General features: G+C 34.2%; 2 protein-coding genes across 2 annotated transcripts in view; both read left to right on the top strand.

Moving 5' to 3' along the window:
- LOC111048398 (putative E3 ubiquitin-protein ligase UBR7) overlaps positions 1 to 6,552 on the top strand; it is a 24,970-nt gene extending 18,418 nt beyond the window's left edge. Inside the window, exons 8-9 of the mRNA XM_022334265.2 lie at positions 721 to 999; positions 6,047 to 6,552. Of these exons, the coding sequence (XP_022189957.2) occupies positions 721 to 999; positions 6,047 to 6,198 (431 nt within the window). The 3' untranslated portion in view covers positions 6,199 to 6,552. The remainder of the gene's footprint in view (positions 1 to 720; positions 1,000 to 6,046) is intronic.
- Positions 6,553 to 34,758: 28,206 nt separating this feature from the next.
- Positions 34,759 to 140,826, top strand: LOC111048397 (polycomb protein suz12-B). The gene is made up of 17 exons (XM_039429507.1): positions 34,759 to 35,205; positions 56,313 to 56,359; positions 57,045 to 57,234; positions 59,200 to 59,291; positions 60,017 to 60,212; positions 72,529 to 72,779; positions 79,654 to 79,843; positions 81,559 to 81,788; positions 83,058 to 83,311; positions 96,176 to 96,361; positions 103,882 to 103,887; positions 115,432 to 115,642; positions 123,645 to 123,860; positions 128,953 to 129,071; positions 130,791 to 130,848; positions 133,458 to 133,799; positions 140,122 to 140,826. Exons 1-17 carry the CDS (start codon positions 35,106 to 35,108, stop codon positions 140,824 to 140,826), a joined length of 3,393 nt encoding a protein of 1,130 aa, XP_039285441.1. The 5' UTR covers positions 34,759 to 35,105.
- The last annotated feature ends 3,353 nt before the right edge of the window (positions 140,827 to 144,179 follow it).

Below are 144,179 nucleotides of genomic sequence, written 5' to 3'. Positions count from 1 at the left end.
AGTTCTGCAAAAGTCTTTCACGAAGTATCTAAGGATTCATGTCCTCTCTGTGCTGTGGTCTTTGAACTCAAAAATTCAGTGCAAGTCAATCAGTTCGCTAGTTCAGGCTGATGATGCCTCAAATAGTTCATAAAAAGTTTTGTTTATTATACAGATTGTCCCACGAAAAGTGTAAGAACCGAAGACCATGGATTCTACGTGTAATTTGAAACAAAAAAGCCCAGTAAAATTTTCTTATATCGACCTTAGTTTTCGAGATATATCGATTTTTATATATTTTTGAAAAACGTCCACTTTAAAACTATCAGTTGATATCTAATTCTTAGGATAAGGGTAGGAAAAGAAAGAAATTATTTCCAGTAAGATTAATTATACAGTAATCTGTTCCTTTGACGTTTTTTTTTGAACTTTTTATAAGCGTTCAAACTGTTTAAAATTTGGTTTTGAATTGTATGAGTTTTATTGGAAATTCTTCCTCTTTTCAACTATATCCTTAGAATTTGATTTTGAATAATAGTTTTCTAGTTATTGTCGTTTTTCTAAAATATTGAACATTCCACATCTCGAAAACTAAGGTCGGTATAAGAAACTTTTACTGGAAATTTTCCGTTGCAAATTTTATATAGAATCTATGGTCTTTGGATGTTAGGCTACATCTTTCCTGGGACACTCTGTATGGTAATGTCCTGTTTCCCCATCAATCGAATTATAATTTTTCAGAGTGTCTATTGAAAACGATGAAGCCTGTCGATATGCCTGCCGAGGAAGCCTCTTATTGGACAGTAGGTTTTCGCAAATCATTGTGTGTCTGCCAGAGTTGTCAAAAAATGTACAAGGACCTGAATGTGAGTTTTCTTACTGATCTCTCCGATTCGGTCGGGGTTTACGAGGAGGAGGGATTGAAGGAACGCACCAAAAAAGTATCTTCTACAAATGACGAAACAACTATGAATGCTCTTTCGACTCTGAATCGTGTGACGCAAATTGAAGCAATCCAGCGTAAGTATTAATTATTAAAATACTGTACAACTATCTCAAATATCGAATGCTCATGAGCAAAACCTTATGCTCCATGCTCATGCTCATGCATATGCTCTGTTTTTATTCATATGACCCATTATCACAAAGTACATACAACAATAACTTAATATCGGGGGACCGAGTTTTGCTCTGGTGTGTAAAAGCATAGAAAATTTGTAACGAAAGATTGAATTTATAGTTTATATTTATTTATTCATTTTCTCAGTCGTACAATTATTTTTACAGTTATATGAGAAGGCACAACAGGCTTATGCCCAAAACTGTCCCTTTTCAAATTTATACTACAGTCCAAATCAAAATCTAGGTTAAGCTACCATCACTCATCAAAATAACAATTAATTCACACTTCAAAAAACAAACACATAATCAATTATTACAAATAGATATAGGTACTATGAATTCGATTTAGAAATATTTAACAATATTTGTTAATATACTATGTACTATTCTACACTAACATCATCTAGTGTTACTATTCTGGACTTTCTGAAGTAAACATGTTTTCTATAAAAAAAGAGAAATAAACGAAAAAAGTTTTTCTTGCTGAATTTTTCTTCTCGTGAGATCAGCTGAATGATCCCACACTCGTTCACTCACTTCCATTATGGTATCGACAGATGACAAAATTTCCAGCTGTTTTTTCCAAGGACGTATTTATTCTTTTAATGTCCTTCAGCGAGTTATCCCAGGGTTGAGACCTAGTGCAATCGAATTTTCATATCATAAACCTACTTTGTTCAAAATTTCGTGAGAATCATTAGTGCAGTTTTCGAGATCCGGTCACATACAGATATACAGGGTGTCCCACCAAGGTTGTAACAGCCGACAAATAATGTCTACTCGACATTTCTGACAAAAAATGTTCAGTAAACTTTTTCCCTATCGACCTTATTTTTCGAGATATATTGATTTTTCAATATTTTCAGAATATGCCTACTTCCGGTCATTAAATACTCAATAACTCGAAAACTACTGGTCAAATTTCAATTTCAAGGGTATTTTTGGAAAGAGAAAAACATTTCAAACAATTTAATTTGCTGTTAGATATTTTGTACGTTGGCCACCACGCTCACCTGATCTTACTCCAATAGACTTCTACTTTTGGGGGGTTGTGAAAAGTGAAGTTTACAGAGAACCTGTAGAGACCAGGGAGGAACTGATTCTCAGAATTCGATTGACGTTTAAGGTAATGAAGACACGGCCCAACGAAGTGAGACGGGCAACTCGAAGATTGATAAACGGCAGCAGAAGTTGTATAAACAGAAATGGAGGCTATTTTGAACTCCTGTAAGCAGTGAGCATGATATGTAACTTGATTACCATCAGGTTTTTTTAATTCTGTCATTCATCTACTTTGAATTATTATTCTATGAATACATTTTGTTGGACCTTGTAAAAGTGTATGATTAATATTTTATATAGGATTTAGGCTATATACTACGGAAAATAATCAGGTGATTCCACTCTTAGAATCGTCACTTGATGCATGCTGTTTGTGAATTTCCCCTTTTTGAAGGTGTTCATCCCAGATATTAGCAGTTTTGAACACTTTATCATGGAACTTTTCTTTTCGAATTTATACTCATTCGAAAGCTTATTAAATGGAGAAGTTTTTGAAATATTGAAACCACTATAATTACCCGGAGAAAAAACGGTTTGAAACTTAACTTTGAATTTGAAGAATAGCATATTTTCAAGTTTAAGCCCTAATAAAAAACTACAAAATATCTAACAACAAATAAAATTACATTGATCTTGTTTGAATTGTTTTTCTCTTTCCAACAACACCCTTAAAATTGAAATTTGACCAGTAGTTTTCGAGTTATTTAGTATTTATTGACCGGAAGTAGGCATAATCTGAAAATATCGAAAAATCGATGTATTTCGATAACTAAGGTCGATAAGAAGAAAGTTTACTGAACATTTTTTGTCAGAAATGTCAAGTAGAATTCATGGTCAACGGCTGTTACAACCTTGGTGGGACATTCTGTATAAACATCTAAACATAAATTGCTCGTTTAATAGTATAGGATAATTGAAATTGAGATATTTTCAATCCCGTCATAGAAGCACTCTCAGATCACATATACTGCATCAATTATATGTTGAATAAGAATTTAATTTATTTATTTAAAAATGATTGAGAATATTTTTCATATTCAAGTACAGAAATATAGATTCCAAGTAGATATATTTTAATATGAACTCAAGTGTTCATAATGAGTAAAATTGGGTTTTATGGCGAGGCATAACATCTCTTTGCAACGTGGCTCTCTCTGCTAATAAAAGCTATAAGCAAAAATAAATAAAAAGTAGAGAATAAAGATACAAATTTTATTCAATTTTTCAATTGAAAAAAAAACGTATAAATGAAAACTGCATAATTAACGCCTTAATTTATGCGTTTATATGTTGGAACTTTTGTTAACAAATTCCGTGCTATTATCCACATTTGGGCATTTTTCATTTTATCACTTGTTGGAATTGGTTGGAATTATTATTGTTAACCAAAAACTAATAGTCCAGTCAAGGAAAGGTTATAGAGGAAAAAAGTTTGGAAGACAATTTTTGACCCTGCAGTTCTGTTTAGGGTAGTAAGGAGGTAAACATAATCCAAAGTCACCACCCCTACCAACTGTGCTAAGTGGATGAGGGGTGGTTCAATGGTACCACTTTTTGGTTTATATTACTCGAAAATTATGTAACGGACATAACTGTTATGTACAAAATTGAAGCTTACATAATTTCCTACAATATTCATTTTACATTTTTTCTTTACATATATTCTAATAGAAGATAATGATAATTGTTTTCGAGCTATCATATCTTGAAGATGTAACATTTTTGAAAAACACATTTGTTTGCCTCAATTTTTTGCTATTTTTGCTCATAACTTTTTCAAAATCGATGGAAAAAATACGTGCTGATTATGAGCTTATAGAGCAATGAATTCTCTGGAATTTGATGAGTAATTTCACATTTTTACGCATTTCCCTACGTCTCTTGCAGCAGCTTTAGTGTTGTGTATGAAATCTCTAGTTTTACAATAATAGAACATTTGACAAAGGAATTCGGAGGGAATTTTTTAATCACAATTTTTTACTTTGCAGCTTTTTTGAGACTAGTCTCAAGACTAGTTGAGGCTAGTTGGGAGGAAAATATATCAAAAGTCCCCATCCCTATCTCATATTCTAAAGGGATGAGGGTGGTTTTAAAGTTGCATTTTTAGGCACATTGGTTAACGCTGTTTTGTGTATCTGCCATACGCTAAATAAATAATGAATTTTTAGGCTTTTTGCTTCCACGCTTATATCTTGGGAAAAATGCGTTCAACCGTTTTCTAACTATTCAAAAATGAAGCTTGCAAAATTTTCTACAATTTTTGTTCAGTAGAATTTTGTGATATTTCCAACTTTTTTTCCAACAGTTTTCGAAATATTCGCTCTTGAAGGTGTAAAATTGTTGAAATAGCAGGTTTTTATCCAATCTTTTGCTCTTTCATGGCTTAGCATAACTCTCCAACAATGTATCGTAGAAATAACTCATCGTGGGTTTGTAGAGCATTAAATTCTCTTTGATATGATTTATTATTTCACTATTCCAAGTTTTCTTTTTATTGTTATTCAGCTTTAATTTTCAATACTGCAATATTGAGACTAGTAAGAATGTAATCTTGAGAAAAGTGCGCATCTTTTCCCCTATGTTAAAGGTGTGAAACCGCTGAGTTGACTCTTGTTGCAAAGTTGAAAGTTTCACCCCCACATTAAAGCTGTAATCACAATGAAAGGAAAACTTGGAATAGTGTGAAATGATGCAAATGCTCTACAAACCTACGATTATTTATTATTTCTACGTTGCATTGTTGGAGATCTATAAGCCCTGAATGAGCAAAAAATGTAATACAAAAATTATATTTAAACAATTTTACACCTTCAAGAGCTAATATCTCGAAAACTGTTGGAAATATTACAAAACTCTACTGAACAAAAATTGTAGAAAATTTATCAACCTTCATTTTTGAATATTTACCCATGTCGGTTGAACGCATTTTTCCCAAAATGAGCGAGGAAGCAAAAATGCAACTGTAAAACCACCGTCATCCCTTTAGCACATAAGGTAGGGATGAGGACTTGAGTCTCAAAACATTTCCTCCGAATGCCTACTGTATGTCAAAATGGTCTATTGTTGCAAAACTATAGATTTCACACTCAACACTAAAGCTGCTGCAACAGTCCTAGGGAAATGCGTAAAAATGTGAAATTACACATCAAATTGCAGAGAATTCATTGCTCTATAAGTTCATAATCAGCACGTATTTTCTCCATTGATTTTGAAAAAGTTATGAGCAAAACGTTAAGAGGCAAACGTTTATTTTTTTTTTTTCAAAAATTTCACACCATCAAGATCGGATATCTCGGAAACTATACAAGGTATAGAAAAAGTTGTAAAATGAAAGCTTTATAAATTATGTAAGCTTCATAATATAACAGCTGTTATATTAACAACAGTTATGTCCGTAAAATACGAGTACATAGTTTTCGAGTAATATCATAGCCACCTCTAATACAAGGCCCCGGCCTACGATATTGCAACGTCGCAGCGTAGGCCTAGAACTAATACATGATTGGTGAAAAAGATCAGCTGGTATTTTTCAAAATCTTTTTCACCAATCATGTATTAGATTCTAGGCCTACATTGCGACGTTGCAATATCGTAGGCCGGGGCCTTGTATTAGAGGTGGCTATGGTAATATGCGAGAAACCACAAAGTGGTACCTTTGAACCTTAGCACGGGGGGTAGGGGTGGGGACTTTTAATATGTTTACCTCCTTACTACCCTCAATAGAACTACGGGGTTAAATATTTTCTCCCAAACTTTTCCTCCTATACCCTTGTTTGAGCATTCATTGCCTGGACTAACTGGAAGGGTTATTGCTTTTCAGTACAACAACCCTTTCTTGTTACAACTTGTAATGCCAGTTTGAAAAAACCTATTCCGTTTTCAGGTTATAATGAGCTTCAATCGAACTTGAAGGAGTATTTGTTGAAGTTCGCAGAAAATAAAAAAGTAGTCAGAGAAGAAGACATTCATGAATTCTTCGAACAAATGGCGAGGAAGAAGCAGAAAGTGGAAGAGGTTCCTTACTTCTGTCGTTAACTCAATGTGAGATACACTTTAAATTATTTTAATTATTATACTTTTTGTAAAATCACAACCAGATATTTTTTCTGGTTATTTTCTCAGGTTTCCTTGTTTATTTTCCATTGTAGTATTGAGTTATTATTTCGCTGTCCAGTTTATCTTCATTGAGTTTTCGAAAAAGTCAGTCTTTATATCTGTACCACATTCGAACATTTTTGTCGTATCCACTAAAAACCTATTTATTACTATGTAATCTGTGTGATAGACGTGTCATTGCAACTTCGATAATAAATTATTTTGATTGTATTGTATTGATTATTCGATAATTTTTTTTCTACAATTAACTTGTGAATAAATTTATTAAAATTATTCTGTAACTATATTTTTCAATAATATTACGAGTGGATTAGCATTTATACTATCAAATTGTACAATAAGCTGAACTCCTAATTTTTCAGATGAAGGAAAACGTGTTAATTTCAAAATAAATCAACCCTTCAAATAAAAAAAAACATGATGACGATTTGTTTAATTAGTCATCATCCTTTTTGTATTGGTTTAAAGGATTTCATTATGTAAATTTTCAGTTAGTTTAGCTGTTATTCTGTTGACCAGCTTATGTTATATATCATTTTAATTCTTGAAACAAACTGTTTTTAAGGCGGAAACAGTCAGCATTGATGTAATGTGAAGCGTTGATTACGTTATTCATGAGGGATGCTCACATTTTAAGTGGATCTCACTTACAGATGGAAGATTTATTAGAAATAGGAGTTAACCCCCTGCTGGAATATTATTACTGTATAATAATTAATTAAAATATCAATTGAAAGCTATATAAAAGGAACTAACAACTGATGGGACTTATAGGACTACTAGGACAATTATTTGCTATTGCAAATATTGATCGAAGAACTAAATACCAGAAGGAAGTTTGAAGAATGAAACTGTCCAAAAACTGTCGATATTTGCAGTAGCAGAAGTCCTTAGTTCTATTTAGTATATAGCCTTCATTGAAATAATTATACAGTAATCTCACTTCAGTTGACAGAATGTCCACCAATAGGTCGTCTATGTACCGTCAGGGTGCGATCCACCAATCGAGTTACTTCTGCAAGGCCGACTACTAACGGTACTTCAAGTCTGTCGAATATGTCTGAACAGACTTTTTGTGTCTTCAATGTTTTGTTGTTTATCCTTCACTGGTCTCTTTGATGTTAAATTTTTGTATCATAATTTGTAATTTCCTAGTAGCTCTTTTATTGTTATTTGTTCTTTATTTTTTGTTAGAACCTACTGTCAAACAGCTGTTTTTCGTTCGAAGCCTATCGTTGATGAAACAACATATTATACGTTCCAACATGTTTGACGGACTTTTAGAATCGTTAGTGGCCGGCCCAAGTAATTTTCTGTAATAGATTAATAATAGAACAACATACCTTTATCGTCTTTTCCTATTATAACTGAATTAAAGAATTATTAATTTTGAACTTGATTTACACTTATTCGAACGAGCGTTAGCGAGTTCCCACTCGAGACAAAAATCGTGTCAGTCTGTATGTCTACAATAACTTTCAAAAGCTTTGATCAATCAGCTACAAACTTTGAACACATGATATTCTTCGTACCTTTTTACAGATCAAGTTCGTTGAACAACAAAATTTACCAACTCCTTCGTCCTTTATCAGACAAAAAAGAATATATGATCTATTCAAAAAAGAATTCTAAAAGTATAACAAGTAGTAAATGTATTATACAGAGTGTTCTGAAATAGGTGCCCATACATCAGATCGTGATTCCTCTCAACAAAAAAAAGAAGTAATTATCATAGGGCCGAAAATGCTTAGTTACCAAGTTATACAGGGTGGAAGATTTCAGTTCCCCTGCCGAAACGAAGCCCTACAGGTATTTGTTGGCTGTTAAGATGGACAATTCAGCGTACTTTATGTAAAATGATTTGAAAAATTGAATAAAACCGTTTTCAGACCTGTAACTTTTTTCTACAGAACTTGTAGAAAATTTAATTTCGAAGAGAAAGATGTAGAATAAGTCTATAATAGACAAACGCAACCTTAAAAAATAATCCTTAATTATATAAAAAACACATGAAAAATAGACAAAATCTGTCAAGCTCTTGGTAACTAAGCATTTTCGGACCTATGTTGAAAATCGCATCAAAATTTTGGTCCGCCATTTTGAGTCCAACTACATTCAAAGATACTAATAAATCATACAAAAATGAAATAAATGAGTAACTACATAAAAAATCTTGAGTATCAAATTGCACTTTTTCAAGTTTTAGTAAACACATTTAGGGCTGGTCTCCGAGCTCGGGATTTAGCTAAGTTCTAGACTTTGAACAGCTGTAGTCAGAAAATTGGCCTTCCGAAACGGGGCGTAGTCGTAGTTATAGTCAAAGTCACGTTTAAATTAAATTTTGAAAAACTAGAAAATTGATCACAAAATAAAATAAAGAGAGAATAGTGTAAAGTTTCAGCTATTTTGAATTATTTAGGAATGTTTTGTAATATGGGGAATATTGAGAGGTTTGTATTGTAGTTTTTTTGTGCCTTTCTTTCAGGTTGTTGAACTGATCAAAATTGGACTAAATTTTTCCAATATGAACTCACGTGAACCTTGTTCTTGATAATTGAATAATTTATTCATGCACAAAGTAAGCACCTAAATTTTGTGTTGCCATAAAAGATTTGCTAACTTGCTTCTTATCCATCCAAATTATTGTAGTCTTCTAGCATTTCCATAGTGCTGGCTTGAATTTCGTAATGAAATTATTGCAAACGTTTTTAGAAATGTATTTGAACCGTGTGACCCCACGACGTTTTAACCTGAAATTATTAGGCCGGGCGCTCCACGTGTTTTCTTGCAAATCGGAAAATTTGAGTGGAAGAGCGGCAGTTCTAATCGAGTCGTCACCGCGAGAAGATCTGATGTAGTCGCAGAACAAGTCTCGGTCTCTAATTTAGGCTTCAGTCTAATTAGATGAAAAATCTCCTTATTATTTTATTTTGTATAAATTAAAAGCATGTAGTCTGAAATATAGTACCGTAGTTGAAATGTAAGCGTGAGTGATTGTGAGTGCCGATTTATTTGTTAAATTTTCAATTCAATGGTGAGTGCCAAAATTATCTTATTAAGCTCAAATAGATTGACCAGATAAATTGACCGAGGCCAATTATATATATTGTAGAGTGAGTTAGCAAATTCTTGACTGAATATCAATTATGAATAATTGCGATAAAGTAGTAATTTGAGAAATATTATTTGAAATTAAATGTTTTAATGTTGTAATATTGAAACAAGTAATTGAATAAATAACCGGATTGATTACAGTGAATATTATAATTCGATGTAACAGAATTTCAAAGATGACCGATAATTGTATAATTCAACTAATAAATTAATATCAGTAGCATTTCTACAAAATCTTTTATTTTACGTTCCTGGCTCGTGATAAGTTACTTGTTTCTAAAACAGGTGCTGTTAAACAATAGTGAAGATCTAAACAGGTTAATAGTTGAGTAGAGATTTTAAAAGCAATTATCATATACTTTTTCTTTGTTACAAAATAGGGTGCTAACAAAGTCCCTGGCCTCCCACCCTATTACAGTTTCATTTCGTAAGGAAAAACGTTTCCAATTATAGAAATGAGAAAATAGAGATTTATTTTGCTGCAACTATTTACTGCGACTACGTCCCGTTTTGGAAAGCCAATTTTCTGACTCCAGCTGTTTAAAGTCTAGAACTTAACTAAATCCCGAACTCGGAAACCGGTCCTTAGTTTGTTCTACTCACATATTCAAGTTAATTATTTGAATGTAATAATTTGTATAGGTAAATAATCTGACCTACTAAAAAATCTAATCATTGTCATCTTTACTCGTATTCGTCTTAGCTCGTTTCCCTATTATTTGTAAACAAAATATTCATAAAATAACTTCACTTGTATGGGCTACTTCATTAAAATTAATAAAAACATGATGTACCCTTTTTATTTAAAACATTTCAACAACTAAAAATGGCCATTTTCAAACTTCAAAATAGGCCGAAGCCTTAGACCATTTATAGAATAGACACGCTAGGAAGTCTAGCCTCTGAAGCTAACATCTACTGCCATATCGCCCCATCGTGACGTAAGCATCGGATAAAAAACTTTCAGATTGTGTCTATTTCAGATGGAAGTAAATTATTATTTATCAAAATGGTAAACTCCTGCTGCGCTCCCGCAGAAATAGATACAATTTGCTATTGTAAACAATCTCTACAGAAAAGTTTTCTATCCGATGCTGACGTCACGATAGGGCGATATGGCAGTAGATGTTGGCTTCATCGACTTTGAGTATGAATATACAATGGGGCGTGTCTATTCTATAACTGGTCTAAGGCCGAAACTAGTTGTTGAAATGTTTTAAATAAAACGGGTACTTTATGTTTTTATTGAAAATATTAATGTATATATGGCGGTACACCTGTACAACATTTTCAGTATCGCCGTTCTATTAGTCGATTTCTTCTACTTCTGACTGCTGATTGGTCATCGACCGGTCATGTGACCTTCTTCACATTCTTGCTTTTCAATTTTCTAAGGAAGGGGAGAAGATGAACTTCGTTTGAAGAAGGAGAATCGTTTTTGTAACCTCCTTCTTACTATTTTTTGTTTAAATGCTCTAAAAGTAGAAGTTTCATCAAAGTGCTAATTCACATATTAACTTACAGTTCTCCATTAAAGTGGAGAATTATTTAGAATAGCCAAGTCGAAGTTGAAGAAGTATTTAGTATATTAAATCTCATATGGAAACCAATGCCATGCAGCCTACTTAAGATGAATCATTGAGGTGAATGAATATTATAAGCCTGCCTGTGTGAATGCGCGTGTTTATGGGTCCATCATTTATTTTATTTGAAAATTTACATATTTGAGGGCACCAGGAACTGAATCCCATTATTGCCCTTATAACGCACATTGAACATACAATTTGAAAAACAATACAATTAAAATGAAAATAAAATAACTTAACTAATATACTATTGAGTTTTAGAAAAAAAAACTGAAAACAAGATACAACCAAATACAGTAGTAGAAAACCTTGCAAATATGAAACTTATAGTAGCAGATAAAAGAAAAAGAAAGACGTATGTAACTAATACTGAAGAATTCAAGAAGAAAAGAAAAAGAAAGAAAGAAAAGAGAATAATGGAAACTTTGCAAATATGAAACTTATAGTTAAAAACACTAATATATTATGTAAATGTGAGTGATAATATAATAATATTCATAAACGTCCTTGATTAACGTTGAAATATTGTCACAAAGTAAAATTGTGACGAGAAAATATTGCTAAATAATTAATAATATTATTGAAAAACTGAGGCCGTGAGGCCAATACAAAATTACCTCGATGTGGTGTCATCAGAGCAGAGAACGACCTCCACACCGTCAGAAGCACCAGGAAGTGCTGTATATGCCAGCTAAGGCACGTAAAAGAAAGAAGAACTTCGACTTGCCTCCTTTCCCCGCCCACGGCTGAGCTAAGTTGACCAGGAGCACCTACCTACCTCTGGTGGTATTCAGAGTGTACGTGATAATATAGACTAACTAGTACTGTATATTGCTTGTACTATTCTGCCCAAACATGATTCAGGCAACCCTTGGGTGAAAGCACTACATTCTACGTGCTCATCCAAAAAACATTTTCAAACGTAATAATTCATTAATTAACACTTGAACAAATGCAATTTCAAATTTATTCCCATCTGTATAATAAAAAAACTTTATCCAATTAAAATTATTTTATTAGAGGGCTTTACCCTATATTTTTCCAAAAAAACATAAATAACTCATTGATCAATTATTTTTGTGTAAATCAATAAATTTCAATAAAGCATGTTCTTCATGATCTGTCTCGTCAATTAATTTTTCCATCACCGTGCCGCGGTGGTGGTGACAAGAAGTGGGGAAGTTTGGAAACGGACGACTGTGAGCCAGATATCTCCGCCCTACAGGAGAGTTGTTGTTACAGGCATTCCAAGAGAGATGTTTTTGTGGCGCGTCAGATTTCAAAATGCAGTACTGCTTCGAGTAACGCAATCTGAATAGCACTCAGGTTTTTTTTTGGAAATGCTGTGACTGGAGATGATTCTTGGGTGTTCGAATACCTTACGACCCATTTTCATTATTCAACAAAATTTCCTAGAAAGTCTGGATCCTCATCACTCTGTGCTGCACGAGTGAGCACTGCAATGAAATAATTCAATGACACATCAATTTCGGAACAGAGCATGAGTAGAATAAAATTGCCAATTCTGGGACAAAAAAAGCTAGGATAACCTTGGGTTGTCCCAGAATTGGCAATTTGGTTTCAAGGTCACCCATAGCGTCTTAACCTAACCTAACTGTAAGGCGCCAAGACCCAACCCCTCACAACCAATCCACCCCCCACAAAAAAAAAATCAAAATAAATAAGAAAAAATCGAAAAATAATAAAAAAATTGAAAAAAACAAAATTTAGAAAGAAAGAAAAAAAACTGAGAAAAAAATTAATAACGAAAAATCAAAAATGAATAGAAAAAAAACTTAGAAAAAAAATTAACAAAAAATCAAAAATAAATCAGGTGGCCTCCCACCCACTCTGGAGTGTATATATAGTGTTCACAACAGTGGGGGGACCATCAGTTAAGAGTATAGTGTTCAGTTAAGAGCTATAGAAGACACATCTCCCATGTTCAGTTCTAGGACCTGGCATTTCAGCACATTGCAGCACAGCCACACACTCCTCTTTGTGGAAAAGTATCCTAGGAACACCGCCGCTGTTTTGATCTTCAATAAAATAGTATATGTTCAATAAAAGTAGCAATGAATTGCTGATTCTTATTCCTCAAATCCTCTTCACCCACATTTAGTAATGTAAGAAAAAGTGATCATTCCATAGAATATACAAGGAGCTTGAATATTCAATGTTTAAATGTTCAAATGTTTGTAAGAATCGTTGATTGCAAAAACAACCCAAGTCCAGAAAGACCTATTTTTCAGGAATCAATAAAAATTTTTTTATTTGTGAATTAGTAATGATACACTAATTGTAATTTTTTTATGTACCTCCAACAACATTTGAAATGAGTCTGTGATACCAAGTTTCTATATTCACAAATTATTTTAAAAAATCTTTTATGTGATGGACTTAGGTTGTTTTCACAATCACTGATGATATTACACAATTTAAATGAGTCACTCACCTCGGTTTATGTTTCTGCATTTATTTCTGGATCATTATTTGACAGGTAACTGTTTTGATGAAAATTTAGCTAAAAATTGTTTTCAATTCAACTTATCTACCCTAACTCTTCTCAAATTAAGGACACTCACTAATCATCACAATCTTCAGTACTGTTAGTATGCCACTGTAAGATCTCATTCCAGAAATTTTCCTTCTCTTCATCTGGAACATAGTGAACACACTTTATGATATCATTCATTTTTCTCTCATTAATTGGAAGTTCCTCCATATAGGCTCTACTAGATGGCAAAACTACGTTGATATTCCCTCTCAATTTCATCGGAAATGTATGAATTGATAATCCACCAATGTATTCGCAAGCAGTCACTACACCTGGCCATTGTCCATCATATTTGAAATGATGAAATTTTGAAATAGTAAAGCTTACTCGCATATTTCGTGAGATATTACGTTTCTGAGTCTCCAATGACAAGCAATTCTTTACTTAGAACTTGGACCACCAAGATTTGAAATTGATAATTTCTCTAGATTCGACTAAGTGAAAAATAAAATCTAGTTTCTCACTGGACTCTTCTATTCCTTCAACCAGTTGTTTTATTGTATAAATCCTATCTATTTTCCTAAGATGTCTTTTTATTACCCCAAAAAACCTATCACAGGGGAGAAAGGAATGTCCTCTAATGGGGAAATAATGTTCAATAGACGAAAATCTACTGGTTTCAACAAGGGCCAAGCACAATCGTACCATGATTTGATTTTTGTTTTGTCCTGGACAATTGTCACTAAAAAGAATAAGGTTTTTGCAGTTATCATCAACGTATTCCTTAATATATTCCATTAAAAAAGAGCATACATCATTCAGCCCCTTCTTCGCATTTCCTTCATGATAAACAAACAAAACAGGTTGCTCTGTTTTCATATTATAAACACAAAAAACTGAGACTGTTAATTTTCTTAAATAAAATAAGTCCTGAACAGGTATTTTTGGCATGTTGACATTCTGCATAAAATCGAAGCACAAAGCTACTGTGTTACTTTTTTCTTTGTAAATTTTCTTAGCATTCTCAAGAGAAGCATACAATTTTTTCGCTCTTCTCTTGTGCACTGTCAGTTCTGCTTCAGCTACTCATTTGGCAACATCATTAAGAGATTTTGTATATAAGTGATTTTATTTTCACTGATAGCTGTTCACACTCGCAGCAAGTATCAACTTGTGGGCAACCAAAGGTCAAATTAAAGTTTTCTTTGAAAATGTTATTATAATACTCATATCTAATAATAGATTCTGGATAAGATATTTTGAAAAGATCATACATTTTTTTTACAGTTAGTTCACTATCAAGATAATGGATGTTTTTTCCCAGAATAGTGGCTTTCCTTCACTGGGAACGAAGATATGTGGTTGTGAACAAGAAGAATTTGTTCACCAGAAATTGTGTTAATACTTGTCTGTTTGCCTCTTTTGTCCTCTGGAATTTTTCCTTAAAACGTCTTATTCGTTTGACCCTTTCATTAGTAATGGCATATAAACTAAAAAAAGCTTGCCAACAAATCTTCATTCTCATATCCCCAACCATAGCATGATAAATGAAACTTTTATCACATTCATTGTTATTATTATTATTATTATTCTTTCTTTTTTGATGACGTTCTACATCACGACACTCAATCAATCCCTGCAAGAATAAGTCTTGTTGATTTTTTGTTGGTATATTCAGAAAATTAGTAATAATGTCCAACTGATTGTCTCTTGATAATAATATAGATTCGAAACATTTCAAACTACATGAGCAAGATTCACCAGTTTTCTTGGCTGGCACTAGCTTACCTACATGATTGATATGTTCGATTCCTTGCAATTTTGCTTTTTTTTATGACATTCCTCTTGTAGTTATTCGAGTTATTTCTTCTTTTTTCCGGTTCCTGTGAGGTGTTTTCAGCTTCCAAATTCATTTTTCACACAAACAAATCATGGATCACAAACTAACCTCAAAAAGCCGACACTGAACTTGTAATCCACTGGCTGACTGTTGACGTGTCACTGGTCAGGTTAGCCAACACTGATTGTAAAAACAACCCAAGTTCAGGACTTGGGTTGTTTTTACACTCAGCTGTTTTCGAGTGCATTGAGTTGGCAATGTTCTGACAGTGCTAGAAGGTTGTTTTTACGCTCAATCGATGAGTCCATCCTATTTACATGGGAAAACAACATAGAATGAAAATGGCCGAAAATTGGTAACCTCATAAACGGGTCTGATGGGAAAATATAACTAAACAAAATGTGTTTGGAATTGTGTTCTACATCTGGTTCAGTCATCAAAAGGGCTTATTATTCATTTTTTCTGTTTTCAATCAACTCGATAGAATTTGTCCTAAAAATAGCAAAGACTGCGAATATCTCCCGAACCATGTGTGCATTTGACGGGAATAATAAAAATTGCTCGATCCCTCCTCCCTACGCCGCGGGGGTGTAAGTCGTGCCAACTGGTGCTCGGTAGTTGACAAGTAGTCGGGGTGACAACTTGCCGCCAGCGTGCAAGGTGTTATGTAAACGTGAGACATCCCCAACTACTTGTCTCCTTTCTAAGGAGGTGTCAACTAGTCAAAGGGACACACTGATGCGAGGGTGTGAGGTGTCAAGTTGTTGTTTATGGTCATGACTAGTTGGCACCTTTGGTCCAGTAGGTGTCAAGTAGTCGGGGGGACAATTTGATGGCAATGGCATATCTTTATGAGGGTACAAGTAGTCACCCAAGGCCAAAATGACCAGGTGTCAAGTAGTTGGGGTGACAACTAGATGGCTACCCACACCACTTTATTATGACACAGCATAGTCTATCTTCCTCTTCAATGGAGAAAACAGTCTGTCCATCATTCAATTTTTTATTATCACCTTTTAAATAACTGGTTACTGTAGTTACCCCATTATATGTAGTCTATTTTTGTGATTGACTTACATCAATATTTTTGTGAGGATATTTTGCTAATACTGGTGACATCCAAAATTTCCAAATTTCAATAGAAGTGGGAATTTTGAAAACATTCCATTACATATTAAGATTGTAACGGTACATTTTGATACCAATAGAAACTTCATTAATTGAAATGAACTATTAGGTCTCAGACAGAAAAACAAAAATATCTGTCACCAATGGTGATATCAATCAAAGATATAGATATGACGATAACGACTAGAAAGGCTAAGATTGTGGCTAGCAATTTGGAATGAAAATCAATTTCTCAATTATTCAATAAATCAATAATATTGTATGAATTTGAGGTTAGGTTCTATATAAACAAAGCTTGTCGGCAATGTCAATAATGATCAAGCCAAACATCTACAATTTAATCAGATACTCGCTAGCAAAATGATTGCATCTTGGTAGCATTCGTTAAGATGAGGACAGGAGGGTTTTGTATATTTATAGCATGCAAAATAAAGGATATGAATGTTTGAATAGTACATATAAATGTTCATTAATATTATATGTGAGCAAATATAAAATACAAAAACATAATAAAAAAATAAAAAGGAAGTAAGGCCTAATTTTTCTACGTGCATTGATACATTCTGTACACTCGAGCCAAATCTGACTGTTTTACCAATCAGAGCACAGTATTTGCTCGGCGCTAAAAAATATTTAATTCAAAATCTCCACGTGGTCTTTATTGAAATTATAAAAATTTGTAATTGTTGTAGAATGTACGGAACAATGTAATTAAAATAAAATAAGAGTTAAGGATAAAAATATTCAATTTCAAGATAGTAATATGGACTATTTGACAGTATTAAATTGTGTCATCGCAGATTATTTGAAATCCACCAATAGGAAAGGATATTTAAATTTTATGCAAATTTAGAGTCGGAAGTATCATCGAGAGAGAATAGAAGACCAACTGCCCACTTGCTTGCCAGAGACCGATGAAGATGCCAGCCATCACGAGAGCATTAGACTGAATCCCTTATAAAAATGTTATTTACTGCAAAAGTTTAAGTATCAAAGACTTTTTATAAGTAATAAACCTAACTCAGTGAAGTCGCACTATGATATGAGTTATTAATTTAAATATCCCATTGGAGAGGATGATAGCAGCCTACCAGAGAAGCACAGGATACACGAGGCTAAAGCCATGCTAGGTACATCTTTAAAATTTGTGAAAAATCTTCGCAGGTGAGTTATTGAAATATAATTTATTAAGAGGATCCTCAGTGCTACAAATTAATAGAAATTTCATAAAGCTAGCTCATCAAAGGTATTACTTAGAAATCAAGCTTGATTTAGACTTAATTGTGCAAGTAGTATTAATAAGGGAAGAGTCATATTTAAAAAAAGGAAGGTGATTTTTTTGTTTATATATATATATATATATATATATATATATATATATATATAATATATATATATATATGAGAATTAAATGTTAAATTATATATCACTATTTGAAATTATTAAATATGCTCAGTTAATGTATTTAAAGATCAGTATTATTAGCATAATAAAAATTATAGAAGCTCAAGTTCATAGAACCTATACCTTGAGATTTTATATTTAAAGTATCAAAAATTATTGGAATATTGATGTATAAAATTCTAATTTGATAAGCAGATGTGAGTTTGATTGAGCTATAGGAATCTGTAAATGTATGCCAATACAAAAATCATGAAAGTTATTGATTGATGCTATTAAGCAGAATAAGAGTTTTAATTGAGCGATCTGTGATATTTTTCTTGTATATTCTCTCATATTATATTTGCTTTTATTGTTTCATATATTATTTTTTGCTCGTTGATTTTATTGTAATTATATATTTATTGATTGGTGTTCTTTTCATTTTTAATCCTGCCTTCATGCATGACCAATCTCGTACTAGTATTTTTTTCTATTATTATTTACGCATTAATAGAAGTATCAACAAACTGTATTCTTCATCGAATAAGATGGATAAATCAGCGATATACAGTAGGTACCGATCACTAAATCTTCAGAAATAATACATTCTCAAGATTTATTCGAATGGTTCAACATATTTATCGAAATCAAATTAACTGAAATACAAGGTCATGGTCATAGTATTAAGTCGAAGCAGTATTACAACCTCTTCAACATCTATAATTGCGGAGCCAGTCAATCTAGCGGTAAAGATTGCCGATTGACAAAGCAGCAGCAGTTTGCAGTAATTGATAGCAGAATTTGGTATAAGCTCCTCGAAGATCTGGTAAGAACCATATGGTATTTTTATTTCAGCAAATGCCAAAATATCAAAAATATTCAAATATCTCATGCTCTACCGACAGACTGCCAGCTGGGCACATGTAACCCCAAAATAACGTTACAAGATACATAAATTAATTATAAATTGCAATTAAATGACGTGGAGAATTGCGTTTCAAGGTCAGCCACAATTTTGAACCCTTGTCAAACTAGAATCGTAGAGGTGAGAAGAAGGAGCGTGTCATTTCAGTGCGCTCCTTCTTCGTACCCCACTGATTCACCCTTCTGACAGCTTGACAGAACTTTTGCAAAACACAGCTTCAAAATTTTGCTAACTTTTCGTTAAATTTGGAATTCTAACTGTTTACGATGGTAGCGTGAACTTTACTCATTTCTCTATTCTCTACTTCAAATAAATAATTGGGGGGATTCGGTCAATCAAGGGTTTTTAGCATAGCTAGAAAGTGTAATGGCACTAACAATAATCGATCAATTTATAAATCCACTACTATTGGAATTTTCACTAAACGAGGATGTTCTCACTAATATTATCAATAAAAATTAAACATTCACTTCAAACAATTAAAATTCTTTAATTTATCCCAAGATGAAAACTATTACATTTCAATAAATTTAGACAACAAACACGTTGATTGTGGGCCTTCGAGGCCCGAGGCTACCTCTGGATTTCAATCTGTTTCGATTGGCGGCTTGATTGAGAATGATCTTTCCCACGCAAATTATGTTCCCCTCCCACCAACGAGACAACGGTCCACATGAAGACGAGCATAATTCCGTGGGAAAGGACAATAATGCACGTTTGAAATATCCCAAATACTCGTGTATTTTCTTCCATCGCTAACGGAAATACAGTTCCGAGTTCCGTGAGAATACTTCAATCCTGCATAAAATTTGAGTCTTCCCGGACGCAAGTTAGCAAAGTCTTAATGTGAGAAAATTATTTTTCTACAGAAATTATTCAACTAAAATGAGCACAAGAGTCTAATTGAAAAAGTCCTAATTCTACAATTCTACACCTTTTTAAATGAACCCATTCAATAAATTTATTCAAATATCATAACCATTACACATTTTTATTTAAACAGGTTTTTGATTAGTATAAATTGAAAGTGAACAAAATCACTGGCCGCCAGTAACATACAGATTGGGTGAAAAGTCCGAGAACGGCTTAATTTATCATAGACAAAGGTAATTATTGACGGTGGGTGTGATTGGGGATCCTACTAAATTTGAAAATACTTCTTTACTATGACTAAAAATCTGGTCCACCATATTGGATTCGCCATATTGAATGCAACTCAATTTTAGGAAGGTGGTCATGCGATAAATGATTTCGATACGGAATTTCATGAAAAAAGAATGGTGAAAACCGCATATCGATATCTCAAACCGTTCAGAAGATATTCACATTATTAATCAATACTATTCAAAGCAGAAAAGAGAGAAAAAAGTCCGAGAACGGCTTAGTACGGTATCTTATAAAAAATGTGATTCCAAGGTGGGTGTAATTGGGAATCTTACTCAATTTGAAAATACCGTACTACTTTACTATGACTTTAGAAATATAGTGCGCCATTTTGAATGTAACTCTTTTTTTCAATAGGAAGGTCATGTGATACATGATTTCGATACGAATTTTTAGAAAAAATGAATGGTGAAAGCCGCACATCTATATCTCAAACCGTTTAGAAGATATTAATATTATTAATCAGTACCACTTATGTATTTCATTTCTGATTTGCAAATGTATAGCATGACCACTTTCCTAAAATTAAGTTGCATTCAATATGGCGAATCCAAGATATGGTGGAACAGATTTTTTAGTCATAGTAAAGTAGTATTTTCAAATTGAGTAGGATCCCTAATCACACCCACCGTCAAAATATCTTTGTGTATGAGATATTAAGCCGTTCTCGGACTTTTCACCCATTCTGAATGTCTTATTCTTTTATTCTTTTCTCATCAATAATATGCCACTTAGGCCCAAGACTCAACTGGCGTTTCAAATCGATGTCGGATGGTTTTTGAATTAAAAAAAAATTGTCAAGACATCGATTCTCTAAAAATATTGAAATAATTTACAAATTGTTAATAATCAGTAAATCAAAAATGTTCATTTCTTTCACTATTGATGCGGTTGATTTTATTGATGCACATTTTTGAAAACAGTCCGTTAAGGCACTCAGTATGATTTTCAGTTAAGTGTGACTCCAATGTGATGACGTTAAGTGTTGGGCTGATCTGGATGCACGTAGTGTTGGGCTGATACTTGTAGTCGACTGCTGCATACCAAACTAGATACAGTTGACATCTCAGTTAGCATTGCTTCATGCTTGTAGTAGACGGTTGCATACCAAACTCGATACAGGTGACATCTCAGTTAGCATTGCTTCATGTTTGTAGTAGACGGTTGCATACCAAACTCGATACAGGTGACATCTCAGTTAGCATTGCTTCATGTTTGTAGTAGACGGCTGCATTCCAAATTCAATACAGAGTCACATAAATTTTGTATCATATTTGTAATTATACAATGTACATTTCAGGCTTGAAAGGACAATGTAATTCGTTTTTTGGAAAAGAGATAGACGCTGCATACAGGATTAATTTAGGTGAGGATTAATTTAGGTAAGGTTTGGTTTTTTGATATTTTCAGCTTTCAAGGTTTAGAGTTCTGCATACAGGAATAATTAGGAGAGGATTTTTTGAATCAATTCTTTCATGATACTGTGACTGTTCTTCTGAATTCAAAGTTGTGAATGTGAACATGGATGGCAATTACCTCCAGGTAATGCAGTAGTGTTGAAGTTTGAGATACAGAGTCAGCAATAAGCATTGGCATTGCTATTGGCGTATGCTTTGGTGTCTGCTTTGGCATTGGCGTTGATATTGGCATTGGCGCAGGCATTGGCATTGGCGCAGGCATTGGCATTAGCATTGGCACAGATTTTGGCATTGGCGTAGCTATTGGCATTGGCGCAGGCATTGACATCAGCACAGGCATCGGCGTTGATTTTGGTGTTGGCATCAGCATTGGCGCAGGCATTGGCGTAGCTATTGGCATTGGTGCAGCATTGGCGCAGATTTTGGCATTGGCGCAGGCATTGACGTAGCTATTGGCATTGGCGCAGGCATTGATATCAGCACAGGCATCGGCGTTGATTTTGGTGTTGGCATCAGCATTGGCACAGATTTTGGCATCAGCATTGACGCAGATATTGGCTTCGGCGCAGGCATCGGCGTAGATATTGGCGTTGGCATCAGCACAGGCGCAGGCATTGGCGTAGCTATTGGCATTGGTGCAGCATTGGCGCAGATTTTGGCATTTTGGCGTAGTTATTAGTGTTGATATTGTTGTAGGTATTAGTGTAGGCATCAGCATTGGCACAGATTTTGGCATCAGCATTAGCGCAGATATTGGCTTCGGCGCAGGCATCGGCATTGATTTTTGTTGTTGGCATCAGTATTGGCGCAGATTTTGGCATCAGCATTGGCGCAGATATTGGCTTTGATTTTTGTTGTTGGCATCAGCATTGGCGCAGATTTTGGCATCAGCATTGGCGCAGATATTGGCTTCGGCGCAGGCATCGGCGTAGATATTGGCGTTGACATCAGCATTGGCGCAGATTTTGGCATCAGCATTGGCGCAGATTTTGGCATCAGCATTGGCGCAGATATTGGCTTCGGTGCAGGCATCGGCATAGATATTGGCGTTGACATCAGCACAGGCATCGGCGTAGATTTTGGCATAGTTATTGGTGTTGATATTGGTGTTGACATTGGCGTAGTTATTGGTGTAGGCCGCAGCGTAGATTTAGGCGTAGATATTGGCGTAGTTATGTCACACTAGTTTGAAAATCACCCAAATGTTCTTAACACTCTTCATGGCGTTCACTTGTTACTGATTTCGAGATTCACATGATAACTATTTCTATGTTAATGTCTGTGCTGTACCTGTTATCTTTAAATGCTTATAAACTAAAAAGAAAAAATTTGATTAGGCTATCAATACAATCTAATACACATAAAAATTATTTTGAAATATATATGAAATTGAAATTTGTTAACATCTTATTATACAGTCAGCAATACATAAATTGTGAAATATGGACATATCAATGATAAATTTTAAAAAAATTCATTTTCATCTATTCACTGTTCAATTATCAAATTTTAATCCATTCTTCAAAATAGAAATATAATTTCATAACACCCTGTATCATTATCAAAATTGTAAAAAAAAAACATCAGATTATCACAACAAAATTTAATTTCAATACATATTTCAATAATTTCAGACAATTGGTCTTCTATTCACAATCATTTCATAATATATCTGCATTTCATTATCATTTAATATAACATTTCATTTATAGCAAGTTAATTTCACATTTATGATTTATCATTCAGGGTTTCAAAATTATTTAGTTTTAATTTTGTTTAAAAATTGTATAAAAAGCAAATTATTTAATATTGTTAATCATCGTTTGTTGGATACTATAGTTTATTTCGACTCTTCAATGTTCTAAACACAAACTACATTTCATGACAAAACTTTACTATCAATCATTAAACAAGAAATCATTCAAAACATCAATAATATTTTGCTTCAAAGGCAATCAATATTCATAAGTAATCATCATTTTGCATCTATGGCAATCAACATTAGTAATCAACACAAAAAATATTATCTCATTACTGCCTCTCTAAGTCATAACCTCTGTTATTCCTTCTTTAGGCAATAATGGGTTTCCATCTCAAAAAACAATCACATACCAGCAAAATTCTAATCAACAAACCCCACTAAAAATTCTACATACACTCCAGCATCCATTTCAAACGATAATCAATCATATCAAAATTTATAGAACAAACAGTTTTAAAATTAAAAAAAAAAATCAATTACAAAACACTTATTTCAATTAATAATATAACAAAACGTTTTAAATTGAACCATTTATTTTTTCAAAATAATTTAAAATTTAAAGACTGTATAATAAGTATAAACATTTCAAGATTATAATATAAAGACGATCAAGATGAAATATGGGTAAATAAGTTCCCTAAAAAATACAAAAAAGAGAAATAGAAAACTGGGTAAATAAATTCCCTAAAACAATACAAAGAAGAGAAAGATTAATTAGAGCCTATCCTACATGTCAGTACTGAACTTTCATGAGGAAGTATATTTAATAAAATATACTACTATGGAATTTTGTAAATTCCAAGTATGACTCTAATTTGTTATAATTGTGAGCTATCACTCCCACAAAAACAACTGGTGAAGGAAAAAATGTTGACTATTGTGACTGGGTGGAAAGTTCCTAGATGTCTGTAAGGCAATGTGATAGCAGACTCTAGTATCGGACCACAAAAACACAAGTATGCAAAAGTTTTTACAAACATTTGTTGTTGCAGTCATAAGGTTTTTATATCGCAAACAAGTAGGTCAGATAATCGAGTCCAGCCGTATGTGGTTCACGCCCACACCTCTAAAAGAATCACACCTACTTGTCTACCAAAAATCCAAAGTATTGGACAGCAAAGAAAAAATAAAATGCAAAATGGGTTAAAAGCCCAGAAGAAAACTATAACCTAATTACATATGGCTTATGGCACAATATGCAATGAAAGATGAGAACATGGGACAAAATTGCTCTGAAAAACCTAATTACCTAATATAATACCTAAAAAAAAAATATAGACATGATTAAAATATGTAATACATGATGAAAAAATATACCGCAAGCAAACAATTATTTACACTACAATGGATAGATTTTAGAAAAGTTAAGTTTTATCAACAATTTAAAGATTAGAAAAATAAGCTACTATTTTAACTTCTAATATTATTTCAGAAAAAATACAAATTTAAATGACTATGTACAAGATTGGTTAAGATATGCATCATAGAAGAAATTTACTGAATATTACACAAAGACAGGAAAGAATCGAAAATTGAAAAGATTAAGGGCCAAGAAAAATAGGCTACAGGAAAGAAAAAAGACACAATTATGGACTCTTACCATACACTGTGTAGCGATTATGCTATTCTGAATCCCGGCATAACACAGGATTCCTAATCATTGTGTGTTAGGGAATACCCTTTCATCATGTGATTCACTGTCATCATCTTGTAAGTAAGCAACTTGAAACAACCTTTGAATACTAATACATCAATGGAAACTTTGCGATTTGTTTTCTTCAATAGCATGATTTTATTATTCATGGGTTCATTTGTTTCAACCAAGCAGTTTTCCCTACAAAAGTTCGTCATGTTCACTTGAGAATGCATAGCATACACCTTTTCAATTCTCAGTTGAAAGTTGAACTCATCAACTTGACTCAAAGCAAGATTCATTTTGTTTACATTTTTCCTAACCTCTACAGAAACCTGTCTCATGTAATCATTCACTTTACTTATAGTTTTCCTAACCTTCAATGTAGCAATATTACTTTCATGATAGTTGACTTTCAGTGAAGACAACTCCCTACCTACTTCTTTATTCAATTCTACTGTCTCATTAGGGTTGAATTTTTCAACAACAGTAACTAGGCCTACATTGTCAGAAACTTGAATGAGTTGATCCTGTAATTTAACACTACTATTATCCTGCTTCAATTTGTTTTCATCTTCATGATTATCTTTCAATGTTTCATGTGCATTTTTCAATAAAAGGTTTATACTAGCCTGCTCTAGTCTAATGCTAGCAAATTCTTGCTTCATCTCATCAAACCTAGCATTTAACTTAGCCTCTTGCTTATCAAACAGTTGTGTTAAGGCAGCTATTAAGTCATCATCTTTTTTAATATTTTTCATATTGTATGCCATTTTGCTAGTCTGCACAGATAATATATTCATTAGGACTTGATCTCTCTTGAACCGACTTCCCACTCAGCAACAAACCATTCATAACCTATCAAGATATCTATCCTACTAATAATTTTTATAACCAGGGATTTCATAGTGTACCATTTGGGACATATTTATTTTGTAATTCGGTCCCACCACAGGGGTAACATTTGCTGTGCTACCAATTTTTCCTTAAACGGTTGAAATAGCATTTAACACCTATCAACCTATGGATAGTTGTCAGCTCCAATAAAATAGATTCTTGATAAACTGTGAATGGATCTATTGCCTATGAATGAGAAATCCAGTTTTCAGAGCAAATTAACTTATAATCTTCAGATGAAATTACACAAATACAGAAAGAGAAAATATCTTAAGCCTAATTATTTCAGAGTTATTACGAACTAAAATACTTATCTAGTTTACAGTTGAAACACAGTGGCTATTGGCTTGACTATACAAACAGCTAAATCTGAACAAAACAGCACAAAAATTTATATAAAACTCAATTTAAAACATTAATAAACGAAAATGATTTAGAGCAAAACTCCACGACAACAATTGTAGCCAGCCATTTTTCAGAAGAAGGTCGAACAGGAAAAGACACAAGTTGCAAGTCACGAAAGCCAACGCCTCGTTCAGTATCGATTTTTACAGACACGTCACGAAAAAATTATAACTTATAAGTTTAGAATTCACATTCTACATCTGTTCTCAATAAAACTTTATTTTGAAAATGTTATTTTAAATTTTTATACATATATTCTATTTAAATAAACGATTTATTCAGTAATTTGTTAACCCTGCCTTGGTGACACCATGGAACAATGCAACAAACATTTACGATAATAAATTCTCCGTCAAAAAATTTGTCTGTCTATTGATAACTCTGACCTTTACTATAAAGTTCCATAGATCTCGAATTGAAGATTCGATTCAAATGTGAGAAGAAAAATGTAATATTACACTCTGGATTTCAATCTGTTTTGATTGGCGGCTTGATTGAGAATGATCTTTCCCACACAAATTATGTTCCCCTCCCACCAACGAGACAACGGTCCACATGAAGACGAGCATAATTCCGTGGGAAAGGACAATAATGCAAGTTTGAAATATCCCAAATACTCGTGTATTTTCTTCCATCGCTAACGGAAATACAGTTCCGAGTTCCGTGAGAATACTTCAATCCTGCATAAAATTTGAGTCTTCCCGGACGCAAGTTAGCAAAGTCTTAATGTGAGAAAATTATTTTTCTACAGAAATTATTCAACTAAAATGAGCACAAGAGTCTAATTGAAAAAGTCCTAATTCTACAATTCTACACCTTTTTAAATGAACCCATTCAATAAATTTATTCAAATATCATAACCATTACACATTTTTATTTAAACAGGTTTTTGATTAGTATAAATTGAAAGTGAACAAAATCACTGGCCGCCAGTAACATACAGATTGGGTGAAAAGTCCGAGAACGGCTTAATTTATCATAGACAAAGGTAATTATTGACGGTGGGTGTGATTGGGGATCCTACTAAATTTGAAAATACTTCTTTACTATGACTAAAAATCTGGTCCACCATATTGGATTCGCCATATTGAATGCAACTCAATTTTAGGAAGGTGGTCATGCGATAAATGATTTCGATACGGAATTTCATGAAAAAAGAATGGTGAAAACCGCATATCGATATCTCAAACCGTTCAGAAGATATTCACATTATTAATCAATACTATTCAAAGCAGAAAAGAGAGAAAAAAGTCCGAGAACGGCTTAGTACGGTATCTTATAAAAAATGTGATTCCAAGGTGGGTGTAATTGGGAATCTTACTCAATTTGAAAATACCGTACTACTTTACTATGACTTTAGAAATATAGTGCGCCATTTTGAATGTAACTCTTTTTTTCAATAGGAAGGTCATGTGATACATGATTTCGATACAAATTTTTAGAAAAAATGAATGGTGAAAGCCGCACATCTATATCTCAAACCGTTTAGAAGATATTAATATTATTAATCAGTACCACTTATGTATTTCATTTCTGATTTGCAAATGTATAGCATGACCACTTTCCTAAAATTAAGTTGCATTCAATATGGCGAATCCAAGATATGGTGGAACAGATTTTTTAGTCATAGTAAAGTAGTATTTTCAAATTGAGTAGGATCCCTAATCACACCCACCGTCAAAATATCTTTGTGTATGAGATATTAAGCCGTTCTCGGACTTTTCACCCATTCTGAATGTCTTATTCTTTTATTCTTTTCTCATCAATAATATGCCACTTAGGCCCAAGACTCAACTGGCGTTTCAAATCGATGTCGGATGGTTTTTGAATTAAAAAAAAATTGTCAAGACATCGATTCTCTAAAAATATTGAAATAATTTACAAATTGTTAATAATCAGTAAAAAGGAAACCCTCGCTATTACTAATTATTATTCGGTATTCTCGACTAATGTCATATGAGCTCAGGAAATATTCAAACAGACAATAAATGTTTTGAAATTCATTATTTAAAAAAAATTATCACTTCACAAAAATATAATATAGCCTACATGACAATCAATAACATTGAAGTATATAGGTCCATATTTGCTTAGTAAAGTCTTTTATGAATTTCAATAACAGGAAAATATTAATTTATCAATCACATTACCTTGGTACCGAGTTACGTCGCGAAGTATATAGTAATGATGTCGACAATTTATTAAAAGTAAACACAGCTTGGCAATTGTCACCTATTGAAATAAGTCTAGCAGGGACGTAATATTTAAAAAAAACACCAAAAGTACTATTGGAATGAATTGCTATATCCAATATATTTTCTTAGAGAGGTCCTACTGTGGATCAGTAGATTAAATACTTGTTTATCTATTAAACTTCCGCGTTTTTCGATTTTCAAAGAAATTTCGATAAATTTAAACAATTTGTCAACTGGCAAACCGTCACTAATAGCTACGGTACGTAACTTAATCTAGTTCTTTAAACGCCCCTCAAACCCTGGCCCTACACCCTTGGCGATAGCGATAGTGCAGCGGATGTAGGATTGTAATGTCCAAAAAGTTAGTGGCGATGATTAAATTGGAAAATATGCGTTGTTTCTTCAATTCATGTACATTTGTTAAAAAGAGTACCTGAGATTTTTATTTGAGATAGAATGGTCTCAGATTGTAGTGGTAAAAAGTAGCCAAAGAGGGATTTTGAAGTGGCAGGCTACGATACTTCACATAGGAACTGTACAGAGTGTCCACGAAAGTTGTAACAAACCGAAGACCATAGATTTTATATGAAATTTGCAACAAAAAATGTTCAGAACATTTTTCTTATATCGACCTTACATTTAGCGATAGATTCTTTTATATTTTTGAAAAAAAACAACAGACTTACTAGAAAACTAAAATCTAATTCCAAGTATAAGGTAGGAAGAGAAAGAAATTTCCTATGAAACTAGTATAATTTGTTCCTTTGTATTACAACTTTTCATGAGCACTCAAGGTTATTCATTAAAGTTTATTTTTTCGAGTTCAAAGCCAAATTTCAAACAGTTTGAACGCTCATAGAAAACAAAGAGACAATATGATTATGGTAAATCTTATTAGAAGTATCTTCCTCTTTCCAACCATATTCTTAAAATTGGATTTTGACTGATAGTTTTGTAGTTATTGACTTTTTCCAATAATATCAAAAAATCGATAGATTTCGAAAACTATATATATAGTTAGGAATATATATATTTGAAATATATATATCTATATATAAAAATGTTATGTTGGTTTGTGTGTAATGCAAAAACTCCAAAAGTACTGGACCGATTGAGTTGAAATTTTAACATGATATAAAATCCGCATCAAGGATGGTTTTTATCTACTTTTTACAATTTTCAGGAGCGCTACGCTCGCCCGAAATTTTTAACTTTTTTGTTTATGGATTTTTCCGATTTTGACTTCACATTCGGGGTCAGCTCGCGAAAATAAGTCGATTAAAAAAAAAAAAATTGACCGGGCTCGCAGGGTGGCCCGGGGGGAGGGGGTGAAACTTTGGCCATTTTTGGCCAGATTTGAGCTGAGCGCTGCTGCAATCAAAGGCAAAATCTGACCGCTAGATAGCGCGCATGTTTCAAAACGCAGCTTCAACAGGTTCGTGAGATATAGAGTACCGGTAAACTACACTCTTGATTACCGTATGTTTTCCGGTACAATTATTGGATTTCAATTACTTTCGCAATTCAGAAAAAGAAAGCATACCGATGCTTTTTTTTCGCATGGACAACTGTATGTTGCGTGTTCCCGAGTCGGCAAACCAGATAGTCTTTATATTTACGCAGACAGTGAAAAACAAAAATATTGTATATAAACAAGTATTGCAAAATTAAACTTATATGAAATGTATTCTTTGCTGAATCTAGAATAAGGCTTATTTTCGTAGTCAGTCATACTCTAACTAAGGGTATGGTAATCTTGCATACGCAACAGATTCATGACTGTTTTGATACGGGTCGTATACTGTTGCTATCTCTATGAAGTTGTGACACTGTCTGCAAACTTGCATGCTCAACAGATTTTATAGTAACTTTTGAAATATGGGACGTACCAACCACGCTATCTCCATATATTTCATGCTGATTCATATTATATCAATTTGTACGGTATGGGATTAAACATGCTGTCGATCGTCTTCTTTAATAAAAGTCATTGATCTGGGAGTTTCTCTGGTAGGTAACTCATTCATGATTGATAACAATTAATCTGACATTTCTAAACCTTCTGTATTACAGTAACAATTTAATTTCGATTCAATCATACTATAAACGCTAATATTATTACCCTCTATAATCATTTTATACCAATTTTCCTGTTCCCATTCAGCCGGGGGTCTAGACAGATAATTTATTCAATTGAAGCAAGACAGCCTGCCGGGTAGTTGAATATTGTTATTCTAAAGAGACTTATTATATTCACATTAAAGCCCTTAGGTACTTTTATATACGGTCTTGTCAACAATAGGCCTAATTTTCCACATCACACTTACAAGTTACGGTACATCATTCCCGAACATAATAATAAATTATGTTAGCCTCTACTACCGGCATTATTCTATGATATTATTAAGGCTCTCAACTTAAAAATCTACTGATTGAAATGAGATATCAATGATAATATAATTTGTCATAGTAAGTATAAAGTAGTCAGGTAGATTTACTGCATAATTTTCAAAAAATTCCACAAAACCTTGCGGTAGGGGGGGTTGCATTGACCTAATGGCTACCCTACGTAACTTAATCTAGTTCTTTAAACGCCCCTCAAACCCTGGCCCTACACCCTTGGCGATAGCGATAGTGCAGCGGATGTAGGATTGTAATGTCCAAAAAGTTAGTGGCGATGATTAAATTGGAAAATATGCGTTGTTTCTTCAATTCATGTACATTTGTTAAAAAGAGTACCTGAGATTTTTATTTGAGATAGAATGGTCTCAGATTGTAGTGGTAAAAAGTAGCCAAAGAGGGATTTTGAAGTGGCAGGCTACGATACTTCACATAGGAACTGTACAGAGTGTCCACGAAAGTTGTAACAACCGAAGACCATAGATTTTATATGAAATTTGCAACAAAAAATGTTCAGAACATTTTTCTTATATCGACCTTACATTTAGCGATAGATTCTTTTATATTTTTTAAAAAAAAAACAACAGACTTACTAGAAAACTAAAATCTAATTCCAAGTATAAGGTAGGAAGAGAAAGAAATTTCCTATGAAACTAGTATAATTTGTTCCTTTGTATTACAACTTTTTATGAGCACTCAAGGTTATTCATTAAAGTTTATTTTTTCGAGTTCAAAGCCAAATTTCAAACAGTTTGAACGCTCATAGAAAACAAAGAGACAATATGATATATGGTAAATCTTAGAAGTATCTTCCTCTTTCCAACCATATTCTTAAAATTAGATTTTGACTGATAGTTTTGTAGTTATTGACTTTTTCCAATAATATCAAAAAATCGATAGATTTCGAAAACTATATATATAGTTAGGAATATATATATTTGAAATATATATACTATATATATTTAAACAGGAATAAATTTAACGTGTGTATCCTGTTTAAATTGATATTATAGAACTTTAAAGTGTTTTCCGTTATGTGCTTTATACGGTATATATATAATATATATTAAATATATATATATATATATATATATATATATATATATATATATATATATATTATGCTTGGTTATACCTGCTTGCTCGGTTGAGGAAGGGAACTCAGTTCCCGAAAATTTCCGTTTCAAATGTAAGTTTTCAAGTGTTTTTAATCTATTTATGTCTTGTGTCTCCTGTTTTAATATATATATATATATATATGCAGATAGGAGGGGTTGGGTTTGGTTAGGCTAGGTTAGGTTACCTAGGTGGTTAGGGTACCTAACCACTCGGTACGGTACCCAGTCCCCTAGGTATGGGAACCGTACGTAGTGGAAAAGGAATATAAATTTTGACATTTTTTTAGACACTGTACTATGAAGGTATATTACAAAAGCTCTACTCCTGGTTTACGGTAGCCTAAAAGTACAATTCTTTATTTGTATTTTGTATTACATGTGAATCAAAGCACAATAAATTCAGTTGCTGATTTGGAATGAATTCTAGAAACGGCCTTTTTTGTAGGTTTCATGAAAGTCCATTGCGGAGGAGTTGGCTGAAAAAGTGCATTATAAGCTAAAGGTGCGTACAGACTGTCGCTCTGCAGAGCGATTGATGATCGACCGGCGAGCAACAGTGGTTCGACCGGGGAACGCGAGAAGATCTAACATCTTCCGTAACGTTCATGATGGGTGCGTGGGCGGTGCGACTGTGGTTCGATGGTGGTACGAGGGCGGTACGAGGGAGGAGCGTGCTCGGTGCGGGTTGGAAGCACGAATATGTGTACGCAGCTTAATAAGTACCGTACCGAGTACAGGGTATAATAAAAATATAAATCTGAGTACGGTACCCGTTTTAAATTATTTCGTCACGACATGTTTCGGCTACTAATGCCATTTTTCAAGGCCATTGACTTATGAAATATGTCGTGACGAAATAATTTAAAAAGGGTAGGTACTCAGATTTATATTCCTAAGTAGCCATAAAGGAAAAAAGACGACGAGTATAGGCAGTATAGCGTATAGGGTTATACGAGGAGGAAAAGCAAATTCGGCCGTTATAAAGCGTAGAGGTACGGTCGTAGCAGAGAGATTATCGTATTGGTCAATGATATATATTATTATTATTATTACTGAATTTATAAACAAAAATCTTCACAATGTAAATTTATTTCCAAAATCTATACCCGTCTATCTACATATATGTGAATCTTTTATAGAATTAGACTTTTGAAAAAAAAATAGGAAAAATTGAATTCTTTATAAGCTTGAATTTGAAGTTATACCGTGTGCCTTTCACTCTTCATCACTAATGCAGTAGGCCTATGACAGTGTGCTGTGTTTATAAATTCTCCTCTTCTAAGACAAGATCATTTTTCAATCTGTTCATAATAATTTCATTTGGTTTCATTAATGTGCGTATTTAGGCTAAAGTTGATGAGTTCAATATAGCCTAAATAAGTGATCTGATGCCGCAGATTTACTAAAACCTTCGACCATTAATATACTAGACACGGCTTGAGCGTAGTCGCTGAAGCAACATGAATTGGGTGTGTGGACGTCACATGAGAGGCCTTCGAACTACACGCCATTATCACCCTATGCTAATGAGCACTTTCATAGCTTCTGAATCAGAATTTGAACTGATTTATTATTCTATTTGAAAATTAATTATGGAAGTTAATTTATCCATTATTTATTCATATAATTGCATACGTAAAGCCTATGTTTATATTGCCTAGTAAACGTATTTAAACAGATTATGTTGTATTGAGATTTATTTCAGGGCTTTATCAAGCCGATAATAACTTGCTTCTTGAATCTATGAACAAGTATGAATAGAATTATTGAAAATTCAGGAATTATTGTATGTTATGCACACAATCAATAACATAATCTTGAGCCTGTTCAAAAGAATATATTGACATTGAGTTTGAATTCTCGACCTAGACACAACAGATTTTCTTATCACACATAGAAACAATAAAATTATGATAGTAAAAAACTGGAATACAAGGATTAGGGATTGGATGATTTGAATGAACATATCAATATTGAAATATTATTACTACATTATATTATATCAATATAATATAATAATCATGATATAATTTCTTTGTAGAAAATATATCGGCGTAACAATAATTTATTGCATTCTATGATTAATAGAGTAGTAGTTTACAGATATGTTAACAGAAGAGTAGATGGAGAGCATGAAAAATTACTTATCAAAATTAAGTAGGTACATACGGTAATATTAATAATACTAATATATTCAGCTTCATTGAGCTGAAGGAACGCTTAATTCTACAACTTGGTCCATAGAACTTTTGTTAATTATTATTAAGTGCATTAATAAACAAAAATCTTCACAATGTAAATTTATTTCCAAAATCTATACCCGTCTATCTACATATATGTGAATCTTTTATAGAATTAGACTTTTGAAAAAAAAATAGGAAAAATTGAATTCTTTATAAGCTTGAATTTGAAGTTATACCGTGTGCCTTTCACTCTTCATCACTAATGCAGTAGGCCTATGACAGTGTGCTGTGTTTATAAATTCTTCTCTTCTAAGACAAGATCATTTTTCAAATCTGTTCATAATAATTTCAATTTGGTTTTCATTAATGTGCGGTATTTAGGCTAAAGTTGATGAGTTCAATATAGCCTAAATATAAGTGATCTGATGCCGCAGATTTACTAAAACTACCCACCATTTCTAAAGACATCTAAAATGAATTTTTTATAGAATGATCTGAATGACTTATTTTTATTGATTTCATTTTGTTGTAAGTGGAGTAGAGGCCCAGGCCTTTTCAGTTTTTCAATAATTTAATAATTTATATATGTATTATAGCCTAGGTACCGTACTTTTTGGTTCATTTAAAGCTCCCGCCAAAAGTTATCCGATTGAAAGGAAATTTGTATTTTACATGAAAAGTGAAAGAATAATTTTATATAATACATGTTTAATATCAAATTAATGCAATCATGGTCTGACGATGACACCAAATTTTTAAATTTACAGCTCCCGCCGATAATAAGTTCAAGCATCCGTTGAGCAGCCATTTTGTCAACCTCATCTACCTTCACTCTACAGTCTACACTGTACACTCTGAATTCTGAAAATGCAGTATCAGTGTGCTGTGTTTATAAATTCTTGTGTCTCCAACGTTTGTTTTTGTAATTATTGATGGTTTTGTGGTGTTAACAAGATAATTTCTGAATTCTGTTTATTAATATCAATTTGGTCCTTATCAATGTATAATTTAAAGTTGTTTTGATCACATTGAGAATGTGTGATAGACAAAATAATATATTTTTTGTTCTCATATTGCCTCTGTTGTGAATCCATAGGTCAGCCGGTAGAGTATATAAGTTCGCGGGTTTGGTGCTGTGAGAATTAAATTTCTATCTAGTGAAAATTAACAAGTGAATAATGCCTCCAAAAAAACGAGAAAAAGAGACTGATAATACAAAGACTACTAGAAATGATCAAACTCCAGGAGACCACGAAATGTTCCTCCAAGCTTTTGAGAGTGAGTTGAAAGACCTACTTGAAGTTCTTTATTCTAAACATCTAGACATATCGTCTAATTCTTATTGTTTCTATGATTTTTGTTTTCTTATAATTGAAAACAGATTAGATTCTTTGTTTCCTTTCAAATACTAATCAAATAATATTTTTTTAGTTGTAAGATTATAAACCGTGCATCGTCCTTGCTTTTATCTCCGATGACTATTAACCTCGCTATAAAGGTTTATAACCTCGTCATATACAGTAACCTATCTTGATTAGATTCTTTGTTATTAATGAAATATAAATGAGTAAACTTACTTACTAATTTTCTAAATAATCGTTTAAATATTTCCTCCTTTTAATAAATATATTGTGACATGGGCCTTTGAATGAAAACTTATAGCGTACGGTACCGTACCCAACAACTGTAGATAATGTTCATCTGAGATTAAATTCATTTATTTTTAATATTGTAAAAATTAACTTAGATTTAAAAGAAAATTATTGAGGTTTGACTTTAATTTCATTGTTGCATTGTTTGACTGTTACTTTGGTTTTACTAGGCCTACTCACGTTTTTGTTACTTAAGCTACGGTAGGCTTACATTCTAATATATTTTGTCAAATGATATTGAATTATATTTATTCATTTATTGGTAATTGGTGTAGCCTAACTAACAAACCTATTTTCTTATAGTATCAATATTCTTCTGTCAATGATCAAGTGTTACTATTGCATAGTCTACTCAAGCATAGAGTATTTTTTTGAATAACTATAATACAATATATTGATCACACTATTATAATAATGCAATGCTTAAGAGCAGTTGTCAGTTAAGTTGTATTTACATTAGATTTCTAATGGCAAGTTATTCCGTTTGCAATACTATTCAGAATTTCTTTTCTTTAATACCTCTGGGTGTACACATGGGCGATGGCGGTGTGATAGGGTATGTCGCAGACGCAATTAATTCTTGTTGTATAGGTGTCTAAAAGCCAGTAGGCCTACTGTTTTGAAATAAGAATTCTGATGACCTTTTTTGTGAGAGTGTCTTCATTAATGTTAGGGCAGGCCGGCCTGTACAAAATTTTAAGATATTTTATAGGTGGTACTCCTTCATTCCTCCTTAAAACATTGTCCATCCTCCAATCAATTTATTCAGCCTGACGATACAGTAGTACATAAGGATACGTCACAAAATATTTTATAAGATTACAGTAGGCCTACATAATGAAATCATAATTAGGTCACAATACATAATAAAATCAATAATAACAAATCCTTAAAATGAATAAATACAACAATATCAATCCATAAGTTCCAATAGCTCACCCATAATAAGGCTGCGTTATGATTAACTATTTCATATAATAGTTGATAATAATAACTTGTTTTACATACTCCTGTCCTGCATTCTTCTAAAGAGTAGAATTGATTTTTATTGAGCCATTTTCTTAAGTGGAAGGGAATACAGGCAGGGGAAGGGTACGGGATGAGGTTGGTAGGAGGTTGAAACATTTTATCCCCACTACTGGAAAACTCGAAAGAGATTTAGTTAGTCTGCTTTGAAATGATTATCTTATTATCAATTAGCCTATGAATCAAAATGATTAGGCTGGAATTATACAGAATCATGAAATTGTAATTTAGAAACTTTAAAATGTCTTCATTTGATGAACTTTTATCAAATGAAGTTGAAATACTAGTAACTTAGGCTAATTTACCGGCATTTATTGAAATTTAATAACTAAAAACATGAAAATAATTGATCAGTGAGTAACTTAATGAATAATTTTGGAAAAAATATGGCGAATAATAATGAAATTGTGATGAAAACACAAATTTAAAATTGTCAACCACTTTTTACTTTCCTTGCCCTATTACCATAGGTAAGGAAAGTATTGCTTTCCGAAAAAAATTAAGGTACCCCAATTTCCAAATTTCTATACGTTTCAAGGTCCCCTGAGTTTGGGTATTGGTGTGTGTGTGTGTCCTTACACTATAAGGATTTACTCAAGTTCTATTCAAGATGGTGGCTAAAATGGCAAAAATGTTGTCAAAAACAGGGTTTTTTGCGATTTTCTCAAAAACGGCTCCAACGTTTTGATCAAATTTATACCTAAAATAGTCATTGATAAGCTCTATCAACTGCCACAAGTCCATCATGTATGTCCTCAAGTCCAAGCTATTCATGTATTAAAAGCGCAAAACGCGACTTTATTGCTTTAGCAAAACAGTTATCGCGCGACACGTAGTGAAGCACGATCATTCTATTCTGCGAAAGCAATAAAGAAGTTTTACGCTCGAAGTACATACAATATTTTTTCTAAAACTGCTTTATAATTTGCCTTCAATACAGTTGTATGATTGATCACATGAAAGCTAAAACCCTGATCTATCGCCGCCATCATGGATGGCTGTCAAAAAATAGACAGTTATCAAAAAATATCAATTATTTGATAACAAAATTTATATGATTAATTTTAGTAGTGTAGTAGAATGTAGGATTGGATTTGTTCACAATAATCTCAGCATTCGCATTAGAATAAATTATTGATCATATATAATATATGAAGAATAATAATTTCTTCTGTGATCAGCTGATCACTGATTCAATTCATAAAATAATACCTTAGACCAGTAACTGGTCTAGATTAATAATATGATCAATAATTTATTCTAATGCGAATGCTGAGATTATTGTGAACAAATCCAATCCAACATTCTACTACACTACTAAAATTAATCATATAAATTTTGTTATCAAATAATTGATATTTTTTCAAAAAAATGCTGTAATAATCCTGTTGCTGATGTTATGAACAATAATTATTTATCCTTGGCAATCCTGAAATAACGTGCCTGCTGCCTACTGCGCATGTGTAGCGAGCGTAAAATAGAATGATTATCAGTTACCTACCCTAAAATCAGCTATTTTACGATGAGTTTTCAGTACGTAAAGAAGTGTTTTACGAGCAGTTCTAGAAAAAAACGTTAATGTGGCTTGGCCCTAACAAAGTTGTGGCGCATAAGTCTGTACACAGCCTCAAAAATAGATACATATTTGAATTTATTCTGGCTCTTTTCATGTCTGTGAACTCATGTTTACTGGTTTTCAGAAAAATTGAATATATGGTGATTACTGATTAGAAATGATTGTAGAATACCTACACCTACAGTTTTAGGTTGTTGGTTCCTATCACCGTGAATTGATTTGGAAACTTGTAACCGTAGTATCGGAAACTTGTAATCTTGTGATTTGGAAACTTGTAATCGTAGTATCTAACGGGAGTATCGTGAGCAATGTATTCATCTAATTTGTGCGATTAGAAATGGTTCTGACTTTTGAGAACTATAATTAGGGCACTGGGAATCCAAGTGGAGAAGTGGGAAAACCAATCTTTAAAGTTTTTTTATTTCACATAGATTAGAGATAATTCAAGTCTTTCTTAGAGAATTATTTTGTGAATTTGATACAGGTTTGTTTTTTGAGTTCAACTCATCTTGGAAATGCTTAGTCAGTTATTCTTTGTCGTAGATAACATTCGTAGACGTAGTGGAAAGTCTGTTTGAAAACCATTATTTCATAAAATGTGTTAACTCTCGTTAGTGAGCAAATAATATTGGGCTTGAATATACATTTAGCTTGAAAGATTAGAAGAAAAGAAGGCTAGAATCGATTGAGATGCATTTAGAATATCATCAGTCATTACAAAGTCAGTTGTTGGAGCAAAGGCTTAGCAAGGATATCGTTGGTATTTTTGAATACTGGTCGATATTCGGCTCTCCTTTCCTCTTTCTACTTTATTTTGTAACTTGGTTGCGCTCTCCTACCCATAAGACAACAATTTATAATCTCGAGTCAAACTCAGCATGACAAGCTCAAATGCTTTTGAATTGCTTTGAAATGGGGAGTTTTTCTTTGAAATGCAAGACGTAAAAGTAGAAACTTGAAGATATACCACAAAACCAGAGTGCGTGAGCGTTGAGAAATCAGATAACTGTTGTTGAGAAACTATACTATGTATTTTCAAACCTCTATAGTTGACTCAATAAAATAATTATTTATTTCAAAACCAAACAGATGGCTCAGCTATACCTGCAATAATCCCTGAAAATGCAAAAAGTTGGAAGAAAAACTGTCTTTTCAAAGATTTTACACGTTTAAAAGTGAATATCTCGAAAACTAAAGGAGATATCACAAAACTCTACTGAACAAAACTCATAGGAAATTTATCTAGCTTCATTTTTGTTCCGTTAGTCATGTCGCTGAAATGCATTGTTTCCAAGATACATGCGTGTAAGCCAGGAATGAAAGAATGCAACTCTAAAGTACCCTCATCCCTTGAGCACAAGGGGTATGGGCATACTTAGGATATGTTCACCTTCTAACTAGTCCAAACAAAGCTGCGACGTCAAATATTTTGTTCCAAACATTCCCTCCAAATTCTCCTGTCAATTGATATTTTGTTGTTAAACTGAAGATTTTACACTCGACACTATAACGGCTGCAACAATCGTAGGGAGATGCGTAAAATAATGAAATAATAAATGAAATTGAAAAAATATGATGCTCTATGAGCTCATGATTGCACGGATTTTTTCAAACAATTGTTCAAAAGTTATAAGGCCAAAAAGATGGAAAAATCGAAGCCGGAAGCGTTTTTCTTCAAAATGTGACAGCTTCAAGATCTCATACCTAGAAAACTAGGAGAGATATGGGAAAATGTAACAAATGAAATTTTTAGGCTAATTTGTAAACTATAATTTTGTATTCGACAAAAATTTCCGAAAGATGCATATTGTTCGAGATATGTGCAAAAACCCAAAATATGGTACAGTACTTTCAAACCACCCCCACCCCCCTAGTACAGGGGTAGGAGTGAAGACTTTTGATATCATGTTTACCCCCTTATAAGAGCTGCGGGCTACAAAATTGTGTTCCAAACTTTTCCCTCTATACCTTTTTTTGAACATTCGTTTCCTGGACTAGTATTTTCTCTGGACCTTTCTTTGCTTTCAACTCGAGCTGAACAGTTGCCAGTATGTCTTTAAGGAAATTAGTTTTTGATGATAGTACTTGTTTACAACAGATTATTAAGCATAGTCGACACATCAACGCAAACAGCAGAATCAGCCATTATGTTGGACAGGACAGAATTTACTCTGATGGACAGTATTAGAGGAAGCGGTAGTTTATAACTGTGCAAAGTCTACTGTTCATAGAATTTATATAGTGAGGTCCACGTAATAATGGCAGTGTTTGATTAGCAAAGGTATTGCTATCCTTGTCTATCATTCAACAAAGCTGACGGCGCTATCTCTTTCTCGCTCTGCTCTGTTGCCAAATCGTCTTTTAACAATGTAGAACTAATAATTAATTAACAGAATATTGCATCTTAATTATGGAAATACATTATGAAATTATTGATAAATATAATTTCTTAGTAAAATATGATTGATTTTTTTAGCGAGGATGAACCGTTAATAAACCTGTATCACCTACCGTATATAGAAGGCATTGACAAGACAGAGGATCGGCAACGCTTTTCTCCTATTTTTCTCCACTGCCATTATAATAACGTGAACCTCACTATAAGTGATAGCTAGGTATGATCTGTTGTTTATAATTGGTGTAACCATAGAGAAGCAATAGCGTATGTTTCTTAGCGTAAGTTATGCTGTTGTTTCTCTATGGTGTAACCCTCCTAGCGATAGTGATGTAGGGTTGCTTCAGTATAGGATTTTGATTGTTGATGTTGATGAATACTATTTTTGTTACGAAGCTTGACCTTTCGACTCTTTCATTTATAGGGTCAATCATTGGTTTGTTGAGAATCAGTATTTATCTATTAATATATTTTTCAATTGTAGAATTTATAAGTAGATATTTTTTGTCGGATGAAAAATCTTTTGAATATAAATATTCCAATTACAGATAATCCACTTCCAAGCATTTCCAATTGTTGATTTATGTTCCGATAATGAGTTTTTAATTCATTTATATTTGAGCATAGGTTTGGGTTTAAATGACTGCAACAAAAGTATTGAAGGACTTGTCAACAAAACATGAGAATCGTAGTCAGGGAACTTTGAAAATGTTAGGTTATTCCGCGAAACATTGTGATTACTTTTTATTTAGTAATCAAAGCGCCTCAAACATTACGAAAAAACCCATTCCTGGGTATCAAAACTGTTGATAATTTAAATCTTCAGAAATATTTCTGGTTTCTTTGGACAATGAATAATATTCATTTATTCGTGGATACAATTACAAATCATGAAAATATGATTAGGAAGGAACAACAGACTTGGCCCAAAACTATTCCATTCCCAAATTTTGATAATTATATAACATGTCCAAAAATAGGTTATATATTGTACTATATCACTTTATTGATTAATTCAAGAACAAGAAATAAATGATCCAATTGTGTTTTTTCTGGCTCATTTTTCACTGTTCACGCTCGCATGATATGAAATCTAATCTCTATTAGAATCGGCGATACTTGTCGTAAACCAACACAATACAATCCTTTACAATCCCTGGAGTGCCAATACATTGAGACTGAAATAATTCTTATGTTTTATACTAGTAGTTCTGCGAACAGTAGACCTCGCTCATGAATACAACTCTCAATCTAATGAGAAGGGCCAGTAAGTACAGTATATTATTGTGAAGATTTAGCCATGTCATCTATTATTTTCTCCATTGAAAGTGCTAGAGACACTGTTTGCAGGGACACCGGCCTTATCAAGGAGGTACCTTTATATCGTCTCCATATTCACAATATAAACATATATTACAACTTTTCTAATAATTAATTATAAGAAATCGGTCAACTGGCGGAAAAATGGAATATGCAGTAGGCAATTTAGATGATGAATCGTCTCACAGACGATGGTGAGATGGAAAATGATTCTAAATAAGATGGGTTTGTTGGTGACAATGACAGGAGGCTGCTAATGATGTTTTTCATGAAAAGTGGATTCAATGGTATGACTTGTTATGCCTATGCAGAATTTTAATGCTCACAAATCGGTTTCCGATCTCATACCAAAAGGAAAACAAAAGACTTGACACTGTAGAGCGACACAAAAATGCACAAATGCGAAAAAGTAGGAACATGAGTTGCTTTATCTTCAAAGATACTTTTGAGGTTATTCTACGGTTTTTTAAATATTACAAAAAACCGGAGGTCTTACCAAAAATCGCTACACATACGTTTCTGCGCCTTGTTTCAAAGAACTTGCATACCAAATTTCATCCAAATCGGACAATAACTGCGACTGTAACTGCGGTACAAACAAACAAACAAAAGCGGATCGAGTCGAAACTTAGACCTTAGCTTCGCTGCGGTCAATTAGGAGGCCTTCCTACAGGTTCTGTGACTTGAAAGCAGGTGAGCGTCTTGATGACAGTTGTAAGCCCACATACATTGAATTTATATTTCTTCAGTTTGCCTGTTCATTAGTCTATAGAAACATTCTTTTGGAATTATTTTAGAACAGGCTATTGTTTGGATTTCTATCGCCATCGGGGAGAATGTTGCTAGAGACGGAAATTAGAAGGTCATTCGTGGATTGTGTTGCATTTCTCTGAAGCACCGTGTTGCCATCTTTCTATTTCCACTCTTTATTGTAGCTGACCTTCCCATTCGCATTCCCCAAGCTTGAGAAATGTTTTCAATCCAAATACCAATTCTACTGCTACACTATTATATTTTCCATGTTTCTCCAAGGATCTACAAACTATCATGTATTATTTATGTTTGTAATATTATTCAGTATAATATTGTATAAGATTACCATTGTTTTAGTTTGTTAGGCGAGTAGACAAGATACCAGGAAGAGGCAATAAGTAGCCAACAAGCTAATTCTCTCACCGAATGATCTCATGTTTTCATAATATTTTCTTGCTATAAATTGTGAAATGAAAACTGATGACATCGCACCGTGGATGGTATTCGGATGTTGGAATTGCAGTCCTAGTCGGAGGAGTTTGACATCCGCTAGCCTTTGTTTTCCATCGATTATAGTCTATAAGTTGAGACTACTGATTTTGATAATTTCAATTATTTCTGAGCAACTTTCCCGCTTTCACCACCCACTTATCTTTTGAAATAAAAAAGTTTCTAGCATGTCGAAAATGTCAAGTTTTCTTCTCGAAATACGCTGGCTTACATTGAGCATACATGAGAGAGGCAGAGAATTTGACTTCGGATTATTGTTAGGGGGTCTTCAGTGTATATGAAACTCGATGTCGTCACGTCCCAGGGTGGTCGACAAATTGGGGGGGAGGGGAGTAAGTTGTAAAAAACGCGCGCTTATAAAATCGCTTGTCCTGCAGTTACTATTTATAGTACAGCTTTGACTTTTTTCCCAATATTATGTACTTATAACTGGCTTTTAATGTGGTCCTCTTCATTTTTGCGATAAACCGCATAGTTTTTCCGCAAAAAAATAAAATATCTCGAAAAATGTATTTTTTTTATTATGGACTTTTTGTTATTTCTTGAATATTTAAATCGTTAGCCGACTTAGAGGAAAAGGTTCCCAATAAACGTTGTAGGCCGTTTCTTCCTGAATTCAATGATATATATAGTTTGGGGGTTACGATCATAGATGCGGCGGTGGGAGGGAGATAAGTAGCACTGTTACGCTGCGGCGCGGTCCTCCCCCATGATTAATGCGCGTAGTGGCCTGTATATCGCATCGCTCCTACTATTCTATGCATTCAAATTATGTATTTCAGGAACGCTATAGAGTCAAGTAATGGAGTAAGTTTAACAAATAATATAGACTAGGATTTTTTGTTTGATTGCATCGTGGTGAATGACAGAACTCTGTTTCTTTTTATAGATGAGAATACACTTTTACAATTTGCCACAACTATGTTCAGATAAAAATCGTTGAAGACCGAATAAGTATTTCTTTATACATTCAAAAGAGAATCACACACTTCTTCACTTGCTTCCAGACCATTGATAACATTATGCAGATTCTGTTGTGCATCAGAGTCTTGAAGAAAAATGTAATGTTCTCGTGAGAAGGTTATGCTCCTGGAAATCATTCTCATCTCTCATTATTCTTGTTTTACTTCCTTCGATGTCTTTATTCACAATCTCCAGTGATATCCAACAACTAATGATGTCAACATACTAAAACCGATACCAAAATAATTTTTCAGGCATTCAATTAATTTTGAAACAAGATTTTCTATTCATTTATGTTTTATTCTTATAGAAATTTTGTAGAAGTCGAATCTTGTGAGTAATTTTGTCAGGTGGAATACTACAACATAGATGACTAACAAAAAAACTGAGAAAAATCTGGTGTGGTACACTCACACAACTTTCCTTGCTCATTGAATTATAAGCCTCATTCTTAAACGAGAATGATTTAGGGGAATAACATAATGACGATTGGCGGCAACATATTTGAAACTACGATCAGACTTCTGTATATGTGTATAATTGTTTTCAGAGTACTTTTTCCTTTGTGTAAATTGTGAAATTCGATATTTTTTAAAAGTCGTCAAAACAGCTGTTCTACAGATGAATATCTCGACTATGTGTTCTTTTTATGAACTGCTCTACCTACCTACCTCATGCATAAGAAGGAGGCTACAAAGTCCATTTCTCAAGGATGGAGTGGACCCCCCATTAGTTTCTCAGACAGGAGACTCATTCCAGTTAATAGAGCCGATAAATAACTATACAGGGTATGAATTTGAAAAAAAAAATCGGTCAAGTCATTTTTGAGAAAATCGTGAAAAACATGGTTTTTTAGTGATTATCCGCCATTTTTCTCAATAATATTACGGAGCTCCTGAAATTTTCCCAGAAATGAGACTCATGTCAGTTGATAGGGCTTATAAATAGGTATCCATGGTATAAATTTGAAGAAAATCGTTAAAGCCGTTTTCGAGAAAACCGTGAAAAACATGGTTTTTTAGTAATTATCCGCCATTTTTTCCGCCATCTTGAATTGAATTTTATTGAATTTCTTATTGTCGGATCCTCATGGTATAAGGACCTTAAGTTTAAAATTTCAAGTCAATCGGTTAATTAGGAATGGAGTTATCGTGTTCACAGACATACACACATACACACACACACACACACACACACACACACACACACACACACACACACACACATACACACACAGACCAACACCCAAAAATCATGTTTTTGGACTCAGGGGACCTTGAAACGTGTAGAAAACTTGAAATTAGGGTACCTTTTTTTGGAAAGCAATACTTTCCTTACCTATGGTAATAGGGCAAGGAAAGTAAAAAGTAAATTCCTAATGAAGAATCGAATAAAAAAAATTTCAACACTTGGTTAATAGTTCGATTAACTATAATATAAAATAGTACGAAAATTGCATACGTTAATATAACACTGGGGTGTACTACACCCCTAAGTCGACAGTTTCCGTCGCTGTTAGTATACTAACAGTCAGTGCCAACTGCCTATGGGGCAAATACATCAGATGAGCGCTGCTATCCTGAGATTATCAGTTTGGTGTAAGGGTAAGCATTCCTGACTAGCAATTGGGAGGTACCGGGTTCGATTCCCGGGCTGGCAACTAATTTTTGGATAGTAGTTCTCATCGAATTTCCATCTAGCTGTTAACTCTGTTGTCAATGTCTGCAGTAGCATAAGTATTCGGGGTGATGTACAGCATTTATTTAGGATTTTCGTTAAATAATAGTTATATATTAATTAGCATTTGAATAAATGCATTCTCTATTTAATATTCCATCTGTCAAATAAAAAATTATTGGGGTGTTGTTTACCCCAGTGTTATATTCAAGGAGAATGTGTATTTAACAGTATCATAAATATTTGTCTCATCCTGTCACAAGTCCTATGATCTAATTCATATATTCATATAGATGACATCGGTGGATGTTGGCAAATACCTTTAAGAGGTATAGACCCACAATGCCTATGCCTTCCCAATGCTCTTAAGTAATGTTCAGACCAAAATCACTAGCTCTGCAGAGTCTGTGGATGGATGGATGGATTTAAAAAGATCTGTCGCCGGCTTAATCAATGCGGGTGTTCACACCGACATCTTTGTATCTGCCAGCCAACGTTCCAACAAAACTCTGCTCGCATGCAGATGTTTTCGAATTGCTCTGGGAGCGATTTTATCCAGGCATCCGAGCGGACGTTTTCGATAAAGACCTCTCATTAAAAACCTAAATCACGTAAAAATGAAGATAGAAGAATTCTTATTTCAGATTCGGATTCAGCGCCTTGAAATAAATGATTTGGCTTGCGTTTGCTCAAAAAAATGAAAAATAAATGTAATAATTAAAAATTTTGGAATCAGAGTGCAACTGAGAACCAAGCGAAAAAAGCTCTGCTGGTCTACAGATGTTTTTGGTGTGAACACAAACTCTGCGGACGTTCAGATATTGCTCTTTTGCTCTGCAGAGCTGGTCTTTACTTGAAATTGAAAGCTGCCATTGAGGTATTTTAGCACTATATATTATATATATAAAAATTAAAACAGGAGACACGAGATATAAATAGATTGAAAACACTTAAAAACTTACATTAGAAATGGGGGGGGGAAATTTTCGGAGACTGAGTCTCCTTCCTCAACCGAGCAGACTGCCACTTGTCAAGGAAGATGTACATATATATATATATATATATATATATATATGGAGGGGGCTGCGGTAGGGAGGGTGGCAAGGACTTTGACTTTGAAGCATTGGTCAAAGTTCTTGTTGTGCTCAGAGCCATGGGTAGCGATGGGTAGGGAAGTATTAGCCCTGTGATTGTTGGTTGATCCGGAGGTTTAGGGCAGTGGTGGTTTCACCTATGTAGAAGGCAGGACAGAAGTTGCAGGAAAGGAGGTAGATGCAACTACCTACTACTACCTATAGATTGCATCCTTTATCTATATCATATATATATATATATATATTATATATATATATATATATATATATATATGAGTCTATGCATCTTTGGATGTTAGTGACAATACTGACAACCCAACCTGAATCCTAAATCCAATAATAACCTTTCCTCAACTCCAACCCCTAACCTCATCTAAAGGTAGGTTTCGATTACTGTGAATGATGTATTCTGTAAGTGATTGATATAATAAAATTTTTCAATACTATATACAGGATAACTAAGATGTTAAAGAGCATAAGCAAGGGATGGAAGAAGTATTGGATCCTAAGGAAAATATTCAAAGGAGACTTCTTGAATGAATTAAAAGCGGAAGCCCTCAGAAAATGTGTCTATCCATCACTGTTTTATGGGGCTCAAACTTGGACACTGACAGCTGAACTTGACAGAAGATTAGAGACAACTCAGACAAAAATGTTAAGAAGTATACTCTGGCTTCGACTGCAACAGAGAGTTAGAAACACCGAAATTTTGAAAATGATCAATGTGAAGTATCTGCAACAAGCTCATCTAATCAAGTGGAAATGGGCCGGTCACGTGGCAAGGATGGAAGCTGACAGATGGGCGAAGACATGCACGGAATGGATACTACGGGACAGGACCAGAGGAAGGGGACGACCAGCACTCCGGTGGAGGGATGAACTTTCACAACGAGTTGAAGATTTGTGGCTGACCGAAGCTAGAGACAGGAGAAGATGACAGGAAATTATTGACAGACTCTGAATTGAAAAGTGAAAAATTTTATAATTTAAATTAATGTGAAATTGTATTTGTTGCCAACCACGTATATACCTCATAAGAGAGGCTTTTGTTCTTTCAAGAATGTAAATAAAGCTATTAAGATGTTAAATTTGGATTAGGATTTATTCAGAAACTTGACTGTTCGAGTCTACTAATATTTACTTTGAAGTTTGAATTGAACAACTAACCAGTGATCGCTCATATTGATATTTATTATTTTTAAATACCGTACAGTATATCAAAAAATATGGATAAATTTAATTAATCGAGTTTAAATATCGATATTTATGAGGTTATCTAATATTTACATTGGTTTTATTTCTGATAGATATCGACACTGATGAAATTCGATTCTACCGATATCATGTCTCGTCAACTGTAAAAGTAGAACTATAGTCTATTATTCTATAGTTGAGCTTGCGCTCCCGTACGTTAATTTATGATAGTTGGTACAATAGTTTTAGCTCTTGGCTATTTGGCAACACTGGTGGGAATCAAGATGGCAGCGTCTACCGATAAGTCGATTTTTTGCGGTGAGTGTGAAACAAATATGTTAACCTGTAATGCGATTTTCTGTGATGGATTATGTGGAAAATGGTTTCAAAAAGGAAAATAGGTTGTTTTAATATTGCCGTAACTACATATAGAAATATTAAATAATTTGGACGGTTTTGGATGATACTGTGATGGTTGAAGGATTAGGCCCGCCGCAAAGTAGACCCACGCTAATCCACGAAAAGCAACCCACGCCGTGGGATGTTTCGTAAACCATTGCTAGGCTTTTCCAGACATCTGTGTAATACATGCAATGAATAATCCACTTGTCAGCTGATTGATTATGAATAATTCTATAGCAATGGTCTACAAAACATCCCTCGGCGTGGGTTGCTTTTCGTGAATTATGAACGTGGGTCTACTTTGCGGCGGGTGGGTCTTAGGGTTGCCGGACTTCTGTACCAAGATGTGAATAGTGAAAAGAACCGTTGGTTTCAAAGGAAGTGAAAAAAGTGTTCACAGTCAGGAAAACAGAAATCAGTGCAATATTTGCAAAATTGTAAAAATGAGGGAGGGTGTTGAAGCTTTAAGTTGTAGTTAGGAAACTTCTCAGAAAAAATAGTAAGTACGGTAGCTGAATCATAGTGTTGTATCGCAATTAGCTAAAAATAATATCTAGACAGCAAGTGACGACTAAACTGTAAGATTTTAATATTTTAAGCATGCATGAGCTCTCCAAAAGTGATGATATTGATAATACTGTATCGATTAAAGTCTGAGTTGGAGTATAGCTGCGATGAGAATAAGGTTAAAATTAAAAAGAGCCAAGCTTATAGGCAATCATTTTCCTATAATAAAGTCAACAAAAACTTGTATAGGCCTACTTCCAGTTCAGTCAGTATTAAGATCTGTAAATCTGTTTTTCGAATGTACAATGTCTAATTAGTTAGCGCAATTGAACCTCTGGTTAGAAGAGGTTAACCCAGACTTCCTATGCATTTGTGAGCATCGGTTAAAATTCTATGAAGTTGTCTTTTACCAAAATACTATTATTAATATTTATAAATATTTACGTTACCAAAATATTATATTACCAGAAACCAGTAGTAAATTTGACTATGGTGAGTATGCACTAGGAATTCATTGATTTGTAGTGGTACTGCAGTGTTTTTTGACAATAGGTATGAAGTTGGTCCAATTGATCTAGAAATCTTTTCTATCGAATCTACTTTTAGTCCAGGAAATGAATGCTCAAAAAAGGGTATAGAGGGAAATGTTTGGAAGACAATATTTGACCCCACAGTTCTGTTTAGGGTAGTAAGGAGGTAAACATATCAAAAGTCCCCACCCATACCCCCTGTGCTAAGGGGTTGTGGGTTGTTTAAAGGTACTATTTTTTGATTTCTCGCATAAAACTCAAAAACTGTGTATCCTAAGGATTTGACTGTCATATAACAAATTGACGCTTACTTAATTTCCCAATATTCATCCCAAAACATGTTTTATATCTCCTCTAGTTTTCGAGATATCCGTTCTTGAAGGTGTGACATTGAAAAAAACACGTTTGCAAACAACATTGTTTTCTATTTTTGCTCTTATAACTTTTTAAAAATCGATGGGAAAAATCTATGCTGATTATAAGCTTATAGAGCATTTAATTCTCTTCAATTCGATGTATAATTTTACACTTTCACGAATTTTCCTTCAACTTTTGCAACAGCTTTAGTGTTGTGTGTGAAAACTCCATTTTTTCAACAATAGACCAATGGACAAAGGAATTTTGAGAGAATGTTTTAAACAAAATTGTTGACTTTGCCGCTTTGTTGAGACTAGTTAGGAGGAGAACATATCCAAAGTCCCCATTCCTAACTCATGTGCTAAGGGGATGAGGGTGGCTCAAAAGTTGCATTTTTCTGCGTTAATCTTCCACGCTCATATCTTGAGAACAATGCATTCAACCGACATAGCTAATTATTAAAAAATGAAGCTTGATAAATTCTGTAGACTTTTTTCAGTTGAATTTTGTGATATTCCTAACAGTTCCCGAGATATTCGCTCTTGAAGGTGTGTAATTGTTAGAATAACAGGTTTTAATCCAATGTTTTGCTTTTTCAGGGCTTATAACTCTCCAACTATGCATCATAAAAATTTATGCTTATCGTAGGTTTGTAGAACATTGAATTCTCTTTGAATTGATGTATTATTTCACTATTCCAAGTTTTCCTTTCATTGTTATAGCAGCTTCAATGTAGGGGGAAGAATTTTCATTGCTGCAATAATTGATCGTTTGACAATGACATTTGAAGGGTGTGTCTGTGACACAATTTTTGACTTCGCAGCTTGATTTGAACTAGTTAGTAGGTGAACATAGCAAAAATGCGCATCTTTATCACCGCTGTTGAAGGTGTGGAACCGCTGAGTTGACACTTGTTGCAGCAATGAAAATTTCACCCCCTACATTGAAGCTGCTATAACAAGGAAAGGAAAACTTGGAATAGTGAAATAATACATCATTTCAAAGAGAAGAGAAGAGTCAAAAATTTTGTTTGAAACATTCTCTCAAAATTCCTTTGTCCATTGGTCTATTGTTGAAAAAATTGAGTTTTTACACTCAACACTAAAGCTGCTGCAAAAGGTGTAGGGAAATTCGTAAAAGTGCGAAATTATACATCAAAATGAAGAGAATTTAATGCTCTATAAGCTTATAATCCGCATGGACTTTTCCCGTCGATTTTTTAAATGATATAAGAGCAAAAATAGAAAACAATTGGTTGCAAACGTGTTTTTTTTCAAAAATGTCACACCTTCAAGAGCAAATATCTCGAAAAGTAGAGAAGATATAAAAAAGTTTTGGGATGTATATTGTAGGAAATTAAGTAAGCTTTAATTTGTTATATGGCAGTCGGTTCTTCAGGATACACAGTTTTTGAATATTATGCGAGAAACCAAAAAATTAAATCTTTAAACCTCCCCCACCCCCTTAGCACAGGGGGAGACTTTTGATATGTTTACCTCCTCACTACCCTAAACAGAACTGCTGGGTCAAAAATTGTTTTTCGCCACACTTGGATGTAATGAGCTGGTTTACGTGCGTCATATGGAGGCCGAAAGTGATTGTTTTCCGACCAGGCTGGTAAAACTTTACGGCCCTAGGGCTGTAAAATGACCTTGAATAACAGCTGATCGTGTCCGATCTCACAAAAATCATAGAGATAATCTCATAACGACTGTAATAATCTATATAATTATGTATCATGAATCGCGGTATCATGTCTATAATATATTTTATGAATTACTGTTTCATAATTTAATATTTATTATTGTGTTTTTGATATCAAACAATAGAATACGATGATATCTCCATAGCCTCAACAATATAATGTTGGCTGCATTGTCCATTGTCAGAAAGGTACGTATCGCAAGTCTTTAAAAGTGAAGAATCGAATTTGAAATCAAAGTACAATAATTGTATCAATATTTAAAAGTGAGGTAGAGTAATAATTGTTTCTTTTTTATTATCGAATTCCACTTCTTAATGCAATACAATCAACAATAATAATAGGAAAATACAGCAGAGATCTAAAGTTTAAGGTAAGCCTACTGGTGAAACTCAGCCTTGACTGAAAAATTCCTAGTAATTTTTCCGTAATTCATTATTAAAACTTTTAGATAATTTTTCTTCAATATCAAACCATATAGAGAAAACATTAGGCCCTCTCAAGATTGAATCTTCGAATGTTTTCTCTATAATTTAACTATTTTCAGATCAGAGCAATATTTTGTTGTGAAAATGCCGGCAAACCGGCTTCAAGTTTGCCGCTATAGGCTACACTATATTATAGTAGCCTACATACGTTACCTGACTTACAGGCCTCTTTGATCAAAAATATGCAATGGCCGAGAGCATAAAGGCGTAATACATCAGAACTCAAAGTTCAGTGCATTACAAACATGATCTAGGTTCGAACCTTGGTCAGTGACATTTTTTTTTGTCGATGAATTTCGACTTTTATTAGCTATTTTTTATATTAGTTACCGTAATTTAAATTTCAATCAATTTTTTAGATATATTTTGAGACAAAACTGTGAAATATGCAATTATATTAATTTTTTAATCACATTATTTCAAAATAGTAATGAAAATTCTATTCATCCATCTATCCATGAGATATTGCACCAGGCGCAAAGCGCGAGCTATAAAAATTCAAACAATTATTCGAAATATTAATAGTATAAAAATATTGTCACTATTGTAAATTATTAATTAGTAATATTGAAATTAATTGACAGTGAAAGTTGTCATAACCAAGATTCAAACTATCAAAATAGGCTGTTTGAATTTTATTTATTTTTTAATTTCTTATATATTGGGAAGTTTTTTTTTGGTGTGGCGAAAAATAGCGTTCGCACCATAGGCAAAAATGTATTTCCGGCTCTCAATCTTTTCTAGTCCTCGGCCTACGGCCTCGGACTTAAAAACCGATTTCGAGCCGGAAATATCTCATTTTCGGCCCTAGGTGCAAAATATACTATTCCCAACTTTTCCTTCTATTACCTTTCCTTGACTGGACTATATTTAATTTTCTGCAGTTTTATATCAACAGAGCTCAATAAATTGCTGTCTTGACAGTGTAAAGACCATAAGGGGTGGTGAAATAAACTGCTTTTTGGGATGTTGGAGGAATGTTTTAGATTTCTTGGCCAGTTTCAGTGCCATATAATAATGTGTGATGATTATATTATTCACCTAGAACCAAGAGGAATATTATAGTGACGCTGAAATCTTGTTAGCATTTTTTTTGAAACCTTTGGCATGTTTATTGGCAGTTGAGCTCCAACACAAAGAAATGAATGTCTTAAGACAATTGCTACTACCTTGGACTGCGGAACTACAGCATAGATTATAGTGTATCCTGTTGTAGCCGAACATTAATGTGCTCTTGTTATGAGAGTTTCATGGGCATAGTTTCAGTTATGTGAAGCAGTAAAGCTGTTCAATGCCCGGTTGAGACCATACTACAATGGAAAATAAGAATTGACTCGATTGCTGTTACTATTTGTGATCTAGCAAATGTCATCGATTGTGGCCCTGTGAACCTTTTGGATCGCAGATAAGTTTTGGCAAATATTTGTGAAGCCACGTCACGGGCACTGCAAATTCCACAGGGTTCAATTCTTAGCCATCTGCTTTTCCTCATGTTTATTATAGTCCAGTCACTATATACATTGGTGCTTGCATTACAGGGTGTCTCAAAATTAAAGTGCCAAACTTCGGGAATAGGTTCTATGGATCAAAACAAACAGAAAATGTATAATTATTTTTTTCCTAAAACGCTTCGTTTACGAGTTATTAGCCATTTTGTATTTTTTACAAAATAATTTGTATCTCCAAAGTTTTCCAACCGATCGCTATAAAAATCGGTAGGTATGTTCAAATAAGAGAGATGAACTGTAGAAAAAATATTCAACTTTGTCAAATTCGAAAATTCAAAATGGCGGCCATTTTAAACTTTTAATCCAAATTTGCGGGAGAACGGTGATGGTGAACGGTAAAGTTTGGCACTTTAATTTTGGGACACTCTGTATATATTGTAGTTCTGGTTTTTTAATATATCATTTGGATACATGAGAGAAGGGTCAGAACCAATTTTTTCATGCAAAATTTCCTTTTACTTGATACAGAGTGGCCCAAAAACCTCGTATTTTCGGTTCATTTCCCATTTTCAGCTATTTCTGCCAAATCCAGCAATCGGACAAAAATGAGAACATTTGGAAATCTTTATCTCCAATGAGTACTGAGTTATGATTTTTCAAAAACTAGTAAAATTTAAAGAAAAAATCAATTTTGATGAATTTTAGTTTTTGATCAATAAAATCTTCCGATTGTTGCCATTTTGATGTATAATTCAAAATCCCTCTGGGGGTATTTTGGTGCTCTACAATCTGAGATTGGGTAGAGCGCTCCATCTCATATAGATTTTCAGTTACACCTGACAACAATGCTCCTTGCATTGTGAAAAACACCTAATTTTTAGCTTCAACCATCATCACCACCTAGATTGTCCTCATATCAAAATAATATTCTTGGATTATCCAGTTTTTTATTTTCTAAGGAACACACTTCGACACTTCGTTATTATTTGTTGATTCATGAGATCGTTTGGGACACTATTTATAATTTTTGGCGCTATATAAATAGCTTTTTCGAATTAAAGTAAGTTTTTAAACATAGAATTCATTATAAATGTTCTATATGTTTCGTTATCGGTTTTTCAAAGTTGTTTCTATATGTATTGAAATATTTGAAGATGCTAAGATTTAAAATCCAAATATATGGAAGTAATCTGCAGTATTGTTTAAGACAGCAATTTATTTTTGATGCAGACATTGAAATAATTTATTATGAATAGTGCGGGATCCTCTCTAATTATCTAACATTCATGTAAATTTTTATCTATGTGACATACAATTGAAAACAGATCAGTCTTTCCGAGCTAGCCTTCACTCGCAAACCACTATAATATTATTGAAAAAATATGGCTTGGACAGGACAGTCAATTGATAGGCAACTGAGAACAGTGCAGTGCGTTGTGTTGCGAGGCATATTCAGTTACAGTTCAACGAACTGCTTGTTGTGACGCTACTTCCTATTTTCCCCCGTTTGCTTTCCTCAGCGCTAGAGGGAGAGCGTTGCGACAAAGTCAAACAAGGGCATGTACTTGTCAATTTCCAAACCTTAATCTAGTTACACCTATGAGAGCCTATTGGAAATGAGTTTCAATAGAAACTCTGTTTCGTTCCTCTTCGTTATCAAACCTCTATCTCTTAGAATTTGTGGCGTGTTAGTAAGGGGTTGTTTTACAACAATATTCGATACAGTTCAAAATCAACCTGTGATCAGCTTAATTACAGATTTTGTCGAAATGAAAAAACGTCATATGCTCAATAAACCTTTATTTGTTGAAGTCTGCCAATAGAACTCACAAACTTTAAAGAAAAATGAGAAATATTCAGAAAACATTTATTCATTGATGATCAATCAATGCTATGCAATTTCAAATTATTTCATTTTAAATATATATGCTAATATAATGGTCCTCCATTGTTGATATTATCTTGACAATATCTTTCCGGAACGTTGTCTATAGATTAATCCATTCATCTTGAAATGGCAACCTATATGTATACCTCAAGCTCCTGTATTTTTGTGAGACGTTGTTTGAACACTTCAGCCTAGGGATGTCACGATAAATCTGGTGACCTTGGAATGTAGTTGAACATTCAGAGAAATTGCTGGTAGTACTATGGAGAACTTCCCGTCATGTGACTGTCAACAATGGATAACGTTATTTTAAAAAGAGAAGATTCAAAATGGCAAAATATAAAGTGTTTAACAGCAGTGTATGTTTCTGGATCTTCATTTTTTGAAACCACATCTTAACATTAGAGAGATAATATTTCCGGTCCCTGTAAGTGTTCTCGAAACTTTATAATTTCATCATTTTTTGTGAGGTGAAGAATCAACAAATTTTTTATGTGTAAGCTTCTGAATCTCCGTGTTTCTTTCCACATTTCGAACGTAGAGTGACTATAGTTTTCTTCGTTCATAAGAATTTCTTTCTCCTCAACGTTCCTGGTTCGGTTTTTCTTTGTTTATAAGAATTTCTTCTTACGCAACATTCCTTGGTTGGGTTTCACAAGTTACAAACTACCGATAAATAAACTGAAAAAGCTCATTAACTACCAAACTTTGTAATTACGTTATTGTAAATGCCAATAGGAGATTTTAGTTGGGTTTCAAATTTTCATATAAACATCGGTAGTCAACATTTGAAAATCTTTTTCGATTGGATTATAGTTTCTGACAGTATGTTATACTATAGTTCACTTCAAACGTAGTACTTTCCAATATAATATACTAACATTATTCCTTTCTTTTTTACAGAACCTACACAGATATATCGATTTCTTAGGAAAAGAGGACACATATCTGTAAGTATCTCATTTCAATAATATTATGTTCGAGCTCATTAATATATTATTCCCTTTGATATTTGATTTTTTAATTTCCTATTGTACTGAAAACAACTCAGCTTAATCAGGGAGCTTTGAGGCCCTGCTTCCCAATAAATTTCTGCTCTTGTAAGCAAACAATAATAATATTGGCTGTTGGATATTATTGGAGTGTTGATACACTCCCATGGAACCAAATGTATTCTTTTTCGGCCCACCTCAGCAGAAATTCATTAGAATTATGAAGGTAAAAAACTCATGAATAATGCCTTCCAAAAGCTAAATCATTCCTGGTTTATTTATGTTTTTGTATTTCTATCAGTCTAACCCGTTCAAAGTAGTTTTATAACTCATTTTTTCGACAGTGAAATTTATCGGTGCTAAGCAACTTTGGTTTGTATAGCATTACATTTTGTAATTCTGGTATACTAAATTAGAAACGTGATCGTAAAATACTTCAATTTTGGTTCTCTCATGAAATTATTTATAACATTTTATCACATGTTATATCTCAATTCGATAATATTTTATCACAATCTATAGATTAATGAGTCTGTAATTATTACAATACGATAATACAGCGATCCTTTGAATTTATTTCTATAGCATCTACATTCACCACCCCTAATATTATTATTCTCAATTGTTTTTTCTTTTGTTTCAGCCTGTATATTTAAACCGAACGCTCAGCTATATGAGGCATCGAATGTCTCGCAATCACAGAAGTAGAAAAGACTTCAAAGTAGACAAGATTTTAGACAAAGTTTTATCAACAAAAACAAATTCCTCTCATGGTCACTATGGACCGTCCGGATTCATGACTCTAACGTTTTTAGGATTCTATGATAAAAAAAGTAAGTTGATTGGCCCGTTGTCTATCATTATTACAGTATTATGTAAGATTAATTTAATTGGATGTGTTTGTTTTGAATGTTAGTTAACACAATCAATTTGTTCATTCGAAAGTTAGTAATGTTAGCAATATATTTTTATTGGGTTGATTATTGAAGACCCGTTTTCCAATCAATTTGTGATTGCTCGGCGGGGATGGAATGTTTCTCATTGATTCTCATGGAAGTGCTCACACATTATAGTCCAGTCAAATGGTCGTTTTTCAGGAAACAGCCCCGAAAGAATTTTTCTCGACGGTTCTATATGTATTTTGGGGCTCTAAATTCGAATCTGAAATTTGCTGACACGCCAGAGGGCGGCTTCACCCCCAAAACCCTCAAAAAACTCCAAAATTTCGGTCATTTTTCAATTTCTCCATCCAATCTCGAAAACCTCGAGTTTTTGGAGAAAAATCATTCTCTACAAAATTAAAGATAATAAATTTTCCAATAAATAGAGTGGTCGCGCAGGACTACCATTTTTGGTTCCGGAGCTACGAATTTTCATAAAAGGGGTATTTTTAAGGGGTTTTCAAAATTATGCAAACCTACCACTTATACCCTATACAAGTTGGATATTTTTCTAGTAATGATAAAAACCACACATAACATGAAAGAACAATTAATTCTGAACTGGATTCCTTAGAAATTTTGGAATTCAGTAGAAGGGGAGGAGGAATACACCCAAAAATAAAAAAATCATGTTCCACAGCCAAAATACATATTTCGACTGAAATCATCGTACGAGGGTTATGTTCTATGAGAATCACCCGTTAGATACATTTAATTTCAGTATTTCCTAGTGGGGGGGGATAAGGATACATAAGGATAAGGATACATCAAGGATCAAAACTTTAAACACTTATAACTTGGTAGAATTGACTCGTATTACAGCTCATTCTTCTCAGCTCGGCAAGGCGGTTCAAAATCATGCATCATAACTGAAAAAATTCCTTCTTGAGTGTATTTTATCCTATATTTACATACACGAAAAAATGGCCAATTTCTATATTCAAAACTGTGTATCTCGGTAACTCGAGATGATAAAAAATGGTACTTGGTCTTGATTTGAAGAACAGAATCTCCTCTTTCATGAGAGGTAAATGATTTTTGTAAAAATATAATCGTGAAGTAAGATACTTTTGTTTCAAAAAATAAAGAAAATCTCGATATTTTCCTCATTTTTACAGTCTCGGCAGTTTTTCGATAATAAACTGACGCAAGATGGATTAAAGCAGCTTATAGAGCATGTAATTCTCTTTCATTTGAGACCAATCGCAAGTTTCTATCATGTATCGTACTCTTTTTAGAGACTCTTGAATAATAGTAAAATCGCAGAAAAAATGATAAAATAAAAAAATCATAATTTTTTCAATTGGCTGTAACTTTGGAACGGTATTGAAATCAGAAGTATGATTCATAGGAGCGAAAAGATGAGAAATTTCTCTACAAACTTGACTACTTTTCGGATTTTTCATCTGAAGTGTTTCATAGATACGCAATTTTGAAAATACGAGAAATTTGCTATATTTTTCTCATTTCCACAGTCTCGCATATTCAAAGTAGCATATCTTGTAAAACACTTCAGATAAAAAATCCGAAAAGTAGTGAAGTTTGTTGAGAAATTTCTCCTTTTTTCGCTCCCATGAATCATACTTTGTTATATCATTGTAAATACATTTTTGTAATGAAATTAATTTGATCAACTTTTGTGATTTTTTAATCGTTCTCATTCCAGACTGTGTGTGGGTGTGTGGCTAATGGTAAATTCCTGATTTAAACCTATTCATGTGCACCCTTGAATAACAATATAATTTTTGTGCAATCTGACATTTTTGTGAAACGTGGATTAAATTCCAATTATTGTATATTATTTGTTGACTTGAATCAGTTCAATTATTTACTATTTGTATTTTCGTATTGCTTCAGAAGAAATTGACATTGGACCAGTAAAAGTTGAAACACTTCTTTTAAAAATATGCCACAAAAAAAGGAAAGATGTCTCGTGTCCTGTCATGGCTGTGAGTAACTTTTCTAATGAAACAAAACGTAACTACCGTACTTTTTTGTTGATTAATACAGTAGTCTATTCATTCATACATTTAAAATAAAATAATATCAGTAAGGAGGGAATAACGATTCTCTTAAGTGGGAATTTTTAATATATTATGCATTATTTTGTGTTCTAATTTGACTACTTTAGGGATGTAGAAGACTAAAGAGTTTGAAGCGGTTTGAAATTTCAAACTCGCCAAATCTAGTCATTGTTCTTGAATAACTTGTAAAACATATATTTTATGGAAGGTACTGCATTCAAAAAATTGTCTTTCAAAATTGGAAATAGTTTTAAAAGACCTGGGATAGATATATCAAGATTAATATCATTGTAAAGGGATTTCTGTTCTCAAACTAAGTTACAACATTTTTATGCAAAATTAAAATGTGAATTTCAGACACGAGTCATAGGAATTTAATGATAGCTGTATTGCATTTTGAGTCTTTTTTTGTATTATTAATAATCATAATGAGTAACATAGTAGCTAATGAATAAATGTTATGTGGAACACATCACATGTGTCTTGAACACAAAAAACTGTAGGAATAGATAATGCTCTACTTGATCCTCAGGAAGTTATTTGGCTCACAATGAGAGCGTTTTAGCTATTTTGTTGTTCTTGTGATGTCTTATATACAATATCTTGATAAACCCACAGCAAATTATCATATTTTTCCATTCGATTTGCAGGTATCAATAGGAACAAGTTATGTACCGTACAATCCGTCAGACGAGACACCGCCACTGAAAGTGCCAGCGGTGTCGATACCGACAGAGTCGTTCAGTTTGTCGTACGGCCACCTGGTCAAGTCCTATCATCTGCTGCTCAGAGTCGGTGCTCTCTCACTCAACATCCTCTCGACTCCCAACTGTGATCTCGACTCTGGTAACTATAGTAGCTCAGATCAGTGAAGATAGCTCAGAATATGGTATAGGGCATTTATGTTACAAATTTCACTGTTAACTCAAGCCGATAGACCGGTAGTTATTTTTCGCTAAAAAATAGAATCCATGTGACGCTGATAGTCTCTCATATTGTGCCGTTGTGCCGTTCTTACACTTCGACCCGACCAAAACAGAAATAATAGACAGTAGTCGACAGTAGACGAGTTAACAAAAAATAGGCTTGAAATGTGGATCATAAACTTCCTATAGGTACCATGAGATAATATTTCTCATGGTATCATTTCTCTATGGTAAAGTATCGATGTTCAAATGTCTCTCTTCAAGACTGTACATCGAGCTCCTAAGATTTTTATGTTTTGTCAATATTACAATATGTATGTATATTTGGGCAGTATTTGGTGTATTTAGCTGTAGAATTGCATCATTGTTGAGAAATGAGAAAGCTGTTGATTTTTTTCTAATTTGATGTTTTTAAGTTGATCTTTTTAATTGGTATTTTCTACCAACAATATTCAGAGAGTATATAATTTATAATGAATTATTATAACTGGATATAATCCTCCATGGAATACATAGTCTCATGGCATTGGTAAGATCTAAAACATTTAAGGCTATTGTCAACAGGAAATTTAAAACGAACAGTGAGGAAATTGTATTTGACAATATTGTGAATGTAAACTTATCCATTCACAATATGGTTGGTTGGAATCTTCAAGGCTGTGCGAGTGGCTAAAAAAACTTTACTAGTGATATTTGTCAATGTTTTTCGATTTTTATACCATCAAGTTATCTAAAATTGTTTTCTCAGGATTTTTTTCGATTATTAATTTTGTAGATATGAGGGCCTAAAGATCAAATGTTTGGGACATATTTCAAATTCGGTAAAAGATAAATTCATAAAATGTTGAGGATAAATTCTCCATGATATTGTTGGTTTATAGAAAACATCCTGAAAATACTTCAGTTATTCAAGTTTGGTTATTATACTTGAGTTATTATATTATGAGTTATTATACTTATAGCTAATTACTTCAGTCCAGGCAATGAATGCTCAAAAAAGGGTATAGAAGGAAAAGTTTGGAAGACAGTTTTTGACCCCGCTGTAGGGAGGTAAGCATATCCCCACCCCTATCCCCTGTGCTGAAGGGGGGTGGAGGTGGCTGAAAGGTACCATTTTTGGTTTCTCACATATAACTCAAAAACTATACATCTTACGGACATGACTATCCCTTATAGCATATACAATTAAAGCGTACATAATTTCCTACAATATTGATCTTATTACAACTTTTTTATATCATTCGTATTTTTCGAAATATTCGCTCTTGAAGGTGTGGCATAAAAAAAACAAATTTCCCTGCAATTTTTCTGCTGTTATAACTGTTTGAAAATCGATGAAAAAAATCCATGCTGATCATGAGCTTATAGAGCATTAAATTCTCTTCTAGCAGTATGGAATAATGCTTTGGGCTAAAAGTGTTGAAACCAATTCAATCTTTGTCCTTCAGAAGAAAGCTATTAGAATAATGTATAATTTGCCTTTCAATGCCATGGGTTACACCGAAGGTTATTAATAGAAATGTACACATAGCGGGAGTACTTACGCGTTCCCAAAACCAAAATTCAAAAACGCCAAAACCAAAAACCCCAGTTCCTCAAACTACTTTAGCCGAAAAAGTTGCTCAACTACAAAATAGCCACACTAATTTAAAAAACCAATTAGAAGTAACTCTAAAAACGTCTGAGGAAGAAAGGTTAGGGATGGTAGAAGAAATTAAATCTTTGGAACTGATTATAAAATTACAAGATGAAGACCATAAAAAAGAAATACTAAATCTAAAAATCAATGTAGTCTAATGTCGGAGGAAATAAAGAAACTAAAATCTAAATTTGATAAACAAATCAATCCATAATACAATCAACAGCCTAAAAAATAAGAATTCTAAACAACTGGGGATTTGTTTTCTAAATTTATTTATTTATTTACTCTTATGGCTTTTATCGGCAGAGAGATCCTTTCGGATGTTCTGCCATGCCGTATTACCCAATGTCATTTCCTATCAACACTCAAGTTTATAGGTTATGTCTTGGGTTCTTCATTTTTCTCACTAAAAATTTACACTTTCACTTCCTGAGTTCCTATTTTATAAATTTTAAAATCAAGAAAACTATTTTCAAACACAAAATCACATTTAAAAGGCAAAAACTATAAAAATTTCTAAAAAAAAAAGGCTGAAAAGACATAACTTCACTAATCATGGGTTGCATCTAAATCGATCTGGCAAAGTAATCTTTTGTAATAGATTAGCAGAGCTGATTGAAAGCCGTTTGCAATCCTCTGGTTTAAAAACAGTCAAAAAAACAAATAACGATTTTTTAGTAAATTGGCTCAAAACAGGGAAAGGGAAATAGCTACAAATGCTAGAGATAGAGTAGCACAAGATGGTAAGGTTTTTAGTATTTATCATCAAAATATTCAGTATCTTCGCAACAAAATTGACAGATTAGAAGTATTTCTTAAACAGGAGGATCCTGACATTGTTATTTTCACAGAGCATGGCTTAAAAATAAAGGAAATAAATCAAGTTAGGATTCCAGGCTATTCACTGAGATCAGAATTTTGTAGAATAGCTCATAGAAGTGGTGGTGTATGTATATTCACTAGCAATGCTAAACATACCCAAACTTATGAACTGGATTTTGTTAAGAGATTTTCTGTTGAGATGGATTTAGAGGTGACGGGACTAAGGTTAAAAATTGATGATCGATTTGAGGTAGCAGTGTTAGGTATCTATAGGTCACCAAATGGAGACTGGCAAAAATTTTGTGAGCTGCTCCATACACTTTTGGAAATTACAACCGCTCGTTTCACAAATGTTATAGTAGTAGGAGATTTCAATACCGATTTTGCCAGGCAGGATAAAATGACAGAGGATATTAGAGATATTATTAATATGAATAATTTAGAAATTAAGGTCCACGAATATACAAGAGTAACTCGAACTTCACAGACAATTATTGATAATATCCTCACAAATATAGAAGGTTGTAATGTCAGGTTAGGTAGCTCAGATCTATCAGATCATAACTATCAAATTTTAGATGTTAAGTTGCAGGGCCAGAATCCAAGCAGAAAAAACTTTTGTGAAAGAAATTCAGCAATATGAGCTAGGAAATATAAATTGTTTGAAGCAGGAACTGCTTCAAGAAAATTGGAGTAGTGTTTATAACAGTTGTAACCTAAATTACAAATATAAGCAATTCATTGATACTCTAAGATTTCACATTAGTGTATGCTGTCCAATAAAAAAAGTCAAAGTAAAAAGTAAATTAAACAAAGTAGATGAATGGATAACTGAAGATATTCTTACTCAAACAAAGAAATATTGTTAGGGAAGCTTATGAGGAATTTAAATTAGTGAGGGATGTTCCGAGTGAAGTAAAATACAAATGTCTAAAGAAAAACTATGCAAAAGAAGTGAGGAAAGCTAAGTGTAAGAAAACAGCTGAAATATTAACAACTAGTACCAATTTTAACTCTGCTGTTTGGGAGGTAATTAATAGAAATAGGAGAGCAGCTCAAAAAGATACAGTTACTAATGTCCCTAGGATAATCGATGAACATGGAAATTATATGGATGATAGTATAGACATTTGTAACTTTTTCAATAAGTATTATCAACAGGTTGCATATAATCTCCAAAAGTCACTGAACACTAATACTTATAATACAACTACATTAAATGCTGAGCCAATTGAAAAGGTATTTAAATTTCATCCATTATCAAGAGATGAGTTGTCAAGAATAATAAAAAATTTGAATAACAAAAAAACAGTAGGATTGGATGGGGTCTCAAGCAAAATTTTAAAAGAATGTGAAAATGAATTACTGGACCCTTTATTGCATCTCCTTAATACTTCACTAGAGCAGGGTATTTTCCCTGATGATCTGAAACAAGGAAAAATTTTGCCAATTTTCAAGAGCGGTGATTCTGAAAGAGTTGAAAATTATAGACCCATTATTATTCTAAATGTAATAAGTAAAATTTTTGAAAGAGTAGTTTTAAATAGGCTATTGATGCACCTGGAAGAAATTAATTTCATATGTGATGAACAGCATGGGTTCCAGAAAGGGAAATCTACTTAGACTGCAATAGTATCCCTTGTTGAAAGACTAATAGATATAAATGAATAAATGAATTTATTTCCTTCTTGAGAGACATAGTAAAAACACAAATAGAATCTTGGAAATTAACTGATCACGTTATCCAGTTATTGTGATCAGTGTGTAATACATAATATTAAATTTATAAAACAACAATAGTTTGAGTCTAGTCTAGCATAATAAACTTGAATAGTCGTCAGTACTACCTGCAGCGTGTAAACATCTTGTCTAATACACCATGGATAATATGATCATTATTAGGATTTGCAATATTATAATCAGTTAATATCAACAAAGTAAACAAAGTAGGTAATATATAAACATAAGATAATAGAACAGAATAGGCATATAAACGGATAAGTTATCTCAATACAGTTCTCAAGGTCGATGTATCATTCAATTCAAATAGCCAATGTATGAGTTTTTTACAATATTTAGTGTAAGAAGCACATATTTTAATATTAAGTGGTAATTTATTAAATAAATAGGGCCCTATAAACAAACAAGAATTTCTAAAAATACATTTTTTAACTTTAGGGGTACGGTACAGAATCCTATCATTACTTCTCATATTGTAATACAGGTTTTCAATTCCACAATTTCCACTTATTAAATAAAACATTTTTAGAACCTTAAAAATATAAAGATTTTGAATAGGCATGATTTTCAAATTGCAATATAAGGGGAAAGAGCTTTCTCTTTTTCTTTTATGTAATATTAATCTAATAATATGATTTTGTGATATTCGCAATCTATTTATGAAAGTTTTGAATGTTCCACCCCAACATATCAAACCGTACTGGAGCCGAGAATGAATCAAAGCATAATATAATGATTTCATCAGAGTTTGATCACATAAATTTCTGAGATAATAGAATTTCCTTATTGATCTTCTAATGTCACCATGTAAAATCTGAATGTGTTTTTTCCAAGACATTTTTTCATCAAATGTTAGTCCTAAATATTTAAAAGAGTCAACTCTTTCAATTTCTTCGCAGCTGCAGTCTTCTCGAGTACACCCTTGAGAATGATATAGGATTGGGGCGGAAAAGTCTACAGCTCTATAGTCGAAGTTTATGTATTTTGTCTTAGATACGTTAACTATCATTTTATTTTTACTGCACCATTCTCTCAGGATACTCAAATCAGCTACTATATTATTTTTTATAACTTCTTTGCTTTTATGGGAGTACAAGAAAGCAATGTCATCTGCAAAGGCTTGAATTATTCCATTGAACTTTATATTTAAGAGATCATTAATAAAGATAATGAATAAAATAGCTGAGGAAACGGAGCCCTGGGGGACGCCGACGGTGACGGGAAGGGGGCTACTGAGGCAGCCCTCAGCGCCAACCCTCACCTGCTGTTCCCTGTTACTCAGAAAACTGCGGAACCACCGCAGCGCCACTCCCCTGACTCCGGCCGCCTCAAGCTTTAAAATAGAATTTCATGATTAATTAAATCGAATGCTTTTGTGAAATCTATATAGAGACCGGTTGTTTTATTGCTATTATTCAAACTATTGTAAACTAGATTTGAGAAATTTAAAAGGGCATCTTCAGTCGATTTTCCTTTTTGGAAGCCGAACTGCTTTTGGGAGAAAAAATTATTTTTATTTAGGTAATTTACTAATCTATTTATCATAAGCTTTTCTAGGATTTTTGAGAAAACGGAAAGCAAGCTAATAGGTCTGATGTTATTTATTTTATTGAATTTTTCTTTTTGAAAATTGGTATTACGACACTCAACTTTAACATTTCTGGGAAAACTCCTTTACTGAAGCTTAAGTTAAAAATATGGGTCAGTACGGGTGCAATATATAAGGCAATTCTTTTTATTAGTAGAACATTAAATTTATCAAAGCCGGATGATTTCTTATTTTTAAGATTAGAGATAACTTTTAAGATTTCATTATCTGTAGTTGGTTCTATGAAAAAGGAACGGCACTGATGATAAAGACCAAGGCAGACAGAAGAAGGTGTATTGCAATCGGGCTGAACAACATTGATTAGATAACGATTAACTTTGTTGGCTACATTTTGGGGGTCGCACTCAATAGTACCGTCCTCCAATTCCACCTTATCAAAAATTGATTACGGCTTTCACCAGTTAAGCTGTTGATTACTCTCCACTGTCTGGCCGGATCTCCATCAGCAATACGAATACAATTTGAATAGAAGTTTCTCTTTGTAGAATCAATTTCATTTTTTAGATTGTCATAATAAGTATTATAATGGTCTCTTAAGGGTGTATCATAAGGTCTTTTTTTTAATAATTTGTATAATTTCCTTCTCCTTTCTATTTTACGTAAAAGGTCTGTGGTAATCCACGGACTTATGATCTTAGCTTTTGTAAGTCTATTATTAGAATTTATAGTTTTAGAGCATTTATTAACTAGGTCCGTTAGAATAGAATGAAATCTCTCATAACTTAAATTTACATCTTCTATCTGATACACATCATTCCAATCAAGTAATTGAAGACATTCACAAACTTTATCAATATCGGTTATTGATTGCTTAGTAACAGATAACGATGAATTATCTTCAAGATTAATACGGTTTTCATCAAATTTTAGCCCTAGCAGACAATGGTCAGTGATGTTCAGATCAAAGATAGCATGCTTAAAACTATTTATTTGTCTATGTTTGATGAAAATATGGTCAATAAGGGTTTTAGTTCTTGAGGTAATTCTAGTTGCTTTATCGACAATAGATGAGAAGCCATTATTTTCCATTAAACTTAGATAGATTGTTGAATTTTCTTTACCATTTAATAAGTCAATATTAATATCTCCTACTATAATTGCATTTGAAGTTAAATAATGCATACTTTGCTCCAGTTCAGTTATAAAGCTTTTTTCTGTAAATTCTTGCAGTCTATAAACACAAAGTAATTTGAAATAATGTTTATTAATTTTCACATTCAATAGAATAGAATCGGCTGTTTTCATACAATTGAAATCTTGTTCGGTAACACAGACAGAGTTCAGAGCGTAACAAATTATTCCTCCTGATCTATAAGCATCATTACAGTGAGCAAACATATTATAATGCGGTATATTGTACATATTTAATTCATCAGAGTTTATCCAAATTTCACTTAATACTATGAACGTGACCGGGTTTTTTACGTGTGAGAATTCTGTCAGAAAATTGTTGAAATTTTGACGCATACTTCTAATATTACAATGTATTAGAGTGAATACGGTTTTTTTGTCAGTAACTGTTTCAAAAAAGATATCATTCAATGTATGTAGATAATCGTTATCATCCTCCATACCAAAATATGAAATTACAAAAACTTAAATTAACATAATATATGAAAACAAATAAAATAAAATGAAATACAATCAAAACCATTTTCCAATATTGAAACATCTCTATCACTCCGATAAAATAACCTACTTCAGATTTTCAATATCAGCATCGGTCACAATTCTCTGACATCTCTCACCATTCGATTTCCTAACAAAGAATTTTCCCTCACGAAACCATACGTACGTGTACCCTATGGCTCGGCACTTCTTTTTTAATTTGGATAAAAACAATTTGTTCACTGGGGCAAGATGCTCGTTCACAAACACTTTTTGCTTTGGAAAGGACGCGTTTATTCTGTCGGCAGTGGCAGCATTCCTATTTTCCTTGAAACGTTTGATCCACTCATCCCTGATGGCTCGACAGCTGAGATGGACGACGAGGGACGGCGGTCGGTCGTTTCGGAAGCTGGGCACACGGTGAGCCGCGATGATGTGTGCATCATCCACTGCACATCCAATCATTCCTCCGACGTCTTTCACCAGTTTGACCACGTCTTCATTGGCTGTCGCTGGAACGCCGCTGATCTCGACGTTGTCACGTCGCGTGTATTGTTCCAACGCTCTAATCCGCTCTTGCATGACGTCGTTGGCCGCATTAACAGATGCATTGGCTGCTCGCAAAAATTTGTTTTCGTTTTGCAGTTTAGTAACGTCCTTTCTTAGTTCATCCAATAAGCTATTGTTTGCGTCGACCTTATCTGATAGGAACCCAATCGATTCAACCACTCCTGCCATTTCATCTCTCACTAATTTAAGTTCTCGGAAGAAGTCATTCCTGAAACCTTCCAGTACCTTTCGCATAAAATCCTTGGTAATGTTGGCATTGGAATCCGAAATCAGACTATTGAAATCACGACAGTCTTTACATCTCCATTGCTTCACAGAACGCACTTTTGTCTCCTCACTATCGTCTTTTATGCAGGCAAGATGAAAAGATTTTTTGCAGCTACCGGAACATGCAACCACATCCGAAGCCTTACTAGAGCTTAAATTAACATTGCAAACGCCACAGGTTCCTGACATTTTAGTATGTTTTAAATAAAAACACCTTGAAAAACTTTAACTGACAGTAACTAGTTCAAACGAGAAGGCAGCCGCAATATTTCTTGATTTATCCAAAGCTTTTGATTGTGTGAACCATAGAATATTATTGGAAATACTAAAAACTGTAGGTGTGAATGGTATAGAACTAAATGGTTTGAATTATATCTCATAGGTAGAAACCAGTGTGTTGAGCTTACCAAGGTGGATGGGAATGAAATAGTAAAAATTAAATCTCAAAAACTGGAGGTCCAGGCTGGAGTACCTCAAGGCTCAATTCTGGGTCCCTTACTGTTTCTGTTGTATGTGAACCAATTACCAAAAGAGTTAAAAGATCACAGAGCTCTGTTGTTTGCTGATGACACATCGCTTATCTTTAACAATTATTTATTAGATAGTCTAGAAATAAATGCTTTTACTGGAGTACAGTCAATTGTCCAATTCTTGAAGCAAAGGCAATTAACAATAAATAGTAAGAAATGTCAATTCCTACAATTCAAAAGTAAATATAATTCAGTAGATGACAGAGAAATAAATGTGTTTGTAGAGGAAAATGAATTAGACCAAGAAGAGAAAGTAGCATTCTTGGGAATTTTATTGGACAGGAAATTAACATGGCATCCTTACATTGAGAGGATATGTAATAAGATATCATCTGGGGTATTTGTCCTGCGGCAGCTTGCTAGGCTGAATGATAAAAAACTACTGTTAACTGCTTACCATGGACTTATACTATCTCATATTAGGTATGCTATTTTAGTATGGGGTAATTCATCTCAACAAAATATGGACAGAGTGTTTAAGATTCAAAAGAAGGCACTCAGATGTATAGAGAAAGTGAATAGGTTAGACTCTTGTAGGCCTTTATTTAAAAAGCTTGGTCTATTAACTGTGCCATCTTTGTATGTATATGAAGTTGTAATGCATGTGAAAACGAGTGGTGTGATCCAGAATTCAGATGTTCATGAGTATAATACGCGAAACAGAGCAGATTATCATATAATGGGTCACAATAGTAGGTTATTTGAACAAAAACCAGATTATATTGGTAGGAAATTTTATAACAAGCTACCTCAAATCTTGAAAAGTAATGATGATTTGAAGATTTTCAAAAAACAAATTAAAAAATATTTAGTTGATAGAGCTTTTTATAGTGTACAAGAATTCCTTTCAAACCTAAACTAGGTTGAACTACTTAGTGTTAGAATTATTATGTAATAACATGACTTGTCTTATACTCCATGACTGGAGTCTTTAGGACGTAATCTAAAAAAAAAAAAAAAATGCTCATTGTAGACAACATTTCATAGAACTTGGATTTCTGACATTGCCATCACTGTACGAGGTGTGGCTATAAAATAACGGGACTGATAATTTAAAACATTTTATTTTTATTTTATACATAACTACTTATCACCTTCAATATACACCCTTCTATATCCTTACAACGCGCTATGCGAATTTTCCATTGTTGGAAACAGTGCTGGATTGGAAGTCATTTTCTGTGAACTCTTTCAGGACCCTTGCCGCTTTCTCTTGAACAGCTTCTACAGATTCAAATCTCGTACTTTTCAATGCAGATTTTACCTTAGCGAAAAGATAAAAGTCACATGATGCTAGGTCTGGTGAGTAAAGTGGAATTTCCTACACTGGGATGCTGTACTTGGTCAGGAACCACGTAACAGATAACGCGAAATGAGCTGGCGCATTGGCAAAATCCATGATTTGTCCTTTCAAATTACAGGTCGTTTTTTTCTTACTCTTTTACTTAGAGTTTGCCCACAGATTCAGCAACTGCACGAATACTTAATCGACGGTCAGACCGAATCATAATAGCAACTTTTCGACATTGTCATCCGTTTTTGATGTTGAAGGACGACCTGGGCGCGAATCATCTTCGAAGTCTTTTAGAAAAGTCATCTTAGAAACGCTTAAACCATTCAAAAACACGAGTCCGCGATAAACATTCACTGACATACACTTCTTTTAGTAAATTATAGGATTTGGTAGCGCGTTTTCAAAGTTTAAAGTGAAATTTAATAACAATTCTTTGCTATAATTTTACATTAACCATTTTTCCGGCAAAACAAAATAACAACACTAACGTAAATGAAGGTTAAGACTCAATGAAGTTGTTTACAGAAACGAGACTAATTGCATTCTGAAGAGAAGGTGTCAAACTAAACAACTGTTGGTCAACGTTGGTTGGCGCATGCGCACTCGTTTCACTGCAGCGTCAGTCCCGTTATTTAATAGGCATACCTCGTATATTTTTAATATTTTGTTTTATGTACAAAAAAAAGATAAATATGATACAAACCATCACCATAATTTAAATACACGAAATAGACATAGACATAGAATTTCACAATAATTATAGCCATTGCAATTCTCAGAGAAACTGGCACTTCATGTCAATAAAATATATAACTCCACACCAGAGAAATTAAAGTTACTAGCATTCACTCAATTAAAAATAAAATATGAGTGTTTGTTAATGAATGATTATACACAGTAAATGATTTGTTTCAATAAACTGGGTACCATTTCTCTTTTAATGAGTAACTAGGGATCTATGGTTCACATGACTTTTTAATTTTATGTTTGTATTTTTAAGACTGACTAATGAATAATAGTGATTTGAAAAGGATCTATTTTGACGAAGTCGATGTTTTTTTGGAAATATTGAGTGACTAATAAAATTCTATTCTATTTAAAATATAATTATACACCTTCACACATTTCCAGCAGCTTCAGTGTTGAGTGTAAAATCTTCAGTTTTGAAACAATAGATCAATTGACAAATAAATTTGGTGGAAAGATTTTGAACACAATTTTTGACTTTGCAGCTTTTTTGGGACCAGTTAGTAGGTGAACATATTAAAAGTCCCAATCCCTGCCCCTTGTGCTAGAGGGATGAGGGTGGTTTTGCAAACTTATCAACTTAGCAATTCCACACCTTTAACAGACAGGCTAGGGATGCGCACTTTTGCTATGTTCACCTCCTAACTAAAGTGCGAGATAAATTACTTTTAACACGGCTCTTTCTCGAAGACGGAGAGGTCCGATGCTCTATCCTCCACTAATCACTCCCACTACCTAGCAGCATTCTCCTTCTTTTGTGTCTGAGTGAAAGAGCTTTGTAACGCGACGCGGCAACACTCCTCTCCATCTATTGCTGGCAATGTTCCAAGAAGTGAACTGGTCAGCAGGTATATTGGTTTGTGTATGTTACGGAGATGTGTTCATCACAAGAACATGAAGCAAAATGACACGGCGCATCCAATTGAGCGCAGGATGTCCGTCTGTGTCTACGCTACAAACTGTGGAGGGAGAAATGGGTTTCTCCTCTTCATATTAAAAGTAATTTATCTCGCACTTTAGTCCTAATTGAGCTGCTGATAATTTGATATTTCCACTACTCTGCGGTGTCAAAAATTGTCTCACAAACTTTTCCTTCTATAACCCTTCGTTGACTGGACTACTTTAGTAATTTTTTAAAAAATGGATCAACTTCCTCAAGAATTTTGAGGATTTTTTTTATTCAATCAACAATATCATGAAGAATTTATCCTCAACATTTCATGAATTATGCCGAATTTGAAACGATCTGGCCAAAAGATTTGAACATTAAGCGCTCATATCTCAACAATTTTTTCCTGATAAAACTTTTGGAAATATCACCAATAAACATTTTTTTTAGCCGTTCGCACAGCCTTAAATTGTATTTATTTTTCTACTCATGTATTTAATGGATGCATTTGTTTGCAGAACCAGCGCTAAAGAAGAAGAAGCTGAACAACGGGAACAAGGTGTGTGTGGGTGGCGGGCCGGGTGATGAGGTGGTGGGAGGGGGTCATCACTATGGCTCGGATCTGGTGATCTACGACAAGCACAGCCGCTGCCTGCTGCCTGACGGCGAGTACACCATCCTATTGGAGGAGTTGACCACGCAGGCCAGCTCACCACACAAGGTATCGCATTCTCTTACCTCATGGGAGTATCTCAGCACAGTTAAAGAAGTAAGTGCCAGCCAGCCAGCCAAGTCTAGCCTACTAAACTAACACTACTAAATTCTGGCGGGGACAATATTACAATTATTACAATTGAACCTCTGCATTTAAACAAGTTGACTATCCCAAGAAAATATATTTCAATTAAGAATATATATTCAATCAAGATTATATTATTTCAATTAAATATACAGTATTAAAAAAATCGCTAATATCGGGAATATTGCAGTTACAGTTGAATCTCTGTATCTCAAGAAAATATATTTCGATTAAGTGTTTTTCATATTTTAGACATGTTTAATTTGGAATATAATAAGGGTAGAGGTCTAGGATTTAGTTGTGAACCTGGCCTCACACTGGTGGAGGTGAGCAACTCGGCAGTTGTCTTCTGGCATCCGAGTGCTACAGTGCCCATTGTGTCGATATAAAGGTGCGTACAGACTTTCGCTCTGCTCCGCAACCGAACATCACTCGAGCAGAGCGATTGATGATCGACCGGGGAGCAAGAGTGGAACGCGAGAAGAGCTAACATCTCCCGTAACGTTCATGATCAGTACAGGGCGGGGGCGGAGCGATGGCGGAACGAGGGCGGAGCGGGTTGGAGGCGCGTAAATCTGTACGCAGCTTTAGTCTGCATACAGAGATTTGATTGGAGTTCTTTATTCATGAATGTTCAGGTGCAGATCCAGAGGTGGAGGGGGAACGATCACTTTTCTAAGTGGTATTTGAAAAAAATGTTTAGGATGAAATAAGTATCATGACCTAGGTAGGTATTTGAATGAAAAAATCTAATTAATATCTAAAAATAAAGCTCACTACTGTTTTCGATTAAAACTTGAAAAATTTTCGGATGGGGCGAGTCAAACAAACTTCCCCCCCCCCTCTGGTCAGAGTCCTGGATCCGGGCCTGTGTATGCTACAATATATACTGGCTTATACACTAATTTGCATTAAATTAAGGGCACGCCACACCAAGCTCGCTACCGCGGCGGTAGCGAAGTTTTAAAAATCGCTAGCCATGTATTCAGGTTGAGCGCGCCACACCGAGTTCGCTACCGCGGCGGTAGTACGGCGCACTACCACCTACGACCGCCTGCTAGGCGATTCAACAAAAGTTCGCTGAGAGGTAGTACGGCGGACAAAGCGAGCTCAGTGTGGCGCGCTCAACCTGAATACATGGCAGGCGATTCGAAGAGGTAGCGCAGTGCTGAGTGCTGTAGTCACGCCCTCCCCCCACTACTAGCCTCACTACTCGGAGACTACCGCTAGCGGACGTTTTTCGGTGTGGCGTGCTCAGCCGAGAAAAGATATCCTCACTACAGCGTGCTAAGGGGGCACACCGTTTTAGGAGCTAGGGATCAGGGCTAAATCCCAGACCTCTACTAGTGATTTTTGTAATTGAATATTTCAATTAATATTTTTTTAAATAACCTGTAGACTACTGCATTTGATAATTCTGATAATAATAAATAGGCTAGTAGAAGAAAATCTATGAACGCTACTACTATTCATAAAACTTTTCCCCGATATGACAAATTTTCCTTTTTCAACTTGGAAAACTTTCACTACATTATTATTATGAGATTAGCGTCTATTTCATAATAAAAGCTTGAACGGATGAAGCTTAACCGTAATGAAAGCCCTAATATTGAATTTCTTTCAATACTGAATACCAAGTTGAATTACTTGAATAAATAGTTCAAATATTGGATTTGAATAGTTGATAATAGATTATTTTCTAATAAATTCTAGATTACTTTTCTGCTGAGTACAAGTTGCCCGTCTGTGGTTTATGTGTTATTTGCATGCTCTGATCACAGCAAAACAGTATCAGATCATTGATGATTATAGATTTGATTTACAATATAGCCTACAGTATTTGGCAAGTGTAGCGTAATTCGACTAACCTTTCATTAACTGCATGATAATTGAGTCTCAACTCTTATATATCGGATATCCTTTGCCAATTTAGTTATCTAGTCTGTTCATCAAAATAAGAGACAAAGGAGACACGTTTTCGCTTCTCCAAGTATAAATAAAGTAATTATAAGCGTCATAGCTTTTATAATTATAAAATAAACTACTGTATTAGTAGCTGATACGGGTGATTGATTTTATATTTATACAGAGAGGGTGGAATGTATGAGATCGGCTTAATATCTCATACACAAAGGTAATTTGACGGCATATTGAATATAACTTTTTTTTTAAATAGGAAGGTGGTTATGCGATACATGATTTCAATACGGAATTTCAAGAAAATTGAATGACGAAAACCGCATATCGATATCTCAAACTGTTTCGAAGAAATAAACCGTTTCATTTCAGATTAGAATGGTATTGATTAATGATGTGAATATCTTCGAAGTGGTTTGAGATATCGATGTGCGGTTTTCGCCATTCATTTTTTCTTGAAATTCCGTATCGAAATCATGTATCGCATGACCACCTTCCTATTTTAAAATAAAGTTACCTACATTTAAAATGGCGGATCCAAGATGGCAGACCAGATTTTTAAAGTTATAGTAAAGCAGTATTTTCAATTTGAGTAGGATCCCCAATCATACCCACCGTCAAATTACCTTTGTGTATGAGATAATAAGCCGTTCTCGGACATTTCACCCATCCTATATTATGAAATACAGTAGTATGAAATAATAGTTAACATCGGGGGACCGAGCTTTGCTCTGGAGTGTAAAAGCATAGAAAATTTGTAACGAAAGAATGAATTTATAGTTTATATTTATATTTATTTATTCATTTTCTCAGTCGTAATAGTATATTTCGCACCTAGAGCAGAAAATGAGATTTTTCCAGCTCGAAATCGGTTTTCAAGTCCGAGGCCGTAGGCCGAGGACTAGAAAAGATTGAGAGCTGGAAAAACATTTTTGCCCGTGGTGCGAACGATATTTTTCGCCACACTACAGGTATTGCTGACAAAATAAATAAAGAATACAAAATAAAGAATACTCGTTAAGCTATCGTACCTATCTCTTGATTTTAGTGGTAGAAGATTTGCAGTCAGGATTTCAGATTCTTTTAAAATTTCACTTGGAATACCACAGTCATCTTCAAGCATTTTTGAAAATTCGGAATGCACTAATCAACAATAAATAATTGAATAAAACTGGTTGCGAAGCGAATTAGTTTGATTCGAAACTGGAACTGAAATCATGGCTACTTCAGCTGATGATGAAAGTGGCCACTCGCCCGATCTAGCGGATGACTTATTAACTACTTCCATGAGCGGCTGGAAAGAGACAACTTTCTGGCCTAGCCCGGAAAAGAAACCCTTTTCTGACGTCGTCTGCAAACAAGGTCTTTCAGATCTACGTAGGGACTGGAAAACAGCTGCTTTCTGTGCAGTGTGGCGAAAAATTATATTAGGAGGCTCAACAGGCTTTTGCCCAAAACTGTATCTTTTCAAATTTATACTACAGTCCAAATCAAAATCTAGTTTAAGCTACTATCACTCATCAAAATAAAAATTTTTCCACACCTCAAAAAATCTGGTGTGGCGCACTCACAAAACTTTCCTTGCCGTTATGAAAATTGATCACCTGACGCTAGTGTTCACGCGCATCTCAAGTCTTCTATTCAAAGATCTGAGCCAGCTGGTGGCAGGACAATAACGCTGGAGACACACGAGGTCTGCTATCTCTTCATAGTGAATGATTTAATAGAATCAACAGTTGCCAACAGTTTGCAATTGAATAATCACATTTTCTCGAATTTCAAGCTTATTTTCAATTTCAGGTGAAAATGTTACTGAACATTAATTGTAGAGATTTTCATGCTCAATCTATTCCATATGGAATGTTTTGTTTAAATTGTATATGAAGCCTGATAATTGGGAATCTAAAATCAAACTTTGCATAGATGGGGCGGTGCTCCTGGACTTTTTACAAATATGGGACTTGTGGCAGTTGATAGATCTTATCAATGACTATTTTAGGTATAAATTTGATCAAAATCGTTGGAGCCGTTTTTGAGAAAATCGCAAAAAACCCTGTTTTTGACAACATTTTTGCCATTTTAGCCACCATCTTGAATAGAACTTGAGTAAATCCTTCTAGTGTAAGGACACACACACACACACACACACACACACACACACACACACACACACACACACACACACACACACCAATACCCAAACTCAGGGGACCTTGAAACGTATAGAAATTGGAGTACCTTAATTTTTTTCGGAAAGCAATACTCTCCTTACCTATGGTAATAGGGCAAGGAAAGTAAAAAGTGTGAAATTATAAATCAGATTGAAGAGAATATAATGCTCTATAAGCTCATAATCAGCCTGGATTTTTCTCATCGATTTTTAAAAAGTTATAAGAGCAAAAATATAAAAAAATGGTGGTAAACGTGTTTTTTTTTCTCAAAAATGTCACACCTTCAACAGCGGATATCTCGAAAAGTAGAGGAGATATCAAAAAAGGTGTAGAATGAATAGCCTATTGTAGGAAATTATGTAAGCTTTAATTTGTTATATGCCAGTCAAGTCCTTAGGATACATAGTGTTGGAGTTTTATGCGAGAAACCAAAAAATGGTACCTTTAAACCACCCCCACCCCCTTAGCACAGTGGGTAGGCGTGGGGACTTTTGATTTCGCTCCTTCAGTCGGGGAACGTAATGTCGGCTTCTAGTGAGAGCAATACGTCACTTTTGATGACGTCACTGACGTTCACTCTGTTACGTTTAATATGTGAGTGGCCATACACATACTAACCGCGGGGCGGAATCGGTTTTCTGCATTGTTGTGGAATGAAAACGTTAGGGTATATATATATATATATATATATATATATATTATATATATATATATATATATATATATAGAGGGATCGCTTGCCTATAGTGAGGTCCACGTTATAATGGCAGTGGATGAAGATAGAAGAATAGCGATGCCGATTCTCTACATTGATTAATTATATTTCTATACCGTCAAAAACATAATTGGTATCGTTGTGGACCTAGAAAAGGATAGTACCACCGGCTTTGTCGGAAGATAGACAAGGAAAGCAAAACCAAAGTTGATCAAATACTGTCATTATAACGTGGACCTCACTATAGTCTAGAGCAGTCAGTGATAACCGAGTGGTAAAGGTACAGAGTGTTGTCAGCCCTACTCAAAGCCTGCCAGTTCCTAGTGATAAAAAAACAAGCACATCATCAATTACAATTAGATATACTATGAATTCGATTAAGAATATATACTATGTTTGCTACATTATTTGTTAATATACTATAAACCATTCTATACTAACAGAATCTAGTTACTATTTTGGACTTTCTGAAGTAAACATGTTTTCTAATAAAAAGAGAAATAAACAAAAATAAGTTTTCCTTGTTGAATTTTTCTTTTCGTGAGAACAGCTGAATGATCCCACACATCATGCACTCGTTCACTCATTCCCATTACGGTATCGACAGACGACGAAATTTTCAGCTGTTTTTCCAAGGACGTATTTATCCTTTTAATGTCCTTCAGCGAGTTATCCCAGAGTTTCAGTTATTAATTATTACAGTGTTGACTTTTAACCAATTAAATTACTACCGTACTGCATCCATGATTCCTCATACCTTGATAATCCTATACAATAATTAAACGAGCAATTTCTGTTTATATGTTTAGATGTTTATATGTTTGTATTTTACCAGATCTCGAAAACGGCTCTAACGATTCTCATGAAATCCAGAACATAGTAGGTTTATAATATAAAAATTCGATTGCACTAGGTCTCATCCCTGGGAAAACTCGCTAAAGGACATTAAAAGGATAATTATTATTCATCCTTGGAAAAACAGCTGATAATAATTATTTCGTCGTCTGTTGATGATGGAAGTGAGTGAGCGAGTTCATGTGTGTGGGACTGTGTCAAAATTATGACTCAGCTGTTGAACTTTTGTAATCATTCAATCAGGTACTTAGTGCCGGTTGAAAAAAGCCGGGTTATTTTTAATCGCGATTAATTCCAGTGAAACCATCTTTTTGAAATGGTCTTCTCTGATTTTGTTCACGTGAAATTGTTCAGGATTAAAATTTAACCGGCTTTTGTGCAACCGAGCCTTTGTCAGGAAAATTTTTGCATTCCTCGAACATTTACAAACGAAAACTTGGAATAGTCAAATAATGCATCATTTCAAAGATAATTAAATGCTCTACAAACCTACGATAAGCATTGATTTATACAATGCATTGTTGAGAGTTATAAGCCCTGAAAGGGCCAAAAAGTTAAAAACCTGTTATTTTAACAATTACACACCTTCAAGAGCGAATATCTCGGGAATCCTCATCGAATTGTGGTATCAAACATTTTTTGGAACATATCAAGGAACACTATGCCGTTTTTCAAACCAAAACGCACAGCTAGCACGCTCGGGTCCAGTGAAGGTAGCCGCCATCTTTGACATAACTGCCGCTAGCGCTTGTGCGGCGCGACCAGGCAATAGCGGACTACGCGAGTCAAAACTTGTAGTGTTTTCCTTTAAAACAACACCAAAACCAGCTCTGTTCCTTGTTTAATAAGACTTATATGCATTTTCCAAGTTATAAAGACTTTTTGAATCCCCCGGTATTCAGGTTGCCTGTGTAGATAGCTGTGACATTTTCTTATTATTTAAGCTTCATGTAAATCTGTTACGTAGCGAGTAGTGCTCATTTGAGAATGTTGGTAGTGAATGTGTAAAGCGATATTCACTTGAAACTGTCAGTGATGCATTGATGTTATTCATGAAGAATACATAACGTATAATTTGTGAATAACATAGATTGCATGGTTGGCATTCAAGTAATGCTGACAAGTTTGAAGTGGATGTGGTGTAGTGTAGTAGGTGTAGTAATGGTGGGGCATTTGTGGTGTGTAGGATCAAGGTGATCACCTGGCTTCGTTTGAAAAGTTTGCGACAGGACCGAAGCTCAAGTTCCGGCTGCAGTGGGCGCGGGAGCCGGCCGGAAACATCGTCGACCGACCGGCACTGCCGGCGCACCAACGCAGCACCCAGAACGCAGCCAATGCCAACGATGACGCATGCAACAAGGAGAACAACAGACCTGGTTAGTACCTACTTCCTCAACATTATGCTTACACATTTGTAATGCCGCACCTACATATTGGCCGAATGTCGGCCAGCGCCAATGTGTGGATGGGTGGTTTGTCAACGCTGGCCTTCAATGAGGACTGGTTAAATTGCAGGTTGGTCCAGCGACTGGGCCAAGTGTGAACTAGGCATGACGCTATTGTGAGATTCATTTGAAACATAATTAGGAAGCATATCACTTTTCTCCCCGTTAATTTGGTATAAAATTATTACGCATTACGACGCCCCATGATTCTGAGAGAAGTGATATTCAAAAGAAAAACAAATCTTCGCGATGTTTCCAATTTCATCATAAAAGTTAAATGCCCTCTTAATCCTTCAACCCTGAAGCTTTTTTAGTACTACTAGGATATCAGAGATGATATTCTACATCCAATTCTGACGTTGAATTGGAAATTCGAGAAAGTTGCAATTTTACACGATTTGGCAACCCTGTAATTTCTTCGGATGGAGTGTCAAGTCTCAACTTATTTTACTCAAACTATAAGGCGGGATGAACACCGGAGAAACGCATTTCGTGAAGCCCTCTTTCATGAAACTTGTTTCATGCAATCCGTTTCACTCACGCATGCATACAAAAGAAACGTTCCCTGCTTAATCCTATCAGTCGATTGCGAGCAACTTTCGTTTCACGTTTCCTGAAACTTTTTTCACGAAACGCGTTTCTCTGGTGTGCATCCCGCCTAAGAATTGTGATTTTTATGTTGACAGTGACTATACAATATTTTATTATAATGTGTCTTAAGTAAAGTAATAAAATTACTTCTCAGGTAATATGTTAAGATACTGTTGTATCAATAGACAGAGTAAAAAGTGCAATGCATGTAGTAAAGTATGTATTTAAAAGCATGCTTAAGAAAAGCCCCCCCATGAGTAACATTTTATGAAGATTATGTCTTCTATTAGAAATCTCAAATTAGGAGGTTAGACTTATGTTGCCTAGTAAAGTAAAATAAAAATTATAATAATATTTTGATTCCGATTACGATTACGATTCTTGTTCTCATTTACATGTTCTATTACTGTTCCAATAATTATATTATACAAACGCTTTTTATTATTTTCAATCAACGAAGACAATTATAAAAGTTTTCTAGAAGAGAAAAGGGGAAATACATTACACTTTTCACTTGTTGAAATTATTTGAACGTGGATTTAATTGGTTAGTTTCTTTTTAGTAAAATGTGGCAGCTCAGAGGGTATACGCATGGAGAAAAGATAGCATAGCTTATGCTATCTTCTCTCTATGATATAAGGTTTAAACTTATTAAAATATCGACAGTAGGTTTCGAATCGTAGAATTGATATACTATTGAAACTAAAATATTGTAACTAATATACTGGAAATAAAACTAATAACTAACAAAATCAGTTATTATAAGAACTCGTACACGATTTGGAACTAACTTACCAATAACTAAAACTGAAAATAAATATACTGGAAGTCTCGAACTACATAGGCTACTATTGATATTCTAATTCTAGTTGCAATGGAAGCCAAATTTAGTAGAATAAAATGAATAATAAATTTTGAGGTTAGTTTCGTTTTTGAGGTTTGCGTTTGGGTTTTACAAGAACTTGCTTTATTAACAATAATTATATTTTTTATATGATGAAGACTTATGTGGAATTTTGGATAGTTGATTAATAGTGGTTGAATTTGTTGAACAGGTAAACAGAAGAAGACGGAGGAGATGGCAGTGGCCAACAGTGGCAGTGGCAGTGGCAGTGGCAGCAAGCTGCAGATTGTGTATCAGTTCCTATACAACAACAACAGCCGGCAGCAGACGGAGGCCTGCGAGGACCTGCACTGTCCCTGGTGTCTGCTCGACTGCCACTCGCTCTACCCGCTTCTCAAACACCTCAAACTCTGTCATTCCAGGTTCACCTTCACATATGTTGTGAGTTGCTTCTCTAAATAATGCACCTCTACGAACTTTTCAAAGCCAATGTCCTAAATATTATTTTCGTAAAAAAAATGAAGTTCCAAATATTCCAAAGCCACCTTATTACTGTATCTCACCAAGTAAGATACATTAATAAGCTAACTATCTCACTAAGTTAGATACATTAATAAGCTAACTATCTCACTAAGAGAGATATTAATAAGCGAGATATTAATAGTGACATTAATAAGCTGGTTCTTACAAGATAGAAATGAGATTTTCAACGCCGTGAATAGCTTCCTAGTCTGAAAAACACGTATATTATTTACCAGTTTCAAGTTCGAATCAGTTCTTTATCTCTTTAAAGATCTGTATGTTTCAGTTATTGTTAATATGAGTTTAAAGCTTCCAAGAAGGACGGTTACTTGAAGATAAATCAACCTGTGAAATGATTTGGCTGAAAGGAAGTCAGTAGGATATTTTTATAATCATTTTTTCAAAGCAAAGATGACATTGAAAGTTCTTCCTGAAATAGTACGATTACCATAAAAAATTGAAGATTTGAACAATAATTGATGAACTGGTTTAAATAATAATCAATCACTTCTTTAGATTTTTCTATTTAGAATTATCCTTTCATATTGGACAGATCAGTTACCAGTCATTCATTGATGATTTCTTCATCATATATTCAGCCATGAACAAATAATTCATTTCGTCACCTCTACTTACCTATTAAGATATCGAAAACTAGAATTGGGTGTTACACTATTATAACTCTCTAGTAAACACAACTTCACAGAAAATTTGTTTACGAGTGTTTTCTCTCACATCGGACAGACCTGTAGCTTACAAACCTATCATTGATTGAGGATGCTTCCAATCCACTATTTAATTTTTGTTAATCCACCTTGTTCTTGACCAAATCATCATTTATGTGTTGGAACGCCCTCAAGTCTTGAAGTCCTCGAAATGATTTCGAGAAGACCAGTTTCTGGCGCTATACCATTATCAATTTCTATCGTCAATTTGTAACTCTAATATACAGAGAATACCATTGATATTTTCTATACCATTATCAATCTGTAGGAAACACTAATCTACACAGAATACCATTGATATTTTCAATATCATTATCAATCTTTATCAAACACTAATCTACGATTTATATTTTCTATAACATTATAAATCTGTATCAAACACTAATTTACAAAGAATTCATTTGAATAGATGTTTTTAATGTGTTGTAAATGGTGAGTGACTGTTTGTGTTTGTGTGAGACAGCCGATGCCGCAAGGCGCGCGCATCGACGTGGCGATCAACGAGCACTATGACGGCTCGTACTGCGGCGCGCCGCAAGACCTGGTCTCGCAGCCGCCGGGCATGGCGTTCTCGCGTGGCGGCCCCGTGCGACGCACCTGCGTCTCCAACATGCTCGTCTGCCACCCCAAGCGGCCGAGGCCTTCGCTGTCCGAGTTCCTCGAGCTCGACGAGAACGAGTTCGACGGACAAAGGCCTTACATTACCGGGCACAATCGGTCAGTCAATCATTAGTATTATACTACAGAGTGTCTTATAAGTCACTCCCTATTCTTATACAGCTATAATTTCTTTATTTATTAACCAATTTTGTTAGAACTACATTTTTTAGATAGAGCACTCCTTGAGGTTGTGTTTAACACTAATTTTCATTCGTTTCAGTTTCAAAATGCACCTTCTCTTGACTGTGGAAGAACGAGCCGAAATAGCAGCTCGTTATGAGATCTGAGGATCTGTGGTGCGAGTACAAAGATGGTGGAGGGCTGAACGAGGTTTGGAAGGCATGAGGTTTTGGAGGTTTGGGGCATGGAATGAGGTTTCCATGCAAAACTGGATGCAAAAACTGTTGAAAAATTCCATTCCAAATAACTAACAACAGGGATTGTCGCAGATACAAGACGATCAGGAAGACCATCAACGTCAAAGACAGCAGAGAATGTTGACAGAGTTCGTGAAATGTTCATGAGGATCCCTAAGAAATCACTGCGTCAAGGATCTCTTGAAAGTGGTCTTTCACATTACTCTGTTGCAACGATTCTTAAGAAAGATCTCAGTGTTTTTGCATCCAGTGATCTCCACAACCTTTATACTCGCACCACAGATCCCCACAACTCATATCGAGCTGCTATTTCGGTTCGTTTTTCCACAGTCAAGAGAGGGGGCACTTTTAAACTGAAACAAATAAAAATTGGTCTTAAACACAACCTCAAAGTGCCTCTATCTAAAAAATGTAGTTCTAACAAAATTGGTTCATAAACAAAGAAATTATAGTTGTATAAAAATAGTGAGTGACTTATAAGACACTCTGTACATTAAGCTCATTTCAAATTCAAATGTTATCCTATCCACAATATTTACAAGGGAGTGCGTCACATGTGCGAGTTTCAATTTGTCTAGTGTATGAACAGAACTTGAAAGGTTATGTTGAATTATCAATCAATCAATAATTTTATTCAATTCAACAGAAAATATACAGAAGAAAACAGAATACAAATTTGTAGTAATAATAATACAATAAACAGGCTTCATGGTGGTGTGTTGAATAGGAAGAAGGAGGAAAACTACCTAGACAACTATGGTTTTCCATGGGCTGGTAGTGGAATGAAGGGCGAAGAAGAACGAAAAGGGGAAGAATGCGAGAGAAAAATAGGAAAAAGAGTGAAAAATTAGCAAATTTTGTGAGCGATTTAAATGGCATTGCATTCTATAGTTTGAGAAGAAACCTTGAGCTTCATACGTCGATATGGATGAAAAAGCTACTGTAGGTCCAGTTTTTTATATCTAATCTAGTTTTTCTACTAATCTTAGAGTCTGTGAGAAATTGGATTGGGTCGGAAAAGTTTTAGAATTAGGGTTTAAAGGTAAAATGAAAGATTGGGGAGTTTAGGCTTTGTCTTTTAAATTGTTATATGATAAAATTATTTGAAATGTGTTGATAATTTTGGATAATAAGCTCAAATAACGAAAAGTTGAAATACTCGCACTCGTACTATTGAGATGGTGGATTGAGATGGATCGTACTTACGAATGACACCCATTTACAATTACTAGCAAAAAGATAACGAAATGAAAAATAGTAAGCTAATAATAAATTATACAATAATGATTGGATATATTACAAAATTTGTGAATTCGGAATAATAAATACTACTTGCTGAAAGTACAATATACTCTACATCTGCAAATATGAATGAATTCCACTTTATTTATCAATATATGAAGAAGAATAGAATAGAATCGCTGGTTTTTTTACTACAGAAGTTGGAAAAAATTAAAAGAAAGAGAAAAAACTAGCAACCAATCCCTCACACATCTACCCACCTTGCTCACTTTCCAGTTCCAGCTTATCTTCCCAATGCATATTGATTACCACCATCATCACAATATTTTATCTAAAGTTAAGGAACTTGGATAACCAACCGGCTTTTTTTAAAAAGAAATATTTATTTCAATATATTAATACATGGTTATGAGCGATGTACGCTCTACGAGCTCTGGCAACAGATTGACTCGAAAAAGCAACTAAACTAATGGCTAGTAAATAACAATGCACAGCTACATCAGCATTATAAAGGGGGTTACCAAATGTAACTCCTCCCCCCTAAGAGTGAAGCTGCCCTCAGCTTCAAAGAAATAAAAAAATATATTATATTTAAAGTATTATAAACTAAGTACATGGTAGTCTGGGGCATATTTGTTCTGGTTCACGCTGCACAGTATCATTTTCAACTTCAGATTAAGCTAAAAAGTTTGTGCCAGATAAACAGCCGTTTGAGAAATATTATAACAATCAATAAAATTACAGTAAAAATAAGCAATATAATAATACATAGGTTTCGATTATCGGTCAGAGGTAACTCATCTAGAACATCAAGTTTTTGAAAATTTATATTAGCAGTATGTACTTGATCAAAGTTGAAGTTGGATAGTCGTTTGTTTTCTACAAATTCAGTTGGAAGTACAATTTCGTTTTCCCAAAATATATTTGGTTTGTAGTAACCAATCAGTGTTTCTGAGCTATTAATATCAACAATTGCGTTTTCTTATTAAGTAAAAGAGTATTATTCTTGTTCACATCAGTATTCAGAACCATACATGTACTAAAATTAAAAAATATAAAACTATCAACTATTTCTACATATTTTATGAAAGAATCTCCGTCTTTCAAAACTACCTTACTACATCCGTCTAGATTCCTATCATTTAATAATTGCTCAATACATATATCATTAAGTTCGCTTACTGCACTACAATAATAATCATCATAAATGAGTTCACAATTTCCAGAAAATAATTTGTCATTTCGAAGAACAAAAGAAGGATGCGCAATAGTTGTTAAAATTTCGTTACCGACAATGACAGGATAAGACAATAGAAAAACGTTTCATAAACAGTTGACAATAGCGGTACGTCCACAAAATATGAAATATAGTCTTTAAATATTCCACAATGTACTTTTTGCTTAGTTTCCATAACACACTAATTTTATTTGAAATAAAGCTGACATTTGAGTTTTTTTTGTAAGAGAAAAATATCATCATGAGAAATAATAGAAGAATGGAGTATTTTCAATTTACAAAATTCGAGACTAGTTACAATGTCAGATATTTTATTATTCAGAAGCAGGAGCGAGTCGAATAACAAAGAGGATTGCTGGATTCATTTCCATTCGGTTGGATCAATTGAACAAAGAATTAAGTAATTGCTGATTTTTAGATTATTCGCTCTGATTACTTTCGTTAATTAATTTCTGATTTACAGCAAATTGCTTGTCTACATTGTTACGAAGATGATATTCATTAGATTGGACTGTCTGCAAAATTTTGTCATATCTTTCCTTATCATCAGCATCCATGTGCCCAGTGATCCACGAAATCGCGGATCCTAAACCATTAAAAAGACCTCTTTTCTGTCTATAATTAACTGATTGAATCTCATTCAATTTATTCTTAGTGTATTTCAAATTCAATTTCATCATACTTAAGCGACTCTTATCAATATTATTCCTTTTAGCGAGAAAATCAACAAATGTTTCAATATTACTTAATTCTAAACGTAAATAACTAGTATTAATATTATGAACATAGGTAAAAGTTTCATTAATGATATGAGAATTCTGTATCTTGATTGGAGCAATACCAGATGCTCTGCTCAAATCTACCATCTTATAAGACGTTTCTGGGGCCAGCAACAGGAGAATTAGGGGCAGTACCATCACGTCCTGTAACAAATAAATCCTTTTTCTTACCCTTCACCGGTTTTTGAAGCCGTTTCATTCTATTGGGGTGTACTTTAAATGGGCGTTTCTGAATTGCTCGAGGGTTTGTAGCTAGTTGATCGTCTTTACTGTAGTTTACTTTGAAGAATTTCGGTTTATTTTTTTTTTTGTTAAAAGTCGTTTTAATGTAAGGTGCTTTTTCAATTTCTACATCCTTTTCACGATTGACATTCAGTTGCTCAGTGCGTGTTTGTTTTTCGGATTCAATTTTATTCTTTATCAACTTGTGAACTAAATTCATTCGTTCTAAATATTGGCGAGACTGTTGTTCTGTCACCAATCTTTCCATAACACCGTTAACAAAAGGATTGTTTGACATGCCATAAGTTATTTCCATGGGAGTCATTTTCAGAGTTGAGTTGAGCGTATTATTAAATGCTATAACTGCTAGTTTCATGTTTGTTTCTGTTGTATTTTTATTTTCCAATTGAATTGCATTTAAGATTTCGATAAGCGTAGAATAAGTTCTTTCAATTAAGCCCTGAGAGTCTGGGTGTCCAGGAGTGACATAGTATGCTTCAACACCGTACAATCTCAGAAAGTCGCGTAAACCTGCATTGTCAAACTCACGGCCGTTGTCCATTTGTATAATTTTGGGTAGGGGAAAAGATGAAAAATAATCATTCAGGCGTTCTTGAATATCTCGATTTGGTTCAAACTTTTTAGGGGATGGACCGATAATCGTTTGGAAAAACAATCAATCATTGTCAAAAACTTTATTTTATCGTATTGGAAACATTCAATTTGTCTCTTAGCATTGATGGCCAGTAATATCTTCTCTTTATCTGATTATACGTTTCATTGATACCTCTGTGGTATGTCTTTCCTTCATGGTGATTTGAAATTATATGTTTTTGTTCATCAGTATCCACTATATCTAAATTCATTGTCTTATACCTTTTCAGTTTTATGGAATCAAATGTTTCTAATAACACATTTTTAAAATTGTTGAAAATTTGCTCGTACTCATCATACAAAACACCTTCTCGCGAACAGAAAACTCTATGTACCGTTTTTGGTTTCAAAAACTCAATACATTTATTTTTCATGTCATCATAATCATTAGCGTTTCTAAAATAAATGGTCAATCGTCTTTTACCAAAAATTGTTCTCAATTGAGGGGCTTGGTCACTTCTTTCAAGAATAAGTTGGTTATGCTCAATATTAAGCAACTTATCATCATCGGCTATAACTACCTGTTCATTCGAGCTTTCCTGCGAGTGTATCTTTGCTAAGCTGCGATTATCGTTCTCGGCTTCTTGTTCGTCATCATCATTATTATCATTAATCACGATAATCTCACGATCATTGTCATCATAAGCATTATTATTTACAAAGTTTCCTTGATTAGCATTAGTTACTAAGTTATTATTACCAGTATTATCATTCCGCTCGCCTAATGTACCTATTCATTGAAAAAAACTATCTATCGAGGGTACGTCAGTGTTAGTATCATCAAATTCGTTGGGGTCATCACTAGTATTTTCCAAACCTTGAAAACTATTCGCAAAACCTCGAAAACCATCCTCGAAACCTCGAAAACCATCCTCTTCATTTTCCATCATAGTGACGTCATAAGGACGGGACAAAGCATCCGCTACAAAGTTGGTTTTCCCTTTTATGTAGGTAATGTCAAAATCGAATTCTTCTAACAGAAGTTTCCATCTTATCAATTTGGAATTTGGTTCTACTATGAAGCCACTGGAGAGGTTTGTGATCAGTCTGAATTAGAAATTTATTAATGGAATACAAGCCAACAGCGGATGCTGCTTCAATCTCTTCAATGGATTCACCCGAGAAGATGATGTTTGCATCATCAGCATAGAGACAAACAGCAGCTTTCCCCTGGACCACCCTAGGCAACCCTTTGATGTAGCACAGGAACAATAAAGGACCCAATATTGAGCCTTGAGGGACACCATATTTCAGACTCCTCAGGTCAGAGCGGTATCTGATTTTATATTGCAGCGCATGCGTCTCTTCAATATGCTCTATCTCAACAAATTGTTGTCTATCCTTCAGGTACGATTCAAACCATGTCTGTTCTATTCCATTTACACCTAGAGTTTTCAACGTATCTATCAAAACATTATGCCTCACACTGTCAAAAGCACGAGTCATATCCAAGAATATGCCAACAATTTTCTCCCCTTTGTCGATTGCATTTACGATAGAGTTAATGAAATCGACTCCAGCCGTTATCGTGGACTTTTTAGAGCGAAAACCATGCTGTTCTTTGTCCAAAATGTTATTTGTTTCTAAATATTCTATTAGCTGCATGTACACCACACGTTCAATAATTTTAGAAAATACTGATAAAATAGATACTGGCCTATAACAAGCAGGTTCTCTGACATCACCCTTCTTAAATATTGGAAAAACCCTGGCTACCTTTAAAATGTTTGGAAAATGGCCCGATATCAAGGAGGAATTTATTATATGAGTCAGGGGTTTAATTATTGCCGGCAAGACTTTTTTAACTATTGTAATTGGGATGTCATCTGGCCCTGAAGAAAGTTTATTTTCAAATGACATTATTATTTTTACTAACTCATATTCTGAAATAGTTTTGAATCTGAATCTCAGTGTGGATTGACAGTTTGGATAAATCGGGGTTTCAACAGGTTCACATCTATCAGGAATATTTGGTATGACAAACTTATCTACTGCTGTAACAAAGAAATCATTAAATATATTACTAATAGTAAGAGGGTTTGTTACATGAATTCCATTATCTATAACACTTAAATTTGAGTTTTTATTTTTGTTTTTACCAACATTATCGTTAACAATCTTCCAGATAACTCTATTTTTATTTCTTGCATTGGCGACTTTATTGTCAAAGACTTTTTGTTTATTTATTGCTATTTCCTGTCTCAAATCTCTCTTTCTAGTTTTAATTTGATCTTTTAAATCATCACTCTTTGTATTTCTAAATATTCTTTCAAGCTCTAATAAGTCTCTCTTTTTCCTAATGACCTCGCTGCTCGAATATTTATCCTTATTTGTTTCCTTCTCATTCATAAATAGCTTTGGAAAATTAATGTTGAAATAATATGAAAAAATTGAAATAAATGCATTATACTTATCACTTACTGAAGATTGATAAACATCCATCCAATTGACGCTCTCTAAATCTTTGAAAAATATATTGGAATTACAGTCGTCAAATCTCCTGCTAAGACCTCTTATTGGTTTTTTGTGAAAGTTACTAACATTAAGAATTTCAAATAGCTGAGCATCATGATCTGATATATGGGTTATAATGCCTGACACTTTCAAGTTCTCATCACAAATATTTGTAATAAAATTATCAATGGCAGTTTCAGAGGTTGTAGTTATTCTAGTTGGAAAATCGACCTTAAATGACATATTATACATTTTTAGAATATTTCTGAACTTAAGGTAAACATTATTCTTTTCTAGTACATTAATATTTATGTCACCAGCTAGTACAACATTTTTGTATTTCCTGCACAGAATTTCAAGCAATATTTCAAGTTTTTCTAAAAAAGAATCTAAGTAACAATGTTGGGGTGTTCTGTACAAACAGGCCATAACAAAAGAGAAACTATTAATAGAAAATTTGGTTACACAACACTCAAATTCTTTTTCCATCGTTATAGACTTTATTGCCGGCAGTTCAACGGGCCTGCAACTTGAATAGATTTTATTACTTACTAAAATCATGACCCCGCCTTCCATATTATTACTCCTAGAGAATTTCGAGCTTATAGTATAGTCGGGTATATTTAACAGTGCAGTTTCAGCTTCTGACATCTTGTGCTCAGATATTGCCAGTATGTCAGGTTTTAGCTCCTCTAAATTAATTCTTAGCAAGTCTAAACGGGATGGCAAGTGCTGAACATTCTGATGTAAAATTGATATTCTTCCGGATCCATCCTGTGAGACACTTGTAGCTAAGGTTGAGTAGTTTCCACCGAGCGGCAGTCGTTTCCCAAATTTGCCGCAGGAGATGCAGCGATAGACTGGGACTCGACCTCGGGAGACTGCATGTCGCCGAGCCGCCCAATTGGTGACCGGGGTGGAGAGGCCACGCAGCCTTCAGAAGCAGCCCCCCGCGAAGGTGAGCCGTCATCGGCCAGAGAAACAGGAGAGTCAACAATCGCATAGTCACCGTCCTCAATAACCGCAGAAATCCTTCCAGCCAGCCAGCCCTTGCCCCAACGGTTGAGGTGCATGCCGTGTCGAGTGTGGTGGAATCTTTCTGCCCGACTTGCCTCTACAAGTATCACATTCTCATACCTCCCGCCAATAGCTTTGAGTAAACAGTTCGTCCGCGCTACTTCCCTGTTCACACAAGACCACTCAACAAGGTCGTGTCTGTTTGGAACATCCACTAAGACAATTTTATTTTTTTGAAATCGATTAATCGTCTCCTCGATTCCCGTTAGTGCCTTTCCTGCCTCGTTTCTTGCAACATCGTTAGCGCCGCACAATATAATTAGAATATCATTATCTGCAATTTCACCAGATATATTATCATGGCATAAAATCTGTTCAGTCCTAGCGCCAGGACTTACAAAACCAATACATTCATAGGAGTGTTTCAACCTACCATTCAAATGCCACGTTAAATTCCTTCCATGACTATCAGATACCAACAGTATCTTCTTTGTTTCATTGAGCATATTTTTAGGGAGATTGTTTTTTACTAATTCTGGTGCATTTTTTTATTGTGAGGTCGTTTGCGTTTTGAGGTAGCAATCTCTTCAGCCATTGCAGCAATATTTGCATCTATATCCTCCTCATTTACTTGAAGAGGCTGGTAAAAGTTACGTAGCTTGACGTTGAAATTGCTAGGCAGACTATTTCTTAATTTATTTCTCCTGTTAGTAGGTTCTAACTGGAAAACCGGAGTATTACGCTTGAGGTCAACTATTTCTTCATCTCTCTCCAAAATATTTTTTTTTAAATTTACAATTTCCTTCCTAGCCTGTTCTAAGTCTTCTTTAAGCATTCCTAAGATAGCTTTCTGGTTCTCAATTTCCTCTATGAGAAGGCTATTCAATTCTACATTTAGATCCCCCTCATTTTGTTCACCATCAGCATTAGATGAAACTGAGATTGAGGTCTTATCGTAAATCTTATCCGATGCCTGTACACTACACTCGACACAAGACCATATCATTTCACCATTTTTTATTAACTCGTACTCATCCTTAGAGAGACCAGTGCATTTTACTAAGTGGAACCACTGCGAACAGTTTCCCCTGCAAAGTACAGCTTTATTGCACTTATTTACATTTTTGTTACATTTACCACAAGGGTACTTTTTTGTTCTCTTACACATGCTGTTCAAATGCGAATCATATAAAAAACTATTTTAATTGGTAAGGAAATTGACAGGAAAAAGAATGCTAAGAGAGCAGTCAAAGCAGTCGGAAAATTTGGAAGCTCCTGAAATTGAGAAGGACTGAGGAAGAGAAAGATAGATTGGAGAAGGAAAAATTGGATAATAATAATACAATCGATGTGAAAAAGTATGGGTTTATACCGAAGAAGATAGCAGATAAGAGAAGAAAGACGATTGATGAAGCACGCTTATCTCAAAAATAGTATTGCCACAGGCAACTGATAAGGAATCACAGAACTGTAGTTGGAGCGCAAAACAGTGTAGTAGCAGACGACAATACAGCCACCGGCTGGTGAGATCAAGTTCAGCAGTGCAAGACAACAAATAACTTAATCATGTTGAACCAAGTGCAAGAAGATGCGGATATGGTATAACGAATGAATCGACCTTACTTACGAACCACACATATGTCCAGGTGGGTAGAGTGATAATACAACATATAGATCACAACAGCACAAAAACTAACTGAAATTAACGTGTAAAACAGAATAATTAACCGAAAAATCACAGAGCCATAAAGATCATGATCATCCACGACAGGCAGTCCTGCCAACTATCGAACATCTTTACCATTGAAAATCTGTGAAAGTACTCCTCCAATAGCAAAATTGCTAGCGCCAGTAGTAACTATGAATTGTTTAGAAAAATCGGGTAATTGCAATATTGGACTGTTTTGGAGCATTGTTTTCAGTTTTTCGAATGCATTAACGTACTCCTTATTGGAAATGTCAACCTTGACATCTTTTTTCAAAGCTTGAGTCAGAGGCTTAGCGATTTTTGCATAGTTCTTTATCATTTTCCTGTAGTAACCAGTTAATCCTAAAAATTGTTTTATTTGTTTCTAAGTTTTGGGAATCGGGAAGTCCTTGATTGCTTTCAATTTGGCGGGATTTGGTTGAATTCCTTCTTCTGAGATTACATGTCCTAGGTACAACAATTCTCGTTTGAAAAATTCAGTTTTATCGAGCTGTATTGAACATTTAAATAAATACATCTTAATTCTAGCACACATTGGAAACACTTGTGACGAGTTCATAAAAATATACTCATCTCCATTTCTTTCACCAGCAGGTGTCTTCACGATAAATTCTTCCTTAAATCTAGTCACATCAGGTGGTACAATAGCGGGATTTATATAGTTCTTCACTGATCCAGTGTCAACAAGCCATTTTAGATTAGAATCATCGACAAAGTATGGGAGGGATTTGTAGATAATCTTCAACTCGAACTGATTGGCGGGTCCCCCGAAGGAGCTGGGCCTAATCCTAAAAAACGTTCTGCCAATTCATTCACAGCGGAAGTGAGAGAATCAATTTGAGTTTGCATAGATTGAACGAAATTAGTTTCATCAAGTGGAGTGATATTTACGTTAGATTCGTCAATGCAATTTCCTTCCAGATAATGAACATCATGGAACGAATTGTTCCGTGCAGAGTTGTTACTACGATTGGTTGAAACAGTACGCATTGAGACAGTATTTTGAGAATTCCAATTTGGAGACTGTCGAACATTGTGTGCACCGCCTTGGAAATTACGAAAGTTACTGTTGAAGGATTTTGGTTGGACATTTTGAAATTGAGACTGCTGAAATCTTGCGTTAAATGGTACTAGACTCTGTTGAGGCTGTTGAGATTGGATTTGTGGAGGTTGTTGGAATTGGTTGTGTTGAAACCTATGTTGGTTAAAAGGAGCAAAATTTTGCTTGAAGGGCTGTTGATGAAAACTGCGAGGTGAATACTGCCTGAATTGGGGAAACACTGAACGCGGTTGAAAGAAGTTACGCTGCCGAAACTGAGGATTGATAACTGCACTATCAGACACAGATTCCGTAAGTTTCAATTGATTTAACACAATACTGCAATCACTACGAAGAGTGTCACGGGCTTCGTCCAAGTTCTTAAGCTTGTAGACTTGGAGATGAGCTCCGAGTGTTGGATGAACATCGTGAATAAGTGTCCTTACAAGTGTCATGTCAAGTTGTTCAAGAAGGTTTTTGAGTAAGTCACCGGATACACCGTCTAATTTGTAGCGAGTAACTACCCTGGTTCGCTTTTCGTTTAGTCTGTCAAGAAAGTCAAGGGGATGCTCATGTTGAAAAGTTTTCATGATAGCAATCTCTGCTATGAGGTCTGAAACAGTACGTTTATCGGAAAAGTGTTTCTTTATGAGTTGAATAAGTTCGATCACATTAGAGCACTCACTATTTTGAACTACGCTATCAGCTGTGCCTTCTAAGTTGTGAAGTGCAGCGGTATACAAAAGCCAGTGGTTCTGGTCAGGTTGAGTTTTTTCGATAGTATCATTACAGTAAAGTCCGAAAAGTTTTTCAATGGATCTGAGAAATTTGGGAATTTTATTGGGTGTCCCATCGAACTTGGGGATAAAGTCCAACAGATGTTTGGGGATAGTTGCCATAGTGGAAGAGTCTAATTTGGAGGGCTAGATGAGTTGATTTGAAGCAGAAGAAAGTGAAGCTGAGGTAGAAGAATTCATTCGTTACTTACAGTAGCAGCAATGGTAAGAACTGGATTTACTTCCGGTTGTTGGATGAAAGCGTTCCGGAAGGAGTCTGCCAGTGTGGTTGCCAGGATGAAAGAAGTCCGGTAGCGTGGTTATCCCGTGTAGAAGTTCCGTTGAAGTTGAAGGTTCACCTCACTTAGTCTTCCGATAGTTTCCTTTTCAAAGTCGAAATAAGCAATCGCGACACGAATCGGAAAACTAATATTGTCAAACGAACAATATTGGAAAACTGCGCGAGGGTGGTTCGGGCGCCAGTTAAGGAACTGGAATAACCAACCGGCTTTTTTAAAAAATAATTATTTATTTCAATATACTAATACATGGTTATGAGCGATGTACGCTCTACGAGCTCTGGCAACAGACTGACTCGTAAAAGCAACTAAACTAATGGCTAGTAAATAACAATGCATAGCTACATCAGCATTATAAAGGGGGTTACCAAATGTAAATTATGATATTATGTTGAATGCAGTCGCTAGTCAGGCATAAGACCTCTATTATCCATGTGGATCACAATATATCTATAGTAATATACACGTTATGAAGCAGTTTTTATCAAATAGAGAGCAGAGTGTTGTGAAGTGTACATCTGAATAGCATCAGCAAGTATTTTTGTTGAGACTGTATAAATTCGTCTGTATTATATCTGAATTTCTTTTATAATATTGATCATTCTGTATCCAACATTGGTACTTCTTTTATCATTATACAATTGAAAATTAACTATTTTTATATTCTATCGATTCATGAGCATGAAAATATGCATATAATTCAGAGTATGGCCTCGATGCAATATAGTACGGACTCCTCGGTATTGTTACAATTTATCATCTGGATTTTTGTATCAAAAAATTAATAACTTATATTTATATTTATATTCAATATCAAAATCATCCTTTTAATTTCACAGAGCATTATCTAAAGATTTATTTTATATGAAGATATAATGTAATTTGATGATGATTAAGATGACTTGGAAATGGAAATTAAAGTTCATGCTAGCATCAAGAAAGACTTGGAAACACATCAACTTGAACCATAATTATACATAAGGACAATTATTTAATAAATTATTTTATTTGTTACCGTCGCCTTCAAGTGAGATGGCCAATCTATTATTTATCATGAAATGCTCAACTGTGAAGTATTATTCTATGCCACAATGCTAATAATATGTTTGTACGTCAGGTTGTACCATCACACGACAACGTGTCTGCCGATCTACCCGAAGGAGATGGACGTGGACAGTGAGGACGAGAACGATCCCAAGTGGCTGCAGAAGAAGACGCAGATGATGATCGATGACTTCACCGACGTCAATGAGGGCGAAAAAGAACTCATGAAGATGTGGAATCTGCATGTCATGAAACACGGGTAGGCTTAAATACATTCATATGTATTTGTGTACGCTTTGTGTTGGTTTGTGTACGCTTCAAAAACTCCAAAAGTACTGCACCGATTGAGTTGAAATTTTAGCATGATATAAAATCCGCATCAAGGATTGTTTTTGGTCTATCAAATTTATAATCCGACTTCAGGACTCTTTTTCCTACGGTCCTTCAAAGTTTACATGTAATCCTTATGGGAGAAGATTTGTGAGCTGGCCTCACACAGAAATAAAAATCAGCTGTTATAATCATCGCGTCATCCAACAGCCGTCGGTAGATCTGTTTTTCCATTTTCTTTCTTTCTACTGATTCACAGAATTTCAATTCTAATAATAATTTTAACATGCTTAAAATTTCAACATGAGTATAATTTGTGGATTCAAGTGAACTTTTCAATATTTTCTGTGATTGTAAAGGAAGATTTTGGTTTGTATTTATATTTTGAAATTAATTAATCTGATTAATCCAAAAATATTGTAGTACATACATTTTTTGGACTCAAAATAGTGTGTGAATTAAGTTAAGGTACATAACCTCTAGACCGTGTATTCCAAATTAAGGTTAAAAGCAGTTTTGGGCGAATGCCTGTTGTTTTTACCTGCATTGAATCTATTGTCTATGAACAAATGAAATGAAATAATGCCGCGGTGTGAACGACGTCCAAACTTGGGTCGTAGAACTCGGAATGCTGTAAATTTAGAATATGCACGGGAAAATCAGCAGCAAGGAGATATACCATTCAATTCCCCAGCAAGGTGCATTCAACTATATCTAAAAATGCAAACTGCTGTACAACTAGCACATAGGAAGTCCATATTTAGATATAAAATACTGATTGATGGATAATTTCCATAAAAATATAGTGCATTAGATTAAGCAAAGACTAAGCTCACTTGAGGAGGCGCGGCTTGGTGATACAACGTGTTGATCTTATGGAGATTGCATTATCACACTGTTACATGCCATGTCCGAATCAGTGAGTGTGAGTTCTTCCATTCAAACAAATAAGCAAGAACCACCTGGATGCAAAATGCCGCATCGCGCCTCCTCAGGTGTGCATCCAGCTAAAGTTTGTCATGAGATGCATTAACTGTTTGGCGGTACGAAGTTCGCCGGGCCAGCTAGTTATTTAATAAGTCTTTCTAGCAAGTTGTACTCTTGAATTTACCTCAACTTTCTTCTCATTTGATCTTTCTTCTATCGATAATTCATGGCTCATTGGATTGAAATTTATGGCAGATTAGATTTGTATTATTCATAGTGATAGCTTTAAATTGTCCTGTACACATTCTATCAAACTCAATCTCTATAGCATATGAAAGTTACAGTATATGTTGTAGAATGAAATGTAAAAGTTACGATGCTCTAAAAAGGAAACTGACAAAAATGTCACAAAAAATTTATTCCAGTGTCACTTAAATATCTTAGCAGAAATTATTGAGAAATGTATCAAATCAAGACTTATCAACTTCCTTTAAAAAATCATATTATATCATCACTGTATGGTTGATAAGTATGGTTGATAAGTATGGCAGTATGGTTGATACTGTCTGAATTGGGGAAACACTGAACGCGGTTGAAAGAAGTTACGCTGCCGAAACTGAGGATTGATAACTGCACTATCAGACACAGATTCCGTAAGTTTCAATTGATTTAACACAATACTGCAATCACTACGAAGAGTGTCACGGGCTTCGTCCAAGTTCTTAAGCTTGTAGACTTGGAGATGAGCTCCGAGTGTTGGATGAACATCGTGAATAAGTGTCCTTACAAGTGTCATGTCAAGTTGTTCAAGAAGGTTTTTGAGTAAGTCACCGGATACACCGTCTAATTTGTAGCGAGTAACTACCCTGGTTCGCTTTCCGTTTAGTCTGTCAAGAAAGTCAAGGGGATGCTCATGTTGAAAAGTTTTCATGATAGCAATCTCTGCTATGAGGTCTGAAACAGTACGTTTATCGGAAAAGTGTTTCTTTATGAGTTGAATAAGTTCGATCACATTAGAGCACTCACTATTTTGAACTACGCTATCAGCTGTGCCTTCTAAGTTGTGAAGTGCAGCGGTATACAAAAGCCAGTGGTTCTGGTCACGTTGAGTTTTTTCGATAGTATCATTACAGTAAAGTCCGAAAAGTTTTTCAATGGATCTGAGAAATTTAGGAATTTTATTGGATGTCCCATCGAACTTGGGGATAAAGTCCAACAGATGTTTGGGGATAGTTGCCATAGTGGAAGAGTCTAATTTGGAGGGCTAGATGAGTGGATTTGAAGCAGAAGAAAGTGAAGCTGAGGTAGAAGAATTCATTCGTTACTTACAGTAGCAGCAATGGTAAGAACTGGATTTACTTCCGGTTGTTGGATGAAAGCGTTCCGGAAGGAGTCTGCCAGTGTGGTTGCCAGGATGAAAGAAGTCCGGTAGCGTGGTTATTCCGTGTAGAAGTTCCGTTGAAGTTGAAGGTTCACCTCACTTAGTCTTCCGATAGTTTCCTTTTCAAAGTCGAAATAAGCAATCGCGACACGAATCTGAAAACTAATATTGTCAAACGAACAATATTGGAAAACTGCGCGAGGGTGGTTCGGGCGCCAGTTAAGGAACTGGAATAACCAACCGGCTTTTTTAAAAAATAATTATTTATTTCAATATAATAATACATTGTTATGAGCGATGTACGCTCTACGAGCTCTGGCAACAGACTGACTCGTAAAAGCAACTAAACTAATAGCTAGTAAATAACAATGCATAGCTACATCAGCATTATAAAGGGGGTTACCAAATGTAAATTATGATATTATGTTGAATGCAGTCGCTAGTCAGGCTTAAGACCTCTATTATCCATGTGGATCACAATATATCTATAGTAATATACACGTTATGGAGCAGTTTTTATCAAATAGAGAGCAGAGTGTTGTGAAGTGTACATCTGAATAGCATCAGCAAGTATTTTTGTTGAGACTGTATCAATTCGTCTGTATTATATCTGAATTTCTTTTATAATATTGATCATTCTGTATCCAACATTGGTACTTCTTTTATCATTATACAATTGAAAATTAACTATTTTTATATTCTATCGATTCATGAGCATGAAAATATGCATATAATTCAGAGTATGGCCTCGATGCAATATAGTACGGACTCCTCGGTATTGTTACAATTTATCATCTGGATTTTTGTATCAAAAAATTAATAACTTATATTTATATTTATATTCAATATCAAAATCATCCTTTTAATTTCACAGAGCATTATCTAAAGATTTATTTTATATGAAGATATAATGTAATTTGATGATGATTAAGATGACTTGGAAATGGAAATTAAAGTTCATGCTAGCATCAAGAAAGACTTGGAAACACATCAACTTGAACCATAATTATACATAAGGACAATTATTTAATAAATTATTTTATTTGTTACCGTCGCCTTCAAGTGAGATGGCCAATCTATTATTTATTATGAAATGCTCAACTGTGAAGTATTATTCTATGCCACAATGCTAATAATATGTTTGTACGTCAGGTTGTACCATCACACGACAACGTGTCTGCCGATCTACCCGAAGGAGATGGACGTGGACAGTGAGGACGAGAACGATCCCAAGTGGCTGCAGAAGAAGACGCAGATGATGATCGATGACTTCACCGACGTCAATGAGGGCGAAAAAGAACTCATGAAGATGTGGAATCTGCATGTCATGAAACACGGGTAGGCTTAAATACATTCATATATATATATATATAAAAATGTTATGTTGGTTTGTGTACGCTTCAAAAACTCCAAAAGTACTGCACCGATTGAGTTGAAATTTTAGCATGATATAAAATCCGCATCAAGGATTGTTTTTGGTCTATCAAATTTATAATCCGACTTCAGGACTCTTTCCTACGGTCCTTCAAAGTTTACATGTAATCCTTATGGGAGAAGATTTGTGAGCTGGCCTCACACAGAAATAAAAATCAGCTGTTATAATCATCGCGTCATCCAACAGCCGTCGGTAGATCTGTTTTTCCATTTTCTTTCTTTCTACTGATTCACAGAATTTTAATTCTAATAATAATTTTAACATGTTTAAAATTTCAACATGAGTATAATTTGTGGATTCAAGTGAACTTTTTAATATTTTCTGTGATTGTGAAGGAAGATTTTGGTTTGTATTTATATTTTGAAATTAATTAATCTGATAAATCCAAAAATATTGTAGTACATACATTTTTTGGACTCAAAATAGTGTGTGAATTAAGTTAAGGTACATAACCTCTAGACCGTGTATTCCAAATTAAGGTTAAAAGCAGTTTTGGGCGAATGCCTGTTGTTTTTACCTGCATTGAATCTATTGTCTATGAATAAATGAAATGAAATAATGCCGCGGTGTGAACGACGTCCAAACTTGGGTCGGAATGCTGTAAATTTAGAATATGCACGGGAAAATCAGCAGCAAGGAGATATACCATTCAATTCCCCAGCAAGGTGCATTCAACTATATCTAAAAATGCAAACTGCTGTACAACTAGCACATAGGAAGTCCATATTTAGATATAAAATACTGATTGATGGATAATTTTCATAAAAATATAGTGCATCAGATTAAGCAAAGACTAAGCTCACCTGAGGAGGCGCGGCTTGGTGATACAACGTGTTGATCTTATGGAGATTGCATTATCACACTGTTACATGCCATGTCCGAATCAGTGAGTGTGAGTTCTTCCATTCAAACAAATAAGCAAGAACCACCTGGATGCAAAATGCCGCATCGCGCCTCCTCAGATGTGCATCCAGCTAAAGTTTGTCATGAGATGCATTAACTGTTTGGCGGTACGAAGTTCGCCGGGCCAGCTAGTTATTTAATAAGTCTTTCTAGCAAATTGTACTCTTGAATTTACCTCAACTTTCTTCTCATTTGATCTTTCTTCTATCGATAATTCATGGCTCATTGGATTGAAATTTATGGCAGATTAGATTTGTATTATTCATAGTGATAGCTTTAAATTGTCCTGTACACATTCTATCAAACTCAATCTCTATAGCATATGAAAGTTACAGTATATGTTGTAGAATGAAATGTAAAAGTTACAATGCTCTAAAAAGGAAACTGACAAAAATGTCACAAAAAATTTATTCCAGTGTCACTTTTAAATATCTTAGCAGAAATTATTGAGAAATGTATCAAATCAAGACTTATCAACTTCCTTTAAAAAATCATATTATATCATCAAATCAATATGGCTTGATGTGCATGATTAACTTTTGTTTTTATAAAGCCTAACGTTCTATCCTCCCATACTGCCAAGAACAATCTATTCTTCTAAAAATATGAAGTCATATAAAAGGATACAACTTAAAGTAGAATTTGCACACACTAGACAAGCACTATTTATTTATTCGTAGTTATTCAATCATGTAATTCCATATTGATTTGTGAACCCGTGTTCAACCAATAGAGTCTCTTCTAAAAGGACAATCTTATCTACGAGGGTCAAATAATTAATGAGACAAATTTTTACTTAAAAACAGTTGAAATGATCTTCATAAAATTTCAAGGATATTAAGGGTCGGTTTCTGAGCTCGGGATTTAGCTAAGTTCTAGACTTTAACTGGCTTTAAACTCTGGAGTTAGAAAATTGGCTTTCAGAGTCAGAGCGTTAACGTAGTCGAGGACTTAAATAGACTCTGGAGTTTAGAGATCACGTTAGACCCTGGAGTTTATAATTTCGCTTTCTGAGTCAAGGGCTTATAAGTCCAGGACTTGAATTAGATTCTCACCTCTTTCCGAGTCGAGGATTTATAAAAAATCGTCCAGATCTTGAATAGCGTGATTTTAAACCCTCGACTGGGGTAGGGTTTAAATTTAAGTTCTAGCCTTAACTGAGCAAACACAATTCAGTTATTGTTTTGAAGTAGATGAAAAGCCAAATAGATGTCATGAAATACCTAAATTATTTGGATTAGTCCATCTAAATTCATAATTCATAGTTTGCAAGTTTATTTTGGAATAAAATTATATCAGAATTATATGTAAAAAAACTAATCTTATTTTACGACTGACATAACCTAAAAATTTAACCTTCAAGAAAAATAATACGAAGATTGCTTTGGAATATATATTCTAATCTGAATGATATTAATCAATGTCATATTCAACCTATTATTAATAATAATAACAATAATAAATTACTATTCCATTTTTTTCAAAACAAATACGTTTTCAAACTCAATAGCCAAATGAAATTTTTATTCCAAAATCATTGGTTAGGATCAATGATAGCATAACTTAAAATGAAATGTTTATTCATTCATCTTTCAAAAGGTTAGGTTTTGCTTTGAGTAGGCCTACAAAGAAATCAACACGTATTTTCAAAAAAATAATTTGGAGAGCATGCTCATTTGAATTATCCCGCTGCAATCAGCTGTTACAAGAGCAAAATTATTGTGAATTTCCCTCATGTTTATTGCGTTAAAGTCCTGGACTCAAATAAGTCGAGAACTCATTAGACCCCGGAGTTTAGAAGATAAAATCGTGACTCAGAAAGTTGATTTAGACCCGAGCGCTAATTTAAGTCCTGGACTCTGTAAGTCCAGAACTTATAGATCCCGAGCTCGGAAACCGGCCCTAAGTTCTCAACTTATTTGAGTCCAGAGCTTTAACTCAGTAAACATGAGGGAAATCTCTATACTTATAAAAGGCTAAGCCCCGACAGACTGAAATCACACCACAGCCCAAACTACTGAGCCTACAAACTTGAATCTCTTCTCTTCTCTTCTTCTCTATCTCTATCTCTTCTCTATCTCTATTATCTATAAAAGGCTAAGCCCCGACAGACTGAAATCACACCACAGCCCAAACTACTGAGCCTACAAACTTGAAATCTTGCACAATTGTTTATGATAGCCTCAAAACATCCACTAAGAAAGGATTTTCAGAAATTTGCCCCCCTGAGGGAGCTGGGGCCCCCAAAAAATGTGTACTTTTTAACCGCTCATTGCACAGCAAAGTCATGAGGAACTTTTTTGTTCAGCTACGAAAAAAAATCAGATCTATGCAGAAAAAATCTGACCAGGAGCAGAGATAGGTCCAGGAGAGGGAATTTTTTTGAAAATTTTCATGTAAAATCACACTACAGCTCAAACTAATTGGCCGACAGACTTGAAACTCTGCACAAATATTCTTCAAACATGCTAGACGCACACTAAGAACAGATTTTGAGATATTTTGCCTCTAAGGGTTTCAAAGGATGAAAAAGGATCCTATTTAGTAAGGTTATGAACATGGTAAGGTGAATGCCATATGGAACTGATATAATTGACACTCTAACATATGTTGTAATCATTGGAAAGCTTAAAATAATTTTATCAATCAGCTGATCGAATTTAATTTTCTGTGGATCGAAAGCGCGAGCTTATTGCCACGTGTTTTTTCCATTGTTGTATGCTTATGCTTGGCCTTCTATCAGCTGTATATGGAGTCTCATACATTCCGATTAGAACTGATCACAGAGATTTTCTCTGGTTAGGAGTTTGTTGATAATTCTTTTTTCAAATTTAAATTTGATTGCAAACAAAAAAAAACATTGAAAAATTTCTTAACAGACAACAAGATTACAAAAACAAGATGTCAAACATAAACCTACATTTATTTGTAGCACGGCCAGAAAAAGACAAACTTGAGTACTATTAGTCATGAGTTCATTCAATATAACTTATATTTTTGTGTTAATATTTTGTGAACAAAAAGTACAAGTTGATAAAAGATGTGAGTAATTTCTTATATTTGATCTAAATGGTTATTCATATTATAGTACTCTGGGTCACTTCAATCAAAGTTTTCCATTTTGTAGCTAATAAATTTCATAGGTATTGATTGTCCATAATGTATCCAGTGTCCATAATGGAAGTGATTGAACTACTCAAAATTATCGGCTTACTTGTCCTTCATAGAATTTATAGTATTCCTGGTGATTGAGCCTGTCTTTTTCCAGCGTTGACTATTAATAATAAAGCTTTATTTACAACTAGCTTACCTGGCGAACTTCGTACCGCCTAAAAGTCAATGTATCTCATGTCACACTTTACTTTATTTGGTGAATCATGAAATTTATCCGACAATCAATATTTTCATTTACATCTGAATACGGAATTCCTATGTGCTTAGTCATGCAGCATTCATTATTCCCAAAACATATTCTTCTCAATCAATTGGTAGTAATATCTAACAGTAAAGTGTTGAATTAAAAAAAATAGATAGGATAAATCAGTGTTTCAAAGATGAATTCAATGTTTTCATATTTGTTGATTGTCAATAGATGGTCCAGGAAATATGCGATGTACGATGAATCACACAGAATCATATATTCTTTCCATCTTCCATTCTAGGATGAATATAAGCTAAGCTAAATTAAAAAAAATGTAAATTATTCTGCCATTAATGAATGCAATATGAACAACTCTCTTCCATCAGGTGAATAATTTTTTCCCAACATTTTCCGGTTACTCAATGATAGGGGAGTGATAATTATTTGTATAGGTCTCCTAAGGAATCATTATCTACAGCTGGTACCAATCAACTACACTTCAACTCCAAACTACCGTTGTAATACCAGTAGCCTACACAATTTATCATAGAATGACGTGTTTATTACAGCTGGTAACTTTAGATGCTAAATCATATTATCTCAATATGATATTGAATCATGATCATCTTTCCGTTCTTCGGTAGCCGCTAGGCCGACAATTTCGAAAACATGGGTCTGTGAAAAATGGATTAATAAATAATCATTATTAGCCACCCCATTAAAATTTCTGGTCAGAAACCATCCCCAATATTCACACAACATATTCTCAAAGTTTCATGCCGTTATGTCAAATAATTTTCAAGTCATAGGGAACAAACATACAAACAGACATTCATTTTTATAAATATACATAGAAGATAGAAGATTTCATTCGGCTCAAACAAAAGCCTCTCTAAATGGAAGTAGAATGATAAGGTTGATAGCTTTCAGTTCTGTTGTTTTAACATTTTTTTTTCAAATCACTTTCAAAAAGTTCATGTAGTACCTACTATTGTGTTTGAGACACTTCTGGCGCTAACATAGTTTCACAACTATTCTGTTCCACACTCCTATCTCTTGCAGTCGTTAACCATATCTATAATAAAATAAAGAGTTGGCTTATACATGTACGGGATAGGAAAATTATGTTTGACGCATCATCACGTCTGAACTAATGGACTAATTAACTTGAAATTTTGCATGTAGGCTAGATTCTTAATTAACCAAGGATGGTTATAGGCCTATTTTCAATTCTTCAAAATTTCATTACGTCAAGTTTTTAGATTATCAAGTTTGAAAATAGATCCTTGCGAAGCACGGGTTCCTGCTAGTTCACAATATTAATATTGTTATTATTTTGGCAATGGGAGACAGCTGATTGAAGCGGACTTATTTAAATCAGCATGCTCTCCAAACTATTCTGTAACAGCTATTTTGTGAAAATACGTCTCAATATTTATTTGTAGGCCCATTCAAAGCAAAACCTAATTCCTGTTGAAACATGAATGAATGAACATTTCAGTTTATGTTATGCTATTGATCATTAATCCTTGCCAGTGATTTTGGAATAAAAATTTTAGTAGGCTATTGATTCGGAAAACGTATTTGTTTTGAAAAAGAAAACTGAAATGATTATTTATTATATATATTGTTATGTTTTTATTATTTATTTGCTGAATATGACATTGATTGATAACATTCACATTGGAAGATGAAATTCCAAGGCAATCCTTGTATCATTTTTCTTGAAAATTTTTAGGTTATGTCACAGTCGTAAAATAATGTTATTTTTTTAAGCATATTTCTGATAGAACTTTATTTAAAATTAGACTTGCAAACTATAAATTATGAATTTATACGTACTAATCCAAATAACATTTGGGTATCCCATGACATCTATTTGGCTATTCATCTACTCCAAAACAATAAATGAGTTGTGTTTGCTCAGTTTAAGTCCAGAACTCAATTTGAAAAACATCCTCAGTCGAGGGTTTAAAATCACGCTGTTTCAAGTCCTGGACTTGAAGGTTTTTAATAAATCCTTGACTCGGAAAGAGGCGAGAATCTAATTCAAGTCCTGGACTTATAAGCCCTTTACTCAGAAAGCGAAATTATAAACTCCAGAGTCTATTGTGATCTCCAAACTCCAGGGTCTATTCAAGTCCTCGACTATGTTAACGCTCTGACTCGGAAAGCCAATTTTCTGACTCCAGAGTTTAAAGCCAGTTGAAGTCTAGAACTTAGCTAAATCCCGAGCTTGGAAACCGGCCCTAAGTTGATATCTACGATGACACCTGAGTAGCTGTTGAGAAGTGCCTAAATGAATTTGGAGTGCATGAACGGCTAAAAATCCAAACAGGGATCGTCATATTAGTTGAAGTTAGGATTATGATTATACCGGGTGATTACAAATGAAATAGACAGTTTGAATAGCTTGTAGAGAATTTATTATTTAAAAGTTTAGATCATTACTTACATGATTACATAGAAGAATTCTTGAAGTTTTTATTGAAAATTTACAGATGTTCAATGTGTGCACCATTTGCAACACGACAGATATCAACACGGTAGTCAAATTCTGACCACACACGACTAAGCATCTCACGGTTAACTGTAGCAAGAGCATTTGTGATTCGTTAAGATCATCGATATCAACAGGAAGCGGTGGTACGAAAACTCTGTCTTTTACATAGCCCCACAAGAAAAAGTCGCAGGGCGTTAGGTCCGGACTACGAGGTGGCCACGGCTGAAACACAACGTTTTCCTCACTTGCACGGCCGATCCATCGTCTAGGAAGATGTTCATCCAGATACCCTCTGACGTCTGAGTACCAGTGAGGCGGAGCTCCATCTTGTACAAAAATGAAGTTACAACTATCTTCATGGAGTTGAGGCATTAACCATTCGGTTAACATGTCCAGATAAATTCTTCCGGTTACTGATGGTTCTTGGAAGAAGAAAGGCCCGTAAACCTTTTCACAAGATAAAGCGCAAAACACGTTCACTTTAGGAGAATCGCGTATATGCTGTACAGTCTCTCTTGGGTTTTCTGTTCCCCATACTCGTACATTATGTCTGTTAACTTTTCCACTAATGTGAAAAGTGCATTCATCACTGAAAATTAGGCGATTAAACAATGTGTCGTCATTTTCAAGACAATGTTGCATCTCTTGACAAAAATTTTTACGTACAACTTTATCATTGTCATTTAAACTTTGTACTAACTGCAATTTATAAGGTGTCATTTTCAAACGTTTCCGCAGAATTTTCCACACAGTAGGTTGAGGAATTTGCAATTCTAAACTCGCTGATCTAGTCGATTTTCCTGGACTTCGTACAAAAACATCACGAACACTATCAATTTTTTCTTCTGTAACAGAAGGTCTTCCAGTACTCTTCTTCTTACACACACATCCACTGCTTTCAAAACGTTCATACCAGTCATAAATTGATTGCCTTGTTGGTGGTGGTTTACCGTATTTTGTTCTGAAATGACGCTGCACAACAGTAACAGAGTTTGTTTTGGCTAATTCAAGAACACAATAAGCTTTCTCCACTTGAGTAGCGGCCATATTGCTAAACTAAACTGGCTGTTGTAACACGGAGCAGCCAACAATAGCCAGCAACAGTTCTACCAACATAAACTTTAAGAAATTCCCTACAAACCTATATCACTTACTATGTTGAAATACACCAGTTTAATTTTGTACAGGCTATTGAAGTTGTCTATTTCATTTGTAATCATCCGGTAGTGAGGTCCACGTTATAATGGCAGTGGAGAAAGATAGGAGAAAAACGTTGCTGATCCTCTGTCTAACTCTTGTCAATGCCTTCTATAGTCGGTAGCTGATAGAGGTTTATTGATGTAATATTAACTGTTAATTCTCGTTTAAAATAATTAATTATATTTTATTAAGCAAGAAATTATATTTATCAATAATTTCATAATGAATTTCCATAACTAAGATAAAATATTTTGTTAATTAATTATATTAATTCTACATTGTTAAAAGACGATCTGGCAATAGAGCAAAGAAAGAAAAAGATAGCACTATCCGCTTTGTTAAGTGATAGACAAGCATAGCTTGTTAGCAACCTTTGCTAATCAAACACTGCCATTATAACGTGGACCTCACTATAGGGTTATAGAGAATTCAATTGAAAATTAGTCAGCTTAGTGAAAGGATTGGGGTTGGATTTAAGCTTTTAACAATATGCTACTATTACTAAACATTTCTACGCCATTTTTTAATTTAAATATAGTTGACTTAACACAGGTTGTAGTGCTGACATATGGACTCTGTTCGCGATTTGAGTCGTTTGAGTAGTGCCTTAGTCCCCAAAAACACTCATCCCTTTATTTCGTTAATAAGTACCTAATAAATTGCTGCCAATTACATTATATGCACATGAATTGCGTCAACAGAGTTGTTATTGATCAACTTTGCCGATTCTCTGCCTTCTATAGAGGATGGTTGATACCAGTAATATATATCTGATCCTATACTATTAAACGAGCAATTTCTGTTTAGATGTTTATATGTTTGTATTTCACCGGATCTCGAAAACGGCTCTAACGATTCTCACGAAATTCAGGACATAGTAGGTTTCGATTTCTCTAGGTCTCATCCCTGGGAAAACTCGCTGAAGGACATTAAAAGGATTTATTCATCCTTTGAAAAACAGCTAATAATTTCGTCGTCTTTTGATGATGGAAGTGAGTGAGCGAGTGCATGTGTTGGAACTGAGACAAAATGACTCAGTACTTTTGTAATCATTCAATCAGGTACTTAGTGCCGGTTGTACAAGAGCCGGTTAAATTTTAATCCTGATTAATTCCAGTAGAACCAATCTGATAAGCTATCTTATTGAAATGGTCTTCTCTGATTTGGATTAAAATTTAACATGCTTTTGTGAGAGAAATTTTTGCATTCCTCTGGGAATTAATCTCAATCCACTGTGATCAGATAGAACCTTCTTGTATGAACTATAAATTTATTATAATTTTTTCTTTTGTAATACATTTTGTTTGCTTTTGTACTCCAGAGCGGAGCTCGGTGCCCTGATATTGAAATATTAACTGTTCATTGTTGTTGAAAATATTGTAATATTACATTTTCTCGATTAAAATCGAATCTTCAATTCAATATTTAATATTAATAAAACTTGATAGCAAATATCGGTGTAATCGATATGCGGACTCAACTTTTCACCGGAAATTGATCAGCTACTCAAATGTTGAACAGTTGAACAACTAACTCACTTTGACCAAGTTCTCTTTCTAAATAAACACATTAATTCCAAATAATATAAAGGTTAAATAAAAAGTTCAAATAGTTTAAAAATAAAGTTTTATTGAGAGAATAATAAATTGTAATAGTTGCAAATTTATAATTTTGGAGGTTGGCAATGATGACGTGTCTCGGCTTCACCGGAAAGGCTTCTTTTCTCTCTCATGAAAAGATGGCTGCTGGCTTCTTAGTCCAGGCGCTGGCTTACATTGAGCATACATACATTGAGGCAGAGAATTTGACTTCGGATTATTGTTAGGGGGTCTTTAGTGTATATGAAAACTCGATGTCGTCACGTCCCAGGGTGGTCAACAGCTTGGGGGGGAGGGGGGTAAGTTGTAAAAAACGCGCGCTTATAAAATCGCCTGTCCTGCAGTTACTATTCATAGTACAGCTTTTAATTTTTTCTCAATATTATGTACACATAGCTGGCTTTCAATGTGGTCCTCTACATTTTTGCGATAAACTGCATAGTTTTTCAGTAAAAAAATAAAATATCTCGAAAAATGTATTTTTTTATTATGGACTTTTTGTTATTTCTCGAATATTGAAGTCATTAGCCGACTTAGAGGAAAAGGCTCCCAACAAACGTTGTAGGCCGTTTCTTCCTGAATCCAATGATATATATAGTTTGGGGGTTACGATCATAGATGCGGCGTTGGGAGGGGGATAAGTAGCACTGTTACGCTGCGGTGCGGTCCTCCCCCATGATTAATGCGCGTAATGGCCTGTCTATCGCATCGCTCCTACTAGTCTGTGCATTCAAATTATGTATTTCAGGAACGCTATCTTATGTATTTTCGGTCGCTGAACACGATTTTTCAACTCTCAAGTCTCAATAATTGATAATTTTCATCATAATATACTAATTATGGTCAAAATTACAAACTTCATCTCATTCTGCAAGGAAACTAAGAAATGACCGTTTGAAATAAACGAAACTTGGGTTTCAAGAAATATATTAGGATAGAATAATGATAATATTTATATGTGTTTTATGTTCTATTGTTTGTATCTCAAATTAATTTATTGTGATGCACTGCAGGCTAAATTATATTATTATAATTGCACACTGGCCACGCTTACTTGATATAGTGGTCAGTTAATTTCCAAGAAATATTTGTGGAATTTCTTAGTTCTTCATGGTGGAAATGGAATTCATCATTCATTCATTATCATAATGATTATGTTTAGTATGAAAATGTTAATCTTTCGTGAATCTTCAGTTTGTCGTGAACTTTTGAGAAATCATATCCAATATAATAATAGATATGTATCAAATCAAAATGAAATGAAAATTTAAATATTCATATTTCTAACAGTATTATTATAATGATATTTCACTAACTTTTGATTGATTCATCCATTATGGTATTCCCGTTCAGACTGTTTTTAAATGGTGACAAGTTATTCAGTATCAAAATTTGGGATTCGAATAGTTTGCCATGCCTGTTATTCTTTCCCAAACATATTTATATGATTTGTAATTTCATCCACAAATGAATGAATGAATGTATGTATTCCTGCACGTAGCTAACGTATGGATTATTCCTTTATAGATTCTTGCATTTCACATTAATAAATCTCTGCCACAGATTTAGAAATCAAGTCTCGATGGTTTGGAGAGCATATTATTGGAGTGATTCTTTTACTCTGCTGCTTCTAATATGTTCACTACCTTTGTTTGATTTAAGACCATAGACATGAAAAGCTATGTCCACCTGTATCACTCCATCTTTATTGAGAATTTTCATAACTCTTCTCATCACAAAGTTTCCATAATCTTGCAGCGTATTGAAGTTTTGAAAAGTGAAGTAGTAGTTGAATTCAGGAGAGCCATGTCATCATTATGCGAATTTGTCAACGATATTTAGGGATTTAGTCAAATCCACAACTAGTTTCACTTACAATTTCATGGGCCAAGTGAGATTAAGAGTTTTTTTTTTAAATATCCATCAGATGTTGACAGAGATTGCGGTTATTGTAGAAATGCATGCTGCACTAAAACTTCAATGCTGAATTATCTTTAATAGCCTAGTAAAGATACTGAGATCAGATCTTTTTGTTCTAGAATAATATAATATGTCAACTAAGACTAGGATTTTTGTTTGATTGCATCGTGGAGAATGAAAGAACTCTGTTTCTTTTTATAGGTGAGAATACACTTTTACAATTTGCCACAACTATGTTCAGATAAAAATCGTTGGAGACCGAATAACTATTTCTTTCTATACGTTCAAAAGAGAATCACACACTTCTTCACTTGCTTCCAGACCATTGATAACATTATGCAGATTCTGTTGTCCATCAGAGTCTTGAAGAAAAATGTTATGTTCTCTTGAGAAGGTTATGCTTCTGGAAATCATTCTCATCTCTCATTATTCTTGTTTTACTTCATTCGATGACTTTCTTCACAATCTCCAGTGATATCCATAATGATGTCAACATACTTGAACAGAATATCTTTGATGGAAGATTTATTTATATAGTAGCAGTCATTTTAGGAAAGCCTTTGAAGAACTAGCTATTCCAATCACTCAGTTTTGGATGATCGAATGAGGGTTTGCTCCAAAGCATGATCGGTTGTCACATTTATTAAATTTTCAAGGTTTCATTTGACAGAGAGTCAATGTATTGACTGTATAGAGTTAATGTTTCCTGTTTGGAAATTATTTTCTACTTCTATGAGTATTTTTTTTATATTTTCTAGATATAACACAGTCTCCATAACATAGTTTGTGTGATTGAATGAAAAAAGTATGGGATCTTTTCTCGTACAGTTTCTATGTGCAATACCAGAGTCCTTCCTTATGAGCATGAATACAATTTAAGATAATTTAAACTATGTTACAATAATCAGTCATAAATTTCAAAGTAGTTATTGATTTTGCATTGTGATTCTAAAAAAACTCCACAAATAGCTTCTGACTTCTTTCAAATATACTTTGACAATCTCTCATATTTGAACCGTTCATGAGTCCTTGTAGTTGTTTCATTGAACTGATTGCTTGCTCTCACACCTTAATTATACTGATCTCCCCTCAATAGATTTCCAACAGTATTCTCTCCAAATATTTCAAATTCAACAAAGATATCTCCCATTCCACTTTCGTTCAAGTACCACCCCAAGACAATCAGTCAAACTCAGCCAGATGAAAAGTATCTATTCGTAGATATAAGTTACAGAAATCAGTTGATGAAGCTGCGTTTACAACAAAGTTATTAACAAAATGTTAACTTAATCTTTATAGATTCTATTAGATTGAACGGAACTTGGCAAACACGTATGTCCATCATGTGTATGATAAGTTAAGTTCAATCTCATAGAATCTATAAAGATTAAGTTATATTAACATCTCGTTAATAACTTTGGTGTAAACGCAGCATTAGAGTTGTATTTCCTTTGTAATAAAATATTTAGTCATATCACATGGGAGTAATTGGCATTATTTGTGCTTCAACTGTAAATTTATATTACGAAAATATTTTACTCCTGTTACACGGTGCTCTATATGGGGTAGCCTATATTATTTGTTTAACTTACTCCATTACTTGACTTTCGCAATTCCAAAGTGATCATTGAACTAAATCGAATAATTATTCTCTCTTAATGGAATATCAGTTTTTTATCGACTGAGAAACACATATAGGATTCCTAACAAGATGGTTTATCATTACAATGTAATCATAAATAATGATAATGAGATGAAGTTTGTAATTTTGACCATAATTAGTATATTATGATGAAAATGATCAATTATTGAGACTTGAGAGTTGAAAAATCGTGTTCAGCGACCGAAAATACATAAGATAGCGTTCCTGAAATACATAATTTGAATGCACAGACTAGTAGGAGCGATGCGATAGACAGGCCATTACGCGCATTAATCATGGGGGAGGACCGCGCCGCAGCGTAACAGTGCTACTTATCCCCCTCCCAACGCCGCATCTATGATCGTAACCCCCAAACTATATATATCATTGGATTCAGGAAGAAACGGCCTACAACGTTTATTGGGAGCCTTTTCCTCTAAGTCGGCTAATGACTTCAATATTCGAGAAATAACAAAAAGTCCATAATAAAAAAATACATTTTTCGAGATATTTTATTTTTTTACGGAAAAACTATGCAGTTTATCGCAAAAATGTAGAGGACCACATTGAAAGCCAGCTATGTGTACATAATATTGAGAAAAAATTAAAAGCTGTACTATGAATAGTAACTGCAGGACAGGCGATTTTATAAGCGCGCGTTTTTTACAACTTACCCCCCTCCCCCCAAGCTGTCGACCACCCTGGGACGTGACGACATCGAGTTTTCATATACACTAAAGACCCCCTAACAATAATCCGAAGTCAAATTCTCTGCCTCTCTCATGTATGCTAAATGTAAACCAGCGCCTGGACTATTCTAGAAGTGTTTTTAGCTCTCTTGAAATTTTTCTATAAATTTGAAATTTAAAATGTTTTAATTGAGATCTGAATAATTTTATTGTGTTCTAAATTTGTGTTGAATTTTTTGTGTAATTTTGAAAGCCTGTAGCCAATGAATGAGCCAAATATGAATAGATAAGTATTTTAGCTTGTAAGATTCTATGTTTAAGTGTCATATGGTTTTGTTCAGTAAAGTATCAATTTTTGTGTAAATTGCTCAAAGTTTTATATTTCATACTAAAAGTTTCAAATGCTCTGAAGTGGGCTGTATAAAACGAATCAAATCTTGAGTTGAATAATATATCCATTCAGGAAACCCACATACATAGAACATAGAAAATCAGAAAATGTACTCACCAAATCCCAAATCCAACATGTCGCGAATCGAATTGTTTGCCTACTTCTATTTGAGGTAAAAGGTGGACAGTTGGATAGGATAGATGAGAGGAAAAGATAGGTGAAATTATGCAAACCGAAAGTGCGATTATTAAAGTTGGTTCCTTGCTTTTTTACCGTTCTGAGATGAAGTTTACTGTCTGGATATATATAACACTATGACTTGACTATTGATAAAAAAAAAACTAAAAACTGAGTTCTGGCATTCACTTTTCACTAATACGAAACGTGAATAACTTTTCACGTAGAACGAAAATACAATATTTATGTTCACGAATAAATGTATAGGCCGAATTTCCTTAATCTTAAAGCCACGAGAGCGAGTACATAGCTGTACGAAAGCTAAATCCACACTGACTCGCAAACTTTCCAGTGCCTGGAACGATAAATTGATGAGTAATAGATATTATAAAATTATAAAAGCTCTCCTGCCATCTAGCAGTCAATGAGCGAATGAATACAATTCAAATGGCCTCAACAGGCATTAAATCCATTCATGATTTATCAAGATTTTAGCACATATTGGAACCGATGACTTTCCATAGATGATGGGTGAAAGCTATCAAATCAATTGGATGAATTTGGTTGCACGGCGGCAATGTTCAATTATACTTCATTCGTCAAGAAAATATATTGTTTAATGATTTAATAATAAATTCTCATGAGATTTTATATTCCGTTAATCAATTATATTTCTTCATTGTTGAAAAACGATCTGGCAACGTTACGGAGGAAAGCGCTATCTGCTTTGTTGAATGATAGACAAGGATGGCAACACCAATGTCAATCGATTACTGCCATTATAACGTGGACATCTCTATAGTTCACATTCACATTATGCTTAGTTAACATTAGTTGAAAGATGTTCAATGGGTTGATTTTTGTGTGGGCAGATTCGTGGGCGACTGCCAGATCCCTTTGGCCAGCTCGATGTTCCTGCAGGAGCGCGGCGACCAGCTGCTGACCAAGAACCTGTACCGCAACTTCGTGCTGCACATGTGCAACCTGTTCGACTTTGGCCTGGTTAGCCCCGTCACCGTCTACACCGCCGTGCAGAAGGTCCAGCAAATGCTCAGCTCAGACGAGGGTGCTGCAGCTAGCAAGGTATGCTATTAGGCAACGCGCTTCAAGTGCCGTTTCACACACACCGATTGGTCGTCCTAGAGTCGACATGACTATCCGAACTTTGCCACCTCTTCAAATAGCCAAACCATCCTATTCTAACGATTTTCCGACGACAAGTCTTCCAGACTCTGGTCCAATTGGCTGACTTGTCGGTTGATTTGCCAATCACCCAATGGCCGTTTTCACACTTACCGATTCCCGGTCTCGTGGGAGTCGAAATGTTATCATATGAACAGCTTCCGCTCTAGCTTCAAGAATTTTTAATATGGTTCTATCAGTTTGGAATTGGGTAGTACAGTAGAGTTTGTGTTTCCGTGGTTTCATTCAAGTTAAGTGCATCGTCAATCAAATGATAGTTTGATTTAGATCTAAAACATTTAAAGTATATGACTACTCTGCTCAAATTCATAGGGCTAATTGAAACTACCTATAAAGGCAGTTAAAACGGGCTTTTATATAAAGGGATTTTTATATTAAAGTGCTTCTTTTATATGAAAGTTTAAATACATACTGTGAGTGTTTCAAAAAGAATGTCCCAAATTTAAACAGTTATATTGATTTCAAAAAATGGTGCACACAAGCCAATTTTACATCAAATTACTCACAGAAGTATCAAGTTTATGATGATGTATTATAAGTGTTCTATGTGTCCTTCTTTTGAGGCTCGGACGACATCTAGACGGTATAGCTAAATTCATTCCAGACTGTTCGCAAGATGTCTTCCCGGACTGTAGCTACTGCATCAGTTATCCTGGTTTTTAGCTGCTCAATTTCCTAAGCATCTCAAGCGCTAAGGAAGGATCAACGTTGAAGATCATTTTTATGTTCCTCCCTTAGCACTTGATATGTTAAGAACCAGGATAACTGATGCAGTAGCTACAGTCCGGGAAGACATCTTGCGAACAGTCTGGGGTGAATTTGGCTACCGTCTAGATGTCGTCCGAGCCTCAAAAGGAGGGCACATAGACCACTTATAATACATCATCATAAACTTGATACTTCTGTGATTAATATGGTGTGAAATTTGTTTGTGTGCACAATTTTTTAAAATAAATAACTGTTAAAAATTGGGGCATTCTTTTTGAAACACCCGGTATAATCACTAGTACCCTTATTTTTGTTTTTATTTAGAAACGATTAGCTTCGGCCAATCATATCTAAAAGAAAACAAAAATAAAGGTACTAGTGATTATGTAATTAAACTTTCACATAAAAGAAGCCCTAGTAATTGTATGTAATCAAATTCATTCATCTGCCATTAAAACACGATTACAGATCAATAAATTGAATTACAAAGAAATTATAATTGATGAATGAATATCAATATCAGAAAATGCTGTATTAACTAAAAATAAAAAAGATAAAAAATCAATAATATATTTTAAGTAGTAATGGCATCACTGGCAAATTTTGCTATGCAATATTTGAGTGTTTCATTTTAATTCAACCAGTTTATTGATCTCTGAACATATTATGCATTCATTTATTTGGCTTTGATGTTTTTTTATTCAATTGTTAACCATACTTTAGATACTTTCAATGTTTGATTAACACTCCGAAGCTAGACATAGTATATGAGTGACTTGAGATACAAACTAGGACACAATAACTTGATCAATATTATTATTGTTATTGAAGGGACGGACGGATTCAAGGATCCAAAGGTTCAAAGAACCACCACGTAAACCGAAGCTTATTGTGTTCCCAAGTAGTATGTTAGTTAGGCAAACCAATCAATACCTTTAGTCCAGTCACTATATACATTGGTGCATGCAATTTATATTGTAGTTCTGATTTTCTTATATATTATTTGGGTACTTAAGAGAAGTCTAGAACCAATTTCTTCATGCAAAATTTCCTTGTGCTAGATACAGAGTGGCCCAAAAACCTCGTATTTTCGGCTCATTTTCCAGTTTTCAGCTATTTCTGCCAAATATCGTAATCGGACAGAAAATTTGCTCTCGCATTTTTTTTTAGATTATAAAATTCTGAATAAAATGAGATCATTCGGAACTCTATATCTCCAATTAGTACTGAGTTGTGACTTTTCAAAAATGAGTAAAATTTGTAGAGAAAAATAACTTTTTATGAATTTTAGTTTTTGATCAACATATCTTCCGATTGTGACCATTTAGATGTATAATTCAAAATCCCTCTGGGCGTATTTTTGTGCTCTACAATCTGAGATCAGGCAGAGCGCTCTATCTCATATAGATTTCCAGGTACATCTGACAACAATGCTCCTTGTATTGTGAAATAACCTAATTTTCAGCTTCAACCATCATCACCAACTACATTGCCGTCTCATTGATATTTCGCACAATAACATAAGTTCATGAGATTATGTTCTATGAGAATCAACCGTTAGATGCACTTCATTTCAGTATTTCCTAGTGGAGAGGTGCGCTTAAGGACACCTCAAGGATCAAAATTTGAAAATTTATTGTTGAAGGTACATATAAGCCCATATTCCAATACACAAAATTTCTATATTCAAAGCTATGTATCTCGGTAACCCCTTATCATAATAGTTATTTGTGCAACTAGTGCGCAAAGTGACAGTTTGCTGCACCGAAAGAAACGTTTACGCACGAGCCGTAGGCGAGGGCGGAATGGTTTCTTGAGTGCAGCAGAGGAACTTTGCACACGTATTTCACATTACATTTTTCCTACAGTTACCATTGAATATGAGAAGTGGTTGATTATGGGTAAAATGATGGCTGAAATCCATCAAATGTTTGTCTGTATAATTTTGTTATTAATAACAACTTCTATTTATTTTAAACTTGATAATCCAATTGAAAATTAATAATCAATAATTTATTCAAATTGAAAATTGAATTAATCCAATTAATTTGAATAATTTTGAGTAAATCTTAATTTCTAAATAATTTTTCAGCCAATCAATTTATGAATGGAAAAAAATTATTTGAAATAATGAATAACTAATAATATTCAAAATTTATAATTTAATGATTTTTCATTTTTATTTATTTGAAAATCAGAAAAAATAAAGATAGAACAAATTCGCATTCAAAATACACGCCAACAATGTCAACAGCTGATTGGGATTGCTGCAAGATAATGCGCAAAGTATTAAGAGTACGCAAAGTAATACTTTGCGCACTAGAGCGGAAAAGTGATTCTTTGCGTTCTGTAATCAGTGCAGGAATGGTCACTTTTCAAGGTGACTGTAGGAAAAAATTATTACTTGATCTTGAAATGTAAAATAGAATTTTCTCTTCATCTGCTGTAAAAGATTCATGAAAAAATATGTTCGTAAAGTGAGATTTGATTGTTGAAAAAATCTGGAAATTGTCGATATTTTGCTCATATTAACGGTTTTGGCAGTTCTATGATAGGGGAAAAGTAATTCATGATAGACTTTAGGCAACTGAGCTCGTAGAGGATGAATTTATCTACAATTGGGAATCAATCGTGAGTTTCTATGATGTATCAGACTCGTTTTAGAAACTCTTTATCAACAGTAAAATCACGAAAAAAATGTAAAAACTGAAATCACCATTTTAAAAATCTTCTGTAACTTTCGAATTGTATTGGAATCGAAAGTATTATTTATTGGAGTGGGTAGAGGTGGACAATTTGCACACCCTCACTAGATTTGGAAATTTTATCAGAAGTATTTCACAAGACATGCAGCTTTGAATAAGAAATTTGCCCTTTTTTTGTATTGGAATATGGGCTTAAGTACACTCAATAATAAATTTTCCAATTTTTGACCGAATTTGTCTTACGATGCATGATTTTGGACCGCCTTGATGAGCTTAATGAGAATGAAGTGTAGTACGATGAAATCTGAGCATTGTGTCATAAGTTATAAGTGTTAAAAATTTTGATCCTTGAGGTGTCCTTGAGCGCGCCTCTCCACTAAGAAATACTGAAATGAAGTGCATCTAACGGGTGATTCTCATAGAACATAATCTCATGAACTTATGTCATTGAGCGAATTATCAATGTGACGGCAATGTAGTTGGTGATGATGGTTGAAGCTGAAAATTAGGTGTATTTCACAATACAAGGAGCATTGTTGTCAGATGTACCTGGAAATCTATATGAGATAGAGCGCTCTGCCTGATCTCAGATTGTAGAGCACAAAAATACGCCCAGAGGGATTTTGAATTATACATCTAAATGGTAACAATCGGAAGATATTGTTGATCAAAAACTAAAATTCATAAAAATTGATTTTTTTCTACAAATTTCACTCATTTTTGAAAAGTCATAACTCAGTACTAATTGGAGATATAGAATTCCGAATGATCTCATTTTATTCAGAATTTTATAATCTAAAAAAATGCGAGAGCAAATTTTTCCGTCCGATTACGATATTTGGCAGAAATAGCTGAAAACTGGAAAATGAGCCGAAAATTCAAGGTTTTTGGGTCATTCTGTATCTAGCACAAGGAAATTTTGCATGAAGAAATTGGTTCTGGAATTCTCTTATGTACCCAAATAATATATAAGAAAATCAGAACCACAATATAAATTGCAAGCACACCCCCTTTTTTATGTCTATATTGACTGGACACTACTGTGTCCTTTACAAGAACCAGGACTTTTTCCCTACACAAACATCCCATTCTTCACCTGATTGCTTGTCGCTTGGCAGTCTCTTCAGACTGATTAGTCCTCGTGACCTACGTGAGTTCCACTCCTGGCCTTCTTTGAAGGTCCTACCGCTGAGGAAGGGGTGGCCAAGTTGCCTCTAGGGTGTTCGGCCACCCTTGACTCAGCCTCTTGACCCACATTTGTGCCTGGAGCTTCACCCATCTCTGATCTCTTGTGTTTTTTTCTTTTTGCCCCTCCGAAACTTCACAGGGTCAAAAGCCTCACTCTCCCAAGAAGTTTTGCCTAAATGGCCGCCCTTCTTTAAGCAGTGTTAAGGTTTGGTCTCTCCACCCACAAACTCGTACGATGTTCGACTCAAAGTTCCCCCAACCCACAGGGGGCTGATCAATATCCATATTGTACCATATTCTAATATAATGCATTTGAAGAACTCAGAGGTCGTTGCAATAAAATGATCCATCTCTCTATTTATGACCTCGTTTACAAATACTTAATCTGAGGAAAGGCACTACCACAATTAATTATGATAATACTTTACTTCTAAATGATAGTGTTAATGACCTGGCCCTTGTTAGATGACGATCTGAAATAGAATGATTACGATTGTGATTTAGGTGCTGCAAGACTCATGGCAGGCGCAGCGTCACCATTTGGCTGCTAGAGGGCTCGAATCGGCCGCCTGCGTCCGCCGCAGCTGCAACCGCAACCGCAGCCGACAACAGGCGCCGCCTGAAGGTGGCCGGCGGCAACGCACGCAACATGTCGCCCAAGCCCGAGCGGCAAGCCTCAGCCAAAGCCGACAATGTCTCCAAGAAGCGCACTTGCGAACAGGTTGGTAGCTTTTCACCTATACAGTTGTGTCATTCACGTTATTAATAAGTCATAGAAATGGTAGGAAATTTAGGGCGGTAGGAAGTATGGAAATTGGATATAGAAGTATGGAATTGGTCACGAAATAATAGAAAATTTGAAATGATAATTGCCACGTTTCTTTTTACACCGCCTTCCATAGTAGATGGCTGTTGAGGGGCGTTTACATTGGTCAAGTTCACTTGACTTGACGTTTTGTATTAAATGAATTAATGTTAGTTCTATTTTGCTAACTTCAAGTCAAGTTTACAAGACCAGACTTGAATCTACTTTACCAATGTAGAGCCTTCTCCATGTTGTGTAGATGTTACATGTACGACTTTTGGATTCAACGTAAATTTGGAAGGTACAGTCCAACCTACAAATCCAAAAATGAGATAAAAATAGTTGTCAGTCAATGTGAATATATAAAAAATAAAATAAAAAAGTATGATGTAAAATAAAACAATTTATTAAGAAGAAAACCTTGAGATTAATTAGATTTTTCACGTCATAAATAATTCACAATAAATTTTCATAATAATTGAGATTAAATATTCTGGTAGTAGTCCATTCCATTGTGATATAATGCAAAGCCTCCGCAACTAATGACTGACAAGGATAACAAACTAATGTTGATCTGGTGCTGACCTTATAACATGAATCTCACTATAGTAAATTGTATGTGTACGAGTACAACAGATCTCATCCGTTTCATCCCAAGTCTTATAAAACTTTGTTTCCCAAACTTCTATTTTTGCGACCCCCCCCCCCTTTCAATGTTTATTCATTTCGGGACCCATTAACACATCTCTCCCACATTTGAACAATTGAACAACAGCTCAGTAATATAAATAGAAAATCTTATAATCATGAAGTAATTTGTGGGCATTTCAAACTTCTCACAAAAACCTTTTTCGGACGTAATTTTATGAAGATTAAAGGTTCGAACCCACTAGAACGTATCAGACACGGACCGTGTCAGACCATGCCAGGCACGTAAAATAACAACTATGCCCACTACACCGGATCACAGCGGTCTATGCCAGTACATTACGCGTATGGTACGCGTATGATACGCGTATGATACGCGTATGATACGCGTATGATCCGGTCAGAAGTTGTTGGGAACGCGTCAGTTAGCACGAGAATGTAGCGGTGAACTGGTTACCACGCGGTGCATACGCGGTTACAAATTTTGATCCTTGAGGTGTCCTTGAGCGCGCCTCTCCACTAAGAAATACTGAAATGAAGTGCATCTAACGGGTGATTCTCATAGAACATAATCTCATGAACTTATGTCATTGAGCGAATTATCAATGTGACGGCAATGTAGTTGGTGATAATGGTTGAAGCGGAAAATTAGGTGTTTTTCACAATACAAGGAGCATTGTTGTCAGCTGTACCTGGAAATCTATATGAGATAGAGCGCTCTGCCTGATCTCAGATTGTAGAGCACAAAAATACACCCACAGGGATTTGAATTATACATCTAAATGGTAACAATCGGAAGATATTGTTGATCAAAAACTAAAATTCATAAAAATTGATTTTTTTTCTACAAATTTCACTCATTTTTGAAAAGTCATAACTCAGTACTAATTGGAGATATAGAATTCCGAATGATCTCATTTTATTCAGAATTTTATAATCTAAAAAAATGCGAGAGCAATTTTTCCGTCCGATTACGATATTTGGCAGAAATAGCTGAAAACTGGAAAATGAGCCGAAAATTCAAGGTTTTTGGGTCATTCTATATCTAGCACAAGAAAATTTTGCATGAAGAAATTGGTTCTGGATTCTCTTATGTACCCAAATAAATATTAAGAAAATCAGAACCACAATATAAATTGCAAGCACACCCCCTTTTTTATGTCTATATTGACTGGACACTACTGTGTCCTTTACAAGAACCAGGACTTTTTCCCTACACAAACATCCCATTCTTCACCTGATTGCTTGTCGCTTGGCATCTCTTCAGACTGATTAGTCCTCGTGACCTACGTGAGTTCCACTCCTGGCCTTCTTTGAAGGTCCTACCGCTGAGGAAGGGGTGGCCAAGTTGCCTCTAGGGTGTTCGGCCACCCTTGACTCAGCCTCTTGACCCACATTTGTGCCTGGAGCTTCACCCATCTCTGATGTCTTGTGTTTTTTTTTTTTGCCCCTCCGAACTTCACAGGGTCAAAAGCCTCACTCTCCCAAGAAGTTTTGCCTAAATGGCCGCCCTTCTTTAAGCAGTGGTAAGGTTTGGTCTCTCCACCCACAAACTCGTACGATGTTCGACTCGAAGTTCCCCCAACCCACAGGGGGCTGATCAATATCCATATTGTACCATATTCTAATATAATGCATTTGAAGAACTCAGAGGTCGTTGCAATAAAATGATCCATCTCTCTATTTATGACCTCGTTTACAAATACTTAATCTGAGGAAAGGCACTACCACAATTAATTATGATAATACTTACTTCTAATGATAGTGTTAATGACCTGGCCCTTGTTAGATGACGATCTGAAATAGAATGATTACGATTGTGATTTAGGTGCTGCAAGACTCATGGCAGGCGCAGCGTCACCATTGGCTGCTAGAGGGCTCGAATCGGCCGCCTGCGTCCGCCGCAGCTGCAACCGCAACCGCAGCCGACAACAGGCGCCGCCTGAAGGTGGCCGGCGGCAACGCACGCAACATGTCGCCCAAGCCCGAGCGGCAAGCCTCAGCCAAAGCCGACAATGTCTCCAAGAAGCGCACTTGCGAACAGGTTGGTAGCTTTTCACCTATACAGTTGTGTCATTCACGTTATTAATAAGTCATAGAAATGGTAGTAAATTTAGGGCGATAGGAAGTATGGAAATTGGATATAGAAGTATGGAATTGGTCACGAAATAATAGAAAATTTGAAATGATAATTGCCACGTTTCTTTTTACACCGCCTTCCATAGTAGATGGCTGTTGAGGGGCGTTTACATTGGTCAAGTTTACTTGACTTGACGTTTTGTATTAAATGAATTAATGTTAGTTCTATTTTGCTAACTTCAAGTCAAGTTTACAAGACCAGACTTGAATCTACTTTACCAATGTAGAGCCTTCTCCATGTTGTGTAGATGTTACATGTACGACTTTTGGATTCAACGTAAATTTGGAAGGTACAGTCCAACCTACAAATCCAAAAATGAGATAAAAATAGTTGTCAGTCAATGTTGAATATATAAAAAATAAAATAAAAAAGTATGATGTAAAATAAAACAATTTATTAAGAAGAAAACCTTGAGATTAATTAGATTTTTCACGTCATAAATAATTCACAATAAATTTTCATAATAATTGAGATTAAATATTCTGGTAGTAGTCCATTCCATTGTGATATAATGCATAGCCTCCGCAACTAATGACTGACAAGGATAACAAACTAATGTTGATCTGGTGCTGACCTTATAACATGAATGTCACTATAGTAAATTGTATATGTACGAGTACAACAGATCTCATCCGTTTCATCCCAAGTCTTATAAAACTGTGTTTCCCAAACTTCTATTTTTGGCGACCCCCCCCCTTTCAATGTTTATTCATTTTCGGGACCCATTAACACATCTCTCCCACATTTGAACAATTGAACAACAGCTCAGTAATATAAATAGAAAATCTTATAATCATGAAGTAATTTGTGGGCATTTCAAACTTCTCACAAAAACCTTTTTCGGACGTAATTTTATGAAGATTAAGGGCTGGTTTCCGAGCTCGGGATTTAGCTGGAGTCAAAAAATTGGCTTTCCGAGTCAGGGCGTTAACGTAGTCGAGGACTTAACTAGACTCTGGAGTTTAGAGATCACGTTAGAGTCTATAGTTTATAATTTATGAGTGAAGGACTTATAAGTCCAGACTTATAGTCTTGAATTAGATTCTCATCTCCTTCCGAGTCTCAACTCAATACTCATATTTTTGATCCAAAATTACTGACGAGGGTTATTTTATAACGTGAAATTGAATCTTTATGTTTCATTTGAAAAGGTTAGGTTTTGCTTAGAAATACAGTAGCAATATGCTATAATTATTATTATTATTATTATTATTAGGCATTATTCGATAAATTTCTATAATAGACACGGAGAACAAAAACAAAAACGTTAAAAGCGCTTGCACATTACAATGCAACGCATTTCTATCGGCACGTATTTATCAGCTTTCTCCCATTGCTAATATTACAACAACAAAATATTGGGAATTCCCCTCAAGTTTACTGCTTGAAGTCCTGGACTCAAAATAGGTCTAGGACTTGAAAATCCTGGAGTTTAGAAGATGAATCCCTGACTGAAAGACGATTTAGATCCGAGGGTTTATTTTAGTCCTGGGCTCTGTAAGTCCAGATCCCGAGCTCGGAAACCGGGCCTAAAACATTCAACTGAACGTGTCTCTGCCAAATTTCAATGTTTTGTGTATCTGATGATAAATTAGTCTGTTCGGTACACCTTTTTATTTTATTATTTTTTTTTTTTTTTTAATTGGATAATCTTTTCCAATATAATTGTTAAGATCGTTATAAGAGTGAGAAAAAGTGGCAACTAAAATTTTTAAGTGGTCTAATAAGCGATTTATGGGTTGTTTGGGTTGAAGTGCTAAACTCCGTTTTCTTTCCAGATCATGAACGGTTTCGAATTTTCCATTGGAGGTTTTTTTTAATACATTCAGTATATCATTGGCTTTGTTCTAATATGCGTTTTTTCGCGATTAATGCCAAAAGAAACAAGTTATCGAATTTACAAAAATTCTTCTTGTTTATGAACGATATGGGGATGTTAATGTTTTAGTTTGGAAAGATACATTTTTTGAATCTTCAAGAGAAGTTCTAATAATATAGTCGAAACCGTTTATGAACTGGAAAGGAAACGTAATCTGGAAAGTTAGCACTTCAACAACCCATAACTCCCTTATTAGACTACTTAAAAATTTCAGTTGCCACTTTTTCTCACTCTTATAATGATCTCAACAATTATTGTATTGGAAAAGATTATCCAATTTAAATAATAAAAAAGTGTACCGAACAGCCTTGATGTAGTTTGCTTCTTTATAAATATTATACGGTTTTCTATCACATTTATCTAGATAATAAACTCAATAATATAAAATGGAAATGTAGAATTCGAGAAAAACGAAAAATACCGATTGCAATGTTTTCAAAATGATAGTTTGTAAAAACCTTCTAAAAATGAAACTGAACTTCAATGAAGTCTTTACTGGAAACTCAATGAATTCCAATTTATTTTCTAGAGTCACTCCGCGACGTGATCAAATGCGATTGGATTGCAACCCACCGGTTTCGAACCTCTGCTTAAAAAAAATAGAATAAAAGACTTGAAAATTTTTATTAAAGAATAAAACTGATATATTTGATGGTCTATGATGGCAATAATAAATTGAATTAAGAATTACAACGAACCTTACACACTGCGGCTGCTCAACATTATTCAAATCAAATCAAATATTTATCGAATATTTAATATTCTTTTTCGCCCCACTTGGATGTAATGAAAACTTGGTGGTTTTCGTGCATCATATGGAGGCCGAAAGTGATTGTTTTCTGACCAGGCCGGTAAAATTTTTACGGCCCTAGGGCTGTAAAATAACCTTGAAGTCAGCTGATTCTGATTTGATGTGAACGTGTTTACAAAATAGTTTATGAAACGGAATCAGTTTATGCTTCTAGAATTGAATAAAGTATTTTGCAATAAGATTCTATCATTTTATTTGGATGAATGAAATACAAATAAGATACCTATATTATAAACTATTCAAATTCGATTTTCAGAGTAGGATAGAACTTCTAACCTAAACTTCCACATTCGACGACAACAAGCATTGTTAACGTTGACATTCATATTGGCCAAATTTCAAGTGTGCTAAAACAGCTGATCAAAAAACTTTTTATTATTTGTGTTTATTATTCAAGAATCAAAATATTTATAATAATATCATCTTATTGTCACTTGAAAGAATAAAAAAGTATAAACTCAACATCCCACATTAAAACATAATTGAACATAATCTTTTAGGTTATTTAGACAAATCAGAATGAAAAATTAAAATACTTGGACAATTTCCTGATTTTCAGATTACCTCAGATTTGCTAGAGCTATGACTTTCAGTTTTGCTTTCGGAAGTGGCTAATAAACAATTATTCTCATATTTAAATATTGTTTTATTTTTATGTGTGGCGAAAAATAGCGTTCGCACCACGGGCAAAAATGTGTTTCCGGCTCTCAATCTTTTCTAGTCCTCGGCCTACGGCCTCGGACTTGAAAACCGATTTCGAGCCGGAAAAGTGTCATTTTCGGCCCTAGGTGCAAAATATACTATTACGTTTGTATCTTATTTTTCAATACTGTACTAATCAAGTCAAATCTAATGTTTATTTCTTTAAAATATACAACAAAAATGAATATTCAATTATACAGTAAATATACAGGGTGAGTGAAATGTCCGAGAACGGCTTAATATCTCATAAACAAAGGTAATTTGACGGTAGGTGTGATTGGGGATCCTACTCAAATTGAAAATACTACTTTACTATGACTTAAAAAATCTGATCTGCCATTTTGAATGTAACTTTATATATTTTTTTTAAATAGGAAGGTTGTCATACGATAAGTGATTTAATTATATGATTTTAATGTCACTTGAAAGAATAAAAAGTATAAACTCAAAATCCCACATTAAAACATAATTGAACATAATCTTTTAGGTTATTTAGACAAATCAGAATGAAAAATTAAAATACTTGGACAATTTCCTGATTTTCAGATTACCTCAGATTTGCTAGAGCTATGACTTTCAGTTTTGCTTTCGGAAGTGGCTAATAAACAATTATTCTCATATTTAAATATTGTTTTATTTTTATGTGTGGCGAAAAATAGCGTTCGCACCACGGGCAAAAATGTGTTTCCGGCTCTCAATCTTTTCTAGTCCTCGGCCTACGGCCTCGGACTTGAAAACCGATTTCGAGCCGGAAAAGTGTCATTTTCGGCCCTAGGTGCGAAATATACTATTACGTTTGTATCTTATTTTTCAATACTGTACTAATCAAGTCAAATCTAATGTTTATTTCTTTAAAATATACAACAAAAATGAATATTCAATTATACAGTAAATATACAGGGTGAGTGAAATGTCCGAGAACGGCTTAATATCTCATAAACAAAGGTAATTTGACGGTAGGTGTGATTGGGGATCCTACTAAAATTGAAAATACTACTTTACTATGACTTAGAAAATCTGGTCTGCCATTTTGAATGTAACTTTATATATTTTTTTTTAGATAGGAAGGTTGTCATACGATAAGTGATTTAATTATATGATTTTAATACGGAATTTCAAGACAAATGAATGGCGAAAATCGCACATTGATATCTCAAACTGTTACGAATATATTTCTTTCTTTTCCGATTCCGATTTTGGTATTGAATATACAAGGTGTATAATAAAGTGAATATCTTCGTAACGGTTTGAGATATCGATGTGCGGTTTACGCCATTTCTGTCTTGAAATTCCGTATCGAAATCATGTATCGCACGACAACCTTCCTATTTAAAAAAATATATATGAAGTTACATTCAAAATGGCGGTTCTAAGATGGCGGACCAGATTTTTAAAGTCATAGTACAGTAGTTTTTTCAATTTTAGTAGGATCTCCAATCATACCCACTGTCAAATTACCTTTGTGTATGAGATATTAAGCCGTTTTCAGACATTTCACCCACTCTGTATAGGGTGTCTACTTGAAATACAGTATAAATATACATATTACCATTGTTATTCATTATTATATTATAGCTGTTATTATTGTAATATTGAAATGTTAGGTGCGAGTGCCCATAGTGCAGATGGGCAAGAAAGTGGGCTGCCCGACCGCTGCGGTCGCAATCAGTGGCGGCGGCGACAAGCGCAAATCGGTGTCTTCCGCGGCGACCCCGACCAAAAAGTTTTTTAACCAGATCACTCCCGTGTTATCGGATGGGCACGTTAAACTGTCGGTCCCGGCTGAATTATGACAGTCGTAAGGCCCATTGACGGCTTAAATTATATATTCAGGTGGTGGGACCTTCCCGCAAGGGACCTCCCACCAACAAAAGCCATACGAATTATAATAATAATAATAATAAATTTTGACTTTATTTCTGCGTGAAAAAAAATACAGAACATGTGAAAATTAAAAGTGATAGAAAACTAAGCATGCAGTATTATCATTCTGCTCCACTATAGAAATACAATGAGAAAAAAAAAACAAAACAAAGAAGCAAAAAAAACAAAAAACAATACAGTTAATTGCTTACTCTACTAGAGCTACACTGCGAACGAAAAATACATCAAAAAGACTACTCTACTAGAGATACAATAAAATAACAGTGGACAGCAATTCAAGATAGAGATTCACAAGTTACAAAGATTATAATACATATACAACATGCAGAAATAAGTCATTACTGTATGCAAATGACCTTAAGAGAAAGGTCACGTCCGCATACAGGAGCACCGGACAAAACAAGCGTTGAATTAAACTGTTAGCTCCATGAAAAATAGAAACCAAATACACATACACATATATATATATATATATATATATATATCTGCGCATATATATGTCTCCATAGTAACAGCTTAGATAGATTTATATGGAAATCATTAGATATAATTATCGTATGAGCGTGATATTATGTACATCATTTTTGTAATAGTCCTAGTCCATGTGTATATTATATAATGTTGTTTTGCAAGAGGACAGTGTTCTGTACATACAATGTGCACGAAAGTTAGATACATTAGGCAGTGACAGAGTACATGGCTTCCAATCCTTCTGTGCTAATTGAAAGAAGCCATTTTTTCAGATGCAATTTCATTTTTATTATTTTATTGTGGCAGTTGAAAAGGGTTTTCATTGAGGAAGGTAACTGATTGAAAAATTTTGGTGCTAGAAAAAGAAAGGTTTTTTTAAATAAAGTGCTGTTTGGCCTGACACCCCGGACAAACAACCCATCAGCCTGCCTTGTACGATAAGGGCCAGTAACTGAATCACAATAATCAATAGTTACGCCATCATTACCGCTCACTAAATAGAAAATTGACAAGACTTTATGCACATACAAATGTCTTATGGGGAGGATACCAAGTCTACAGAAAAGGGGGAATGTATGATCGTGGCGACCCACTCCTGCTACAATCCTTATGAGTGATTTTTGGAGTTTGATTATAGGACTCATAATTGAATAGTAGGTGCCACCCCAACAGCTCAAACCATAATTAATTCTAGAGTGAGCAAATGAATGGTAGACATCTTTTAAAGCTTTAAGATTACAAAGACCCTTTAATTGGTACATAGTTCTCAGGTAGAAATGCAATGACTTTTTCAAGTACGAGATGTGGGCTTTCCATGACACATTTTGGTCAAGGAAAACACCCAAATATTTGACTGTATTCTCACCTTTAACAATTGGGCAATTACAATGATCAGAATTACAAATGCACGTATGCAGTTGAATGGGCTCCGCAAAACTTAGACTGCCCATAAGACTGAACAAAATGTAATTGGTTTTCTGAACATTCATTGAGAGCTTATTGCAGGTGAACTATAATGTCAATTTATTGAGATCATGTTGTATATCCAACCGAAGATGATCTAATGTGTTTGAATATGCCAGGGCAGTGTCATCAGCAAAAGCTGTTATCTGACCTTTGAATTTACCCCTGAACAAGTCATTGATGTAAACCAAGAATAAGATGGGTCCAAGGACAGAGCCCTGTGGCACTCCATAGTGGATTTCCATCAGATTACTAGTTACCTTTTCAATTCTAACAGCTTGCTTTCTACCCTGCAAAAATGATCTCAGCCACTCCAACGCCACCCCCCTAATGCCCGCCCTCCACAACTTATGAAGCAGTAATCTGTGGTTAACTGTGTCAAATGCCTTACTGATATCAATAAAAAGGCCCGCAGCCCTGCCCCCACATCCCCTATTCAGACCAAGATAAATAGTTTTTAGAAAAGTTTTGCAATGCATACTCTGTATTGAGGTTCTGTCTAAAACCAAATTGTTGTTTTGAGAAGAAATTGTGAGAGTCCAAAAAATGCAATAATCTTTTTTTAATCAGCTTTTCAAAAACTTTTGATAGAGTAGGTAAGAGAGAGATTGGGCGATAGTTACTTTTTGAGAACCGATCTCCCTTTTTGAAAATTGGTATGACAGTAGCAATCTTTAAGATGTCTGGAAATTGACCTGAAGCTATAGATAAGTTGAACAGATGAAGTAATATTTTAGAGAAATATGGGAGATTATCTTTTAGTATTCTGGCTGTAATTATGTCGATTCCTGAGCTCTTATTTATTGAAAGATTTTTTATAATTTTACAAAGTTCGGCCTCACTTACAGGAGCCATGAAAATACTCTTAGTACAATGTTCACTCTTAAATTCATCGGAGTACTGCTTGATCAAATCATCTGATATTGGAGGACAAGACTGCGAAAGCCTTTCAGGCACCTGAATAAAGTATTCATTGAAGATGCCTGCTACTGTTTTACTATCAGTTATAACACTACCTTCTTCATTCAAATGAAGTTCATGGTTGACCTTACTATCCCCGGGCAGAAAGGAGTGAAGAACTTCCCATTTTTTGGGATTCTTATCATATTGATTCAGTTTGTTTGAATAATAGTTATATTTAGCCTCCTTCACCCATCGTTTTACATTATTTTTCATATACAAAAATTTATTTTTAATTAAGACATTATTCGGATCTCTTTTATGTTTTTTATAGAGTTTATCTCTAACAGCAACACTATTAGTTAAACCAGGACTCATCCAAGGTTTTATCAGCTTGAGATTGGTGTTGTATTTAATGCGCTTAGTAGCCTTTTTCAACATACTACCAACCAATTCGTAAAATTTGTTGAATGCCTCATTTGTATCATCCAGCTCATAGACACTTTGCCAGGACTGCTGCCTCAACATTTCACTTAGCAAATTATAGTTAATTTTATCAGCTTCCGATACCTGTATATTTTGTTTGCCTCCACTAATCGGCAATACACCCGCTATGGCTCGGTGATCTGTAATAAAGTTTTCAATCACGGCAACTCTGTCAATGATAAGATGAGTGGAGCGATAGGAAAAATGATCAATGCAGGTTGAGGAGAGGCCGCTAACCCTAGTGTTAACGTCTATAAGCTGCTCTAGACCATGACTATTTAAGCACTCTAAATATTCGTCAGCGATAGCATCATTCAAAGTAACATCCAGATTAAAATCGCCAATGCAAACAAAATTCTTAGCATTTATACATCAAGTGCAGAACTGAAATTGGATATAAAAGATCGACGATCACCAGAATGTAACCTATAAATACCCAGAAGTGTAAAGCTGAAATTCCGATAAATACAATTTAGCATTAATGCATCACAATTCGCAATAACGCACCTCTGCACCACAGCATACATAGATTTATGCACATAGCAAACAATTCCACTAGCTCTTGACAGAGGATCGAACGATGAAAAACTTTCATACTGATCAATTTGGTAAAACATAACATCACTATCATTATTCAACCATGCCTCACTTAGCATAATTATGTGAGGCTTTTTGATCAAGCCATTGAGATATAACAAGAATGCATCGAAATTGGAATTGCAACTACGGATATTCTGATGATAAATGATAAGGCCAGTAGATGTTGAAAAGTAAGCATTAACCTCAGCAACATCACTCAGCAATTCAGCAACCGTCATGAAGGAGGTAATCAGTTACATGAGCATACATTCTTATCACACATAAAGTATGATTGACAGATCAAAACGGCCGGCAGAAGGAAGGGTTGCTCGGTATGACAAAAGCTATAACGGGGGAAAAATTTACATAATGGAAGTGCAAACACTACTAATACGAAGAGCGTACAATTAATGGATTGATCTAAATTTGTGTATCTATCAAATTGATTATTAAATAAATAATTTACTTTTATCGATGTGCGGTTTACGCCATTTCTGTCTTGAAATTCCGTATCGAAATCATGTATCGCACGACAACCTTCCTATTTAAAAAAATATATATGAAGTTACATTCAAAATGGCGGTTCTAAGATGGCGGACCAGATTTTTAAAGTCATAGTACAGTAGTTTTTTCAATTTTAGTAGGATCTCCAATCATACCCACTGTCAAATTACCTTTGTGTATGAGATATTAGGCCGTTTTCAGACATTTCACCCACTCTGTATAGGGTGTCTACTTGAAATACAGTATAAATATACATATTACCATTGTTATTTATATTCATTATTATATTATAGCTGTTATTATTGTAATATTGAAATGTTAGGTGCGAGTGCCCATAGTGCAGATGGGCAAGAAAGTGGGCTGCCCGACCGCTGCGGTCGCAATCAGTGGCGGCGGCGACAAGCGCAAATCGGTGTCTTCCGCGGCGACCCCGACCAAAAAGAAATCGCTGTTAAATGGCGATGTAGTGTCGCCACGCGCCACACAAAACGGCCCCGCAAGCAACGGCGGAAGCACAGGACGCGTCCAGACGCCGCTCATCGGTAAAGACGCTCCCGCCGCGTCGACGTCGGGCGTCCAACTGCGCCGTAAGTCGTCGGCATCCGAATCGGCGGGCGTCGCGAATGCGATTCAGCAGCGTCGCAAATCGTACGCCGGCCGCACAGTCACTGCCAATGCCAACCAAGACTCTTCCTCCTCTTCAAGCCGCACCTCCATTAGCTAGTCCTAGACTCTATTTATATGTATCCTTTTTCAACAAAAGACTAGAGATTGTCAAACCATATATTTATTAAAAAGTGAGATACCGGTTTCAATTGTTACACCATTATCAATCTCTGGTTGATCACAATATTATATATTATGTTGATTTCCAAACTAGACCTCTGACTGGATCACGGTATTAGTTTAAAGAGATTGATAATGGTGTAACTACCATTTAATAGCTTTGTGGTTTGAAAATATCTAGTTTTTTTATTAAACCTATGTGTACTAATCACAGTCGTATTTATTATGTTTTTTCCAAACTAGACCACTAATATTAGTAGATCTCGGTATTATTTTGCCTTATACCACATGAATAACTGAGACAATTCGTATAAAGCTACACAAAGTCGTGTGTATTGTTTTCAAACCTTAACTTTGAATTTTATGACATTAATTTATTCGAATTAAGTTGACCAGCGGAAATCACACTGCTTAATATCTTATTCGTATTCATCTATTTCCAAGCTAACGTGTTTTATTTGAGTTTATTGAACTTGACATTATTATGTTTTATCAATTCAAGCTCAAATCAAAAACAGCTTATTCAACTTGATTAGAAGTGATGAAATTATTAATAATTGGTATAAATGCACCTATTCATAGACTCAATTTCTATGTAATTAGCGGGATTAATTGAATCGTTTTCCAATTATTTATATCATCGTTTCTTCGCCACAGTAATTGTTGGTGTTAATGTTTTTGTGTTTTTTTAATGAAGCCAGAGTTTATCGAATTTGGCATTATTCAGTCTTATTGAGTTGACCGGAATTTATATAGTTTGATATCACAATCGTATTCATTGTTTTCGAAGCATAGTGAAATGCAAATTTGGCATTATTTTAGCTTGTCTTTATTAGTGGATATTCCTCGATTCTTAGCTACACTTTGTGTGTTCACCACAGTCGAGAATTTAATTCAATTTGACATTATATTGTCTAATTTGCCTTGTATAGTGGAATAAAGGGTTTTGAAATTATTGACAATTTATAGTATATTTTGTGCTCAAATCATTGACTGATGTTTGTTTCCACACCTGAAGTTTATATTTATAGTCCGGTTTTTGTAGCTTTGCCTATCGGCGGAGGGCCACTAGACTACAATACTACCCAAACAAAAACATAGAACATTTTTGAAAATGTATCTTTCCATAAGCAACAGATGCTCTTTTGTATCTTCTCAAAAGCAACGTGTTGCACCCGAAAAGATAGACAAAGAGTATACAAAGAGCTTCTTGGAACTACGTCCTTTTAGCACAATCAGAGACAAATGAATAAACAATAAGAGATAAACTAGATACAATTAAACAGTATGGCAACTGCTCTATGGCACAACACATTCGTTCAACATTCTCTTTTCTTTGTTGGTGATACGTTGCAACTCTCACATTCATAAAGAATCTCTGTGTGTAGGGAGCTTCCTTCAAAGAAGCTCTGTAGGGAGCTTCCTCCATCTAGGGTCTCTGAGGGCAGATGTTTTTGCCAAGCCGTGAATATAACCCCGCGAAACATACCTTGCCCATATGCTATTTCAAAGTCACGGAGATAAAGCTACGGGATGCGTACTGTAACTACAGGACTATATTATACAGTAGTATATCCTTCCTTTTGAGAAACAAGGTTTGAAGAGTCTGTAACCTATGTTTTTTCATTGGTAGATAGAATGCAAAGTTGTATAAATATCCTGAACAATTAAAAATGCATATAATTACATTGTGACCCTCTTTGTCAGATTGACAATCCCTCAGGGCTTAATTGCTCACATTATCATTTTTAATCGTTACTTGTTTGGATTTTCCGATCTCCAAAGCTTCCCTCATCTTCCATATTCAACGCTCCATTTCCTTATCACTTACAAAATACTTATAGTAGTAAATTATGTAGTTCAATTTGTTTACACACGATATATAATTGAACAGATTAATGCTAATCACATAGGGGTATCATGAAAAACAATGATTTACAATATTAACTTGAAAAAAGTAATTATTTTGTGGATCCTACAATTTGAACTTTTTCTAGAATTTGTTACTAGGGCTGGACAGACAGTGAGAAAACTATATTAATTTTAATCAAATATAGTTTTCTCACTGTCTGTCCAGCCCTAGTAACAAATTCTAGAAAAAAGTTCAAATTGTAGGATCCACAAAATAATTACTTTTTTCAAGTTAATGTTGTAAATCATTGTTTTTCATATATTTGATTAAATCAAATATAGCTTTCTCACTGTCTGTCCAGCCCTAGTAACAAATTCTAGAAAAAGTTCAAATTGTAGGATCCACAAAATATTTACTTTTTTCAAGTTAATATTGTAAATCATTGTTTTTCATGATACCCCTATGCAATTAGCATTAATCTGTTCAGTGGAATATTTTTCCACATTCAAAAAACCAATTGTAGATTCAATGCTGTTGTTTTTTTATAATGAAAGAAAAGCACATAGTTTTTGTTTTCTACAAGATAGTTTCATTTGCACAAAACTTGATCATCAATGTTTTGTGCAAACTATATTTTGACAAAATAAAAAAGTATTGTGTTTTTATTTGAAAGTTTTAAAGTAGAGCTTATCAATGTAATGCTATTTTCAAGCAACTTGGTGTTTATGCATGAACAGCACATTTTGACTTGAATCAGTTCATTTGTATAGTAATAACCATTTATATTCCATTAAGTAATGTACAGTTTTTAATTTTAGATGCTACACTAATCAGCCTTGTTAGTTTCAATACTATCTTATATTTCGACATATCTGTGTTTTCAGTCCAAATGAATTTCGATTTAGTTGTTAGAATGTATTTGAATGATAGTTGTATGTTTGTAAATTATTTAAAATGACAAAAGTGGCATTTACTCTCTCTCTCACCATCGAAACCTCTAATATTGATCGATATTTTTTATTATTGTGTGAAATACACCATTCTCAAACCGATTGAGCTTGCTTTTTACAATATTATTAAGTGCACTTAAAACACTAGGTAGATTTATAATTATACTATCATGTTCAATATTGAAGGATTTGAATTGTACAATCTGTAAATGACTTTCAATATAACTGCAAGATCAACCAAATCTAACTTATTACAAACAAGCTCAGGGGATTAGCAAAAATAGTGTTTTCCAAGGTGTGAAAATATTTTTTTGAATGAGTTCACTACTGTACTGAAACCGAATGAAAGTTGATTGCAATTCAATAATATAATAAAAAGTAATTCTCTTCTATTAAAACATTTGTTTTATAATCACTGCCAGATTTGTAGGATTACCTACAGTTATTTATTATTAGGTTTTGGGAATTTCATCCTTGTTTTCAATTGAAACCAATGTTTCAATGTAAAGATTTTTTATTCTTTCGTTTTTTGGAAATTTGAATAGGTGTCTATCCTACCATGAATACACAAAATATTAATAACAAAAAACTTTTTCCTCCACCTACTGTCTAAAGTACTTACTTTACTCCCTGAAACCTAATACTAAAGTGTCACTTTTTCGCTCTCGGTAGTAAAAAACAGAAAAACTCCCTAGGGAGTAAAAGTGACTCCATTTAAATAACATGGGGAGCATCTCTATTTTGAAACTTACATTGTAATAGGTTAGAAGGTCTAAGCTCAGATGAGAAAGCATAATAGAGGTGTCTGTCATTGAGTCAACTGAATTCAATACCACAACCAGAAATTTGATCAACTCATGAAATATATGTTTGTATGATAATTATTATATTCTTAATATTAGTAGACGATAAAAATTTATACAATTTTTAAAATATTTTATTCTATTCAAAATACCATTCAACAAATATTTTTGATCTGCAATTCAAATCTGAACCGCGTGATCTGTAGTCAGCCATTTTTGGTAGCTGCTCAGCTGCCAAGTTGTTACAACTTTTGCCGATAGATAGCGCAATCGGCAGTGCCAATCAGACGAACGGTTTTTAGGTTTTAGATTTAGGTTGTTAGGAATCATTGTCACCAATACGTAAGTTATTAGAATGATTTTATTTGCAGTTTCTATAAAAAAATGTAGATGGAGGAAAAATGTTGTGTACATCACGAGCGAAAAATACTTTTTCTCCCTCAGGAAAATTGCTGCCCTCGGCTTCGCCTTGGGCTTCAAACTTTTTCCCACAGGGAGAAAAAGTCGTACTTTTCACTCTAGATATACAAATAACTATTTAAAATTGAAAAATAGCAATTATATTGTTTATTTTAATGAAGAATTTATTTTAAAAAATTAATGAATTTTTGCTGTTGTTTTGAGTAAAAATGGACCGAGTAAAAAAAGTGAAATCATAACCCTATTTTGGATATTTTAAATTTTATCAAAATTTAAAAAAGAAATAGTAAAAATGTACCCCCAGTTTTTCTCTCCAGATGTGTACTCTCTTGTAAAAAATGATATTATAAAAATTGAAATATTACCTTAGCTTTGATGAAGCTCTCAACTCAATAAGTAGTTGAATAAATTTATGATTGCCTGAATCACATGAGAATGCTATCTGACTCTTCACTTTACCAGAGTTTTTGATAATTTGGAAACTATTCGCAATAATAATAATAATAATCCATTTCATTCAGTTCCAAACTTTCAGGTGTAGTGAGATCTAGGTACTTTATATTATAGTCAGCTACAAAGCAGACAACTCTATCATTTCTTACCTCCACACTGTTGCCAAATTGTACTCTTTGAAGAAATATAATTAACGGTCAGAATATTTTGTCTCAATTATAAAAATCCATTATTAAATCATGAAAAGATGTATTTTGTTGATTAATAGAAAAGGACTCTGGCGTCCTATCATTTACACTGACTTTATAACGTGAACATATCACGTTATGTTCAAACATAAAATCTTATCATTTTGAACCGTGTATTTTATTTTTATATAACGTTTTTGTAAAAGTTTTTCCCACTGCGAATTGTGGGACTAAAATAAAAAATGTTTGCCGTTATCGAGGTTTCAAATTCGTAATAAATTGGTGTGTGGTCTGCAGCGTAAGTTTAATGGTTACACTTGAATGATGAACTTGAATCCGTGATAACGGTTAAACATACATTTATTTCATTCCCAAAATTCAATTACTGTGACTTTTCGAAGATTCTGTATTAACTGATTCATTATTTATAAATATTCTGTTACATCATGAAATTACGATTACAGGTTGAAATGTTTATCATAGGCTATACTAAATTTCTGTATTGAAATTTCCTATACTAAATTTTACATTACTTGATATCGATCTTATTTCATTACCGACAGTTTTTATTCACAATTCTTGTAAAATAGATTGGTATATAATTACATTGAATTGCAGGGAGAAATCTTATTGAGACATTGCAGTTCAATTTTTAACCAAAAAAAAAAATTGTTCAATTTATGTTATTTAATTTGTATTAAAATTATTGTGAATGTTTATTCTGTTTTCAATTTTATTCCTAGTTCAATTCCATGTTGAATTTCCTAGTTCGAGTACTCAATTTTACCGTATGATATTTTGAGTCCAATTTATGAATATTTTGCATAATATCACGTTTATGTAGGCCTAATGTTTAGCTCTACTCCCGAGAAGTACAGTAGTAAGTAGGCTACGTTTATTAACGTTTTAGGCTAGTTTCACACACATTCGGTTCGTTTCGTTTTTGGCAAATTGCGATAAGTGTGAAACGGTGATTCGGTTTCAATTTGGTTCCGAATAGCAACCGCAGCCCCGGACGCCCCCTCAAGACGAATACGTTTCATCATATTTGAATTCTTTGCTAGGAAACCGAAAATAAAAACAAAGTCTTTTACACATGCTCGCTTTTTTTTGTTTATTTTAACCTGATATTGTGATTATCTGTTCAAAAATCTTCCATGTCGAAATCATTTTATGATCAATTTATTTATGTTAGTTCACTGGAGCATTATTTTTTTTCAATGAATAGTTTGCTAAAAGAAATATGAAGATAAATTAAAACTCTTTTAAAGAATTTTTATTATTTTTATTTTCCACGAAAATTGCATGATTTTATTAATGGAGAGAAGAGATGAACGTTATGTACCATGTGTCAAAATTGAAACAAATTTTTCAGTTCAATAACCTTCAGTTCAATGACCTTAATTTCTAAAAAAATCAGGTGTGGACCTGTGTAGAGTGCTTGAAGAAACATCGTTTGAGCCGATCGACTTCCGAAGATACGCCCCTAAATTTATCCGGTACGGTAAATGATGAAACTCCTCTTACATTACAGATTGTCGAATCACTTCTCGCGAAATACACCAAGGAAATAAAGGACACTATAAACAACGTTGAGCTAGAGCTAGGTAAATCTATTGAACTCTGTCATCAGGAAATCAGTAATTTGTCAGATCAGTTAAAGAAACAATCTAATATTGTGAAGGAACAGGGGGAAGAATTGGAGCGGTTGAAGTCGGAGAACGTGAATCTAAAAAAATCGTTGTGTATCCTGGAGAGTCATGTGGATGACGTCGACCAGTATGGACATCGAAATACACTGGAGATTTTCGGAATACCGGAATTTGAGGGTGAAAATGTAAAAAATATCATCTGTTCACTCGGAAGTGCATTATCTGTTCCAATTTGTGAAGAACGCATGGACGTGTGTCATCGAACGAAAGGAAACTCGGATGGTAAATCAAATATCGTGGTAAAGTTCACACATCGAGACGATTTACATAGAATTCTGGATGCCAAGAAGACGAAAAAGGACCTATCTGTAAGGCACCTGGGTATGGCTTCTGACAATAAAATCTTCATCAACTTATCCCTCACTCGAAAAAGAAGAATTCTACTGTCCAAGAGCAAGGCCTACAAGCGCAGTCATCCTGATATCAAGTATGTGTGGGCGGATCGAGCTGGCCGCATCAAGATAATGAAGGTGAGCGGTGAGACCAGAGTGATACAGTGTGAGTCTGACTTGGACGATAATAATTAATAACTATTTCGTTTTTTTTCTCAAGGCCTCTTACACATTTTTAAAGTAAATGAACTGTTCAACTGCTTTTTTTATAAGACTTCAAATTATTATTTGTTTCTTATTAATCCATAGAGTTAATAGAAAATATGAACAGAGTCACATTTATTTTATAGTACCGTATATCATTGAAAGATTTTAAATAAATGAGTTCAGCTAGGTATTGGCTAATGCTAGTTCCACTTAAATCATGGAATACGGAAAATAGGTCTTAATAAGTAATGCCGGTGAGTGTAGGGCAAAGGAAAAAAGGAAAAACTTTTCCTGTTATCTATTAGCGACTAAAAAAATTTTTTTTCTCGTTTTAAATTTAAATTATAATTTCATTTTTTTTTCTTTTCTTTTTCGTACTGATTGTTACTGATCAGGTTATTTTTATGTCAAGGATAGAGGATTTGTATGCGTTACTGGATGATTATAATGGAGAGACAAATGAGATAGAGGATTACCTGAATTATTCAATTGAAACTCATTCTACTTTTTCCAATTTCTTTAATTTGTTTGCATCTAATATCAGAAGCTTGAATAGAAACCACAATGAACTTTGCTACATACTTGATAACATGAAAACAAAATTTAATGTTCTTATCTTATCAGAAACTTGGATAACGCAAGAAATGCCTTTTAGCTGTAGCATGGATGGCTACAAAGCAATAAATAAACCTGGTTCCTTGAATAAATGTGATGGAATTTGTATTTATGTTAGAGAAGATATCTCATTTCAAGTCATTGATTGTAAAATAGATGAATCAAATTGTTTAGGTCTGGATTTAAAAATAGATAACACGTTGTTACGTATAGTTGGAATTTATAGATCACCTAATAGTAACGTAAATGATTTCTTAATTAGCTTGGAAGAGTTTGTGAAAAATATTCCTCACTGCATAGATGTATGTATAGCAGGAGATATAAACATAGACATTAATAAAGAAAATAAATTTGTTCAAGACTATTTGAGTATATTAAATGGTAACGGATTTGAGATGATCATAAATGGTAGTACCAGGGGACAGAGTTGTTTGGATCACATATTTTTTAAAAGAGTTAACAATAAATTTCGACGTAATATTGGTAATATACTTAAGACTACAATTACAGATCATTTCTCTGTTTCAATTCATTTGGGATACAATAATGCAATAAAGTCTAATAAAAAAGAGAATGAGAAAATTATAACCAAAAAAATAGACTACAAGATCTTAAATGAACAACTTTTAAATGAAAACTGGTCTTGGTTATACAATAGTCGATTTGTTGATGATTTGAACATCGACAAACTTACTGATAGTTTTGTGTCAAAATTATTTCATTACATAGAATCCTCATCTACAGAAAAACACATCTCTCGTAAAAAGAAACCTCTGAAACCATGGATAATACCTGGTCTTATTAATTCAATTTTAAAAAGAGACATAATTTATAAAAAAATAAAAAAAGATCCATCAAATCTCACATTAAAGGAAGAGTTTAAAAGGTACAGAAACACATTAAACATGGCATTGGAAACAGCTAAAACAAACTACTACAAAAATAAAATATCTGAATGTGGTAGTGATAAAAAAAACTCTGGAAACTCATAAACCAGGCGATAGATATTGATAAAGATAATAACAGGGAAATTAAAATTGATGCTGCTAGTCTAAATAACTATTTTGCAACAGTAGGTAGAACGAATGCTCAACTCATAACATGCAATTCCAGTTTAAAACATTATGAGATTGATGAAAATCACAGACCACCTGTGCACTCTTTTTTCCTGAAACCAATTACCTCTTGCGAAGTTGAAAATATGATAAAGCAACTAAAAAGCAACTCCAGTCCTGGAGAAGATAACATCAGTAGTTTAACACTGAAAAACATAGCTCATCTTATTTCTAAACCAATATCATTTATTTTTAATATGTGCTTCGTCACAGGAATATTTCCAAGGAAATTAAAATAGCCATAATAAACCACTATTTAAACAAGGTGATCCCTGTGTACCTAGTATTACAGACCAATAAGTCTATTAAGTAATCTCTCAAAAATCCTGGAAAAATTGATAAAAGTTCGTTTATTGGATTATTTAAATGTACATAATATTATCAATAAATTCCAATTCGGATTTCAGGCAAAGAAAAGTACAGAAGACGCATTAATACAATTCACAAATTACATAACAGAAAAACTTAATGATGGTAAGAAAGTCATGGCAGTCTTCTTAGATTTGGCAAAAGCTTTCGACACTGTGCCACATGATAGTCTTCTGGATAAACTAGCTAAATATGGAATAAGAGGTTTGCCTTTAAAGTTATTCAGGAGCTATCTCTGTGACCGATCACAGATGTTAACTCTTGGGAAACAGTCAAGTAAAAAAGAATTAAGTAATTATGGCCTACCTCAAGGTACAGTTTTGTCGCCCATTCTTTTTTTGTTGTATGTGAACGAAATGTTGAATATCAAATTGAAAAACGGTAAAGTATATTCATTTGCTGATGACACTGCAGTCATTTTTTCAGATGACAGTTGGCAGAAAGCATTTTTGAATTCAGAACATGATTGTTTTTAATAAAGAATTGGCTTGACCAACATACACTTAGTCTGAATCTTAGTAAGTCTAAATATATAACTTTTTCAGCAAATGCAGTTGGCAAACCTCCCACATTTTTAAAATTAAAACTTCATACTAAATGTGATCAGATAGTCGCTGGAGTTCATAATCTTACAATGCTTCCTGATTGCGGCTGTCCTACCTTTGAAAATGTAGTATCCATAAAATATTTGGGTGTTATTGTTGATGAAAGCTTCAGATGGAATCATCACATAAATTTTATCAATAAAAAATTAAAATTCATTAACTATAAGTTTTATAAAATCAATAGAATATTGGATAGAGAGCAAATAAAAACAGTCTATTATGCTTTAGTTGAGTCCATTTTAAGATATGGGATTGCAGTATGGGGAGGAACTTATGACACACACCTGAATAATCTATTTATAACACAAAAGGCTGTAATTAAAACCATAATTCGCAAACCCAGAGACTATCCCACCCAGCAAGTCTTCAGGGATTTCCAGGTTATGACCTTAAGACAAATATATCTGAAAATATTAATAAAATACATAAATAATTATAAAGATAACTTTGAAGAGGCTGATAGGCCGACTTACTCACTCAGACCAAATAGTACAAGGAAATTCAAAATTTTTCATAGTAGTCTAAGTTTGTTGTGTAGACAGCTTATGCACATTAGCACAAAATTCATCAATTTAGTACCGCCTTTATTTCTGACACATCATAAAAGGAATGGTCTAAACGAATGGATTTGTATGAA

Source organism: Nilaparvata lugens, chromosome 5 (genome assembly GCF_014356525.2).
Source record: "Nilaparvata lugens isolate BPH chromosome 5, ASM1435652v1, whole genome shotgun sequence".
Classification (NCBI taxonomy): Eukaryota; Metazoa; Arthropoda; class Insecta; order Hemiptera; family Delphacidae; genus Nilaparvata; species Nilaparvata lugens.
Note: the sequence above shows the minus strand (reverse complement) of the source record. Positions and strands in the feature narration are given on the sequence as shown.

Bases quoted from the DNA above. Each gene is read 5' to 3' on its own strand.
- LOC111048397 (XM_039429507.1), top strand. From the start codon at position 35,106: ATGCCTCCAAAAAAACGAGAAAAAGAGACTGATAATACAAAGACTACT. The intron at 83,312-96,175 runs GTCAGTCAATCA...TTTGTACGTCAG, and splicing joins TACATTACCGGGCACAATCG to GTTGTACCATCACACGACAA. The intron at 123,861-128,952 runs GTTGGTAGCTTT...TTGAAATGTTAG, and splicing joins AGAAGCGCACTTGCGAACAG to GTGCGAGTGCCCATAGTGCA.